This window comes from Pelecanus crispus, chromosome 4 (genome assembly GCF_030463565.1).
Source record: "Pelecanus crispus isolate bPelCri1 chromosome 4, bPelCri1.pri, whole genome shotgun sequence".
Lineage (NCBI taxonomy): Eukaryota > Metazoa > Chordata > Aves > Pelecaniformes > Pelecanidae > Pelecanus > Pelecanus crispus.
Genome location: NC_134646.1, coordinates 4234520 through 4378698, shown reverse-complemented (window position 1 = coordinate 4378698; position 144179 = coordinate 4234520). Strand labels below are relative to the sequence as shown.

At 40.5% G+C, this 144179-nt stretch overlaps 1 protein-coding gene across 1 annotated transcript; it reads left to right on the top strand.

Moving 5' to 3' along the window:
• The first annotated feature begins 78208 nt into the window (after positions 1 to 78208).
• Positions 78209 to 123263, top strand: ARSJ (arylsulfatase family member J). Its single transcript, XM_009483490.2, has 2 exons — positions 78209 to 78585; positions 121862 to 123263. Exons 1-2 carry the CDS (start codon positions 78209 to 78211, stop codon positions 123261 to 123263), a joined length of 1779 nt encoding a protein of 592 aa, XP_009481765.2.
• Positions 123264 to 144179: the final 20916 nt, after the last annotated feature.

Here is a 144179-nt window from a genome sequence, read left to right as displayed (position 1 = left end):
CTGGACGGAGAATGAAGCAGTATGGAAGAAGAAAATATGTTTGTCACAGTATGGTTTGCTGATCCGTGTTTTGATCTGTTTCTTTTGACATTCAGCTTGATCTTTGCTGTCACAAATGTCAGTTCCGTTAATCTCTCCTTAACAAGTGAACTAAGAGAAGGCTTTTTCATCCATGGCCCACCTAGTTAAAACAACATGATTAGGTCAGTAGGAACTCATCTACAGTTTACACTAGGTAACTGGCTATACCGAGAGCTGAAAGTACTGTTTGGTGAGAAATACACTCAAAAGTATATAAAAGGATGTAGTTTTCAGTGGTGTAGATCTCGCCTTATTGTCAAGTATCGCAGAAAACACTTGACACATTCACCCGTCAGCTTTAACAAGCCATCAAAATCAGTCTGGAGTAAGCGCTGTGTTCCTACTGTAATTTGTGACTAACTATATACCATAATTCATTCCAAGTTACCAAGATTTGAAAGGTCAGTCTGGTTCAGTATTTGTTGCAGAGACATAATGCTACTCAGAAAATATGCAAGAGCTATGCTAGCAAATACCGTGCCCAGAGCTAGGATATCATCGGTGGCAGCGGTGGATAAATAAGGCTTGCTTACCCCTCCTTGAAAATATTGTCAAGAGACACCTGTTTGGAATAGGTCAAGATACTTTTCCATTTCTTTGTGGCCTTTTGCACATTCAGATGGATTTATGGTTATTTTAAAATGCATGTATTATGTTTCAAATGAGATCAAATTTGTAGGATCATTTTGTTGTATGTGTAGGGTTGCTTTTTTTTTAAAAAAAAAAAAAAAAGACGACAAGACCTGCAGTCCTCACGCACCTGAGCATTTACTTGCATTGTTGCTTATATGTAGACATAGAAGCCTCACAGGTTTGGAAGCAAAAAGGAGTTACCTCTATAAAATCAAGGTTCAAAATTTTGCTGCCTAGTCTGTTACACGTGAAAGCAGAAACTTGCCTGAAAATGGTTTAATCAAGGTGGGTAAAATCTGCCTTTGAAAGTGTCACCCTAGATAATTTTCCATCTTAGCTTGTATATATATAAAGTAGTTGCTGTCTAAGAAAAAAAAAATTATTTATCAACTGTAGTGTACAGCAGTATTTGGGAGAAGAACAATTTTCTGGCACGTTCTTTGGAAAGAGAAGCATACATCTCTGAAGCACTCGCTTTATTTGACCTTGTTAGTTTTAACATGCTCTTCTATTTTTTTTTCATTTGCCTCAAATCCATATCTCTAGCTCTTGTGCTCTTCTGAACATCCTTTTCCCCTTCATCTGTATTTAAGTCCAGCTGCACTATTTGACGCATCTCTAGATAAAATAATCACATTGGTGGTATCTTTCAATAGTATCTTTCTGGGGGGAAAAAAAAAAAAAAATTGCATGTGAGTGAACTTGCCCTGGGTGAGGCTGCATTGCTGATGTAATCCCACCACCATCGCCTGGTAATTTGTGGGTGAAAATACCAGCAAGCTGTAGCTTTAGCAAAAAAACATGACATCATCATACGTGCAGTACCCCTTTTCTTTTTAACTGAAGCTGAATCATACATAATTGACTGTCTGTACTGTACAGAAAATGTTTTCATGTCCATATAACATTTTTTATACTGATTTGCATGCGCATTGTAATCTGATTGAATATATTCTGAATAAGTTTTAAAAACAGAAGACATTCGAAAACTTCACAAGTAATCAGAACGGTAAAAGAAAAGCAGAACTGAAAAGAACAAGAAGTCCCTGAGACATTTTAACTGTTTTTCTAGAAAGTTAATATCTGTAAAATGCTGTCAGTCTAAATGCAGAAGTTTTTTATTCCAGTCTGTAAGAAAGGGTAAGTGTAATGCTGCTGGAATTAATCCTTTGATACTATTACAGACATGATCACTAATTCTGTTCATTTTGGTGTGCTAAAGTTAGGGCTTTGAGAAATACTCCTTTTCAGCTGTAATGCAAGATTTTACAGCTGGGATGTGTATTTTTCAGTAAAGTCTTTAGCCTAGCCTTCTGTCTGAAAGAAATGCTGCCATATGCGGTTGCTGCTTGCATGGTTTTGTATCCAAGAGACCAAGACACATTGCAAGGTTCCAAAACGATACGATGACTGAAGCGAATATTGCAACACTTACTTTTAAATATGAGCAATTTTGAAACCTATGAGGGCTTAATGCCAATGCTATAAATCATTTGTTGACATAAATTGATAAAGCTCCATTCAAACTGAATGATTCATGATCACTCACAGCAAAATAATTTGATCCAATGTAAATTCTACTTGGGCTAAAAATCTAAATTTTAACTTCCAAATTATAATGACCTTTGAGAGAATTACATCCTTCTTATTCCCAGCTGGCGTTTATTGTATGTCTGATAAATTACTTTTCTCAAACATATATGAGTGGTGATGTGTTTTACTTAGGCTAATATTTCATAAACCGTCAAAGTGACCACAGACCCTGTAGGAGGTTATAAGAATAAGTAAACCAAGCTGTTACTTCTAATATTGTCCCAAACTTTATCACACTTTATTATGCTTTATGGGGCTTAGCTCCTGAACGCTTGCCATTGGTTTTCAGATTCAGACTAAGTTTTCAGACTTAGTCATTAATCTAGTGTTTGCATGTGGCAGTTGTTATTATGTGCACAAGACACTGAAATAAAGTGAAGGATCTGTTAAATTGGCAGAGCGAGGAAATCTACAGGAGAGACTTCATGCCCATGCGTCAAAAATCAATTGTGAGTTGAGAACCAGTGTTACTGAATCTCTATGAAGTGGCATAGGGGCACAACTGTCTGATTTGGGGATGGCGTTGCAACCGTTCTCTCGCGTGTATGTGCTTAATTTAATTAGAACTGCAACATCATTCGCCTTTCAATATGCACTTTGAGCAAAATGGGTGCGGCATTGGGTTCTTCCCAACACCTTTTAACTACTGAACTGGGTTGGCTAACAGAACACTCCAAGTAACGTAATAATGTATTTAATTAATTTGGTTGCTGTTGACAGAGGTAGAATTTTGCCATTATTGCTCCATCTTGCTTAAGGTTGTGGAATTTTTTTTTTTTTTTTTTTTTTTTTTTCATTTCAAGGCTTCATCAAAAAATTTTTGGGTGTGTTACCACTGGCTCAATGTTAATTAGTAAACATTATTACCACTTTTGTTTGCTGGTTCTATTGGAAGAGTGGCTTGTATCCTTTGCACTCGTAAGAAAACATTTGAAGACTCTTTAAAATAGAATACATGGTCTTGTCTAAGAATACGTGTTGCGTGTAAGACCTGTTACTCAAAAGTAAACAGAAGTCACTACTATATGTAGGACTAAGCCTGCCTTTATGTTAAAAAATACACAGAAGCTGAACAATGCAAAGGGTGTACCTCTGACCAGTCAATGTTCACAAAGGGTTCTGAACTAGCAAATATTAATCTGTTTAGGTGTGGTCTTTCAATCTGGCTAAATGCCTGCCTCCAGATCTTCACCTTTGCTGTACCGAGAACCTCACGTAGGCAGTAACGTGTGTGGAAATAGCACCGCCATCTCCGGTGGTGCCACAGGGCCTGCTTGCCTCTGGCACTCAGAGCCTTAGTTTAGAACTGGCCAAGAATTTTCTAGCTATCTTTTGACCAAATGTAAATTTGTTGGAACTAAAACTAAGGGAAAGGCAGTGGAAGCAAAAGGGAAAAAAAGGTTTTGTAATCAGAAGATTTTGACTTTGTCAGAACAAAGTGTTTGTAATCTCCAGTATGAAAGACAATGTGGGGTGGGTTTTTTTTTTTCATTTGACGAAGTTCTTGGTTTGAAATTTTAGGTGATTTTAACAAAAACAGTGGTATGTTTACAATGGTTGAGTTCAAACTGAAAATGTTCAAATTACTCAAAGTGTATGAGAGTTTAGCTTGCAACACTTTTTGATATTTTTCGACTTTCTGTACACACTAGAAGTGGAAAAAAACAGTATATCTCCAAAATGTTCAGAGACAATAAAATTATTTATTTTTCTTCCTACTCTAATGCAGTATCTAAATGCCAGGCATCATCTGCGTGGGGTCTGATCTCTCCATCAGATCTCTCTTATTACAATAAGATAAGCAATGGAGTTGAGCGCTCTAACCTTTCCAAAAAGGCAGTAACATATTTTTTTAAAATCAGTTGGCTGCCTGTGTAGGTACCCATGACTACTAGATAGCGCACAAATGAGTGCACATTGGAAATGAAAGAAGGCAAACAGAAGCGTAAGACATGAAAGCATTTGATATTCTGTCCACAAAAAGTGTAACACATAAGTAGTAACTGAAAACTTGCTATACAAACAAATAATAAGTGAGAAATAGCATTATGTTGATTTAGAATATAGGAAAATTAGGCTGGAGGCTTGAGTTTTATTTGTGGATGAACTGTTGAATTATATGGAGTTGGATGATTTATCTGGATTTCAATTTTGGTTTCTGTTTCTTCTCTCACCATTAGCTATGTATACCTAGATTGTCGCTGAGGAAGAATTATTTCTTAATACGTCTTTCCCTGCAGTGACTAGTATGAGTCTTGAGCTCAGCGTAGGATATCTAGGGACCCTGTCACACAACAGTAAGTAATCCCCTGATTTTATGTATCAGCTGCTGTACGTTGGCACATGCGAGTGTGACCCAGTAGCCGTTCTCAACTGCACGGCGATCTGCTCCCAAAGGCAGACAAAATAACAGTTCTAGTTCCATCCATTACCTGGGGTTGTCACTGGCAAATGATTATTAGCGCATGCTTTCAAGAGTATTCATTCATTTTCAGTTGATCAAATGGCTGGTTTGACCCTAGCATGCAAAGACGTATTACTCTCAGTATACTTACATGGATTACTGCTTATTAAGAATTGGGGGACTATCAGGGTCAAATTGTGACACATTGGATGGCCATTTATTAACATGCTCAGTCTAGTAATTTTTGTAATTCTGACCTCAATGTGACCGTTCTTTTTTGCTGTCAGGAAGTGAAATGGAAGTGCTATTTAATCCCTAGAGAAGACTGAGGTGAAATTAATATCTGTGGGGTTGTCTCGGCAAGATGCTGTTGTAGCAAGCAGATGGCAAAGCCCCATATTTGCCAAGAAAAAAACGTGGGCTGCAAACAACTGTATAGCTAGAATTTTATGGATTTGCTGTTACCGCTTTTGGGGTATGGAGCAGGCCAGAGATTCAGTTGTGTGAGGATCTCGGGAGCAGAAAGGCTTCATTCTTCACTTCGTTCCTAGCCCTATCCTCTGTGCATCAAAATGTCTCTCTAAATCCAAAGGGGAAGATGGGGTGGGAAGTAACAGGTTTTGTTACAGACCTGCATATCTGTATTGCACGACCCCACTGCAGTTCTATCAATTCCTCCTTGCTTTCTGCCAATTTGCAGGGAGAGGTATGTGTAATAATACTGCCCTGGGCCTCTTTAAGTGCCGAGTGGTTTGGGAAGTGTAGTTAATAAGCTGTTCAGTGGTGAGCATCATAGATTACAAACCTCACAGATGCGCTCAACTTGCAAAAATGAAGTAAAAAAAGAGGTCCTAACAAGGAGCGTTTATACCTGCGAAAGGCAGCGGCTCTGCATGGACCGTATTTGTTCCTACTTTCCAGTCAAAGGAGATTTACCTCTTGAAGCCTTCCTGAGATTTTGCAAGTCTTTTGACACTTGTCATCTTTTTTTTTAATCATTCGTCTTTCCCTCTTACTCTTGTACCTCTGATCATTGTATTCTTTCCATTATCCTTTTTCCTAGGTTTAAGTTGTTCTTCATCTGCTCAAGTTTCTTCACTTCTATTCTGTGGTTCCTTGGGCACCGCTGTTACCTCAGTTCGTACATAAACTTGCTAGGCGAGTTTGGACAAAAATCTAGATAGAAGTAGCCCAGCTTACAGCACATTTCAGGTGCCATTGTAAATCAGCCATCTGAATATTTCATGACTAGGTTGAGTTTCAGCCCAAGTACTTGATTTGCAGTCATGGTTGCCTTTCTCAAATAACTGGAAGATCTGTTCGTGTACCAAGTCAAAGGTCTAGCTGCTTTTTAAAGATGCTGTAAAATAATATGGAAGCGTGGATCTTTTTATATATATTGCACATATTCAAATAAGTGTACAAACTATTCTGCTGAGGCAATCTTTTTGAGTACTTAGCAGAAAATATTTATTTTCTGCTTCCTGTTTTAAGTGTGCTCTATACGTACGAAATTACATTAGGAAAAAAAGCTGTTGTTTCATCGTTCTTCCTTGAATAAAAGGAAGATCACAGGATACAAAACTGAAACAAAAGAGAGTTTCATTTGACTGCACAGAGCAAAACCATCTATTTTCAATGTGGATTATATACGCCATATTGTATACTAGAGACTAGATGTAGATTACAGATTAGCTAATATGCACACTGTAGGCTGCACATACATGTAGCATAATCTAAATATAATATTTATCAGATATTTCTGCAAGAGTATTTTTGGCCTATATGAATTTGGATAAACTTCTAAACATGGACATCTTTAGCATCTGACCAAAAGTTTTGGAAGGGGAGAGCTTTCTGTTATGCCACAGAAAAAGCAGGACAAAAACATATAACTAAGATTTCAGTTTCTGTCTCTCGGGTTTAATTGCTTTCTGAAGTTTCACCTTAAATTGTCAAATATTCCACCTTGTCTCTTCCTGAAACTGATTGTACTTTTATTTTGCCCGGAAAGTCTTGAGTGAAGGCAATTCAGCTGTTCCTGAATCTGATAAAACTGAGGCGTAAAAAAAAAACCCTCTATACCAAGGTAAAATATATATGTATATAATTTATATGCATTTATATTTATAGAGCGACTTGTTTTTAAACACTTTTACAGCCAAAACCACTGGCACTTGAAACTTGAAATATGGCTTGGAAATTGCTCTCACCAAGAAGAAAGGCTTTTGAGTTCTCTAGAGAAAATTGGTTTTCATTGGACCGAGTTATGAGTGTTTCAAATTGAATATTGAAAATGCACTGGGTTTTGCAGGAGCTTTTCAAGTGGCCACATAAATTGAGCAGATAAGGATGGCTTGTGCTAACAGTTGGTGCAAACAGCTTCTTAAAGGAACCCTCTACTCTGTAAAAGTTTCTTTGCTCCAACAAGCTCTGGCGCTAAGGTACACGCAGATGAATGGAGAGCATTTAATCTAGTTGTGGTCAAGCTTTAAGTTGACAGCAACCGGCTAACTCATTCTTAAACAGGAATTTTCCCCTCCATTATAGTTATTTAGAGTATATTTAGTAGAAAATGTTATCTAACAGGTTTTACAGCTCAATTTACTACAGTAATCCAGCTAAATCCTTAAAACAACCACGAGATGTTGTAGGTACATGGGCAATGACCTTGATCTCTCTGTTTTTCCATCTCTATAGGAACATTTTAGGTTTTTATGGCCTCTGGTCTTTTTTTCCTGAAGGTCAGAAGTCTGTTATAGGAGCTAAAAGAGACGTTTTTGCCTGTTCTGCAGGGATGGTTGCCTCTGACTGCAGGAAGCTGGCTTATGACTACGCAACCATCCCTAGAGAACAGGCAAAAACCTCTTCTCCGAGTCAGGTTACAGACTTGAGGGCTCCTTTCTAGTGCTCTGTCCCTAAAAGCTTCCCTTCACAAATATAGGTGTTGTCTTTCAAAGAGAAAAACATCTAACTCTTCAGAATTTGAATGAGGAGAGAAAGGAGAGATTTGAAGGCAAGTACACACACAAGGACAGAACAGGAACTGCTACTCCTGAGGGCGTAGGGGGAAAAAAAGGAACCTTCTCTGCTTCCACTCCCCAGATAAACATGAATCAGAGCTTTTTCTAGACCGAAACCTTTTTTTGCTTCCCACCGCAGAAACCAATCTTTAATTATTTTATAAATGACAAGAAAAATTCATACTGTCAGCTGTCAGTTCTCTCCTGAACTACAGGCATCACAAATTTCTTTTTTCTCCTCTACGACGACATAGCTATTTTCATACTATTTTGTCAATGCTTCAGCTTTAAATCCAGTATTGTACAGGTAAAATTCCCTAATGACTTCCAAAGAATTAGTTATAGCTACCATATTAACATTTTAAGACAAGATTATTCATGAGCGAGTAATGAAACAAGATAAACTAAACTTTCTCCTTAAATTATAGTAATAGGTTACTATCTGGTATAAATAATTGAGAAGTGTTGATTATTACCCACTATGGTTTCTTGGCTCAAAGAGGAAAAACAATGATGTGTTAGAAGTATGAAAGGGAAAAATTCTGCCCATAAGACTGATAAATGTTTTGATTATTTTTTTCCCTGAATTCAAAGGACCCGGGTAGATGGAAAGAAATGATGTGTGTTTTTTTGACAACTAGGTATTCTGTTATTCTAGAAGGTTCACAGGAACAACAAACTTTAACAAGTACCACCTTGAATTTAACAAATCTTTCATGAAGGTCATTATTATCTGCACATTTCTATAGTAGTCAAATACACCCACCTTCAAGCACCTTCTGTTCTACATAAACTTATTCTGTCTGATGAAGGCAGAATACTTTCAAAGTGGATCTTCAGATATTTTTCAAAAGCAGAATGCAACTCAAAGAAAATAAAAACCTAATATATTCTGATTTTTAACTCCTAAAGAGTTTTCTGCTTTAATTAATAGACAGAGAAGTTAGGATAAACAATATAAAGCATCCATTTATGCTGTGCTGAGAATAGCATTCAGAGAACAAAGGAGCCAGTGAAGTGTCTGCTAGAGCATATAGAGGATGTTTGCTAACTAAAAGTAACTAGAGTGCTTTGAATTATAAAAAACATGACGAAATAGCAAAATTCATTACATCTGTCAACGAAGTTCAATTCCTCTGAAGCAATAAAACTCCATCTGAAAAAAGGAGGACATTATTTAAGTAGGCGGCCTCAGCTCTGTCATCGAGTCGTAATGCTACTCCAGTTAAGTAAAATGGTCTCCTCCACGTTAACTATATTTGTGGGATCTTTTTATGTGTTTAAAACTTAGGTATCTGTATGGTATGTCTAAACTGGTTGGTCTAAAGCTGGTATATCTACACCGTTGGGCAGGAGTACTCTGGTATTTCTGCCCAAGGTTGTGCTTGCTTTATTCCTCGCACTGAGGATGTAGCTAGAGCATACCATGGCTGTCTTCAGCCCTGGAGGCTCAGGTTTCCTTCCCCTGGAAACTAAATTGTGCGTAGACTGGCAAGAGAAGAAAACTGCATGCTGAGCCTTGCTTCAGCGTGGCACTGGGATGCGGGCCAGGTGTGCATCTGGACCGAGGGGCTGGAGAATACACCTAACTCCCGTTTCTAAACGAAGATGCTTCATTTTCATGTTTCATTAAACAGTCTTGTTCAGCTGTTTGTTTTAAAATGGCCTTCAATTTAAATACCTGGAAGCAGAATGTTTTGGGTGACTCTGGTTAATAAAAAATTAACTTTTCATTTTTTTGCTGAACTGAAGAGTGAAGCCCTGTATTCACTTTTATCTTTCTTTCTGCAGCCAGATCCTGACCCTTACCGGTCTCATGGGATTTTAGTCCAGCAGTACAATGTCTTCAAATCCCAAAGTTCAAACACAGAAGCCAGGTCCTTAAAATACAAAGTTTATTCGCATTCTAGTGGAGACTAGAATTGTGAAGCTTGGCTACTGTTCCGTGCATTTCTTTGCATTCCTATTTTGTTTATTTAGTGTGATTTGGTCATTTGGTAGTAACTTGTGTAAATACAGCTCCTGGTGTAGCTCCCTTCAACAGCAGCAAGGAATGGTGTGACAATTAATGCCAAGCTTAGTCAGATTTGCTTTTGAAATTTTAATGTCAACTGTATTACTCTCATGTTGTTTCAAATGCTGCAGAAATAGATTTTAAAGACCGCTGAAACACGCAGATGCTTTTTAGCAAGCAGAACAGTTTGACAGATTTTGCAAATTTTACTAAGCTCAAGCACTTTATTTCAGTTCTAATTCTAACCTGAACTCCTTTCTGTGTTTCTCAACAGAAATGAAGCATACTGAGTTGCGCGGGATGTCTGTGCATTGAAAGACCATTCTTGAAGATACAGTGCCTCTAGTCAGTCCTAAATTCATTTCTCCAACCCCAGACTCTAAAATTCTCTGTGAATTTTGGTCAGAAGTGCTTTCCTTTTGTCCTTCTCACCAGTCTCTGTAGTATAGCGTAGTCATATAAATCAGAGGTGAAATCATTCTAGCTGCATTAAATACAGACCAAACATTTAGATGTTGGCCTGAAACAGACATAAAAAAAGCAGCACTCCATCCATTTTCAGGGTAAATCTATCACGATGATCAAAATAGATAATCGCAGCAGAACTGAGCAGGCTTTGTGAAGGAACACCAGTTGGTAGTATGCCAAGAAATTACTTTGCAATAGCAGCAGGAGTTGGCACACTGATAGCATTGTGTTTCTGCCGTTCTCCAGAGTTCGTAAAATGTGGAATTTGAGGTCCTATCAGATAAACAGCTTCAGAGAGGTCCTAGGGAATTCTGTACCAGATAAATCATTCCGTGCTAACATCTGTATGGTGGTTTGTGACTTCTACAGAAAAAGAGCGTGCTCTGATATATGCTACAGGATTATGGAATCTTTCTAATTTCTCTATAATTTTATTGATTTCATTCCTGCTGCCATTCAAAAAGAATAGCTCTGCATATGTTGCTGTTAGGAGAACTAGAAATTAGGGAATACTCTCCAGGCACCATATTTCTCTTGAATCACATCCAAGCAGCTTCCCTGACTTGCGCCTTGCACTTATTTCCTCATGAATAGTTCAGTATTGGTCTCTTTGGTTTATTGGGTGGTTCTTTTTTTTTTTCGCACTTCTCCAACCTCACAGATATTCTTGGTTTTTAGCACGTGTTTAGCAAAAATATGAAGCTGCTGCCTTGATACCAGAAACATTTGGTGAATAAACTGCAAACAGAAAAAAAATTGTAATATTAAAAAATACTTGCTGCCTGATTTGTGTCTGCAAACTACCAGGAAAGTGTCATGTTTTGACTGCTGAGTTTTAGTTGGAGTGAAATAGCAATAAAACCACAGGCCAAAAATCAGGATTGCATTTTCCACAGGTGTCAGCTGAACAAAAAGATGATGCTGATGCTATAAGCGACCCAGAGTGCAGAGGGGAAATTGTGGAGGAATTGCAATGTCCCCTTTTCAATAACTGTGAGTTCCTGGCCAGTCATGGTCCCTGACAAAGCAAACAGTTCCATGGTTGTTACTGACACAAAAGTTGGAGAACTGTAAGACTCGGTCTACGTTGTTATCCTGTAGCTATGTTTTTCTCTTGGTTTTCAGCAAATTGCTACAGTTCCTTGTGAGACTGATTCATTTTCCCTCACCAGTTCATAACTATATGTGCCAAAGGATTTGCAGGTGAACAAATGAGCTCTCTGAATAAGGCTGCCTTACAAGTAGTTTTCTGGTTTCCCACTTGATTAACTGAAAAGTGTCTGTCATTACAGTATTTCACTTCTTTAGGAACCATTTATCAGCAAAGAGCTCATAATAATGATGTTCTTTGTGCTTTCTTTTGCACCAGTATAGCAAAAAACACCCTCTTAAAGAAAGATGAATTATGTGTTAAAAAAAAACGGGAGAGAGGGGCAATTTTGATGGTGCATCAAAACCTACACCCATGGCTTTTGGGCCAGGCGGCTGTTGTGCTCCTTCAGAACTCTGCTCTGTAGAGATATGAGCAGAGGACGGGTTGTGACTTGTGAAATTTGGTTCCTCTTGCCTGTTCCTCTATGTTAGGAGAACAAAGGTACTGAAACAGAAACTGGCATGCTGAGACTAGAAAAACTAGAGTGGAAAATTGTTCAGAACAGACCTGTGTTGCTGGAACACCAGGTGTGTTTGTGCGCTCTGCAGATGCTTTTCAGCATGACAGCTTCTGCCAAAGGCCTAAATCAAAAGAAAGGAGAAGTCTAGACCTCTGTTGCGTAATGTTTCAGGTGCACTGTATTCAGCCACCCAACTTCTACGAATGAGCAGACACTTGCAAATTTGTTTTACAGAGCAAACAAATTAGGTTTCTCCTTCCTCTTCTTTCTAGAATCGAAACCAAATCTGTGGGTAGTTTTTTTTGCTTTTCTTCACTAAAAGAAAGGTTTTTATTCTATTTGCTTTCTTATTTTGTTACTGCTGTGTCATCTTCTAACATTGTCGGGTTTTTCTGCTGGAGTTATCAAAGAGATAAAATGACACAGTCAACCTCATCTTTTTATACTGCCCTGGTTGTTTATTTGGCCTCCCGTAAATCCAGATTTTATGTGTACTCTGTGCTGCTTATGCCTAAGTCCTGTAGGACGCTCACTGTAAAATCTACGATGGCTCTTGTATATGATCTCAGTAACGATCCTGTTTCAGCTACCGTCTTGCTGCTTATGTTCGTTGATACAATCTAGATAGCCTTCCCCAGGTTTCTGTCGTCGTGGTAAAACATAGCTTGTATTAGAAGGTCAGTTTGTCTCTGCATGTTTTATAACTGTGTCTACTGCTTCCAACTAAAACGACTCACTCTCTTGCCCCCCTTTTTAAAGCCTGAAAAGCATTCTCGATACAAATGGCTCTGTGCACAGAACCACATTTTTGGTCTGTAGCACAGCGTGTTCTGGGTGGCAAAAAGAGAAAGGTTGACTGGTAGAATTCTTTCCATCTAAATCTTTCTTTTATTCATGGTTTGCCCTTCTCATTGTTCTGCAGTCATTATTTTTGTTACTGTCTAGACTAGCTGTAATGTACCGCAGTGGAAGTCATCCTTTTTGAAGTCCAGTGACAAACTTCACAAATTAGCTTTGAGAGTACTCCTCTATGCATTTCTGAGATCTGCAAATGCTCTCTTACAAATAACATAAAAGAACTTTCCTGCTGCATTTTCTCTGCTTTTTATGTCCTCTGGGTATCTGCCCAGCTCTTCAGTGCATACCTTAAAATAAAAATACCAAAACCCACAAGGCACTACACTGCAACATCTTTGGCTCTCTGCACCAACCATTATAGGCATAAAGAACTGTGAAAAATGAATGATGCTTCTAGACATATCTTTCTGTCAAAAAGAGAGTTTCTCATGTTTCAAGATACACTTGAAGTTTCATGGAAGGCCTGCTGATAGTCTGCCAATATTGTATTGCCTTGGTTATACCACCAGTTTGGCTACACTTTGGACACATTGGCCCTTTGTAAGTTCTGCAGAATATAGACAGTTCTGACTAAATTTGGCTTCTAAAAGGCCTCTGACAAACAGGCAAAAGGTTTGTTTGCTATAAGGTAAAAACTAGGATTTGAAACCAGCTGCTTGGTTATTTTCAGTAATTCTCTATTTATGCTATCTAAATTTAAGGTACCAATAAGCCTGAGTTTCTGTCATTGTGTTAAAAACATTTACCTTGGAGGCCCTTAGTAAACTGCAGATTTTCTTTCTGGTCCTTTGCCTCAATTTGTTGGTTTACAACACTAAAAGCTAATCTGTGCTTATCTGTGCCTCTGAACTGTTGTGTGAGAATAATTTTAACAATGTTGGAAGTTTTCTTTTTACAGTATGAATTTCTCTGAATCTACTTTGTCTTGATATATTCTCCAGTGTAATAAAGACATGTACACTTCAAATCTTCTATTCTTTCTAAGGTTTTTTCAGTATGTCTGGTTCAAATCTTCCTCCCTTCCAAGCTGCCGTACTATTCTCTCATGCAGTCTTTGTTTTACATAATTGCACAGAAATTCTTTTAGAACATCTTTTAGAACTAGATGTTCTGTTTCTGCTTCTGGTGTTAAGACATGAATATATGAATGGGTTACAAGGTTTTGGGGATCCTTTTGTGACCCATGATGTTAAACTGTTTGTGGAGTAGGTGTTCACCAAGACCTTCTGGATTAACCATCTAATCATCTCATGATGATGGATAAATCTTCCTCTCCTACGTAGGGTATTCTAATTTCATTGAATGACCATAGAAGTTAGCTCACGTGGTATCTATCATTCTTACTAACTTCAGAAATTATTCTTTCTTCATCAGCTGGGTTGGTTTAATTCACACTTCTATCTTGCCACTTATTTATTAAGTCCTCCGTCATCTGAACACCACACACTGCTCCCCAGCAAACGTCACAGCCATCATACAAGCAGTCCAGGCCCACCAGTGGTCTTCTCTCAAATGGCATCATGAATGCTTCTCCATTGTATATACACTACTCAAAAAGATGCCACCTTAACCCACAGGAAAACACAAAACGAGCTTCATCTCATAAAAATGCTCTGGAAGCTAGTTGCTAGGCAGGCCTGTACTGTTTTGGGTTTTTTTTTTTTTTCCTGTATGCTATGACACTTCAAAACTACCACAGTTATAGTCATCTTCCTTTTAACCATTGGGTCTCACATGACATGCTACCTCAGCCAGCATTATTAAAAGTGTGGAGTGTGAGCAGAAAATGGAGGGTTTAGATAGTTACAGATTTTAAGGGCGGAAGAGACCGCTTTGATATTTTAAACTGATATCTTGCTTAGCTCAGCATAGAATTTTTTTTGCCCAGTGATTCCTGCCATAAGTAATGCTTTCTGGTGTATGAGGAAGCTAGCCGTTGTCAACAGTTTGATTTCAAATCCTTATGGTATCATTTTATATCTAGCACCTAACTTCCATTTTCTTTCTTTTGTGTATGTAAGAGAAAGAAGTGTATTTCTTCAGGTGCAGATAAACGTAGGAAGTACATGTTCTAAAAGTAGAAGAGCATTAAATATGGCTTCACGTGTTTAACACTAATTGCATAGCAGCAGGGAATTACGCTGCAGGGTGAGAGAGATCTGTGCAAACCAAGGATACTCACAGAGCCTAATTCACAGAAAAACTATGAGAATAATTTTTCTTCATGAAGGAAATGAAATCAAGTTTTAGTTTCTTTATCTTGCAAGGTGGTATTTCACTGATTTTTCTTGTTGTTTCTTGCTAACAGGGTAAAATGAATTACGATAAAGTATAGGTACTATCCATGGCCTTGTATATTGATAGAATGAACTAAATTCAGGAGTAACTTCTGAAGTTGTAGTAAATCATCCTGTGCCTATATCTAAATGACTGGACTGACGGCTAGATAAGGCTGCATGTTTTGGCTGCATCCCAGCTTGGAGTATTTGTTAGTGTTTTTCCTGAAAAATATGACATATATTGTAAAAATCAGGCGTGTATTAATATCCTCAGATCAATGTGCCATCCCTGCGGGTGCATTGTGCTTTCAGTTCTGTTAAGTTTTTTTGGCACTAAAACTAATCTACGCTCCCTTGAAGCAAATATGCAAAAAAAGGACTTTGAAATGTAGATACTTTAAAAACAGTTTAGTTAGGTAAAAACTGCTTGTGGGAGCAATCGAGTAGGTTGTAAAATTCTTCCATTAATGGTAAAAAAATTTTGAAGGAACAAAAAATTAGAAAAAGAACCATGACTTTTTTCTAAACTGTGGTGTATCTAATAATTGCTCCTGCAAAACGTTAGTTAGAATTTGCCTATAAATGAACAGAAATAATTCTGTATGAAATGTTAAGCTGGAAATGTCGGCACACAGTTATGGTAAGTACGCATTGCATAGCATGAATTCACCTGGACCAATTCCTGGGGTGACTATTTCTGAGAAGTGCCAGTTCATGCAGTACATTAAGTGACTCATACCCAGATATGTGGCTTCTGAAGCAAAATATTCAAAAGGCCTGATCTAACACACATTCAAATCAATGAGGAGCTTTCCATATGACGCATATAAAATCACACCTGATTTATATTGCATGCTTATTTGACATGTTTTCTCATTTTACCGGAAACCCTTTCTAGGCGATGACAAGACAGGAAAGCAGGTTCTGTAGAACATTCATTAAAGATGAAGGCATCATGCAGAGACTCAACATCAGGCAAATGCATTCAGACAGAATACTGAATAAATCAGTATGGTGAGCAAAGGGGAAAGAAAAGTTTAATGTACAGAGCTCCTGTACCGAGATACCAGCTGCTAGACATCCTTAATCTCTACACAAACCCTTATTCACGGTTAGGACAAAATAATTTTGAGGCTTAATATACCATTTCTGTTAACACATGTCATTAAAACATATGCATAGCCTAGTTGAGTCAAATAAAGGTTTTGCCCAGTGCTGCTTCTGTTCGTTGCCTCTGTGCATCCTCAATATTGCAAGGATTATGTATAAAAGAAGCTGAGGGATTGAACTGATATTGAATTCTGTCACATGGTAGCACTATTATTAGAAATGAAAGCCAGCATATGCTGCAAGACTGGGCCAAGAAATAAGGCATGAGGCATTCTTACGGTCTATCTTGTTTCTCCTCCATTATAGTTGCAGGGCATAGACCGTAAAACGCTTAAGTAACTGGCAACATAAATTTTGGAACCATGCAAAGACAGAGTTTCTTTTAGTGGAAGATTTAGAAATGTTGAAGTCTGGCTATGTTAGAGTGTGGAACAAAATGCTAGCATTTCAGAATTCTTCATGAAGAAAAAATGTTTACCATTTTAAACATAAAAATGTGTTGTTCTTACAGTGATATTTCAACTTTTTTTTCTGCTTTTTCTTGAAACAAAAAGAAGATGAAGTCCACGTGTTTTCACAAAGTTTTGACTTCAGTAGATCTGCATATTCAGATAAAACATGCTTCCAATGCCGTTTTTCCAACAAGCTGTATGAATTGAACTTTCCTTTTCAGATGGTTGTACCCAGCCCTATGATGTTATGTGTTTTTCCTTTATGTATATCTAAATATGAATGAAGTTTTATATATCACAACATTTTCCTATTATAGACTCAGGGTCTGGGTTTCCTATGAGGAGGTCAAAGTCAGTTTTCACTTGTGGAGGCCTGGCAAGCATGCATAGCTGAGTTTTCCACATGGATGTCAAAATCCCTCTCATGAAGGGCTTCATCCCCAGAGGGAGGTTGGCCATCCATCAGTGCGTAAGACCCAAGAGCCATGAAGAAATTGCAGTGGTCTTAGACCACATGCATAGAAGTATGACATCTGCGTCTCTGTAGAATTCCAGGCTAGTTCTGGTCAGTCTTTGTGCGAATTCCACCCCAAGGCACCTAGAAGCAGAGGGGATGATTTGGCTCTCAGCCTTTCCTTTTTCTGATTCTTGCACAGAGCAATGTGTATCTTTGGCTCTTGTCTCCATTCCCCTTAGACCAGATATCAGCCAGCTGGAAGAACACGTAGAAACTATAATATAACTCAACTAGCAGGATTTTTATGTCGTTATTAAACAGCTGTCAAAATACCATGTAAGCGTTATTTAGAAGAATTCTTTCTCTTAGGTTGTAATGCAGATTTTCAAGCAGGTTCATAATCTCACATATTTATTTAAAGGCAGATTTATTTTGAAATTATATTTAATTCTCTATACTTGAGAAGGATTTGGGTTGATTGTTGCAGGGCTGTAAATGGGAAGTGAATTTGGGTCATTATGTGGCATGTGATGCTTTATTTGGTAGATATTGGCACAAAAGTTCCAAGTCCTGTAAAAAGAATACTTCATACCACTGCAAAATGTTAATTGTTCTTTACAATGATATACCATTTTTTTTTTTCTCTATAAGAAAAGGTACTTACCCAAGGAATATTCATTCAGGGAAACAGTGGAATACTTTCTGATAATTATGTATGTTTTCCCTGTTATGTAGTGCTATGGCTTTAATCTTCAGGATTTCTTCCTGTTATTGTTAGCTAAGATGTCAGGTGGCACACTAAACAAGTAATGGAAGGAGGGAAGGAGAACGTTTAAAAAACAAACAAACAAACAGAAAAACCACAACAGTGAGACCAAATCAACCAACCAAAAAATTTCTCCAAGTCAGCTACAGGAAGAATAGGAAATACCTTACTGTGCAATTAATGGGTTTTGGGTTATCGCTCTGCTGTTGCTCCTCTTTCTTTCTGACCGTCATTTCATTTCTCATGGTTCAAGGCTAGAATAGCAGCTCAAATGTGTGCAAAAGTGTACTTTGCAAGTTAAATACTTAAAACTGAAAACCATACCACCTGTATAGAGTTGCCTATTTTAGAATTTAGAAAACGAAGGCATTTAGAAATCTTGGATGTGGAGAAGCTGGAGATCAAAGGAATATGAGGAAAACGATGTGACATGGAAGTGGTTTAATTTTAGAATGATAGGCTCACGAGATGACTCAGATTGGAAGAGCCCTCTAGAGGTCATGTAGTCCAGTCTTCTCCTCGAAGCAGGGTCACCTGTGTGGTCAGACTAGGCTGCTCAGGACTTCATCCAGTCAGGTCTTGAAAACCTCTAAGGAGAGAGACTGCACAGCCTGTCTGGGCAACCTGTTCCAGTGCTTGACTGTCCTCAGGATGGAAAAGTTTTTCCCTATATGCAGTCTGAACTCCCTCTGATTTCAATTTATGTCCATTGTCCCTCACCCTTCCACAATGCATTCTGTGAAGAGTCTGGCCCTGTCTTCTTAATGACCACTTCATACGTAGTAGCAGGCTGCTATTAGGTCTCTATAAAGACATCTCTTCTCCAGGCTGAACAAGTCCTGGGAGGAAAGGTTGAGGGAAAGGGACAAGTGCTTTAGCCCCCAACCATTTTGACGGCCCTTTGCTGAATTCTCTGCAGCTATCAGGGTTCTTCTCTGATCTTTGTGACATTCTAAGGATAACAGAGAACAGCCTTGAAAGCACATTGGCCAGCTCTTTGAGCGCCCCTGGAGACAGCTCATCTGATCCTATGGACTTGTACGGGTGAAGGCTGTTGGCCTTATTGGTGAAGACTGAGGCAGAGGCAGCACTGAGTACTTCAGCCTTATCTGTGTCCGCAGTCACTAAATCACCTCCCCTCTTCGGCACAGGTAACGTAGCAGCAGAATCTCTCTTTTCTGCCCTTGATGTCCCTTGCCAGTCTAAAATGCAGATGAGCTTTGGCTTTCCTAACAACAATCCTATATGCACCAGGCAACGTTTCTAGCTTTCCAGTTTGTCCTTGATAGGGAAGAGCACATCCACCTGTGTGTCACCCCTTGGTGGCCCATGCGGTGCCTGTAACAAGAAGTTATTCCTGACGCCTTCCGGAAGCCTTGACTGCTTGTGTTCTGCCATTCTGCCCTTCCAGGAGATCTCAGGAAAGTTACAGTCCCCCCCTAAGAACTATGGCCTGCAATACAGAGACTTCCACAGGTACACTTCCTCACCCATTCCGCAGAAAAGCTCCATACGTTCAAGCTGCTCCTCCACATAGGGGGCCTGTCCATCCCAAAGAGACGGTACACCTCCATCACAGCGCTCCAGTCATGCGAGTTGCTCCACCCCATCTCCGTTACCTCAACAAAGTCGGTTTTGGGCCACGTGCAGGGCTCTGCTTCCTGCTGCTTGTTTCCCAGGCTGTGTGTATTTGTGTATGTAACAGTCTTCAGTCCTTTCGCTGCCTTGTGGTTCCTGAGGTCCCTCTTGTACCTGTCTGATATCTTCCTTTTTTATACCTCTTATGTATAATTCATTTCTGTTCTGAAAGTTACTGCTACTTGACATCAAAATCAGTGGCTTCAGACCTCTTTAGAGTGAGGTGTGAAATATCACAGACTAGTCTGGGGAATGAATGTGTGATTCTGGTTTTGTATTTGTGTGTTAAAAAAAACAAGTAGTTTGTGGTTTTGCATTTGATCAAATTATTGATTAAAAATTCCCTAGCTACTATCCCTATCGGAAGGCACAAAAAAAGGACAAGAGGTCAGACTCTAGTCACAGCTCGTGTGTATGAAGCATCACATGTCTACCTTCTAAGAAATACTGAGGAAAATTATGGAGTTATGCCAAAAATAGACGAGAAGAAAATTCATACTGGAACAGATTGGTTAATTGTATTTAAAGCAAACTGTTAGTTGGGGTTGTTGCTAAATAAGTCAGAGAAAGTCCTAACCAAATGAATTGTATTTAGAGTTCCATTAATCCAATAAATTGTATTTAGAGTTTAAAGTTATCTTTAAACAGGAAAGTTAAAAGTAGGAATGTGAATTTCTAAAAGGCTAAGAATATGGCAAAACATTACCCACCAGTTATGCCTCTTGGTGTTCTTTTTCCCAGAAGAAGAAAAAGAAGTGGTTGCTGGAAAACATTCAAAGTTGAATCCTTTTACTTAACAAAATATGACGCTGCCTCTTAATTCTAATTGAAGTTGTCTGGTACGCGTGCCACATACTGAGCCCGCAGCAGATCACAGAATTATTAGCAGAAGAGAGCGCGACGAGGTTTCTGAATGGCAAAGCCGGGGCTGGGTCCATGGTGCACACCTTAGCAGTATCATAGTGGTATGAGCTGTCGCAGCAGTTGTTGCCTCGGATATTTTGGGCTTTTTCTCGGGAACACCATGTCCTGTGATGCAAAGGAAATTGCTACCCTTTCTCCTGTGTACCAAAATATTAGCTTCCTTTGCTTTGTCCTCTTTTCAGTTGCTAAGAAAGTCATCTGTTCTAAGCTAAAGTTAAGGCATCTGGCTTGTAAAATGTCTAGAAACTTCTTGGCATGCCAAAGCATTTTAAGAGAACATCTTACCCCTTCTACAGGGCCACAGCACAGCTCTGCATTAGTGATGGCTTGTCAGTTTGAACTTCAGCCCTTCCTCTGAATTATTTGACATGGCCACCGTTAGAGAAAATGAAAGAGATAATTGCTATCTGTGTTTTTCTTACTATTTTAATTCTTTGCATTTAGTGCACCAGGACATAGGTCTTTTTTCTCAGTATGATAATTTATAACAGCGCATTTCAAGAAGGGGGAGGTCACAAAAGAAAGGAAAGGCCAAAACCACCACAAAAGGACGTATGACCAGCCAATATGGGACAGACAAGCATGGCTGGAGTTACCGTGAGGGTGTCTTTGCTTTGCAGGGGAAAATACCCATTAAGAACTCACAGAGATGTTCCTAATAGGAGCTGGCTAAGTTGGTTGCTCTCCAAAAGTTGAACCCAGTATATGTACGAGTATCAGAGCTGGTTTTCTTTTCTCAATGCTGCTGAATATTGCCGGATAGGTTTCACCTTGGTGACTGCTTTGAAAACAAACAAAAAACTACCCCCTGTTAAGAATGGGCACACTGGCACAAACGTTTAGTGTTGTGACACGTGGGAGCCACTAAAATTAGCTGCGCAGCTTGGGGAAAGTAGACCTCTAGAGCAAAATCTATTTAAACTAAAAAGAAAACATAGTCTCTATTTTCAGCAGTAGCACTTTTTGCCAGGTCTGCTCTTCCCCACTTTGCTGCTCTATGTGTGTGTTTTTGTGAAGTTTTTATACTTTGGCATTTGCCAGGAGTAGAAACATTAGCTAGATTCTCTGCTAGTATAAATAATTTAGTTCTATGAACTGCTGTCTTTTACACCCACTAAGAATCTGGTCCATTGTTTGAAGATGTATATGGGCATATTAAAGTGACTAATCTTTAAAAAATGTTCTGTTCAACCACTGCCCACCCTTCCGCTTCTCAGCTGCAGATTTGCACTGCTGAGCCTTGTTTTCAGTTAATTTTGGAGTAATAAACAAACTGATTGTGCAAATCCATTCTATCTTCCTGACCTATTCCAGCTGCAAAGATTTCCCTTATTGCTTGCCCCCTCCCCTTTTTAAGCTTTGATTTAATTGTTGGGTTTTTTTTAAATCATATCCCTTTTGCTATCCGGTTCCCAGCTGCAAATTCCCAATGTTATATTCAGCGTTTTCACCATATGTTTAAAATAAAGAGTCGTCCTTTCCCACCCCTTTGGAGAACAGATCGCTCCAACTCAACCAATAAGAATGTGGGGAAGGACTGGCAAAATATCGAAAGGCACAGAGGGGGAAAAGGCAGCGTTCACAAAGATTCTCCTGTTTCTTCTCTCAAGCAGTGCTTCCTCATTGCAGCTGGGCATGGTAGGAAGTTATTCCCATAGGGCTGTGCTTTCAACAGAGTCAAAATTTACATTATGCTAGCCCTCTTCCTTCCCACATGTGCACACATAAAGGAGATTATTTTATCTCTTGAATCTTGCAATATAGACGTTGGCAACTTGTCTGAACAAATACAAAGAGGGACGTTTCTTGGCATGCAATGCTCTTCCATATTAAAAAAAAAAGTGAAAAATCACTGCATTTACTTACATCTTCCCTCTCCCTCTCAGCATATGGACGCTACTCAAAGAACTGGAACCAAAAATCACGTTTTCGGAGGTATTGAGAAGCCTCAGGGGTGGCTGATGTCATTGGGAGATGTGGCTAATGGCTGCCTTTTAAATGAAGACTCCCATATCTAGGGATGGCTAAACTACTGGCCCTGCCAACACCTTCATATATCAGAGCTCTATCAGCTATATGTTTTGTACCACTGGGAGCCATCAGATGGAAGGAATCCAGGAGGCGTGGATGACAGCAGCCCCTGGAAGCCAAACCCTTCTCTTGCCAAATGGTACAGGCTTGTCCAGGATGGTCAGCCGGATCGTAAGCTATCCATGGGCCGTGTCCCTTTGGTTTACTTACTGGTATTGCTAGGAATTTAGATTATCCGGTCAGCTCAAGGCCTTGCATGGGAACTGCATTTTAGACTGCTCCCTTAGTAAAAAAGCCCCACGCTGGCTACTGGCATATGCAGCGAACCTATGGTGTGCGCCATAGTGCTAGTTTTCCAAGCCAAAATCACAAGATCTTTTCAGCCCACAAGCATCGCAACAGGCACTTCAGGCTTTTAGGCGCTGTGTGGTAGAGCTAGTTCTAAGAGAACTGAGAGCAAGAGAAGATCAGCCTCTTTATCTTCAAGCGTGTGCTTTGCCACTGTCAAACTGCTGATCTGTTGCTTTTGCTGCCATCCTTACATTCACATCTCTATTTCTGTATGAGTTCCAGTTAAAGTTATTCTGAAGGACACAGATCATATCTCAGAAATTATTCTGCGGCAGCTATGGTTGCAGAGTGATTTTTACCATGTATGGAAAATCTCAGTGTCAGCAGGTAGCAGCCCTCCTTCAGTATTCTACATGGCCTTTTCAGTGCATGAGTTCAGAGTTCATAACATAGAATACACAGTTAATGAACTTAAGTTTGATATTTAAGGCCCAGAGACAGCTGTCCTGGAAGAGTGGACACCCCCTACATCAGCAGTGGTAGAAACAATAAGCTTAATGCTTTTGCAGGCCTTGATTAAATGAAATAAAATTATTTCTTGTTGCACCTTTAAAAAGACATATCCTGCTTTTCTTTCAGAATATATCTGTTGTCTGCTGACAAATTCCAGATGTAGCAGATCTGGTCCTGTATCAGAGAGAGATGCCCCTGATGAATTGCTGTCAAGAGCCACCTGCGGTACTTGCTGTTTTGACGTATTTCTTGGACTCTTGGCAAACTTTGTCTGTCCTTTTCCCAATTGCACCTGGGGTGGTGGAAGAGAATTCCTCAGGCCTGTGCCAGAGTCCATAACTCTGGAGAAGAACCAACCATTACCCAGGGTTACGGGCTAGTGATACGTAGCACGGACTGCTGTCAAGAGTTGTGATCCACAGAGATGTTTCATTTAAAATTTGGTTGTTGGGAAAGGTGCTCTCGGAAAGGGCCACACACCTTTGAAACTCACTTCCTGTTGTTGGGCGACAGCTGGCCGGGTTTGTTAACCCTCCGTCAAATTTTTATTCCTAGTCTACAGGCTGTGAAGAGCAGAAATTATCTGAGGTTCTGGGAATACTTTTAAAAGTACCGACATTTCAAATATAGTTAGGGCAATACTGTAAGTAACTTGCTGGCGGTGTCTGTGTGAAGCATGTTTTCAAGAGCTTGTCAAAGGTACCTGGAGGGGGGAACAGGCTTTATTTGCACTTATAAAGAAATAATGGACTTATCAGCAGGGCACCAGTATATTTACTTCGTAGCAAGTAATCTCTGGAAAAAGCTAATCTTTGCACGCTATAAAGTAGGAAAGAGCTATAGCTTTTTTTATAGCAGTCGTATTCTTCTGCAGAGCTAAAAGATATATTATTGAAATAGAAATAATATTTCCTTAGTTTTGTGAAATGAGGACTTAAAAAAATATTTCAAATATTAAAAATATTTAAGCCGGTCCTTTTATAGCCGGGACAATTCTTCCAAGTCTTTGTAGTTATATCAATGGGTAATTTGGACCAAGAATAACACATTAGTATCTCATAAAATACTAAGAAACAAGAAAAAGAGGGTGGACTGTTGTGAGCAAAAATACCTCTTACATCTCTCTAGCCTTCCTCTGCAGTCTCAAATTATGAAAGAGCAAATTCAGCCTTAGTGTAAAATGAGTGATTTTCATGAGGCTGAATTAGGATTTGAAGTGAGGAGAATGGAAGTGGTCTGTTAGTCTTTCTCAGCTAAAAGAAACTGATAAATGATGTTTGTGTAGAAAGTATGGAAATAGTTTTCTGAGGTTTAAATGTTTATACTATGCATTTACTTAGCAACTGTAATTACTAAAACTCTTCTTCCAAACGGCTGACATTAACTCCTTTGGGTGATTGTATGTAGGTGAAAGACAGTCTATCATTTGAGTCGTTTACCTCGGTCCTCTCAGACAATTACTGGCCCAGTTGGGTGACAGAAAACAGGCTGTCAAGTAAGACTCACGCAAATGGTACAGATTGTAAGTTCAAAGCCTCTGTTGAATTGCTGGGGTAACTTTTAGCTGCGGGTGGAATTTGACACGAAGCGTACATGGTGAAACGCCATAGACCCCATCTGAGCTTGGCGGAGTCAGAGTAGCATAACCAGGAATAGAATTGGATCCAGTCTGATGTTTGTCTAGGGAGCAGTATGTTACTCTTCATCTCCTGTTAAACAGGAGACATCAATTTTGGTCTACAGCTTAGTAAAGCAGTGAAAAATCAGTATCAGCTGAGGCTCTGGCCCAAAGCCTGCTGAAGAGATTTAAGGGTATCACAGACAGCTATGATACTGCAGTTGTAATGCGTAGTTAGGTGGAAAGGTATAATTGCATCTTTACAGTCACATGTAAGGTTGTTTAAGCCAGTCTATTCCTCTGGAAGAGTTAACCGCACAGATACGGTTCTGGTAAGAATACAGATATTCCTATCTATATAATCCATAATCTGTTTGTGGGGTGGGTTTTTTTTTTAAGTAATACAGCAGCAAAATGTGGTAAAAATAACATTACCTTCTGCTTTTCTGTAAGTCCTACAAAAAAAAATATGTAAGTAAATCATTACCAGTTGAAGGTTGTCTGAAATATGACACCTTGCCTTTGATTTTCATGTCTTTGTAAAAGAAATGCAGGAACTTTAGCGTTTGGTCGCTGTCATACCAAAACCCTGGGCAGCAGTTGTGTCCCTCATTATTAGGCATGCAATTGCCAAAAATAATGTTAAGTAAAGAGCTGGTTGGCAGGAATGAGATTTGCTTTCGTAGTACAGCGTTATTTTCTTCCTTGAAGCTCTAGAAAGGGGAACCAATTTCACTTTTATTGAAATAAGTGACAGTTCCCCATTCATTTCACCATGCCTAAGATTATATTGTGTCTTGATAAGATCTGATGAAGCCTGATTCTTTTCATCTCCATGCTGTGGGTGTGTTCTCTCAGCGAGTACAGTCTTGCAAAGGGTAGGGCCTTGCTTCAGAAGTAACCTGGTGAAATAACCGAGGTATCGCAGAGGAAAGCACAATTCAACGTGCAAAAGTGTGTCAAGAGACCATTAATCCTCCTCAAGGTAATGGTTATGTGTTATTAAAGGTCAGTGGGATGATGACCCCTGAGTGCCACAGGGGTCTTTTTGTACGCTGTGAAGTGTTCGCTCTTCTTTATAGACCTGTCCCCTTAACCTATGGAATAAAAGTATTCTTCGCATTTCAGTGGAAGCAGAATTGAATTTATATCGTGAAAAAAAAAAAAAAAAGAGTACACAGTAAATTCTGAGTCACCAGAGAGTAGTTTGGTGAGCGTGAGGGTACATGTTAACCTCATGCAATACTTAGTTTGCAAACTTAAAATTCTACTAAACGTACTCAAGCTTTCTGCCAGTGTCATTTACTTATTTTTTTACTGAAGTAATCAGAAAATAATTCACTTTTCTCATTTGCCAAGAACACAGCTAAAGTAATGTATTCTAGCATACACAGTTAGTAAAAAGATTTGGGTTATTTGAAAGCAGGACAAGAGAGTTTCAAAGCCAAGGAGAATTCCCAAGAAAATAGCAGCCTTTTGACTCCTGCCAGGGACTCCATCCATCAACAGTGTCAAAACGGGTAAAAATAGCGCATCTTTCCATTAAAGTTCTGTACGGGGGAGATGAACCAAGGGAACCGTAACTGTGTCACGGTTTAAAGGAGTTCTGGCCACTGGAGGGCTCCTGTATTTTTCTGGCTGGTTGGAGGCTGGACTGTGCTTTTTTCCCTGTGATACTGGTTGAGAGGATAGCTCTCAAATAGAGCCGTTGGTAATAGTGAAGCTATCTCTGTTGTGTAGAACAAGCAGCAAAGAAAATAGAGTACTTCTCTTCAGCTCGATCACTTCCTCTATCTGCAATCAAAAATTAGCTTTTAAAGACATGAAGATGCTCATTCTTCTCCTTGTTTCTTCAACTCTAATGCCACCGTGCTGAACCTCTGCAGCCCGCAGTGGGAAGATGTTTAAGACGTGGAAATACCTGGCTACCCTGGGGAAGTGGATCAAAGATAACGCCAGCGACCCATTCTAGCTCCAGTCTTTCTCTTTACTGAGAACTTCAGCATCACCAGCGCCTCTGCTCCCACGTTGCTCTGAGGATTGCTCAGCCTGCCATGCAGCCAGCGTGTGGAAAGGCATCTGGTTTATGCAACCTTTGTCGTCTTACAAACAGAGTCAGCCCTGAATGCGTTTTTCCCTTCGTTACCAACAAAGATTAGAAGTGATTCCTTGGCTCTGTAATGACTAGCTATGTATGAAGGTATTAGCCCAGTGACATATAAATTAAATTCAACATTTTGGAAATGTGATATGAAGTAAAATGCTTGGAGCAGAGGATTTTCAAGAACTTTTGGCTGCGTTCCCCTTTCCAACTTAGGGCACTTAACATAATGAGTCCTTGTATGTGATACTGGCAGGAGCAGATCTGGGCAGACACAGCGAAAGAACAGAGCTGTATGGCAGGAATTCTTGGGCTGCTTCTCCAGTGCCTTGCACAATGCCTGGGAAACTGTAGGGGTACTAATATTTCTTTAAAAGTCCTTTCATGCCACATCTTTTAAGGAAAAGAGTTGAGAACTGAACTGCAGTCTGTGAGCAAAGATGTGGCAGGTATGTGGCTAATGAGTTACTAGTTAGGCGACTGGATACAATTAAAAAGAAAAGCACCTGCAGGATTATTATGAGAGTCTCAGAACAGCTTTAGTGGTGGAAACTGTTGACTATTGAAATAATATGCATTTCCTAAATCTGATTGAGACAGTCTTCTATTACTACAACTTTGCATTACTTGCCCCTAGGAGCTCTAGCTAGAGATCAGCATCAGTTATGTTACACAGCGTAGAGGCTTCAAGAAGAAAGATATTTACAAAGAATTTTGCTGTCCGCTTAGGAGATAATTAAATATGAAGTTGAGTATGACGAACTGGTAAAACAATACTGACTGCTCTGAGAAACATTAGACACAGATACATTAGAAACTCCGTTACCACAGGCTATCTAAATAAACCTGCCCAGGTTTTCCACTTACTGCTGTTCACTTGCTTTTTCTTAGTCCTTAGTGAATCTGATCATTCTGAGATCTCAGCATTGACGAGATGTTTGTGCATAATTGGGATTTTCATTTGAACTCTTATTGTGGATTCTTTTGCTAACATTTTACTAAGGGCTTGTCATGTGAAATTTATCAGCAGTTTCCCAAAAGGCCAAGTGAAGTATGTGATGCGTTCTGCAATTTATGTCCTTTCTTGAATGTAATCAGGAAGATTATTTTAACAGCATCTTCCTCTGCTGCAGCTGTGCTGGTTAGAGTATGACTGTACATGCTCTCTATATTCTCTCATCCCTCAGGATGTTATTATTTTTAATGTTATAAATATCAGGATAATGACTCAATGGTCTGTTAGGTTTTCTTAAATGTTCTAAAGCACAGCGTGGTCGGAAGCTTCTTTGAACTTACCACTTCACTGATTTTTTTAAAAATATACCAAAGCTGACATTCGCTCTTAAATGCATCACAGAAGCACCACAGATTTAGTTGATGAAAATCACAAGATCTAAGCTTACACAGAAATCTCAATCTTTCTCCCTGTGGATGGCAACATGACGGGCTCGCAGAACCTCTCCTGATAGAGGAAACAGACAAACATCTTCATTGCTTCTCTGAGTTCATTTTCCAGAATAAGCACTGATTTCTCACTCCTCATATGTTTATTTCATCTGGTTTTGAGATTACCTGATTTCTGAATTGAGAGGATCTCTGTGTAGAAACACAAAAGGACTTGTTCCTGCAAGGAGACGATTTTAGGGCAGATGTATAGAAGGACCTGTGCACCTGAGATCTGTCCAGTTCCCACTTAGGGCATCAAGTCCTAAAATATACTACAATACTTCTGCTTTTCTGCTACAGTGCTCTAAAAGCACACGAATCTCTAACTGATGTTTTGTACATTAACATTGCATTTCAAAACAGGTCTTTAAATGACAGGCAACGGTCAACAGGTCTTGACAGCAAACCGTCTGAGCTTCTATGTGATCCGCATGTCTTGTCCGAATGGTTCAATCCAGTAGATGCAGGCTGTGTAAGACTGCCACCGTATTTTATATGAGGTTGCCTATTTAACATTAGGTATGCATTGGAAGAACTGACATCCCAGTCTCTCCCCTACCAAGTGAAATCCTGAACTGTTATTCTATAGTCTCAAAATGGAACTTCAACAGGAACCTGCTGATGAGTTCTTAGCCTAGTTGAGATAAGTGATAAAGGGTTTATTATAAAACTCGAGTGATCTTTCCAGCATCTGAGTAAAAGCTCTGACAACTGTGTTAAAAGCTAAAACCAGTCACTTCTCCTCCTACCTTTACAAGAAAGGGCCAGATCCTTTACCATTTTTGAGAGAAAAAGCCAAAACTTGCCTCAGTAAGTGCTTTCAAGGCTGTGAAACTCAAATGGAAGGAGAAGGCAGCCTACCATGACACCGACATTTTTTACAAGGTAAAAGCCCTTTAGTTACTACTTTCGGTGTCTTGTTAGCTGATATGGTGGCAGCCTTTGGCAGCCCTTACCTCTGCGCACTGAATGGAAGGAAATACGAGTACTCGGTTAAGGACTCTGAACTCTGTTCTGAGCTTGCCTAAAATTCAGGTGTTGCAGCAATGGGACTTGAATTACCTAAACCCCGAACTTCCCGTATTTTATTTTGAAACACTATCAAAACAGACCAAAAATTAGGTGATTACAGGTGGATCTCCTATCTGAGACTATGCTTTTAATTTTCTGAAATGCCTGGGGGGAAAAAAAAAAATCTTTCTTCCTTCTAAGCTCTCTTAGGACAGGAAAAAAAAAAAAAATATAGGTTTCTTTTGCAAATGTTGGCATCATTGTAATGAAAGTGGTATTTTATCTGTGTGGTTTTTAAAGAAGCGAGAAACCAAATTGAATTTGGAAGGAAAAAGCTTGTTCAGAAAGGCAATGAAAACCCAGTACTTCTAGCTCCTTATGAAGAGATACTCTGCATCGGGGACTGTTAAAGGTTTCTCCTTGAAAACTTACTCCAGGAAAGAAGGAACAGACTGAGATAAAGTGACCCAGATAAATGAGCGTATGTGGTATTTCAGTGAAAGGGAATGACCCCTGCATAAAAAGCGGTACATGTAAAAGGATTTACATGCTAAAGATATTTTGAGAATCCCAGGGATATGTTTAATGAGGGCTGCAGCAGCAATAGCGGAGTCTGGGTGAAGAGCGGTTAAAACTAAGTGTTCCCATAAGTTCATTCTGTAACTCTGAAAAATCACTTACCTCTTCTTGTTTTTTTTTTCTCTTGTGAGACGTGTATGGGGAAAATGCAAAAGCATTAAGAGTCTTCATTCATGAATATTAGTAAAGCACTTTCCATTCCTTGAACTGGAGAGGTTATGACTGTAAAAGATCAAGATGGGAGGACTTTCTCTTTTTCAGTGTGCAGTGTTCCACTGTTAAAAGAATAAAGATTCAATGTATTTAAGATGCGGCGAAAATTACACTGTGTACAAATGTTTGAAAATTCGGTCCTTATGTGATCTAAGTTTTGGGAGAGAGTGCTAACCAACGGTTTTCAGTTTGGGCCTGAGACTTGCATGGTGAAAGGAGGGAACAGGAAGCACCTCAGAACCGAGGTGCAGAGCTAAATGCCAAGAACATTTGGAAGAGCTGAATGTTGTGTTATTAATCAGATACAGGCTAGAGAGAAATGGTAATAGCTATGGGTGAATCAGCAGCGGGTGGTGCCTTGGATTTAGAAAAGTGTTGTCACCTGTTAGGCTTGCAGCCACTATGTTTCAGGAAGACTTTTTTTTTTGGTTTCCATAAACACCTCGTGATGTTGAAACTCCACTTTTTTTTTGCTGATGGATATAGTGAAATTTAATCTGAACTCTGTAACTTTACCCATTTGGCAGGGGAACCACTTTAACTATAGAGGAAGTGTCAGTAGGAAATTGTGAAGTATTTATTTGAGTCTGTACTGTAAGAGTGTTTCCTGAACCACAGCTGTAGGGACAGGCCCAGGGTTTGCACTGGTGAGAGGGAAATGGAGTTCTCCCGTTGGAAATAAAATAATTGAATGTCTATGAAACAGGAGAATTTCTCCTGTTATATGATTCCCATTCCAGTTCTCTTCTCGCTGCGGGTCATTTATTATTGCTGCCATGCTTTATTGAAAAGGGTATTTTGCACAGGGAAAAGTTTAAATAAAGCAAAAAACTCCAGTAGGAGAGTGCAATATTACAATATTTATACCAAATATGAAGTGAATGGACTATTATAAGAGTAAATAATAAAAGAAAATTATGTAATTCCTGAGAGAACTGCTCTAAACAGTAAGAAGTTAAACACGTAGCTCTATGGTATAAAGGAATGTACCATGAAATTAGCGAATCACAAAGTTGGAAGCAGCTTCAAGAGATCACTTAGTCCATTCCCTTTCCCCCCCCAAGGATGTACCAAATGTACTTGTCATTCCTGACACAGTCGTCTCGCTCTTTCTGAGTTTCCCAGTGGAGGTATTCCAAAACCTCCTGAACCAATCTTGCCGTTGCAGGGCTTTTTATAACATGAAGATTTTCATAAATCTTCCTTGATCCAATTCCATCCTTTTTTTCCTTGTCTTACCTAACATATATGTGAAGGAAAAAAATCACTCTTGTCCATTTTACAGCACTCTCATTTATTCTTTCCTTGTGGGCCATATCTTCCAGACCTGTTACAATTTCTGCTGGTTTCCTCTGAACTTTTTCCAATTTTTCCAAGTTTTTACTGAAATGCAGAATCCAAGCTGATCGCAGTCCTCTAGTGGAGGGCTAATCAGTGTTAAGTTCAAAGATTTATTTTTTAATATATCTCATGAATTCTGTGATACTGTTTTTAAATTCAAGCATAACTTGTGTTCTCCTCATGATCCCAGATCTTTTGGGATCCCATTTGTCCATCCTATATCTTCAGGCTAAAAAATTCTAAATAAATCAAGTGTCTTGCACTGGTCCTTACTGAATCACAGAGAAGAGGAGGGTAGGCCCTTTCACTTGTGCTCTAATTCTGTCCTCTGAACACACTTCAGTCACCCCAGTTTGATGTCATCTTCATAAATGTATGCTCTGGCCCATCATACAAGTCATCACTGGAAGTACTGAACAGCACCAGAGCCAGTGTTGGTTCCTTTGGAGCTTACCTGACGCAAACCACTCTTCTGATAATGAACCATTGATAACAATTCTGTGGAAAATTTTCTAACAGCCTCTCCATCTATGCTGTATTAGCTCTCTAGTTCAGGCTCTTTTTATTTGTTCATAAGAGTACCAGTTCAAAAAATGTTGAAAGCTTTTGCAAATTTTTCTCTTTCTACAGGACTTATTACTTTGCTCTACAAGTAAATTGAATTGACTTGGCATGATTTCTCCCTAACAAATTCATGCTGGCTTTTATTCATCTCTTTCTTTTGGCCACAGTCTCTGGTTATCCATTCTGAGATTTGGGGTTCTTTTTCCTCATAAAGCATGCTATTCATTTTTATTTGAAAGTTCTGTTTGTTTCTCCTCTTATTTATGCCTGTCTTAAATAGCACTGCTTTTTATTTGCATCAGTGTAGAGGAAAAAGAAAATGTAGACCTCTGTATATACTCTGACAAAAGCATTGGTTGGCCTTCCCAAAGCTTTTAAATGTAAAAGAAAGAGTAGTAGAATTAAGAATAGAGTCTGATATGGTGTAGATGTTAAGGCTTTTTAAAGGAGAAAATACATCTTCTGTCTGGTGGGACACTGCAGAATTAAAAATAAGAGAAGACTGGAATCTTATGTACAAGTTAGGGCTGTGTGGTCCACGTAACTGGCATATCAATCCTGAATAGTGGTTTCCTTCACCTTGCCAATCTCTGAAGGGCCACCACCACATCCACGTACAAATCGGAGATGGTACAGTTGAGATCTAACAACCCTTTTTAATAGAGTGTTCTTATTCGCTAGCAGAACCGGCTAAATACTCTCTTTTTCTCCTTACTCTACATTGGCTTAACTTATTTTTATTGCTTTTTGTTCTGCGGTCCTTGTGTTTTGTTTCCTTGTGCCTGGCAGAACTGTTATGGCATGATGATTCCCTTGAGCATGACTTTGTTGTTGCAGACATGCTACTGTTGTCTGATCCGACTTTAGGCTCTAGAACAAGGTACTTTTTTTCTTCATGGAAATGATACCATGAAGTGTGTGTCATCAAATGTCTAAGACCTATGCGGTTTGATGTGTTATGCTCATAAAAAGAAGATTTGAAGAAGATATTCTTCAAATATACCAGTTGGTTTATAAGGGTAACAGGCATATTATACGTGCATGGCTCCCCAAACTAGAAAGGAGAAACAAAAAATCAGATGGCTTTTCAGTGAGATGTTGTGTTGTGCCTGCGACGTGAGCTTAGTTTTGGAAGTACGAAGATTCAGAGTTTGCTTATTTGATGGCCTCTGTAATCACGTAGGAAACCGCTGCTTGTTTATGTGCTGATTCCTATTGCCAGGTAGGCAGTTTCTTCTCAATTCTAAACGAAAGAACATCTTGTTCTTTCTGTTCTGGTGGCACGGTACCCACATGCTCATTTGCATTCCTAGATTTTCATTATAATTTACAAAACAAAAAAGATTTCTGTTTTGCATAGCTAGTTTTCATAAATATAAATAAAAAGAGCCAAAGTTGTCAAAATTTGTCCTTTTGGCAACCTCCCACAGTTGTGCCAAAGGAAAAAGTAAGGATTGAAAACCCATCAAGGAGATGATAATAATGAGAAATCAGAACTTTTTAAAATCTTTAGCATTCTGATGAGGAACAAGATATATAAGTTTATATATTCTGAATAATTTCTCAGTGACTTCAATCAAAATAGAGAATGCAAAGAGTTGTAGCGTAAATGTAATGATGATACGGACAACGACTCTGTATTAGGAGCAATTTGAGAAAATTTGGGGTACTGTTTCTACACATGCACAGTCTTCAGAAATCATTATCTACTTTGCCTTGCCCCCTGCTGCCTTTGGCCAATTATTCGAACTCTCCATATCTAGATGGCTAGCTTAGCTAAGGACTGTAGCGCAGGAGGGAAATGTTAGCTATTTTGTGGCCGACTCAACCTGACCACAGATAAAGTCACCCTAAGGAAGCCATATTCTGTTCATGATGGAAATTACAGCCACTACCTTGGCTAAGTTTGTTTCTACTCTCACCTGTTTGCAATGGCCCAAAATTTTACAGCCAGAGACTTTCCTTCTAGGGTTTGTTTATCCAAGAAAGCACATACACTGTAACCAAGGGTGTGGATTTACTGCACGTAATTACCACGTATTAAAATCTTAGGTGCATATTTTTGCCGTACTGTGACGTGAAGTGAACAGTGCTCCACAGAATCGTTCTTAGTGCATGTTAACGCCGTATGCACGCAGCGCCGGCGTTGCGAATGCGTGCCACAGCTTGCTCCCTGCTGCACTAATTTCCTGTGGAGATTAGAAGTTAGTCTTCCCAAGGAGCGACACTTAGTTGACAGGTTTTGCTCACAAAAGCTGATCAGCAATTTTCAGGGCGCGAGAACAAAGGTCACTACGGAATTTCCAGTGTTTTACCGAGTAAGCCTGGAGGTCAGTTTTGAACAGGTAGGCAGTTCAAACGAACAAAGGCAAAAGGTAAACATTTGGTTATAGAAATAGTTTTATTCACCAAAAAGTGGTCTTTCCAAAACAGGTTTTTGACTTACAAGCCTTTTCCTTTCCTCTTAATGTTTCTAATTAACTGTCCTGCTCAGTTAATGGAATTTGAGCCTAAGGAATTTGCACTGTACCTGGTAACCCAGACTTAAAAGCAAACAAACAAACTATCTCCGCTAAGGTGCCTATTTTCAAAACTCACTTCATACGGACCTCCCAGGAGCCAGCGGTGAGAGACGTCCGTGCCAGTCACTCGGCACAGTTGCTTCTCTGTAGGCTGCTTGACGACTTCTTCATTTTGGGGGTTACAGGAAATAACCTTCTCCTTTCCCCATCTTTATCTTACTGCATGCCAGGATTTACCACGCATGTGTAGAGGCCCAGCGTTCCCGGGAAGCGCTGGATGCACCGCCTGTGCGCGGACTGCTCGCGCTTCGGCCGTCTCCCTGCCGTGCGAGGAGTCCTGAGGGACCCTGCCAAAGGGAGTGGGAGGGAGGGGTCCGCTGACAGCTCGGGAGTCATCTGGCCGGCATCCCACTCTGTGGGTACTCATAAATGATCCCCTGGTACTGAACGTCACCGGGCACAGTTACGAGCCAAACTGCTTGCCCTGGGAGGCTGTCAGACTGAGCGCTCCTTCCGTAACGCTCAGAGGCTGCCCTGGAGTTCAGGGCACTGCTTCTGTCTCTTCTGTCTTGATTCTGTCTCTCTGTTTTGGCTGACTTGGTTCAGGTCGGTTCCTATGCTTTTTCCTCCGTAAGCATGCGCAAACGGGCTCTAAAACTCAGGCCGTGCTGTAGCCCGGCTGGCTGTGAACAAATGTACGGCTACGTTTGGGCGATGCGATGCTCCAGCTCGTGTTCTCTGCCTATCACGCACGCAGGTCTGTTTGCATAGATGCGGCCTCGGTTCTCCCTCCAAAAAGTGGAGACAGCAGTATGAACCATTTTTTGTTAGGGTTAACGAATATACTAATGAGCAGCAAGATGTATTATCTAGACACTACAATTATCATCATTACATGTTGGCCTTTTAAGAACGGTAGAGCATACCAGACAGTGACCACTAACTCTCACCTGACAGTGAGAGGGAATTAGGGAGAGGGAGATCCAATACTAAACGAAAAGCCTTATCTGGCCAATGCCTGCTTTCAGTAGTTCAGGATTTCTGCCGGCTCAAGTGTCAAAATGTATGCACTCAGCACGAGCCTAATACAGTTTTCCACATGGATAAGTGAGATCTTTATATGTACTTTCCTGATCTCTTAGTACTTACCCAAGCAGTGACAACATTTCCTTACCTGTCGAGAGGAGAGGAAGATATGTGCCTCTTCATTCTCTAGCTGCTTTCCATCTCGGATCTCTTGCTAAGCCTGTAATTTTGTAAACGTAACCTAGGCACCGACGCTGGGCAGCCCAGGTAAAATGTGTACGTTGAACTGATTCAGTTATAATATGCATATTTATCTGGAGTCTACTTCCTCTGTGATCTGCCGAGGTATACTGAAATAATCCAGAGCCTAAAATAAATCTTGTACAGAAAAGCAGAGTAGCTAACCAGTGATTTCTGCCCCTAAGTGAATCTTTCTTTCCTTCCTAAGTAACTGCATCATATGAAGGGCTGCCTCGATTCAGTCCAGAGACTGCTGCATTTCAAGGATGAGTGAGGTAATCTCTTTATATAATCGGTAAATTATTCGGTCATGTTCTGCCAAACCTGATCTGGCAGAAGGTCGGTCTTTTCTATCTTCATGTTTGATGAACTTCTGCCTAAGCTGCTGAGGACGCGTTGGTGTGACGTAAATACTTACAATACTACCAAGAATATTCCCTTTCTTTTCCCCTCGGTTTGTCTCAGCCCTGCAAACACGCTGTATTGCACCGAGTGGCTGGCAACAGTCATGCATACGGTTTACTCAATTCACTCAAGCTTTGCTTTCAGTGCTGGCTTTTTCTCCTAGGAGCTATCTGGTCTGTTAATAACTACTAAACACAAACACTGGATAAAAACCCGAAGCTTGAAAGATAACTTTTAAAAATTATTCATTTAGCCTGTTGTTCTTCCCAGCACGCATGCTAATATTTGTCACAGTTGGATAACGTAAGAAGTGGAAGCAATTTGACCTGACAGTTCCCAGTGAAACGCTCTTCTAACATAGCCAGTGGCCCCAAGCTCTCCCTCTCCTTGTAAAACAGTCCAGTTATCTCCCAGATAACGAGGTCTCATCCAGTGGCGCCAGGATTACACTGTAAGTAGCTTTCTAGAGCAGAATTCTATAAAAGAAATCCAACTGGGTAGCAGAACTTGGTACCTTTATAGGCACTGCATCATTTTATCCCTTAGGGGTTATTTTCTTCATTGGATTTTATGGTTCTGGCAGCCTTTAAATCTGTTGATGCAGTCTTCTGTCTGACAGAGATGCTAATGAAACCTGGTTCCAATAAACAAATACGACAAGAAAGAGCTTCCAACTTAACTACTCTTAGCGATGTAATTGTTTCAGTGCAAGATGCAAAGTGTGTGTTACGGAGAAGAGACAGTCACCAGGCAAAGTGACGTTCTCAGCAATGATTTGGAAGCAAACATTGAGTCGTTGCTGACAAAATAGGCCAATGAAATAAAGACTCGTGGGATGGAAAATAATGATAGGGACAGGACAGTCATACGGTGCAATCTGGAACTTTGGGAAGCTGGATCGACATATGTAAAATATAAATAAACGCAGCCAGATGCAAAGCTGCTCATCTAGCAACAAAGAACATCAGTCATTTTAATTTCTACAGAATGAGGGATTATCCTAATTTTTTTTTTTTAAAGGAAGTAGGTGAAGTTTGGAAGTCATTTTACCTTATAGCTACGACCACATTTTTAATTTACATTTTATTTCAATTTGGTTGTAAATACACTCTGTGAGGAGGTACGTGTGTCCTGCTCTGTGTTTGTGAGTTGCTAATACACCTCAGACACAATATACTTAAAATGGCGATGTCCAAATTTTTTTGCTGGAAGAGCTGAGTCTATAAGCTTGGGTCCTTACAGCAGACTGGCGTTTAAACAACGTGTTTTTAAATAGTAGATAGGAACACAATATGCAAATTGTTTATGCATATTGTTTATGGAGAGACACAGGGAACACAATAAATAAATTGCAAGTGGTTTAAGATCTGTTGTTGAATCATTTATAGGACTTCCGTTAAAAATTTTTAATGACTTCTTGTTGTATGTCAGGCAGCAATCCATGGGTGATATAGGACCTGGTCCTAATGAATTGGCAGATAACGATAAGCCATGAATATATGCTTAGAGTTAACTCAGTAAAAAAGAAACGTTCTTTGTCTGGTATTCGGTGGTTTAGAGTTTAGTAATGAGATTGTAAATTTGAAATCAATTTTCTGTATGTTATCTTAATCAGGTGACGTCACTAAAGAACAAAAATGTTTCTGGTAGTTTTCAGAAATGAGCTAAATTGCCCATAATATAAAATGTCTGATTCGATTCGGCATTTCTCTTATCAAAAAGGCCAAATACAACAGCTTCATATAGCAGGTAGCATATTTTAATGGTACTGTCATTAAAAAAAAAAAGGGGGGGGGGCATAAGGATTGGGCTTCTCTGAGAGTTTGCTGTGTCACCTGGACCTAACCTGTGCTTTAGGTTCTCCATCTCTAAAAATGGAACAACACTGTCTAGATTTTTAAGATTCCCCATAAAAGATAAGAAGTTTAGAAAATAAATACATACAATCTGAATGATATCCAGATTTATATTTCTTCTTCCTCAATGTCAGGTAATCTTTCTGTCCTAATGATATGGTGTGGTATGGTGATGCTTGATGTGCGATATGATCCTGACAGCTTACATTGCCAAGCCTTGTCTTCTCTGTGTAGAGGATTTGAAGGTAGAGAGTTGAGAGTGCTAGTCGGTACTCCGTGAATTCACCTTATGCTGACTTTCTTCCTGAGTTTCTTTGTACTAGGATTATTGTATTAGGAGTACAGGAGTGCACTAACTCTCCTCAATGGTCATAGACCTGGCACAGTTCAGCAAGGACACAAAAAGGCTAGGGAAGTGAACCCAAAAGCTCCACGGCATTTCAGCCAAATGTGGGCAGCCATGACGATTAACTTCCTGCCCGTGGTTTGCCAATTTCCTTAATTCTGATGTGGGGAGACCAACTTCCCCAGCAGTCTCAACCAAGGTCTCTCCTTCTGCTTGCCGGTCCAGTGTGTACGTAGTCCAGCATCATGATCGGGACCATTTCATCTAGCTGAAAATTATACACATAAGTCTTCCAGTTCAGGAGATGAGGTGAAACAAATATGTCTCTGCTAAACTCTGTAAATTGATTCTGAGAGGAACTATTGAGTATTGCTGGTTGGAGCTGAAGCTTGAGTTTATAATTCCTTTTCCCTGTACAATTTTGTTATAGAATATTTCCAGTGACTTACTGTCTCCCACTGTTTGGGGTTTTTTCCACAGTAAACACATATTTGAATCTGTGAGAAGCTAGCTCTGCTCTCCACAGGTCCATTCCATCCTTAACTACTCTAATTCTGATTCAGCTTCCACAAGCTGCATATTTTCCTTTTTTTTAAAAAAAGCAAATATTCAGCTGGTTCTAGCAGACATGTAGGCATGTTAGATTTCTTCGTAGTGTTCTTACCTGCATTTCTGATGTAGAAATTCCCAGAACTGGCTCATTCCCAGGGTGTCTTTCTCTGTACCATTTACCCTGCAGGACCACCTATTTGAGGCTATATTGGACTCAGATGGAAGAGTATTTGAGACCATTTTCCAATGCTGAAAATGTCTCCTGATATCACATATTCTGTCATCTAAAGTGAAGGAAGGATTATAATCTAAGGCCATTCTCTTTTAAAGTCACTGGCTGTACAAGGTCTCACAAAACTTTTTAATTTCCCTTATGATTTTTTTTTTTCCCTGCACTGTGTTTTCCCCATACTTCTTCATTTTCTTTCCCTGCCACCATTCAACTCACGAATAGTAGTTTTTCTTCTGCTTCCTCACAGTGCGTTCTGATGTATATAAGATGCTGCTTCTTCTTGCCACTGGTAATAAAGAAAAGGCTGGTTATCAGCGCTATAGCGCTGTTTTTAACTGAATGCTGTCTCAGAAAGGAAAGTAAAAAATTTTCTAGTGAAATGTCCCTTCTACAGAAATACCCAAGCTGGATTATATCTCAAATGCCTGCCTTTTAAAAACAATTCAGCTGCTTGACTCACGAGCTGGAAAATAGCTAGAGTTGTAAGAAACACGATTTCATCAAAGTTCCATGATACGAACAACAAAAACTTCTCAGCAAACCCCATCATATTTAAAAATATAAGTAAGGATATACTGTAAAGAACAGGGCAAATCCTTTGAAAAAGATTTCGTAAATATTCATTACAGTAAAAACAGGAATTTATCTTGCATTGTTCATTGCTTCTAATAATGCCTTTCTCAAAATTCTTAACTTCAGTTAAAATAAATGTCTGACTGTCAGACATTCGTGGGCAACAGGTAGGCATAAACAGTTTATTGACAAACAGTTTCATGAAAAATTTGTTTAAGAATGAGTACATAACAGGGATCATTTGAAAGAAAAAATTATACTTGTTTTGAAAAACATATTTTTAATCTATGAATATGTTTCACTTTCAAAATGTTGCAAAAAGTTGCAGATGAGTCCCTCAGTCTGAGTAAGAACCAGAAATAATATTATTTGGCATGGATGATTCAAGCAAATGCCATCTTTTGCTATTCTTCTGACATATTTCTACCTAGGACTATACTGTGCTCATGAACACATAGTTGGTAAAACAAATCTGGGTATACGCATTTGACATTTTTGTGCTTGAACTTACTTGCTTGTCAGAGCAGGAGAAATGTGAAGCTTGTCATATTTTTTAATGCAAACAATGCCATTATGAGATTGTAGCAAAATGCTTCTACCTCATGAATTCAGTATTTGAGCCAAAATCACTTTCCTATGCTCCTGCTACTGATTTTGAATCAAACATATTATTTACTCTTCTTAAAATCTCCCAGTGGTTAGGCCCAATTGCTCCAAACCCCAGCAAATCTAATTTGCTATGACAAAGCAACAAACTTAACTTGTGAAAAGTGTGGGGTTTTTTTTTCTTGACTGTCTTGCCACTGTGAACATTCCAAAAATATTCCTGCCATTAAGTTCTGGCTCTCTCTTTCCCTGTTTCTAAAACCATTACTCAAAGCACATCCCATTCTTGCCACTGCAGGAATCGAAATGCCTGTGGATTTACTGTGTGGTGAAAATGCACTGTGTTAGTTAAATGTTAAGTGTTGCCTTTCAAATAGAAAAATAATTAAGCTTTTTGCATTCGACATAGCAGCAAGCCATTCTGTTAAAAGAGCAGTTAGACACCAGCTTCAATGTTACGCTTGACAGTCTTGCCACATATTTTGCCCTACAGACCTGACAAACGTCTTGTGCTCAAATTACTCAATAACAACCTGGGACAATTTCTTTTCCAGTGTACCAGAACCAGAACACGATTACAAAGTGAACAAATTGCTCTAAAAATCTGTCTGCAAAAGCAGGATGCCTTGTGGTTTATTATTAAATATTTCAAAATCTAGCTTCTTCCAAACGTGCCACATCAAGGCTTTACTCGCAAGGCATCTAGGTCTTCATTTTGGCTCAGGCCACTGTATGCTGGGTAACAGCCCTCGGGCCCCTAGGATATGAGAGTAGCTTAGATTCTTGAGGGAAGGAGAATTTCAAAACAATTGTTCGAATATGAGCTAATCCAACATGTGATGTCTCCACTGAAGAAACAGTCTTTGCTTTTTGCTACTGGTGTGGCAATATATTTACTGAAGTCAATAGTTATTTTGACTAGCGAAGTATCTGGTCTGTTACTGGTCTACTAGACTTTCCAAAAATTTCAGAGAAATCTAATTACCATTGGAAGTATTAATGAATGTGCACTTGGCAAAAACATAACACCAACCATAGCACACCATTTTGTGTAACTGAGGCAAAAGGCAAAAATGAAAACTGTAAATAAGAGAATGTAGAAAGAAGTAGATTAAATATCATTGCTTATTCTTACCCCGAGTTCCTCCCACTGAGTTGATGTTTTCTGGCCAAGCGTGAATATCTACCATTCATTTGCTATCCAGAATAACTGCATTGTCCTGCTACTGAAATAAAACAAAATTCCCGTGAATAGGTACAGATGTTCTGAACCTCCTACAGTAGAGAAGGATACCGGCAAAGAGGCGTAGGACTAGGTGGTTATCTCTCGCAAAACAGGCGGCTGTTATGAATGAGTTGGACACTGGAGCCAGAGGTGTTTTATTAAACTGGTATGCGAGTCAATTCACTTTTTATGGGTGGTTTCCATGGCTGCACGTGGATGAGAGTCTTCTGTGTTTCTGAGGCAGATTTTCTTCTGATTTCAGCTGTGCTTAACACTTTCTCAAAATGGCTCTTCAGGAAATAGGAAAGGTCCTCAGGCTCTTGGTCTGGATTCTCAGAGGCATGCAGGCATTTCTCCGAATGATTCCAACGAAGGCAGAAATTCTGTAGGTGGATGGCGAGCTCACCTCACCGCTCATTGCGGCCGAAAGGGAAATTTCCCTCAGGCCCTCTCCTCGCCGCTGTACGTCCTTGCTCTTTACCTTGCGCTGTCGCGTTCGTCCCAGCTGACGGGCAGAGAACTAGCCCAGGACAAGGTGGGACCACGCAGCAGTTGTCAGACTGCCTCAGCCATTTCAGGGACCTTCCCTAAATCGCTTGCAGTAGAAAACCTAAACACTTCAAGCAATTTGGCTTCATATCAGTCGTACAAACCTATCTCTCTTCTTTCTTCTTTTCTTCTCTTTTAAACGGAGGAACAGCTTGGCTGAGCTTTCTGTTCGCTTCACAACTCTCCAAGCTTTGCCCTCAGCTTTTTACCGCTCAGACAAACGGCAAATCCCAGAGAAGGTAACGCCCATTTTGTTTTCTTCCTCTCTTTCTCTCCTTTAACAAAAACTCTGCTGGATGCACAGCAGCAGAGCTCAGGTCTGAATAGAAAAGCCTCCACCCGGTCGATGCCACGAGGGAAGGGTGTTTTTTAGATTTGCTTGTAGGTTCACTGTAATTTTCAAAAGATTACACGGGGCTGACAATCTTCTCCAACTCAATAAATACTGGCAGTATTTTATATATTTCAGTTGGATTTTGGTACCCAGGGGGTTTTTTTAGGAACTTGCATCTCAGAATGAGAGGCTCTTTTACTGAGCAATTTGTTGTTGCCTTTCATAAGGATCACATTGCCAACATTGGTCCCTGTTATTATTAGTTCATTAACCCAGTCATTTAATTACCAGGGTACTTCTGGAATCTTTTGGAACAATTAAAAGCTTCCCTAATAATCTGCAAAACATCGCTTTTTCCTTTTGTTTGAAGGGATGTGCTTCTGCCACTGAGGGAGCACGTATCGCTGATGACTTGATGGAAGTGGGTGACCTGCACAGAGTGTGCAGAAATGGACTGGAGGCCTGAGAGGAGAAGGCAGGGCCGGGAAAAGGCAGGCACAGAACAGAGCACGAGGAGGCTGGAATACAGAGAAAATGCCGTTTGATGAGAAGTATCTTGGTGGACCTAGAAAAAAAGCAGCAAAAGTTTAGGCTAGCTGTGGAAGTACTGCATGTGTGAATAAATGTAAATAGAGAACGCACCCCAAATGGGCTCGAGGAGATGGATGTGGCTTGTGGCGCTTGCAGATAAGCAAGCCGTAGTTCACAAGTGCAAGTGTAGTTCTTACCTTCTTGCTAGAGGTTTCCCATTAAGGTAAGCATTTTTTTCAGTTGTGATGAGCGTGCAAAGAACCGTGAGGCTCTTGAACTCAGGTTGCATTCTCGGTCAGATTTGGTGACTGGAAGATTGAGCACAGAGGAGTCAAAAACGTCGAGCTCTAGAACCCCGGGAGATTTTTGACACTTGCAAAGTCTGGGCCACTTTCAGGACTGCTTTGAAAGGTTCGCTCAGCTCTGTCTCTTAACTTTCCATTGCTTTTTACACACTTATGGTGCGTACGAGCTATTTCTCGCTCTAACCGCTGTTGTGAAATGATTCCGTTTGCCCTGCGGTATAACTCCACGTAAGTTATCCCAAGCAATCTGTACTTTTTAGACACTTTAGTAGCTGCCATCCCTGGAGACAAAGAAACTATCTTTATTCATAGAACAAAATCAGTATAATAACCAGCATGGTCCTTCATATTTACTTGCTTTATTGTAGTCCTGAATCACGGGGAGTGCCTGATATTACTCCCTATTTCATTCCTTACGTAGCCTCTGTGCTTAGAATGACAAGTGTAACGCTCCTACTTTGTGGTGCACGCTCCAGGAATTACATTTACATCCATCAAATGATTTTTACATATACTGGAAGTAGCACTTGAAATAGAGTTACATTATAGTCAACAGCCATAACTGGGCGCCACCCAAAAAGGCCAATAAAAACACTTCCGATTCATTTAAATGCATTTTATTATAAGACTGGCTTTAAGAAGTGAAAAAAAAAAAATCTATTGCGCACAGAAATTATGCTTCACGATAAAAGTCACATTTAGTATATACATTTATCTAGGACAGGCTGTGAATTAAAAACGGCTACTATTAGGAAGTGAAGTAAAAACAGAAATACTGAGTTACATTTTTTTATCAACATGCATTTTAAAAGATATGTCATTTTTGTATCTTAGTGGTACAAGTGGAACAGCGTTTTCTGCTACTGTAAACATGAACATACTTATTGCTTATGAAGCCTCAAACATACTAATCTGCTCCCCATAATGTTTTGTATGCACATCTTATATGTATGGATGAACTTTATGTAATACAGATACCTATAGTTCTAATAATAAACAGATTGTGATATTCCTGGGGGTAAGTGAGGCCCTATTTAATAACAAAGGAGACCATACATAATCCTCTTGCACTTCACTTCTGCCCTTAATAATATATTTAAGAACTTTCTTTTGAGTTAAGCAGTCAGGGAAGCATTAAACCTAAACCCAGACATTATATCTAAAATCCAGCTTCTTAGCAACTGAAAACAAGGACAACAACATTGAGTCACTTGTTTTTCAGTATAAGATCATCTCAGCAAATTGATTACTTCTGTGAGTATTTTATAAGGTTGCTAAAGCACACTTTGAAGTAGGAGAGAGGTACTGAAACTTGAAAAAACATGTATCGTATACTATTTTTTTTTAGGAAGGCAACGACCTGCTATAACTTTATAGGACGTTTCTGAAGGATTTCTGTGCCACTGGAAATAAAATTTAAAAAAAAAAAAAACCCAAACCACAGAAAAAATAATGGTCTGGAGAATGCCCTTTAAAAGGATGTTTTCCAAATTATTTAAAGTGAAGTGAGATCTGTAGGCTTGGTGGTTTTCCCAGAAAACTATGTATTTTGTACTCTGCTTTTATTTTTTTTTCCACTCAGCTTGGCATTTTTTCAAGAGTATTTCTGTATGCAGGTGCTCATCCAGCCTATAGCAGTAACACAGAACAGAAAACCGAGTGTATTATGCTGTTCTTAAAAACTAAGGAGATTGTACATATATTAGAAAGCAGTATGAGATGTTTAGTCTTTAGAAAAATAAGGATTACTATGGTTAATGAATGTCAGTTCTTGGAGAGGATATATAAGACTGATTTTCTCAGAAACCACAAATAAAAAGCAAGACCAGATCATTTTGATTATTAGCATTAGTAACATAGGTTCCTGTATTTGACTGCATCCTCATGCTGTGGTAACCTACAGCTATTTTTGTGATTGTTAAATCACAGAAAGGGAACTAAGGAAATAGAAATTGCAAGAAATAAACCTATGCTGAAAATCCTTCTGGATTCTGCTTAACTTGAAGGTGACCCTGACTCTTCCATAAAAGGAAGGAAATTGCTTTAGGCTCATATTCTAACTTGCACTGAAGGAATCTCTAAAGGCTTAGAGTTTTCACTTTAACTGGATAAACAGACAGATACTCACATGCAGTGAACTATCTTTTGCACCTGCCAAAATGTACTGGAAATCCTGTGACAACAGGTTTTTTGGCAAAAGTCAGTATTTTGCTTCCAGACATGACCAGACCTAAAAAGTGCAGAGGTGCAGAAAAATTTAAAAAAAAAAAAAGGGGGGGGGGGAGGAAAAAGGCAATACAGGTTTTGAATCTGAGAAAAATTTGCTTCCTGCTTTTTGTGATTGTTTAGATTGGTTTATATTTCACCTTGTACCGGCTTGAGTGTTTTTTTTTATTTGTAATAAAGTATGGCAGTCTCCCACAACTTGTATGTTTGCTCATACTGCCATTCCCAAGAGGCCTACTCCTCCACGCTTAGCTCCAAACAAGCAGAGAAGCTGTAATATGAAATGGACCTCTAGCCTGAGATCTAAAAAGAAAAGAGAGGCTTTCAGCAACGATCGTTTAAATCTAGTTCCTCGGAAAAGTTCAGGAGTACCAATGCGCAGACTGTCAAGCGGTTGCTGTACGTTGAGGGTTTGGGGAGAAATGGGGGAGGTTTCCTCACCAGGAGGTTTCTAAGGGTGCCGATGGCATGATGGCAAAACCAACTGCACCTCCGTTGACTTCAGTGAAGTTAAATGGACTTACAGCAGCATGATTGACCCGAGCTTTGATTTTCAAGCTTCTCCAACCTGTTTTATTTCATTTCAGAATATTTCACCTCTTGCCCTGACCCTTTGCCTCAGTGACCTGTTCACTTCTGGGCAGCTATGCACAGAAGCCTTCTTTAAAGTGCAGTATCTGCAAAATAAAAATATTAGACTACTTTTATAACATCTGTCCCATTTAATCTTAAAAACGCATGTTTTAAACCATTTGGGTTTGTCCTTAAATTATTTTGTAGAGATTAGGGAATGGAAGGAGGAGTTCTGGTCTTTGAAGCAAAGGTGTGCCTACGTAGCTTTTTTAGAAATTTTCAGTTTAGCTGTGTGACTGATACGCTTACAGAATGTGCTGTGCTTGCAGTGAATGTGTCATATAATTTCATCAACATAACACAGCCGTGGTTTATACTGTTACTACTTTAGAGAATTAACTATGAGGTAAGTCATACAGTACTTGTGGTAACTTTCTGTTGTTGTTGTTATTGTTTTAAGAGTAAAAGCATTTGTGAACACTCTTGTATATACAATTCCAGAGCCTGAATTACTGCAGCATTTGTCTGGGTTTATTTTGGCACCAGTTTAAATGTTCTGGTCTACAGCATTTGTTTATTTGCTTAAGTCTTGTACTTAAATTTCCAGAAGAAACCCACAATTTCCATTCAGTCATTCAGTTGCTTTTCCGAAAATCAACACCATTGTGGATTTGGGGAATATGGTAACAATGAAAATCTCTGCGTTTGCATGGATTTCTTTTTATTCTTATTGTCACCCTCAGTCACTGCCACAAGTAAATCTCACAGACTGAGACTCTGAGTATCCAAAGTCAGCCAGAATTTTGCAGTGGAACATCCTAGACTCTTCTGCTCTACTGAATTCCCTAAAAGGAGACAAAGATGATTTTACAGTCCAAAACCAAAACGATTTATTGAAAATAAAAATAGAAGTGATTTTAAATAGATCTTGAATATAAACTCAACAGAAGCAAGAATAGATTATACACAAGTCTCTCCCTGCCTACCATGCCTTACTAGGCAGGTCCTAGCTTGTAGACTTTATTTCAGTGGACTTGGAAACTTTCTGACTGACAACACTATATCGAGTCCCTCAGGAGCTTTTCTGTCATGTCTTTGCTTCCAGTTGTCTCATTTACCTTGTGGCTTCTTGAACGTTTTCCTCCCAAGCATGCTCAGGTAGCCCACCTGAATAAGGAGCAGTTTCTCACTCACAGAAGAAACCACCTGATGCAGTCACTTCCTCAAGGAACATAAGAAAATTGTGAACATAAAGGAACAGTTTAAAAAAAAAAAAACAAACAGTTGTGGGTTGTTTGTTTTTTTTTTTTTTAAAGAACCACTCCAAAATGTTTGTCACACTGTGTTTCATAAGAAAATTAAGGTTTTGTAAGCACAGACTAAAAAATGAAAGCTCAGAAGTAATATCCAATTTTCTGACAATATTGCAGAAATACAGCTGCTGAAGTGTTGCAGTGTTCCTATTTTTGCAAGCAATTGCAGGGAAGCCTAGAGATGTTTGCTGAAATCCTGAGAGTAATGATCATGTTACAGACTTTCCAGGGAATTGATTGCTGGTTGATATCATACAGCATCTTGCTCAAAAGATGATTGAAAGAGGACGTTTCCTCTTTCTCTGGCATGGCCATCACCTATTACGACTTTTCTTCAGGGTAGCTTGGCTGTTCTTGAGTTAAATTTCCTTCACAGTGCATGTCCGAAGAAGCTCTGCCTCAGGGACAAACAAAATCCTTTCCTGATATGTTCCATGATGCTGGCAAGCATCTATTTGATGTGCTATTCTGTATTCTGTTTTATAATCTGATCTTATTTGCCTCTCAAAAGTTTTTTCTTCAAGATGCATCTAAAGAGCTGCTGATCATTTTTCTCTTTTCTTTACCACAATTTTACTTGAAACTATTTCTAATTTCTCCAGCAAGAGAGGAAAATGTGATGGTATGGTCCTCATCACTGAAGTCAGGGTTGTGTCAGCCTTTCCGTTATATAAACCCTTATTTTGAAGAGTTTCAAATTCAGCTATAAAAAATCAGTCTAAGCTGGAAACTGTCAAATTAAGTCTTTGCATGGGATGTGTTTCTTTGAATAAAAACATTTAAAAAACTGCATTTGATTGCCTTTGAGTTTCTTAAGTCCTTGAAAGACCTGTCAAGCTATACTTAGAATGCTCTTTATATGCTTGCAAGACCAATTTTCAGAGATGCTGAGGGTTTTCAGCTCTCAGTGTGCTGCAACTGCTCAAATTTAAATTTCCGATGTTTTTCTAAAATATTTTGTTCCTCTGTTTTTTATTTTTACTGTGCTGATCTTCCTACGGCAATTTAAAAAATGCTTTCTTTCCTTTTGGTAGCATATTTACATTAAGAATGTACCTTAATTTCTTATTCACTTCTATGCTGTTTTTAAATAACATTCAAGACTCTCTGTGTTGGATCTTAAGTATTGCAGTTCTAGCTTTGACAGTTAATTGCTACAGAGAAGCGGGACAGGAATAATTTAACTGACTGCTTTGTTTTTACGGTCAAGAGGTCTTATTGCAAGCTAGTCTACTGCCAACTTTTACCAGGTAATTCCTTCACCAGAATCAGTACGATGTGAAGGGCAGGAGGGATGTGCCTCAAAGTGCTGAGCAGCGGTTCTGGGAGATCAAAAATCAGTTTAGGTCAGATGTTGAGGGAGGTCGTCTCCGTTCTCAGAAAAATAACATTGGTGATTAATGTGGAAGGAAATAGAATATAAAGGGGAAGGTGTACTTCCCGGCAAAATGTGATCATTGATAATCCTTGTTTACAGAGTTACAGGGGAAAAAAATAAAAATATATGTTCTTCTGTACTGGACTTCTGCCTTGGTTAGGTGATGTCAAGTTTGAAAAAGTTCTTAAAGCATGACCTTTATTATTTTACTCTTTCTTTTATACCTGATGTTGGTATATCCGTGTTAATTGGAGAGGTGTTTTACCACAGATAAACACTGAATCACTGGTAGGTGAAGGAACCAAACCGTGAAATTAACCTGCAGAACCGGCAAAATGCCAAAGGGAGCGGAGGCTGCAGTTCAGTAAGCATTTAAGCGTGTGCTTAAGCGTATCCCTTTGCACCAAAGGACTTACGTGGGCTTAACTTTAAGTATGTGCTTACATCCCATTGAAATCGCATGATTAAGTGCTTTGGTGAATGTAAATGACTCAAAACTATAGTGGGACAGCTCATGGAGACAGTATTTTTGCAAGACTGGCAAATGTGTATTAATGGTAGATTACAGGTATATACTCACTGTCCCCACAGAATTCCTCTTTTGTGTATATACCTTTATACTGTAACTGGTTTTTAATGACAAAATCTTAGATTCTTCATGTACCCGTCGATTTCGGGTCTTTCCTCATCTGCTTTGCTGTTTCAAAGCTGGATGTTTTGTTTGTCTGGTTTTTAAAGAAAACTTTTCCTGAAATCACGGAATCACTGGGTCATTTCAGGAATGCACCCCTTTTTATTTGGGAACTCAGTTGTGGACTTTGGCGCTGAACTTTGGATACTGAATTCCAGAACTTTCGACCTGACAAAATAGCCAAAATAATTGCGCTTGGATTCTTCACAGGGAACAACTAACATTAACCTCTCTCTGTGTCAGTATAGCCATAGAGCTTTCTGGTGTTGTACGTATCAGCTGTTCAGTGATAAAGCCTCACTTCTTAATTGAAAACTGTTCTTTCCAGTACAATGCTTCTGCTATTTTTAGTCTTGAAGTTTTATACTTCTTTCTTTTGCTAATCCACGTTTTCTCCCTGGCAATCTCTCTGTGTTCTACTGAACTTGAAATCATTTGGCAACTAAATGGGTGTTTGAAGCTGATTTAATTACATTAGCATGAGATGCCAATTAGATATTTGTAGAAAGATTTTGCTGAATGTTATTTCTTGAGTAGCTGAACAAGGCACACTGTCCCACAGTTACTCAATTCCAGCCAGACTAACACTAATGTAAACTGAATCTCTTTCTGCATGTAGTCTCTCCGCACAAAGAATAAACAGTGGATGCACTTCAATTCAAATGGTCTCTTGTTTAGTCATTAAAAAAGATAAACTCCCAAGAAACGTCCTCATTTAGTTGTATTTTGACTTTGTTTTTACAGGAAGCCTTGGCAGATTGACCAATTTTAGAGATGAAAATTGGGAAACTTAGTGCAAAGGACTGGAAGCCAGCTTCCTTCAGTTCTCTTCCAGCTAGGCTATTCACTCAGAAACAATGTGTCAAAACTTATGTTTATTCAAGTTAGCGATAATGTGCAAGCACAGTGCTCATGAAGGCCAAGATGATAGATTTCCTAGTTTATTTCTAGTTTTTATGCAAAGAGTTTCAAGAATAGGATTGAAAGTTAGGTCTAACATCCATTCAGGCTGTCGAATGATAATGCTCTGATTCCAATAATGGCTGTTCTAGTAATTCCCTCTAAATCCCACTCTACAACCCTAAGGGCTACAGAGTGTTCAGCAGTTCCAAAATATTTAGGAGGCTGGCTATGAATTTCGAAGCCTATGTGTGGGCGCATATTTATGAAATCTTTTACCCCAAGCAATCGTAATGATACTGTTATTGAACTAAGGTAGAGCAGCCTCTCTGTAGTTTCGATATATTGACATAGTTCAAGTTTAAACATTGATATGGCTCTAAAGGTGCTTGGAGTCCTATTAAAAGTAATGAATTAGAAAGCATTTTGGGTAACTAGTATGAGACCTGTGGAAGTAGAAGACTTTTATGTCCTGTCTTAGGTACTGTTGCTACTGTTATTCTTTGGTCATGGAAAGTTTGTCTTTGGTCATGGAAAGTTTATCTTTGTTCTTACAGTGCAAAATTCCAAAGAGATTTGCAGAAAGGTACAAAACGGAGCAAGACGTGGTTATATAAATAGCAGTGGCTTTTGTGGGTCCTTTGCTTTATTGCAGCTATAGCAGCTGAAGTAAGAGTTTCTCATCTGTGATCTTTTGGCAATATCCTGTAAAGAGCCGTACTATTGTATTGCACAGTCTGTTACTATGGAAACAAAAAATATTTTTAGTGCTGCCTTTCCGCTGAAAATCTCGGTATTTCTAACGAACACTGACTGAGCCTCACAGCACCTGTGGGGCAGGTCAGTGCTCCACAAGTGGGAGTGATAAGATAGCGAGGGCTAAATGACTGCTCTAAATTCACGGGTAGCGCTCCCCTTGGAGTGGAGTCCCTATCTCTCGGCTTCATCCCGTGCTGTAACTGCCCTCGTGTGAGCCGATGTCCAATTCAGTAGGAGATTTCATGAGCTAAAGAGAGAAGCTGGGTTTAAGAAATAATGCCTTTTATTGCTTATCGCTTGGGGCTTTTTTTATTAAGAGTAATAATAACTAAGTTAAACGTTTGGGGTTTTTTGTCTGCATCGACTATTCATTTCTGTTTACAGAAATGTGAAAACAGTGGATGTCTTCTAATGAGAGAAAAGAAATCATTTAAGGTATGTTATCAGTGGATTGGTCGACTATCCTTTTACCCTTTTCTTAATCAGAATAACTTCATCTTTCTCAATAGTCTCTTTTTGCTTGCCAGCTCTAGTTCTAATCCAATCTCTGTAATCAGTGCTTGCACAAAAACCTGTTCCCTATGGCTCTTTGTTCCCTGTACGCAATGCACGGCATTTTTGGTACAGCTAGGTTGCATCACAAAACACATGCCAGTACAATCATTGGGAACATGCAATTTCGTCACCAGTTGCTGTAGATCATACAGACCAACCTATCTTCTTACCAGCGAACAGCCTATCCAAAGCAAGGCTTACACGATATATGGCTGAGAAACCTGTGTTGATGCTATCTTTTTTTATTGTTGGGGAGTACACTTAATTTTTAAACCAAAATCCTGCAATACTCACCTTAATTCTTCTTTCCAAAAAAAAAAAAGCTGCCTGAATTTTCTCAAAGCTAGGAATAACTGTACTATAGAAGTCATTTTATACTCTTACAAAGATGACTTCTGAAAAGACCCCCAAAACTCCAACTACGTTGGCAGCTCAAGGGGTGAAATTAATCCAAAATACAGCAAAAAAGCACTCACAAAACAGCTTTTTGGCTAGAATCCAAGAAATCTGTTAGCTATTCTGCAGTGATATGGCTATCCTCCCAGCACTGACTTAAAAAAAAGAAAATTGAGAAGATACTAAGGACTAGGAAAGTGATAATTTTATCTGGAATGTCATGGCCAAATTCTGAGGACAGCATGTAAATGTCTGTAGAGGGCAAAAAAAGACCTCACTTCAAAATGACCTCATCCAGAAGAAATCCGACTGCCATATGTTCGTTTGGCCTGCATCTGATACCATAAAGATTCTAAGATATATGCAAGGAGGAGAGGGGGGTGTTTTTTCTTTTTTCAAGGAAGAAACATGTAATGAAGCAGTTGTAAATCTGTGTCTTGATTTGTTCACGCTAATTTTTAATCTGCTCCAGAGGCTTGCTGAGATGTAAAATGCAACAATTTTAACCGGAAAAATGGATGTATCCTATAGCAACAGTTTACTGTTCTCCCTCTGCCAACCAGAGACCATCTAATATGTAGCAAGCAAAGACCAAGGCACGTTTGCCCTTCTATAAACCTGGAAAGCAGAGGCAAAACAAATTAATGATCCCACAATATTGGGAGATTTGGTAATAGTTTTTCCACTGATTTTGTGGTCATCCTTAATGACTTTATAGGAATATAATTTGTGATGTGTTTTTTTTTTTTCTTTGAATTTAAATCCAGCTACTATGAAAACAATGATAAATGGAATGCAAATTCAGTTCCAAAATATTTCTCTAATATGGGAGAGGCCTCTGTTCCCATACCCTTTTTAAAATGAAATGGCTTGTTCAGAAGCAGTGCTGAGGGGCTTCCACCCAAAACACATCAACACTCAATTAAATTACGGTGCTATCTGAGAAAAGAGGTGCAGCGAGTTCAGTGGCTGACAGCTGAATTTACACACCCTGATCTCTACTAGCTGAGGCCCTGGTTTCACGATGCCCGGAGTTTGGCGGCAACTGGACTTCATGGCACCGTGCCCCCAGCACTATAGCTCACTACCCCTAACTTGTGCCAACACAGCCTGACTTGTCTGCAAGCTCTTTTTGTGATATAGACGGGGCTGATGTGACTTAAAATCTGTATTTTCTTTCCTCAAAAACTTCTCCAAGATAATTCACAGCGCAACCTTTTGAACTGTCACAGGAAAGGTGCCCTGGAACCTGAAGTCTAAAACAAGTGCCAGGAGGAAAGCTGGGAATTCTTGCCAAGCCCTTTGTAACATGAAAATGCAGCCTGGGGCTGCAGATGCTGGGTTGCTCTGTAAATGGGATTGTGCTGGAAGCTGCCTGCCAGTTTGTCAGGAGAGTTTTTATACCGCATTCTGTCATTGAACTTAGCTGTCACTGTTCCTTTACCAAAAAAAAAAAAAAAAAAAAAGCAACCCACAATAAAAACACCATTCTCTACTTTATCTTAGGATGTGCCAAGGCTTGTCTTGGTGTAGTAACTGAATATTTTCTTTGAATTTACGGCTTCATTTCTACTGCTCCTTGTTGGTAGATACTGAATGATGATAAAACGTTGCTTTTTCCCCAAAGGTTTTAAGTTGAGGCGGAGGGCTTGTAAGTGGAGATGAAATAATTCAAGATTTTCAACTTCATGTGTTCAAAGGTAACTCATAAACGAAATCCCCAAATGTGTCTGGTTCAGACCTCTGGGCAGGTGACGTTAGACAATATCATCTAGTACCATAACTCCAGCTCTGAAGCTAGTTTGGGCCCCAGCAAAATTTAGAGCAGCATGAGATCCCAGCAGAATTCCTCTTGACTGAAACAGCCTTTGCAGGATGCTCCGATAGCCAGGGGTTGCAGGCTTATAAAACTGCAATGAGCTGCCGTCCTACGATATGAAAGGCAATAAGGAGAGACGGCAGTTCTGTTGTACCAGGCTTATGCCATCCTAGTTTGGGGGGAGCGTCAGAGTCTGTTAATAAATTGTATTTTCATGTTTTACTTTTTTGAAGCAGGACAGGGCAGTAAGAGGACAAATTCTCTCTTCATGTCCACAATTACCATTTTAAAAAGGGATTACGCAAGTGTTTAGGAAGTTACTAAAAGGTTCTCCTATAAAGTGAAAGAAATGTCGGTATATTCGCTACGTAGACTGCAAAGGACCGGTGGAAAAAAGGACGTATGCACCTCTGTTGTGGGAGTCTTGGAATAGGTTCTCACGATAATGTTGTAAAGTAAATCCAGTAGGTTAGGCCTAACGGCCTTTCTTATAGGATGGCAGCTGAAATGCTTTCTTTTCAAATGCACCTGGAAGAAGAGATGTATTTATTCTAACATGAGCCAGGAGCTATGGGGCTGGAACAAGACATGGGCTACCTGGACCGCATTCCCTCCTCTGCAGGAGTAGTCAAGCCGCTGTGTAATTTAAAGGCAAGTGACAAAAGGAAAGCGAGCACAGGAGGAAGGACGGGACTCTTGCACTCACCGCAAAGCCAATAATTTTCTCCAGATCCTTTCTGCCAGCCTGAGTGTCTGCTTTGCAAAGGAATCATCGGCATCTCAGTGACCTGAACTTAAACAAGGTCCGGGAGCTGCGAAGCTAGGTTAACACTACTTGAGCTTAAAGCTTCTTCATCTTTCTCTTTTTTTTTTTCCTTATCCCTCCCCCCTCCATGTTAATGTCTATGTATTCTCATTTGGGGAAGTTGTTGATCTTCATTTTTTAACAGTTGTGGTATTTCCTTGAAAAAATGAAATCCTAATATATGGAGTCTTCTCTATCTTGTTTTGAAAATTGTTTTGGAATAGGAAAGATGCAATGAAAGCCCAATTCATTAATTTTAAAAATAATAGCATCTTTGATTTTTTTTTTTAATAGGATTTCTCCATCCATTCTTTGTCTCCTCAGAGAGTAAAAAAATATTCTAAACTCTTGTCATTTGTTGTATTTGTTGCATAAAAGATTCCTCTACAACACTGTATCAGTTTGGATAAGCAACCAGATCTGCCCTTTGGGTTCTCTTCTTGCTGTCAATTCTCTTCTTGGTCCTAGCAAAAAATACCACCGTGTTTCCTTAGCAATTGCAAATCACAATAATTACATGTTAAAGCGGTGTAGTAATACAGTAACTGCATACGTGTTCTCACTCCTGCGCTGTCTCACCGACATTTACCTGACGGTCTGGAATGCAAGAAATCCGGGGAGGAACTCCTCAAATGCTGCTTTGCAAAGTGAGTAAGAGCCTTCACATACTCAGTTTAATGAGGTTTTGCGTAACAGAGCACATGTGGCATTCATCTCGGTGAGTGTCATACGTTTAATAGTTTCTCTTCCTCCCAAATTTTCATCTGTTCATGTACGCACTTTCTTTTTAAATTAAGAGAACAGGTAGAGGCCCAAGCTTCCTCATTGTTCATGGGGAAATTAAATGTGCTGATATTAAGTGACTGCTTTAAAGCGGAAAATGATCAAAGACTCAGTTCTTGTGCTTTTCTGCTCACGAGGTGAATTGCCAGAAAAACAGAAGACCCTTTTTTACTCAGCCTTACTTTCAGGGAGAGATGAAACTGAGAATAGGTACCCCAGTAAGCAAGGAGCTCTTGGGAGCAAGGGGAGATTTGTGATTTATCTCCTACAGAGAAATACGGGTTGCTGATGGTACATAGAAGCAGAGAGGTTTTTGACAGCTTGGTGATGGAGTTGTTACGTATGAGGGCCTGTGCACAGTGAAGTAAGAAAGAAGGAAATTTGAAATCTATGGGAAGAAATTATGTCAGGAGGGCTAACCCCACAAACTACATGGGAGTTACTGCAGTTGAAAGGAGAATTTGCTGTTTCTGGATGATGCCCAATGAACCTTCCAGCTCCCCTCTCTGCTTGTTTCTGGAGATCTCATCGTTCCTGTTCTGAGACTCCCTTTCTAGCAGTTACCTCGGTCTCCTTCCTTACGCGTGCTTTGAAACTTTAATTTGAGCCCAGTTGTAGTTTGAAACGTACAGAATGCAACTGGCAGAACCACCTGGTCTTTTTTTCTTTTCTTTTCTTTTTTTTTTTACACCCCCCCCCCCCCCCCCCCCAAAAAAAAAAAAAAAGATGTGATCACTAGTAAGTTTGTTAAAAGGAAAGGGCGATTGGGTGCTGAGTGCCTCAAACCCCTTTTCCCAAATGGAAGAGAGGGTTCAGAAAGCACTGCTGGGGAAGTACCTTGCAGATCCAGAATGATGCCGTGCCTCTATGGTTCTTCCAGAGTACTAGAGCAATTCTAATAAAAAAGGAAACAATCCTGCTTCAAAAAATCTCCTCTAGGTCAGTGATCCCCATGCAGTCCCACCCATGACAAATTGCAAGTTTGTAAGGCTCATTGTAGCCCGCTGGGTCTCACACAGCGTATTAAATATACATTAAAAGTGTGACACAGCGGAGGTAATGCTTGACGTCTCTGAATTCAGTCTATTCCACTTTCTTTTGCTTGCCCTTGAAAATGGAAAGCAATTACTTGTGTTTCTAGCAGAATCCCCAAACAGTTCTTTAACAAATGGCAGTACCAGCCAGTACCACTAATTTTTCTCTAGAGGCCTGGAAAACTCTGCAATTCTATATTAATTTACTAATTCATTGGCAAACTAAAAAGCTCTCATTGTTTCCAGAAATTGAACTGTATCAACCCAAAACTTCCTTTCCTTTATAATTGATCTGCTTTTTCTTCTTATGTAGTCATTAAGCCTGCTTTTTTTTTTTTAATCTTTGCCATAATACTTTCTTAGCATCTGAACATTCTCATGGCTCTTTTCTCTCATTAGGCACATATTTTCCATAAATTTTGTCTGGTTCCCAAGTTATTCTTTCAGGCCATGAATGTAACTTCTTACTAGAGAAACTCTGCCTTTTTTTTTTTTTTTCTTTGCACACCTGTTTGCCTTGTATTACATTTGAGCATCAGAATGTGTGCCAAATTTGCTCTTTCTTCTTACATGATGCTACTTATTACTTCCAACCATTATTTCATTCTTAAAATATTTTACAACTAGGAAATACCTAAGATTTCTTCCACGTGTTTGGGGTTTTTTTAACAATATCTGTGTGAACAGAATGATTCACATGGTGACACTTACTAGCTTGTACTGTTGTAGTATCTAATGGCTCACCACCATACAACAAATCTGTACCAGAGCTCCGAAGCGAACCCCTAAACCCCAGCCCAGTTTTTCAGCCACATCCTTTCTTTCGGTAGCATGGGCTGGCGAAATTGTTAAAGGAGAAAAGAAAGGGGGAGAAACATGACTGCTTTCTAAAGTAAACCGCTCCCTTTGCACTTTTTTCGCATTCCTTTCTTTCTCACCTTTGCCACATACGGTCTCCAAGCCCATGATTGTGTTTGGAAAAGCAGAAAGAGATCATGCTGAAATGATTTGGGTCTGCCAGAAGAAAGAATTAAGAACAAGGCCCATGATTATTCAGTATTTACTTTTGCCTGTGTTATACAACTTGCATCCATGAAGCAGCAGAGGAAAGTGTGACCTGATCTGTTTTAGTTAGGCAGTACTGGTTGGATCTTTTCTCCTATTACTTGCTTTCCTTCTTATTAAACCTTTTTCTGAGAGATCTTTGTTGCTTAGTGAGGGCATTGTGGCTGGTATTAATTTTCGTGATGCAAATATAGATTCTGCAATTTGTTTTTACCTCATATTCTTCTGTATTGTAAAATGTCAAAGGACCCGACCCGTTTCTAACCCATCGGCAATTAGGTGGTAACCCTAAAGAGGCACGATTTCCACTTCTGCCAAAAACTGTGTGCGTGTTTTATTTGCCTCACGCGAGGAGTGGGACTGTTTATGATAGAAATTTTGAGCACGCATGTAAGGATTTGCAGGATCAGGGTCACAGTCAGTGTATGGTAAAGGAGATCGCGCAGAACGCAGATTCCATTTTGTTGCGCTCCCAGGTACTGTTAGGAGCCAGCAGGGAGAAGGTGTTTCCAAATGCCTTCAGGCAGCGCTCATACATTGTGAAAAAAATCTTATTACGCTGACAGACTTACCCTAGTGTTACATATGTACTGAATTACACAAACTTGGTCCGTTTCTGCAAATCATCAGAAACGTGTTTTCTGATTGCGTCAGTGTTTCTGCGTTTCTGCTTCGCTCTTTGTAGATGGTACGCCGCAGAGGTTGCCTTTGCATATTATACTCCATATAAGCTGTAACGGGTTTCTGCTATGCCTGTAAGAATTTCGACAGAATTGCACGTATAGCATTTACAGCCCATGTTAATGATGACTATAAAGTTGTTTGTCTTCACAGAATTAGATATAATCATGATACATTTGCCGGCTCAAATATGCTGAGGCAATAAAGCGAAGCTGCTCGCATTACTCACCGCACTAATTCTCCAATAATTAGTTTGTCATACGAGGAAATAGATCTGTGATGTGTCTCAATCATAAAACACGTAATGCATGGTATGTACGTAAAACACTGCTGTTGCTTGAGAAATGCAAACCCAGAAATCAAATTGCTTAAGTTCAATGAGGAGCCACCTTCAAACTTTCCTGTTTTGATAGCCTGTTGTAGAGCTTTTCTTCCACTTCTAGTGTAAGGAAAATCTAGGTCTTTTCTTAAAACTTCCACTGAGTACACTACAAGAACCCTCTCTGGTGTATCCCCACCATTTAACATTGCACAGTTCAGTCAAAAAATGTATTGGCAAAATCACGCCTCTTTTGTATAGAATTGTACTTATCACACAGTTTTTATTACTCTAGAGAGAGCATCAGAAACTACATGACCATTGTTCTGCGAGCAGATTTCTCTTAGACCTTGCTTAAGTGGGTTTCCTAGTTTTTCACTTCAAATTACTTATTTGTTACTAACAAGCAGTGATTTATATGCACGCTTGTTTTATTTTCCCCTCTCTACAAAGAGGACTATCAGTGCTTAAAAGCAGGAATGCGGATGGCGTTTTTTCCCCCAGTTTTACCTTTTGGCTGACTTTCTTCTGTCCTGGCATAAAAAACTTCCCAGGGTGTAGTTCAGCCTCTGAAGTGTTGTAGATAGTGCTCACAGTGTTTAGTGAATGTTACATGCATAGGAAATTTACTGTTGGAAAATAAATCATCCTGAATTGATTCCAAAAGCATTCAGCAAGTGTGCGTGTATGTGTTTGTAGTTGGTTTTTGCCTATGTGAATTTAGTTTTTGTAGCCAGAAACTGGTGCGCGATTACCATAGAAACAGCAATATTCATACATGTAGTAAAATCAGTTCAGTACATGATATTACAGCAGTTTGCATCGGTGTTCAGTTACATTTTCCTCCTGAAGAAATTCTAAAACAAATAAATATGTCCTTAAGCGCATCTCTACCACTGGTGCAATAACAAAAAAGCAGACAGATTGCTTGAAGCACAATGTGTCATGCAGTAATTTCCAAAGGGCTGATCATATTAACAGAGAAAATACTAGTGCTGGTTTTACTTTAACTAGGAAAATTTTATTGAGTGCTACTGTCCCTAGCTGCTGCCCTTAACTTTGTACGATCACAAAACCATCTTCTGTTTGAAACTGGTTTTATAGTTTACCCTTCTTATAGGTAAACAGCTGGAAAAAAAAAATCATTAAATAACAACACCTAAAATGCAAAATGTGGAAAAAAAGATCATAAATGTGAAACATATTTGGTTTTCTTAAATCTGTGGTAATGACCTCACTGGGTTCTCCAAAATGCGGAATAATCTGGATCTGTGAGACTACCCTGAGTGTTATGAAAGTCAGTGGAATAACCTCTGTCTTGATGACATCCCACTGGGAAAGTCATCTTTCTAGCTGATACTGTTCTAGAGCCAATGATAAATTGGGTTGGGAGGCTGTCCCCAAAAATAGGCATTCTCCCTGCTTCTCCTGTGCCCTGGGACAGAACTATTCATCAGGCGTAATTGGCTGTGACCCAGATGAACGACGTGTGAGAAAACATTCTGGAGTCTCAGTTTTATGCTATTGTCAGGAAAAACCTTTAAAGGTCCCTTCCAACCCAAAACCTTTATCAAAGCGAGCACTCCATGTCCCTCACACACAGCTTTCTGTATCGTAGCGTTTTTGGATTTGCATTTCTTAATTGTGTTAGGCAAATTACAGGGTTCCAGGAGTCTAATTGTGGTGACTAACGGGTCTTTACAAGGTATAGAAATGACTCAACGAGAATTTGTGGCAGAAAATGTTTGGGGTCCCATCACTTCTAATTAAAAAAACTACCTATAATTGTTTTCTTGCTAAACTAGTCCAACTCGCCAAGTCAGCATAATCTGTTTGAATGATCATAGAATCATAGAATCGTTTAGGTTGGAAAAGACCTTTAAGATCATCCAGTCCAACCATTAACCTACACGTCCACACTAAACCAATCAAGGGTAGACTAGACTAAACCATGTCCCAAAGTGCCACCTCTGCCCGTTTTTTGAACGCTTCCAGGGATGGGGACTCCCCCACCTCTCTGGGCAGCCTGTTCCAATGCTTGACTGCTCTTTCCATGAAGAAATTTTTCCTAATATCCAATCTAAACCTCCCCTGGCGCAGCTTGAGCCTGTTTCCTCTCATCCTGTTGCTAACTACTTGGGAGAAGAGCCCAACACCCACCTCACTACCCCCTCCTTTCAGGGAGTTGTAGAGAGCGATGAGGTCTCCCCTCAGCCTCCTCTTCTCTAGGCTAAACACCCCCAGCTCCTCATAAGGCCTGTGCTCCAGACCTTCACCAGCTTTGTTGCCCTTCTCTGAAGACGCTGATGTTAACTGACTACAGAGGAGAAAAAGCAGAGACGGGCCCTCTAGTGCAAACAGTTACGAGCGAGTTACACTGGGGTATCTTGGCAGTTTTCAGACATCTGTATACCTCTAAACAGTCTTGGAGCAATCTGAATCAAATTAAGGTCATATTAACTTTGACTACAAGTGACCTCATGGGGAGTTTAATCCATTTTAACGTTCCCAGCTGCAGCTAACCCAAACTGAATTTTCTTGTGTATCCCTAAGCAGACAGCTCTCTGTGTGTGATATATTGGAATTCTGTGGTCCAACAGTCTCTGGCAACCAACAGGTGAAGAGAAAGTTCTGTAGTTGGGAAATCATAGGACTTACACATGCAAACCTTCGCAACTGTATGTTAAAAGATGTAAGTCTCCACTGACAGTATATTACTTGTTACTATGAGTTAGATCCAACCTTGCATACTTAAATCTTTTTACCCCCAAAATTTTACCCAAGGGATTCTTTTTCTGAGTATTATGCTGTACATTGGAAACAGTAGACGTGGATCAAGGCTCCAGATCAAAGTCTGATCAGCACAATGCCTTCCACCTGAGAGTTAATACGCCCACAGTATTAGTCATAAAATATGGAAAGTAACCAAGTTTCCCGTTTCATGCCACCAAACATACCCAAGTTACTGTATCCGTGGAATTAGGGCCTGCAACCATGGGATGTTTGTTTGGTGATTTGAAAGGAGCCATCTAAGAATAGAACTGAAGATTTGATATTTATTGTTAATAACTGTGAGAGGTCTGCTCTAACCAAGAGATCAGTGGTGTTTACTGCAAACCAAGAAACTGAGATGAATGTCTTCATCAGTACGGTTAAAACTAGACAAGAGAGAAACAGGAGCTGGTTGCAAGCAAGGCCGTTCTGGAAGAGACCTCCTAGGTTTTTGGCTCCAGGTTTCTGACATAACAGGCAATTGCGTTTCCAAGTCACATTTATACGGTTGCCAAGTCAATCTTTAATCAGCGGCAGTCTGTATATTAAGCAAACACAGGCGCCTCTGCTTTTCAGTAGGCAACTTGTGTGGTTTGCCTGTATACAGACCATGATTTTTACAGATGAGTTTGAGCATCCAAATAATAATTTTGAGAACTAATTTTAATCTATGCATTCCGCTAGTAAAATCAAAATATATTCTGGGGCAAGTATGCCTTCAGTTAATCAGTGTTTATGGTTTACCTTGTTTAGCTCAGGTCACAGGTCACCTAGCGAACTACACAGCATTTCTTCTGCTTCTTCCCTGAGTGTTCTAAACCTAATATTTTGCTTCTATGTAAAATAGGTGTCTGTTTTTATCATTAATGCTGGCTATCATATTTGGATTTTGCCTCTGATAAGTACTTCTATTAGCAAAACTCCCCAGAGAGAGGAATGCAAACAGAAGGTGAAATACAGCAAAATGCTGGGCTGCTGGCTTTTACAATTTTATCACCATCTGAAAATTTACTTACAGACTCAAACCTGAGTGTGTGAGAAGAAAGAAACATGACTTGAGATTATTAGTGGTAAAAAGGGAGGGTTGGGAGGGGGTGGGGTGTTCTTGCTTTTTTTTTTTTAAATAAAAAGTTGAAAATATAATGCATTGAAAAGTCAAAATTCAGAAGATATATAGGATCCAAAATGTATTAAAAATATTTTTTTAAATCCCTTGAAAATTAGATGCCTGACCCATGATCTGAAGGCATGGAGCTTTGGCAATATTATAAATGTCCCTGAATACACTTATAATCGTCTGCCTTAGAGACAATATTGGAAGGAATTTTCCGTAGTGGTAGAAAGAGAGCTTGTATCTTAATATCTCTTTTCCCCAAACCAAAAGAGGGATACAGCTTTAATGGACTTAGAAGTATACATTTCTACATGTCAGAAAAAAAGACTCAGACGTTCCTTCTTGATTCTTGTATTTCACACAGTTCTATTGCACAAAATATGATTTATGTTTTGAATTTATGACAATTGCAGTAGTGGAAGTTTAGACCATACATGCTGTTACTGTGTCCAAAATTCTGAGGTTTTATGGTAGCAGGAGTTGTTGGTCATACAGCATGGATGAAAGAACCTGTGGAATAAAGACCATCAAAAATCAACAGAAACAACTATTTTTTTATCCGTATGTTATATATATGGATAAAAAAGTATATATATGCACATACATATGTATGTACACACAAACATTGACCTACCAGCAGCTGCAAATTATTTAAGATTTAAGAACAGATTTTGCCAAATACATACAGTTAAAAGTCCATTCCCAGGGAAGAAGCGTAACTTGTAGATCAAATAACTCAAGACTTTTGTAGGCTGATACCGAAACTGCTGACACTCAGTTGAGGAAATGACAGTTTCTCAGGGCTTCTTCCTCTTCTTTTTCCTCTGTTGCATGCGGTGAGTTTCTATTTCACAGCATTTATAAGGCCTGTCACTGGGGAACGGAGAAAACAAAAGCAGTAAAATTCCCTCTAAGCCGTGGCAATTGCTTTAACAAGTGAGGAATGGTGACGCTATGGTGGCTTGCGTCGTTCCAAGGGCTTCATCCACAGCTCACCAGTGAGAGGACCATTTCCACAGACTTCAATGGATTTCACGTCAGGCTTTTTCTGGACTAGACGAATCAACCATTCCTTAGTCAAAATACGTTCCTCGTATCTGTAGGCACTGTGCAATAGAGTGTCTTTAGTTGCACGCCGCAAAGTAAATTCTTTTTTCCAAGGCTGCATTTGGGAAGCTAACTGAAGTTGTCAGTATGCCTACATCTGCTCGCACAAGGGTGTTTGCACAAAATTTCAACTCATCTGCAGCCTGTGGCACAAACTCCGATATTTATTGTGAACTCGAAGGAAACTGCAAAGAAATAGGATCTTGTGAGCACTTCTAAAAGAAAAGGAAATGGTTGCTCCGTAGAAACACATCCAGACTTTTAACAATGTACGCTTTGAACGCTCTGCCCATTACTTTTTCTGCACAGGGATAGGTATTTGCTTCCTTACGTAACATGCAACACCGCAAAACTCATTAGGTAGCATAAAAGTATTACTGTTCAGTGTATAAAAAGATTTGTCCCTGGTGGAGCTAAGCTTAATGATACTGTCAGTAGTACAGAGCTGGCAATGAAGTATCTGCATGGGTAATTCATCCCAAATGGGAAAGCAAGGAGACATGAGGTTTTCCTTTCAATTACTCCCTATCTGTGGTGGAGGAAATGCTAACCCACCTGGGAGAGCAACTTGATTTTATTGCAGGACTGTGTCTGTCTAAAGTCCTCTCGCAGGAGCTGGCCGGTGCATAAATGAGTCTTGTACAACGCTGCTTGCTTGGAAAGAGGATGAAGGAATGAGCAATTAATGAGAATAGATAAGGACTGATCTGTGCTGAGGTTAGAGGGCAAGATAACAGACTGCGTTGATGAATCTCAAGTTTGTTTTTAGAGTAAAGGAAAGCTTTCTTTCAGTTGATCTTCCTGAAATAGGATTTAAATTTCCTCTTTCCCCACAGTGTTTGGTTACTTGTGGAGATTGTTTCAAAAGGCTTGTGTGTAATTGAAAAGACAGCCTGATGCGAGTCATTAAACATGCTTGACGGGAATTTGGAGAGGGGGGCGGCGGCACTGTTTGGAAGAGAGAATCAGTGGGGCTTCATCCGTGAGCATGGGACGATGCTGGGGTTGCAGCTAATTAATCCAAGCAGAGGTATGTATGATATTGCCAAAGCGGAACACTATAAAGGGTTCTCACAAAATTCTTAATTTATTACGTCTTCAGTTTGGGAAAGTAGGGGATGGTACGTTTTCATAAATTCTGGCAATCACCCGGGCCCAGCTGAAAGTCTCTTTAACGCATGGAGCTATCGCTCACTTTCAGAATGCTCATGAATTCCCAGAGGAAGTGACAGAAGCTCCCTGCCTGCAAAATTTAAGCTCATTGTTGTGATAGAAACTCCCTACCTGCAAAATTTAAGCTCATTGTTACTACTCACACTGTAATAGTGCCTTGAGGCTCTAATTTGCATGACACGCTCTTATGCAGCATTTCGGCTGGAACTTACTGTCCTCTGTAGAATCCAAGAGGTCACATTTTATGCTTTTTAATTACTAATTGAACTTGATCAGCAATTTTTGATTGTCCTGGTGTTCAGAATACACTGCTGCCTACATATTTTACATTTCTGCATGATACAGTGTTACACTGAATTTCATTCCGGCCAACTTTTGTAGTATAATTTGATGAATGTGTTCTTTTTCTTCGTTACCTTTTGGTTCCTAGGCAACACTTATTTTCTGCCAAATTAGTTATCCCTTCACCTGATGCTCTATGACACAAAATATATAGTACTTCTGCTGAATACCGTAAGTGATTTTAGTGTTGCAAGGGGTTTTTTTAAGAAGGTTTCCAGACTTGGATCTGAATCAATGTAAAAATGGTTAATGTCACTTATATGTGTAGCTGCTGTATTAATTTTGGAGAATTGGCGATTTCAGCCTAGATCTTAGGAAAAAAGTGCCTGCATCAACAAAAGTACGTGCAACCATTATTCATACCAAGCAATAGACTTAGCAACACAAAGCAAGAGCTTAACAAAACAGTAACTCATGCCCACCAAGGAGTCCTTTTCCAGTGGGCTGTAAACTGGGGGCTTACAAGGCTACATGCGCACAGCAACTTCAAGGAAGTTTATATGTAGCATATGTATCTCCAGTTATATCGTGTGTCTGTGCCCTACGTGGTCAGTGTATAGTTATAAGAAAGATAGGTAGCAGTGTTCCAGCCTCATGAAAGAATTGCCCAAAAAAGCCAAACAAACACTCCATGTACACCAGTTCAAATGCTGCAAGCGGTAACCAGGGCAGGCAAGCGTGCAAGGAAGAAGTTCCAAAGAGACAGTTGTAGGTTTGGTGCAGACTGGATCTCGAAGGCCTTCCCTCCGGTTCAGGTGTGAAACATGTTGCTTCAACAGTTTTACACAAAAGGCTTCCGGTGGCCTTGCCGCTATCCCAGCTACGGCATTTCTGTGGATAGAGGAAGAGGTCATTTGTACTAAAGAGCTTTCGAAGGAGCCATAGAGCCTAATTCATAAAAGTGGGAATAACAAATGTGGAAATTCACACCACAAAACAACGTACATTTTCATATTCATAATAAATAACATTCCTTTTGAAATATACTGTGTTCACACGTGCTTAGATAATTTACCAAAGTCGTGTGAAGTGCTCTTTTATTTAAATATCAAAAAGAGATTTATAGCACACTTCTCCTTAAAAGCCTGGTGGTGGGGTTTTTTTCTCTCTTCTATTGTGTTCTGTCTTTGCGTCTTAATGCGTGCTTTGGTTATGTGTGTAAGCAGAGAATGTATGAATGGGTGAGGAACAGAAGTAGTTGCCTCATGGACTGGACAGTATCAAATTCCAACTGGAAATAAAATACAGAAGTTTATGAGTGATACTGATTAATAACTGGAATAGTGCATCAAGCCTATGATGGATACGCTATAATTATAACTTTTAAATTAAGTCTGGGTTCACTTCTACAACATTTGCTCAGATGTTCATAAGAGCATCAATTCAGGGAAGTTCTGTAGTCTCTATTACATGACATGCTACATAGGTGATCATGGTAGGCTCTTCCAGCTTCAAAATCTATAAATAAATCTAATTCCTACTGTCTTCACTAAGTGCAGCTGTGACTGCTTCGAAGACCACACTATTAAACTCACAGTAAAGAAAGCAAATGAAAGTTCTTATAGTATGTACTTGTACAAAGCAAAATAGTATCGCTAGAATGTGCTAATTCTCTCATGCTATCAAATAAATAGTAATTAATAATATATGTACATATTATCAATATAGCAAGGAAATATGTGTCCTGAAAAGAATGTTTGCAATTTTTTTACTGCTACACTTTTTAACAACTTAATTAGAATATGGAACTATTTCTGGATGAGGAGAGACTAAATAGACTTGAACTTTTCAGTAGTCTTCTCTTAAAGACTGGAAGAGTCTCATGGTTATTCATAAAGTCCTGAATCTTGTGGGGAAGATGAATACTGAATTCTCATTCATTCTGTCATGCAATACAAGGAAAAAGGATGCAGAGCAATCCAGCAGGTAGTGGTTTTAAAAGAAATAAAAGGCAGTATTTCTCACAGTGCATTAGCCAAATTGTGACGCTCACACCAAAGGTGGCTGTAAGATCAAAAATATGAACGGGTTTCATATAAAACTATATAATTTCCATTTCAGTTATTGATTGCGACACAACTTCTAACTCGGGAAATCCCCAAACTGCTGGTTGCTGGAAGGAACCCATTTCTTAGACAAGAGGCATTTGTTACCGCCTCTAGGTAGATAAGGAATACACCAGATGAAGCTTTATTGCTTTTTCCAGTGCATACAGAAGGAACGCAGTTAGCGTTTTGATTTCACTAGTTGGTTCTGCTTTTGAGTTTAGTCCTGTCGTTTGGTCTGTGAATAGCTCCAATTACCGAAATACATAGATGACGTTTATGATAGATTACCTAACGCTTTTCTACAGTAATGACATTCTAGCAGTTAATAATTCTGAACTAGAAACCAGCAGAACTAAGTGGCCTGGTCGAAGTTAGAGTGAGGTTTTGGGGTTTTTTTGGGGGGGAAGACTGGGTGTTTGGGGTTTTTGTTGTTGTTTTTTTCTTTTTTTTCTAAACTGAAAAAGGGGGGAAAAAAGTAAGAAAGGATATTAGCAACCAAAGAGCATTTCCCTGTAAAACCTATGATCTCTTTGTGTCTTCTTTATTGACTTTCCTCCCTAAATTTATAGTTAGTGATGTCAACAGTTTGATGTTGAGATAAGCAAACAAAATCTCAGAAAAACAGCAGCAACTTTCCTGTTCAATACATCTATCTTAATTTCATTCAGCAGCTTAACGTAGCCCCCCCACCCCTCAAGTCCCACTGAGAGATACCTCTCTGGCAGGAATGTGGTGAGGTGATTGTTCCACCTACCCTTGAAGAAAAGGGATGAGATAAGAAATGGCAAGAAATGTAAGCATTTTGTGTAACTCCATTGCAGCATTCGCTCTCAGCTTAGAGAAAAATCAGAAAAATCTCAGTGAGAAATTTCCTATTTTTTTTAACTTTCTACCTTTGTACGCTTAGCTGATGGTCAAAATGCAGAATAGATGGGTTTGTTAGGCAAATCATTGTGGCCCATGATCAATCTCGTGTATTCAAAAGATAATATTCTGAAGGACTGCAAGATTTTAACGAGTTGGAATAATACTGTCCTGCTAATCCATGTGAATCCTAACCTGAGACACTGCTGCCAAGAGTTTAAAGGTGGGGTTTTTTCCTCCACTTGCACCAACTCTATTAAAAGAATTGAGAAGTGGATGAAAGGAAGCATTTGGTCAAGTACTGTTCATGGGAGTGATACATCCTGGGAGCAACAGCCCAGTAACTGTTCTGTCATGCTTTTTTAGCATACTGTCTGAGAATTTTTTGCTTAATCTTCCATGTAGAGAAAATAAAAATTCATCTATACCATTGTTCAGAAGACACTTGCCCATATATGCTCACTCTATTATCAGTACAGAAGCAGGTGTGCTAATTTAAAAAAATAAATTATTTCTTATATCAAATTGACTCGGAACTTTTTAGAGATTTGCATAGGGAGCAAAGAACCAGTCTGATGTTCTGCAGAGTGACTTGCCAGACCAAAAAAAAAAAAAAAACCAACCCATAAGCAAAAGAAACTGTATGATCAGTATTATGAAACAGGAAGGCAGGTGATTTTAGACTGGTGTGAAGAATGATGGTTGTGAGAGTACAGGTCTACAGAAAAGAAGAGTTATTATTGCTTTAAGCTTCTGAAAATGGCATACTTTAAATTCCATGCAGGTATTACTGGTTGGTGGTATGGTCTCTTAGCACCAAGTGAATGTAAACATAGGCAACTGCTTATGCTTTGGTCTGCTATTTAGTATTTTTCATCAATGTGTTTTCTAGTATTAGCCTAGAATCAAGGAACTCAATGCAAATCAACCTGACTCGTGTGTTTTAAACAGTCTATATAGTACAAAATGAGGCCCAACACAACTCTGATAGTTCCAACTGGATCTTTAAAATGTCATTTTCCACACTGCTTTTTCACAGCCAGAGAAACCAATAGAAAAAAAAAATCAAACTGACAAAATACAGAATTTCAAGTAGACCTGTATTTAATAACAATCTTTTGAGTTCCTTGTGCTTAGCAGATCCTGAAGCATTCCTTCAGGATCTCCTAAGACATCCGCATACCTGTTGTCAGACCTTGTCAGGCCACTAGATATGGCTTCGCCATATACCAGAGCTCAGCCATCTCTGTTAATGACTACTGTCTTTTTACATATCCGTGACCGCTTAGTGCATGTTACCTTTTTTATGGCATTTTTCTTGGTGTAAAACTGCATTCTGCAACCACTGTCAAGTAAGCAGTGAATATTTCATTAAATATTTATTTGCAAATTTTGAATCTCCCCAATCATACATAGCTTTTTTGTTTAACTGTACCATTAGCGTTTAAGCATCCATGCTTCCTCAATGACACGGAAATAATTTTCGAACAGCGTATGTTTCAGTTCAGGCACAATTTTTTAAATTTTTTACCAAATAAAATGTCAACATGGGACAACTTGTCCTTCACGGGGGATTTTGGGTGATACAGCACTATTCTATTTAATCAAATCTTTATTAGAAATGCGCTTTGGGGGGGCAGTAGGGCATGAGAAGGATAATGATGTAGGGATAGTGGGAGTGGTAAAGGCAGTAAGAGAAATAAAACTTAAACATGTTCACCTTTAGCTCTAAGTCTACTTGTCCAATAGGCAATCTGTAACAGGTGTCCAAAAGTTTTCTATTTATAAATTGGTTCATAAGCTTTACTTGATTATTAGAATTCAGCTGAGCAATCCTGTCATACCGCATCATTTACGAAACTTTAAAAGCTACATCTGTGAAATACTGTTTCCGCTGCTGTTATAGAATCATAGAATCTTTTGGGTTGGAAAAGACCTTTAAGGTCATCCAGTCCAACCATTAACCTAACACTGCCAAGTCCATCACTAAACCAATTAAGGGTTGCCCTTAATTAAGGATTGCCCTGCTCTAGTTGCACTAAAACATTGCAGCCACTGATTTGTCACATTCTGGCCGTCATTCGCCTTCTCAGGCTGCAGCAACACAAACCAAATTGCGTTCCTTCTCTTTAGCAAACATACTAAGAACTGTTCTCATTCCATTTGTGCATGGCCCTCCTGGAATCTTTTTGACTGGTCGGTCATTTTGAATTAAATGTGAAAGAGGGAAAGGATGTCGTCAGTTCTGTCGATTAATATCATGGGCAGTCAGGTAGAGGAAGGAAGGAGAGTGGGTAGAGCAGTCCCCGTAGCGGCAGCGGGTGGGATAAGCAATACTCGCATGCTGGGGTGTCAGCATGCACGTAATTCCAGGCTCAGCACTGTAAATGCTATCTCCTGCTCAGCGGGTATATCAAAGACTGTAGAGATGAAGCTGGAGAAGGAAAGAAGAGCGCTCCAAGAAACACATGACGTAAGGTTATATTAGCGCTGCGCAGCTAAAATGATTCGGTTAGTTCAACATGCGGCGGTCTGCCTAGTGTAAGACAGCAACATAAGAAAACACGTTGCACTAGTGTGTACTTAGAGCATCGGAAATTGCAGCGAATATAGGCTCATCGCAATTCCTGGCCATTCGTCATGGAAAAGGGAAATTTCCAGAGGCTCTGAAGCCAATATCTTCTTTAACAGGAGTTCCAACTGTTGCATAGCCTGAAAATGTTGTAGATTCCTAAGAGGCCAGCAAGCCCTAAAACATTTTGGGGCAGGACAAAACTATGAATATCGAAGTAGATGTGGGTTGTGCCAGAGTATTTGTCACCATTTTTAAACACATCTGAAAGGATGGAACCATTATTGGTTATATTTTTAAGAGAACTAAGGAGGACAACCGACGGAAGCATAACAGTAGACTATGGAAATGAAGAATGAAGACTGTGATCGATATATCTGTGAAAAATCTTTCCCATTGCCCTCCAAGTGAGCACAGGACATTAACTGTAGGAAACGCTTATAAGTATATGCAAACATATTTGTATGTGCTTGTTACAGTTATGTTGTAACCTCCCTTTTGGTCAGGCACAGCTGGTTGAACTATGGGACCTTCTGAAAATGTATTCAGATTTGTTTTAATTGCCAATCATTATAAGGTATAATTACCAAAGTAATCTCTGACATTACAATGTGTAAAGTTCTAGATGCATGACCTGAAGCTTGTATTTGGTATAGCAGTGAGTCATCCAAATGCTATTTCTAGTATTTAACAACTATTTAAATCATCCTGAGCCTTACAAGCACTTCATTAGCATTCTTTCTTCTGAAGACCACGCACCCATTCCAAGTTAAAAGCATGCCTCCCCCTTAATGCTTGCATTAGAAAGGGACAGCTTTGCTGCAGCTGTGCACCCGTAACCTTGAAATCAAATACTTCACGAGGCCAAAAGCAATACGTAGAATTATATTTTGGTACAGTTGTACCCTTTTAACCAATCTGTATTTTCAGCTTTACTGTTGTCTGGGAAAAAAAAAAACATACTGTTTTGTGAATGACAGGCAGTTGGTAAAACACTTGCAGCAGGCCGTGGTGTTATCCCTCATAAACTAGAAAGGTTATTTTTTTTTCTTTACAAAGGGAAAGATTTCTCTTCCACTGTAAAACTTTAGTTATCCTGAAAAGATCCATCCTGTTTAAATTTTCCAGATTTATGTTGCATTATAAGGTCATGCCTTGCCCCAGTTCTCTTGCTCTGGCCTTTTTAACTGCACTAATATTAAGACAAGTTTTAGACAAGACAGGTGACCTTGTGTGTAAAACCCCATGATCTAGGAACAAATGAGACTGTTCCTTCGGTAGTATTTATTGCAAGGAAACCATGTTGGAGATTATAGCTGTTCTCTGAGAAAGAGATTTTTAACAATAGCATGCCGAAGCTTCAAAGCAGTAACATGTGGATGGCTACGGCCACCTCTAAATGTGCACTGTAACCTAGTCAGATTATTTGGCTCTCCAGAGACTCAGTAAAGCCAGAAAGATGTCCGTGCCCCTTACTCACTAAAAGTCAAAGGAGATTTTGTGTCCACATTTGTATCTGAGGTTAAGGGCGGCCTTTTACTGAGAACTAGTGTCGTTGCAGCAGAAACCCACCAACAGTGCCTGTAGTAGTGGTGAACCAAAGAGTCTTGCTGTCCAAGGACGCTTGCCGTGGACTTACATGTGTTGATGACAGTATCGGAGGTGTGGGTCCATGTCCAAGCACAGGCGTGGCTGTGCCGGACCACCAAACGGGGTCTAGAAAGCTTGCCTTGCTTTTCAGTCCTGAGAGGCGCCTGGGATGGCGTTCAGAAACGCGTGTAAGGGAGCTGCTCCATTGCCCGTGCAAAAGAAATTCTTTTGTCCTCATCCTTGGGGCAGTAAAATTCTATTTTGCCACTACAGTTGAGAAGCCCTAGCTGTGACTAGGTGGTGTAAATGCATAAATGCAGCAAATGCAGCTCCTTTGCTTCGTAGTTGGTAAGTAAATCTACTTACCGTGTAGTGGTATAGCCACTCCGTGTTGAGAGGGGTTCTGTAATCTCCAACGTCGTTGAGAACTGTGCGACCCTTTGATCAGTAAGGGCTTTCCCTGGCGCTTGCTACTAAAATGTCCCTTTATCCCTCAGGAAGCACACTAGGCAGCATATCACCCAGTTGCTGTTTCCAGAAGCAGTTATTTCAGTAGGACTCTACAAACTTAAAGACTTGGTTCTGTTTCATTTGGGATTGGGAACCTTATGTAGCTGGGAAACAGGAGGGTCCTTTGGGAAGGCAGCCACCAGCTCTGAAGTTGTGTTGTTTCAGTCATTACTGGGGCTGACATGAGAGGTGTATCTAAGGTCAAGTCCCAAACTTCCAGAGCGACTTTATCGGCATCAGTTGAGTGACTGCGCATCTACATCACTGCAGGCAGCTGAGATCAGAATCTGGACCTTTGCCTATGAAATACGGCAGGGAATTGAGGAAAATCTGGGTTAAATATAGAGTAAGTGAAAGGCAAAGCTCTGGTTATGTCATCATAAACCAGGGAGCGAGCCACGGGTGGAATCTGATAATTCACAAGTAGCACATCTGTAAATTAATTACCGGGGTCCACCAATGAAGGCAAAGGGAATGATGTAAGTCCCATGACTCACCAGCTTTTTATTCATGTTTCTAATGCGCTGTTTCCAGTGATGAGAGCCTGGCAAAAGCACAGCATCCAACTGGGAAGCAGAATGCAGTGAAGTCCCGCTTTTTCCCTTCCCCACCAGGAAGGTACGCTGAGGACAGGGGCGGGCAAAAATTAACAGGGGTGAAAGGAAATGCCTAGTTACATTTCCCGCTCTTGGAATTATGAAGAATATTGACTCTGTGTGTAGGCCAAAGCCTGCTTTGCTCTTACTATAGTTGTAGCTATTAAGTTAAAAATAACAGTTCAAAAAGCTGTTCTTGAAGCGGACGAAGTTTTCTGGCCTCGGGCAGAACCAGGAAGAGCACTGGAATGCACATCCTGAATTGCAACCTTTCTTCTTACTGACAGCTTTGCCTGGTAGCTAAGAAGAAACATGTAGTCTCCAACGAGTAAGAATTACCTTTCTAAGACTGAACTAAGCGTTAGAAGAATATTTATAATGTTATCCTAGGAGTGCTAGCACTTGAATCTATTTTTTCCCTACAAACTGTCTTCCCAAGACCTCGTTTACCATTATTATTCCTGCTTCTCTTGAACTCCGAGCGCGATTCCCTCTCGGGATGTGTACTGGCACCACGGAACGAGAGATTGCATCTTCCAGCCTTGACGGGTTGCTCACACGGAGCTGTGTGCCAGTCTCCTCCGGCACCGCAGGAGCGTCTCATTCCCGCAGCAGCTAGTAGACAGGGCTAGGTAGGGCAGAGAAAGAAAATACAACATGCGTTATCTTGCTTTTTGGAAAACATTTTTATCTGCGTCCTCCAAGGTGTGTGTCATTTTAAAACATGTTTGGTTTGTTTTTTTTTTTTTCCCCAAAAGAAAAAAACCTTTTAGATTCCCCGTTCCCTGAACCTGACCCAGTCCAGAAGGAATAGGAGGAGGGAATAGGAGCGGAGCTGTGGCTCGGAGACATGCCTCTGAGTTCCACCTCCCGGGCTGTTCCTCACAACCCAGGCTTCCGACAGAAGCTCCTTCAACCGGACTAATTCTTCGCTGTCCGGGCTAGCGCTGACTCTTTGCTCTCTGTCGTGATCGGCTTTGAAGGCACAGTCTCCTTTAATTTTTCAGCCGCACTTAACTTTAGAAAGCTGCTATCTTCTTGGGCTTGTATTTGTGTGTCAGATACGCATTTCTCAGAAACAGAAAGGTTAGATGTCTGCCTGATCCGAAACGACTAGAAAAGGGCGCGTTTAACAGCCCCTGCCTTGACGGAAGAGAGCTGCCCATCAGCCCTCAACTAAAGTCGTCCCCTCCGCACATGTTTAATTGAGTTAATTTTATGGTCTCAATACGGGCAGAGACTGCATAACAAGTACTAAAAATATATCATTTCCTAATGGCATAATAAATTCAATTTTAACTACTGTATATTTGAATTAACGTATTCACTGCACTCAAGTTTAAATACCTACGAAGGTTCTGTATTTCTTTTCCCTGCGGGAAAAACACTTCCTCCAGCTTTCACAACTCTTCTGTTCCTTTCACTGGGCATCCTGAATGGGCTGCATAAACCACGCTTGCAACTCCTGAACGTCTACCAATATTTTCTTAAGTGGGATATTAATAACATGTTATCTTCCAAGGCTTCTTTACTCGAAGGTCAGCAGAGTGTTTTGCTGACATAAGGCTACTTTTGTTTTTACGAAACTGGGGCAGGGGGGGTGGAAAGGGAAGTTTTGTCAGGCCCATAAAGAAAGAAGGCCAAGTTTATAGATGTCTGACGGAGATTGCCCTCGAATGTTCTCATTTGCAGTTGGGTGGTGACTAAGAGGGTTTGGTATGGCGAACGGGGCGCTGCCGTGAGGCAGCGCTGGAAAATTGAACGCTCTGTTCTCCCGCTGTCCGCTAATAGCTGTGCTCTTTCATAGAATCACAGAATCACAGAATCGTTTAGGTTGGAAAAGACCTTTAAGATCATCCAGTCGAGGTTAAACTCTGCTGCATCTGCGTAAGGAATTTTTTTTTTTTTTTTTCCTCCCTCCTGCTATTCAAACAACCGGCATTCCAAACTCTTTTAGATGATTCTGTAGTTCTGCTCACTGGCGTTGGTCACCTACTCGGGAATGATCCCCTTTAGCTAGCCTCCTGCCAGTCTGAGTATTTTGGATGTGTTGGAAATACTTTGATTATCTAAGCAAAATCGTACATGGCTAGTTACAGATAACTATATGTGGCTATCGTACCGCATGGATTAGGTAAGTGTGCTGTGATAGCTGGTGTTTGATATTTTTAAAACAGACAAGTAATGAAAAATATATTTGACTACTAGAAAATATGTATACAATTGAGCAGACGTTTAGTATGATGCTCCAATGTTTGTCTGGGTCCACGGCGCTGTACAGTTTATATTAAAAGGCCATCGCGTGTTGTGTGCCATTTTGCAGCAGCTGGGTTCAAGGCAAACTACCGTTACTAATCCAATTTGCGTTTTACCATTTATAATTTTAGGTTTTTATGTACATTCTTTTGGTCTTGTAAATGTGGGGGGAAAAAGCAGGAGTAAAAAATGTTGAATAGAGAATTCTTTTGAAGGGAACACCATTTCAGTATATCAAAATGTAAGGGTTTCTTCGGTTTAAGGGTTTCAGAGGGGTTTTGGGTTTGGTTTTTTTTTTTTTTTTTTTGAAAAGAGCTTGACTTAACGTGCTGTAAAGTTCCTCTGATTTCAGAAGAAGATGTTCTACCTCAGGAGTTAAACTTTGTAGGTCTTACAGTGCAGATGTACTTTTATCAGTATCACTTTCCAGTGTGGGCAAGCCCTTAGGTAGCACATTAAAATCACTAAATGCACTTTTACTTCCATGTTCTCCCTGCTGCAGCATTGTAAACTGCAGCACAACGCTTAGTTATTTCTGACTAGCTCTTTTTCAGTGGAAATTTGAGAGCGGGGACGTTTCTGTTCACATTAGGTTGCACAAAATCAGTTAGATGCGACTGAAAGTTCCCTCAAGACAGCATTACTTTATTTTTTTTTTCTCTCCAGAACAAGGACACCAAGCGCCGTTACGCACTGAATTGCATTTGTGCAGACGTCCCGGCAGGCAAAATCCAGACACTTGCATTGGACAATGTTACCGGAGGTAATTAGAGCGCGTGAGTGAACACGCGACATCAAATACGCGCGCTACGGCTATCAGTTAAGAAGCCGCTTCTCGTGTCTGCTCTGTCCATTTAATGCACGGAAACGCACTGGAAGGTGCACCCGGGAGAGGGATATCAACTCTGGGAAGCATTAAATTGCCTGTCATGCGGCCCCTTCTGTTCCGATACGATAATGCTGATGTCAGGAACTTTTCATTAGGGAAGCTGCTCCAGCTGATTTGATTTTTCATGCGGTGCACAAGCCAATACCACGCCGTGCGGGAGGCAAGTCGCGTTCCACGAGAAAAGCAGCCCACCCCTCTCCCTTCCCATCCAAAAATATTCTTGGGCTCTACAGCAGGCTGCTTGGGGCGGTATTTAATGGTGACTGGGTGATCTTAAAGGTCTTTTCCAACCGAAACGATTCTATGATTCTGTGATTCCTCGGAGCCGCGAGGAGCAGAGCCAACTTTTACGAGTATACGGAACTTTTCAGTACCAGAATCCGTCAGCTTTTCAGCAACGAGGGAGAGAAGCGTTCCTGCGGGAGGGATGCCAGCCAGCATCCGTGCCCGTTAGCAGGGATCAGCCGGAGCTTCCGAGGGCTGCCGGTGCAGAGGTGCAGTAACTCCAGGGTTTTGTCCAGGTGGCTGGTTAAGAGTTAATGCTTTATAAAATCTAGTTCGAGTAAAAGTTGTTCCTGTCACGATGACTCATGTTAGACAGGTCAAACCTGCACATTTACTTCACTTCAGCCTAATCACGCGTGAATATAAGTTTCTGCTTGCTTCAGTGTCTTTCAGGACCGGGGTGAAGTTGGATTTTGCAACTGCAGCACATTCATACTTCAACCCAAATTTTAAAAAATGATAGTACTTTGAAAAGGCGCATTCCTCGCGTTTGCCACAGCCTTACCAGAATTGGAGGCTCTGGGCTTTGGGACTGGTTTGCGGCTGAAAACAAATCCGGTACATTCATACCTTCCAGATGTTTGTGGCGATTTCAGAAACACTGGAAAACAATCGATGGGGGGGGGGGGGGGGGGGCAAAAACCGGCCACCGAGCTTTGGGAAGGGGGCGTAGGGGCTCGCCGGCGGCACGGGCTGCCCGGGGGGGGGGGGGGGGGGGTGTTCGTCTCCAAAATGCGGGGGGCTGCGGGGGCGGCCGGGGAAGGGGAGGAGGTGCGGGGGGAGAGGAGGGGAGGGCAGAAAGCGAGCAAGAAGTTGCCGAGGGGGCTGGCCGGGGGGAAGGCGCGGGCGGGGCGCAGGCAGGAGATGGCTTTGCAGAAGGGGGGCGGCCCGGGGGGAGCAGGGCTCCGGCCGCCTCCCGGGGCCCCCCCTGCCCCGCGGCCGGGCCGCCCGCCCCCGGGCCGGGAAGCGGCGGGGCGGGGCGGGGAGAGCGGCCCGGCAGCGCCGGGGGGGCGGGCGGAGGAGGCGGCCCGGCCCGGCCCGGCCGGTCCCGCGGGCCGCGGCGGCGCTGGGCCGGGGCGCCCTGAGCGGCCCCGCCATGGGCACCGGCGCCGGGCCGGGCAAGGCAGCGGGGCCGTGGGCGGGCCGAGGGCGCCGTGACCCCCGGCGGGGCCCTGCCCACCCGGCCGGCACCGGCACCGGCCCCGGCCCCAGCGGCAGCCCCGGGCGGGCCGGCCGGCCTCCGCCGCCTCCTCCCCCGCGGCCCCAGCGCGGCTGAAGCGGGCGGCGATGAGCGGGGCCGGGCTGCGCTCCCCCGCCCGGCGGGACCCCTGACGGCCCCCGCCGCCGCCTCAGCGGCCGCTTGGCTTCGTGGAGCGGGCTTGGGTTCGTGGTTGGCTGGTTGTTTATTTCCTTTTTATTGCTCTCTTTTTTTTTTTTCTTTTCTCTCGTGTCTCGCTGCAGCCAAGGTGAATGGCCCGCGGTGGGGGCGGCTGGCCTCACCGGCTCTGCAAGGGGAAGATGCTGGCCCTGGGGGTGCTGGCCGGCCTCTCGGTGCTCAGCCTCCTCACCTACGGCTACCTGTCCTGGGACAGCCTGGGGCTGCGGCCCGCAGAGACCGAGGCGACGAGGACCGGCTTGGGAGAGCAGCCGGGGGCCGCGACCCCCAGCTCGCAGCCTCACATCGTCTTCATCCTGGCTGACGATCAGGGATTCCGAGACGTGGGCTACCACGGATCGGAGATCAGGACGCCCACCCTGGACAAGCTAGCTGCCGAGGGGGTTAAACTGGAGAACTACTACGTTCAGCCTATGTGCACGCCGTCCAGAAGCCAGTTTATCACTGGGAAGTAAGTTTGCTGCTTCATCCTTCGCCTCGCCGGCTTGAACGCTCTCCTTGTTGGAAAGGGCACGGGTCGCGCCCGGCTAGGTACACCTCCGCCAAATCCTCTGGGCAGAGGGACACCTTTCCGAGTCGCTTAAAAACCTTGAACAAAACGGGCTTTCCAACGCGTTTGAAATAGCGAAATAGAAAAAAACTCGCGCTCCGTGAGCCAGTAAGGTTCAGCACTGTGAGCTACCCCTGCGGAGCGCTGCAGCACGTTTGCATTTACTGCACGGCAAACATACGTGCCAGTGGTCAAGTAACGTTGCTATTGCCGGGAAGCGATCGGCTTAGATTTTTGGGGGCGATTTCAGAGGGGCTCATAACAGGAGGAGTCCGCCTTAGGGAGCCGAAAGCCTTACGTTTTCTCCAGCGCGTTCGTTGTAGCCAGCACGTTGGATCGCGGGTCTCGCTGAACCTTGACTTAATGCGAGTTCTCTCTGAGGGTTATATTGAATTTATGAGACGGTTCCCCAGCGTGTCACGTGTGGGCGAGCACGGGGAATCCAGACTCTCTTTCAGGATCCTCTGAGCTGCACTCTCGCTCCTGTCGTGATGCGATTGCCACTTTGCAAACCATTAGAAACTTTTTCTCTTAAGCCGCTCGAATAGGTGCCTCACCAAAATGGTGAAAGCAGTGGGTTGGTGTTGTGTGCTTTGCTGTCTCTGGTAAATTGTGTTTTATTGTGGTCTGTTAAGTAAATAACCAGTTACCCAACGTGCGGGCCTTCTTACATGTGAAGGTTAATAACGATTAAGGGGGGGAGGGGGCTTGGTGCGTTTGAACCGTAGGAACGGGTCCCAAATAATTCCAAGTGTGGACGCATTTACTCTGGCACAAAAATGCCTTGTTTCTGTTTAGCTTAACTCACTTCGACAGGAACAGGGACCTCTTAAAAGAGCAAAACAAAATGAGAGGAAAAAAGTTACATAGTTTATGTTCTCCTTTCCTTAAGTATAAACAGGAACATGGCAACGTTAATATTGCTGGTAAAAGAAACACATGTTTAAATAAAACAAGCAACTGGCCTGGTGTCTTGCATCTCCATATGGTAGAGCTGGAGATAATTCCTAGTCTCAGTCTAGCTCCCAGACTTGCTGGACCAGGCAGATTTGCGGGGAAAGCTGACGCGTTACCTAGACCACACTTTTTTTGGTTCGTTTGGGTTTTTTTCCCTTTTTCTTTACGTGAACTGCGTCTTAGAAGTTATTTTGAGACACCTACTCGCTCATTCACAAGAACATAGTTGCCCTGCGGCAGCTGAAGTAACAGCTTACAAGGGAAATGTGTGTCAGGATAGTGTTTAATGCGTCTTGGTTGTCTTTAAAGCCGCGCAGCAGTTGGAAGCAAGGACCTGCGCCAGCAGCGTGTAGCCAGCCAGCTTTCTGAGGACGGTGGTTTGGGAACCAGTGCTTTACAAAGGGAACGTCCCGCTGCACAGCAGTGACTCACGCCAGCGGCTGGAGGAACGGGACGACGGGGTTCCAGGGGAACCAGGGTGCTCTGTTGGCTCTTGGAGACTGTAGAGGTGGTCTAAACGCAAAAAAGAATAAAAGTAAGGAGTAACAGTAGCTCAGTTTAACTATTTTAATCCTGCATTAAATACGGAGCAGTTTGTGTGTAAATATATACTAATAGTAAAAGGTAGGTGTGTTTTGAGGAAGCCTGCTCTTTTTGTCAGCTCGTCAGGCGGAAGTGGTTCTGCAATTCTGCCTACTTTGGTTTTGGAACCTTTTATAGGAAAATAGAAATTTGCTTATACTTCGTTTTTATTTTCTTAGTCTGCTGGTCTAAAATCCTTAGAACGTTTTTTTCGTGTTGTTCTACTTTGGGAAAAAGGAGCAGCAGAGAAAAAGAACTGCCTCGCATGACTGAGAAATAAGGGACGGAATGGTGAGGGGTTAATCGGTATGGGTAGAATATTAACAAGGCAAATTTAGAGGATCCTATTATCCCTTCTGGCTGAAGATCAGTGCTAGCACCAACTACTTTTAATGCTTTCTTAGTAGATGTACCTTAATTAAAATGCTAGGACTCAGAAGCCTCTCATCCAGGAGAAGGGCTCTTATTTCTTGAATTCCAAAATGTGTTAGTTCAAGGCTAAAAGCCTGCTTGTCCAGTGAAGGATCACCTGGATGCTCCATGCCTCCCAAAACATATACTATGCTTAACACGTTCCAAACGTTACCCAATTCATCTATGAAAAATAGAGGGACTTGTGTAAACCAGACTCATTAGGGAGCACTGACTCAGGCTGCCAAGTGGAAGTTAGACTTTAGGCAAAGAGGCTTCCAACGCTCCAAGTTCTTCACAGGTCTCCAGGCAGTCCCTCTAAGGCTTGTGTTAGCAAAGAGACCCTTCTTTTGGTAGCTGCCCTGCGCTAGTGAACGAGCACAGGGAAGGAGGTTGGAGGTGACACCTTGGAAGGAGGTTGGAGGTGACCTCTTGGAAGGAGGTTGTTGGTGACCTCTTGGAAGGAAGAGGTAGAATCAGCTCTTTTTTCCCTTTCGGGCCGTACCCCAGCAGTGTTTTGTGGTGAGCCTGTCTTTCTGACTACTTCTACTTCCCTCTGTTTGCTTTCTCACATCCTGTGCTTCAGGCTTTGGCCTGCTTTCATTGCTTGCTTCCCGCCAGCGTTACCTCCTTCCCCATTCACTCCATCTAAAGCTATTGCTTTTAGGCTAATAGTAAGGCTGGCTTCCACAGCTTTTTTTTATTTTGGGCTTTATTTATGGGTGTGGGGAGGGGGTTGCAGCTGAGCTGAATCTTGGGAACAGAGAAGAAAAGTGTGAGCCAGTGGGCTGAGTGCCACGTGTGATGTGCTCTCCTGGCCGAGGCGGGGAGGTAAAGGAGTTGGCTCTCGGGAAGCAGCTCAGCCCGTGCTCTGCAGCTGCGCAACCGCGATCGCAGAAGTGACCTGGGCGAGAGAGTTTGCTCTGGCTTGCGCCGCTCCTGGGACCGCTGCGGTTCCTGCCTGAGCTCCTGCAGCTGGGTTGAAAGTTTGGTCATCGGTGGGTTTTGGAGACTCATCCCTGTGGTTGCTTTGTGCTGGTTTGAGCAGGGCAGTGGCCTGCCTATACTCCAGAGGTTATTGACCTGCTGATAAATTGTAGAAAGACTGTAGGCATGGTTGGTTTTTTTTTTTTTCTTCCTTCCAGAGGATGTGAGTGAACACAAGTTGTCCTCCAGACCAATTGTATTGCGTGATACAGTATTACTTTGTTGTTTTCTCCTTGAAAGTAATAGGCATGCCTCAACAAACTAAATATTTAAGCAGAACAGTTCAGGACACCTAGCTTTAAACTACTGCTGATGTGAAAACTTACACAGGCACTGAGTTACGTGAGAAAAAATTTGCACGTGCGCATACATCAGCCATGCTGGAGTATCCTTCAGGTACAGAGAGACACGAATGTGGTACAGAGCCTGGATAAACTAAAAGACTACTTTTTTAAACTCATCTGTGAACGAAATGAAAAATAAATGCATTTCTGTTGTTTATGCTATTGTAATTTACATGGAAGAACGTAAAAAATAGTGGCTCAGGCTTGAAGTCTTCAAGTTCTCCTCCCCAGGAAAAGGGTTTAAGAACGCACAAGGATACTGAGCCTGCGCCCAGCAGCCAGGCACTTACTGAGGTAGCTGTTGTATCTGTGTGCTTAATAGCCTCTGTGATCTTTCGTTGCATCAGTAATCTTGTAGACCAGTTTGGTTGTAGGGTTTAAGATGATCTCGATTTATGGAACAATATGGGTCGTGTAACGTACTACGAAAAACTAAGGTTATTTGTGTGTGAAGTTTTCTGCATGTGCGTGAGTGAGAGTGGATTGAGATGAGGTAGAGCATGTAAGATTGTTTTGTTAATGGTCATATGTGCTATGGCTTATTTAGATAATTAGTTAAGTTACATTATAGCGAAGAGCCATCTCCTTTTTAAAATGAAAGATTATCGAAGCGTAGTCACTGTGTGGACAGTTTCCCAGAGGTTTTCTTAAGAAATTTTGAATTATGACCAAAAGGAGGAGTATTCCTTAGAGCTGGTGAGGCAAAAAGACTTATAAGCTTAGATGAACATGTCGGGGTAGCTGACCCAGTTCTATAGAAGGTATTGTGCAGCATAGTTGTATTTGCTGGAGCGATACTTAATTTGGCAAAGGAATTTGAGAAATAAGACTGACTGATAAGAAAAGAAGGACTCTAGACGCAATATGCCGTAAAGGTTTTTGGCATTACATAGGCAGCAGACAATTAATTCCTCTTCTAGGCTCCTGGTTTTCTGCTGACCATCAGACTTGTAAGCTTAGGACCATTATGTGCACTGGAATCCCTTTGGGCCACAGGAAGGTTCCTGACCTACGTGAGAGTAGGGATCTCTGTTTGTAGAAACGGATGCAGAGCTAGGGTTACAGATCACTAAGGAATCTGAACTCCCTTTTACGGTTACCACGTATGAATCATGGAAGCCCTACGCTAATCTCAGGAATGAGCTTTGCACGATGGATGGAATGTGGAGATGGAAGATGTTGAGAAATGTTGAAGGTCTGGGGAAATAAATCCCTTTTTTTTTTTTTTTTTTTTTTTTTCTTTTCCCTGGGATAGAATGAAATATTGAGAATTTGCTCATCCAGAGCAGACAGAAATAGATTGTACAATCAGTAGGCATAGTCAAAGTGTTATTTTAATATAAATAATTATCTCTGTTACCTGATTATAGAAATATTACACATTTATAAATATATATAGCTAGTTAGTGTGTATTCTCTCGTAGGCATCCCTGTGTAGCAATACGTAGTGCACCATTAAAAATGACAGTGCCTCAGCAAGCAACGAGTTATTTTGACAAAGAGAAATAGACTGGAGGAAAGTTAAAATCCTTTGAATTGAAAGCAGTGCAGCTGACTTGCAAGCAAACAGAAATCTTGTATTGTGGGGGTTCAGACTTCTTGGTAAGCTTTCTCTTTCCCCGCCTCCTGGGTGCGTAATGGTCCAAACTGCAGTTTCAGCAGTTTGTTGCCCTGAGAAGGATCCAGTACAAGGGTGTGTAGACTGGGAAGTTATCTTCTGTGCTCTGAGTTGAAATGAAGGGTCTCAAAGACTCAGTGGGAATACTGGGGAATATATGTAACACTCCATTATGTATATTCCCTGTTTTGTAGTTAAGAAAGTATGAAGGACTGCAGAATATGAGCCCTAAGTAACAAGAGATGGTCTGATACTTTATCTGCTCTGAAGTAAAAAGACTTGGCAGTCATCGGTCCTGAGTTCTGATCAGCGTTTCCGTTTACAACCTGGATGATGAAATAAAATGTTCTGATAAATAGGCCACTAAGATAGGAGGGACTGCCAGCATTAAGGGACTGTGGTGATTATTGAAAATCATATTAACAAATTAGAGAAATAATCTGAAAAAAAGCAGAATGAAAGTCAGCAGCGATAAATAGAAGATACTATACTGGAGCAAGAATAACTTTACAAGTGGAGGATGGCGAACAACACCTAGACAGCATTTCTTTAGAAAAGTAGCTGGAATTATAGCGAATCATGCACTGACTATAAAGTCAGCAATGTCATGCTGTTACAAAAAAAGGCAAACATCGTACCAGTTTGTATAAACAAGGGAGCCTAGTAGATACGTGAAGCAGCCCTTCTGCTCTGCAACTGGAGCACTCGTGCCCAAACTTGGGCATCGCTCTCCAAGAGCAACGTGCATAATTGGACAGTGTCCAGAGAAGGATGATCAGATATCTCGGAAAGATAACTGTGGAGGAAAGATCAGCAGAAACGGAGTTGTTTAGTCTAAAGAAAAGAAAAATGAGAAGGGACATGGTAAGTCTTCAGTATTTTAAGAGCTATGCAAAGAGAAAGGGCATAATGTGTTTTCAGCGTCATGATGGATGGTACAAGAAATCACAGAATCATCGAATCGTTTAGGTTGGAAAAGACCTTTAAGATCATCCAGTCCAACCATTAACCTACACTACCAAATCCACACTAAACCAATCAAGGGTAGACTAGACTAAACCATGTCCCCAAGTGCCAGGGCTTTCTTGAGTAGGGAAAAAACTTCAGGTTAGATAATGGGGAAAGCTTTCAAATACTAAAGATTGTGAAACACTGGAACGGCTGGCTTTGGGAAATTGCTGAGTTTCTTCGTTGGCAGTCATTAAGAACAGACAAGACAAATATGTCAGGAATGACATAATGCAGTTGAATCTGTCTTGGGGAAAAGGGTTGAACTGGATGGCTTCTCTTCCAACTTGTATTCATCTGTGGCTCATTTGAAGTACATATTAACTACAGCAGGCGTTCTGAAGGAGAGTGTTCATAAAGTATTTTTAAACGCTAGAAATGATTTCAGCGTTCATTATGAGACAAAGTAGTCTGTGTGAAAGTTTCATTTCAGTTTTCTCCTAGAAATTCCTGGTTTCCATATCCTCATTTTCTCTGAAAATTTTCAAGATTTTTTTCCCCCCCTAGGCCTTCATAACTCTTGTGGTATGTCATTATTTATTTCTGCCGAGTTCTTTCAGGGCAATTTGTGGGACTGCTGCCAAAGATGTTGAGGTATCTTTTTCCATGTTCTTGTTACGTCTTTCACTTAGGATGACATTGTCCATATATATATATATATATATATATATATGCAGCGTACACAGAGAACGAATAAATAATTAAATGCAAGGACTTCCTTTTCTTGTTTTCTTCTGTCTCTGTGCTCTCCTCTGTTCATTCTGCAGAAAATTAGATCCAGGTACTGGACTGCTCTGTGGTCTTAAGCTATAAGAGGTCTGTTCGTATCACCGTAATTACTAATGCACTGTACAAAGGAGCATTTGGAGGAAAGAGTTGGAAAGGAAACTACATGCAAAAAATAGACTAAAAAAAAAAAACAAACATGGAGGAAGTAGCAAAGCGTAGTACAGGTTGTGATAACTTTTTCTTGCGTCACTTTCTGGTAACATTTAAGAATATTTCTTGATAGTTTAGGTCTGCTGTTTATAAGACAAAGCGTTATCTGACATATAGAACTAGATCGTTACAGGTTCCACTAGATAGTGGAAGTGGATTAACTTTTTCTTTTTCATTGTCCAGTTTATACAAAGTGCAGTAAATTAAAGAAACACAGTTGGAAATAAATTTACAAAATGTGTGACTGTAAATTATCAGTACTCTGAGGAGTTTAAGTTACAGACTTTTAGCCTGTAGTTTGGGGTTTGGGTTTTTGGGTTTGGTTTTGGTTTTTTTTTTTTTTAACTGGAAAAGAGAAATTATATTCCATGGAAAAGTTAGGCTTAAAATAATTAAGGAATTTTGCTCATTCAGCATTGTTCCTGATATGTTTGCTTTGTAATTGATGATGCATATTGCTGCCTATAACAATAACTTGAATGAGTGGTAGTGGTGGAACCCTGTTATAACAACTTTCGCTTTTCAATGTTGCTCGTCCTTTGTGAGACCCTTTAAGCGAATCAAGATGGGAAACTGAGATGGGTGTCTGGAAATAAAATTGCATAGTAAAAAGATGGGGTTTACTTTCATGTCAAACGATTTAGACCAAGGCGATCAAGTTAGATGGGACTTAAAATTTGGACAAATTCATGTTTTCATTAAAATACCTTTCATAGAAGGATTTGCCAGATTCATGAGCTAAAGGTCAGAAGAAGGGAAAGATCTGTCTGCTTTCTTTTTGTCTTTGTGATGCTTACGTTGGTGATAATATCGGACCCAGGGCTTTGTTTTCATAATTGTGTGTATCTTGGTTCTGGTTTTGAGTTTTTCTGCACTTTTGGTTTTAAATCAATTTTGTATTTGTTTTGTTGAATTGGGGCCTCTGCACACACTAATACAGTATTGTTTTAAAGTAATGGAGATCTTTAAATTTATAAAATGTTTGATCATTCTTGAATCCATTTAAAACATGCCTCTTTTTTTTTTTTTTTCCCTGTTCCCATGATGTCTGCCTAGCAAAGCAGTCCTCATAGAATTGAGGACATTCTTATTGTAATATTTCATATCCTTAGAGTCCTATTTCATTAATATGTGGACAGGCAAATAAAAATCATAATAAAATATGATAAATGAAAAGTATAGGCATTTATTTTGTATTACCACATGTCAGGAAAGATGAGTGGATGAAAACTAAGCCATTAGATTTATGGAACTTGTGGTTATCTTTTGGCACCCCCCCCCCCCCCCCCCCCCTTTTTTGACAAACTAATACAATAATCTATTTCAAATTCTGGGGAGTTAGATTAATTTTTTTTTTCCTTGTGTTGTAGTAATTGGCATAAATTGATTTTTATATGAAAAGTTTATAATTTGTTGTGGAATGTAGTAATTTCCATTAAAAATCTAAAATGTTAATGTTAAGTAAGAGATGCCATTTGACACATGTGAGCAATTGCGTCTTCAGGTCGTGACACTTCATGCTGCTTTTTTTGTACCCCACTCCAGACTAGTACAGTTTCTTGCAGTGTGAGGAGCTAGCACTTTCTCATTAATTCCTAGCTGTAAATCTTTGCGATTTCCTATTTCCCCTGTATTTTTTGCCTTGTTTTGTACTGATTCATAGTCAGATTTTCTATCCTGAGGTGAGTTTGTTTAGTTTTAGAATGTATGCTTCAGAATGAATGAGGTAATTTCATCAACCTGAATTCATTAGATTAATAGAAGTAGTACAAGGTAAATGCAGATTGCGCCTGTGTGAGTGATCCCGCATAGGAAGTGTTTGCTTTCTCTGTATCGGTTATCGGTAGACTTTTTATAATAGCTGCCCAATTTTTGAGTTTTCCCACTTAAAAGCCAGTAGATCTGGCTGGTGACCTCAGCTTATCTCTGTAAATGTAAATTGGTAGGCTGAAATGCAATATGAAGAGTGCAGAAGGAAATCAAGATAACACTAATGGGTAAGAAATTTAACATATTCATATAAAAGATGTTTTAACCATTGAGGTTTGACTAAAATAGCTTTTGACTTTCTGTGGTCTGTGACGAAATTGAAAAATTCTAAATCGGGAACTTTATTGTACCTGCTGGCTCACAATAAGAAATAAGTTAAATGTGTTTCATGACTCTAGTTCAGCTGTAATTGTAATATGTTAATTAACTGCGTCAGCTATCACCTGCTTATTAATTCAGGCTGTTGTCACCTTATGATCAAGCTCTAGCTTGAGAGGGGGGTAGGGAAACGTTGCTAGAGTTAGAAAACAAATCTGGGGTAATGAAATACTTGTTACTATGCTTCAAATAGGAAATTATCTTCCCAAATGCATATACGAAGAGACTGTATTAGATAATAAGCGTTAAGGTAGACGTCATTAATATCTGAAGTATGCTGTGGCCCCACAGCCTTTCTTTTCAACCTGGGGCAGAAAATCAATGTGTAGGAACCAACCCCATACCTTATTTTGCTTACACGTAAACACCCGATTAATGAAGACGTTTGTGCCACGACAGCTTTCTCGCTCCCATGGCACGTCGTATTTGTGGGCGTGTTTTTGTGATCCACAGATGAGCTGCATCTTGCACACGGGCAGGGGTGTGAAAGGAAGGGGAAGGCTGCGGATCGAGCGGCACCGGCAAGCGTGACCTGCGCGCAGGGCAGGGAGGGAGGCGCGAAAGAGCGCGGAGCTGACCGTGGTTGACATCCGAGGCACCCAATGCGCGTTCCCATCCCGCGTGTTGGAGGAAAAAGCACTCCAGTGCCTCCTTTGAAAGCCATATAGGAAGTCGTAGAAAGGTATTTGGCTATTAAGATTTGTAAGGATGAGTTTGGAAGTGTTTATTCCAACGTTTGGAAGCTTTAAACGATATTAAAAACAGTGCAAAAGGAGGTGCTGCAAATCTTAACCTTGCTTAAATCCCCAGCGGAGATGTAGAATCAGGCCTGAACTCCCTCCTCCGGTCTCCCTTCGCTTATGACACCAAGTGAGGGACAGACGTTGCAATGCGTCGTGCTAGGTTATCGCTTCCCAGCTTCTGCTGTACACGTTGCGTGGTCTGGTCATCGTTTTGTGCGTAGAGGTCCACATGGTAAAGATTTTTCAAGATAACGATTTATTAACGCCAGCAAGTTCTCTTCCCCTTAAGTGTTTGTTGTATTCTGGCACAGAGTGATGGCATACAGGCAGTTTCCGCGAGGGACAGTGGAAAACCACAATTTCCCATTGTTGGACATTAAAATATTCAAAAGAATCAAATATATTTCTTCTAATAATTAAAAAATAGCTGATATTTACTACTAAAAGCAAAACAGTATCCTTATTTCTGATGATATTTTAATCTGAGTATAGAGAAATGCAGGATTCTAACTAAGTTGCTCTGGCTTTTATTTTTACTTTTTGTAAAAAATAATTTGGAAATATTAATTGAGTTTTTTGGACTACATTTTAATTCCAATACATCCATTTATCAGAATATTAGCTGTTTTCTAGATAAATCTCTTAGTGCCCATTTTCAGATTCAGTCCATCTTTCTCTTCATTTATACATTTTAAAGAGTTTCTTCCCTGATAAAGAATATCGTACCATTATGAGGTAACATTATGTAATTTTTCTTAACATTTATAGAACATAAGTGGGTATCAAGGTACTACTGTAGAGGCAATCTGTGTAATAACAAGCTCTCATAAGAAATGAGTTCCCTTCTGTTTTGAAGAAGGAGAAAATTACAAATTTAAGAAACATTACAATCTGAAGAAAATGTGAAGTGGAGAAAATTAGTCTCGGGGTAGGGGGAAGCAATGTAGCATCTTTAGACTAAATATACTCTAATAGATATATTGTTACCTCACAAATTGTGCCTCTCTGAATTTAATAAACTTTCTTAAGACAATACTTACCATCACATTTTATATACTTAGTTTTACTTGTCATGTGTTATAGTTCATAGAATCATAGAAAACGGGGTTTGAGGGGACCTCTGGAGGTTGTCTAATTAGGCCTCCTGCCAACTTATATTACATAGCAGGGACACACTGACTTTATAAATTCTCTTTTATTGTTTATTTCCTCCTGGAAATAAGAAAATAGTGCAAAGTATTCAAGAAATTGGAACCTAGACTGTTGTTAGGAAATTCCCTAGCTTTACCAAGTTATCCATTTTAGTGAACTTAAGAAAGCTGTTTCGTGTACTTTTTCACGTTTCCATTCATCTCTTAAAAATAGATTATTTCTTTTTCAAGGGCCAACCGATGAAATTAGTTTGGTGAATTTGTTAGTGACCACAGCATAATGGCAGCTCCTTCCTTAACTGTTCCGTGGTCCTGTTTTCAAGAGACTTCAGGGAAAGCTATTCTACTACGTTTGATGATCTCTCTTAAAGCGGAATTTTTTGACTTTTGTACTTCCCTTACTACCATCATTTCGGATTCATTCTGATTTGCAGCCTGCTTTTAGACTTCGCTCTCCCGTGGGATGCTTTTCTTCAGTTTTCTCCCTGCCAGTTACACAGGGTGAGGCTTTGAGGGTTGGGTTTGTTACTGTGCAAAAGGCAAAGCTGAGGGGAATCTCATCCCTGTCTTCAGCTGCCTCCTGGGAGGAACAGAGAAGGCAGAAGCAGGTTCTTTCGGAGGCACCCAGGATGCACTGGTCGCATCAAGGCTAGATCACGCTGCTCAGAGAGGTTGTGCCATTTCTATTCTTGGAGAAATTTAAAGTCAACTGGAGAGTGCCCTGAGCTCGGAATTAGCCCTGCTTTTGTAGGGGGTCGGACCAAACGACCTCCGCAAGTCGCTTCCAACTTAACTTACTTTGTGGTTCTAATTTGTCGCAATAAAATTCCTGGCGGAGAGGAGGAAGGAGCAACTTCTGTGTTGTTTCTCCCCCTGTAGAAGTACTGTAGGCAAAAAATAAAGTATTTGGAGTGTTTGCCTGCTTGGTTTACGGCCCTCGTAACCAGTCTGAACGCTCACTCTCCTGAGTCGTCATTATTACAGCCCTGTTAAAGTCTTGTTTCTTTAAGAACACAGCATCCTGGTAAGAATATAACACCACTAAATTTAGCATTGTATCTCAAATTCTGAACAGTCGCTGGTACTTCTACCAGATCTATGCAGAAAGTGTATACATTACTAAAGATAAAGAGACTTACGTGTGTCAGGTATGTACTTCGCTGAAGCGGTTGTACAATTGGTGAGATTTATTTCTGTCTTTTTTTTCTTCTTAACTTCGTTGTTGCTGCTGTTACAATACAGAATTCATTTTAATAGGAAGATGAGAATTCGGTCCTGTATACGGTGCAGGAGGAGGATAACACTTCCTTGGTTCTTAATTTTGTAACTGTACAATTTTGGCCCTTTTACGTTGCAGAACCTTTAAGGCTTCATTTAAAATTAGAAAGATAAACTGAGGAATATGTGGCCATCTTGGTAATACTAGGTGTATATGCTGTAAGTGATGCAGTCTTGTGTAATGATTAAGAGCTTAGGTAACACTCTTTGGCACTGTTATAGCCCTGTTGAGTCTTTACGCTGTCACAGATTTCATTTTATAACCTTTGGCAGTAATGTGCTTCCCACGGTGAAACTGCATCTCTCAGAGTTTTGAGGTTCTCTGTTGATTTCAATGTTTTGTATGTTTTTGCCACCCGAGACAATTACATGGTTTATGCATGGGGTTTCTGTTGTAACCAGCTTCTGTTTTCATGTTCCTTGTATCGGTTTGCAATTTTGGGACTGCTTTATCTGGTTGTGATGAGGCTTTTGCAGAATGAATCTTGCCAGGGTTGAGCTGATTGCAGAGCGGAGCCCGGCCAGCAGCAGGCTTTTTAGCCTCCATTTGGAGGAGTCAAATATTTTCATAGACGTTTTCAGTAGAAATGCTTCTGCTTGCGTTGAGCTCGGAGCTTTCTGTATAGTACATTATATTTCTGCCATGCAAAACATTGGCTATTTTCCACTGGGGAAATGTAGCTCAAGTTGCGTGTTAATGTCTTCTATGCTAACCTCAAGGCTCTTATCTGTGTTGTTACTAGAAGCCAAGTGGCTTTCTTCAGCATCCTTTTGATACTCTGCCTGCTGCTGCTAAATGTGACCTTGACGTGCACTGGGGTTTAATAGTCTAAATTCTAGCTGTTATCTCCTACGCTGCGTTTGTTAACTACGCGTGGTCTTTACCAGTAAGCTGATTTAATGCTTTTGTTTGTATAGATGTAGCTTTTCTGTGCAAGTCCTTATAGTGCTTTTGAATCTGGAAAACTGTCGTGTCAAGACGATGCTTTATTATTCAACATGGGTCCTCTATGTAACTGAGTCATACCTGCTCATTTCAGTAACAAAACCATGTATTTTGCTACCATTAACCATAGTGAGTCAGCTTAGGTAAGGCAAAATTAAGTTTGTGGGCTGTTTTGCGTTGTTTTTCTTAATAAACAAGTCAGAGTCTGAGACATCTTAAAAGAAAAACATCAGAGTAACGCATTTCTGTGTGAAACTATTTCATGTCGTAGTTGGGGGTTTTTTTTGGGGGGTGTTGGGGGGTATTTCTGCTCCTTGGAAAATTATTGATCTTCATGATAAATGTATTTAGGGTCAGAAGCAGATACAGGAGAAAAAAATGTAAGCAGTCGGTCAGATGACAGAGATTTTACTTTCTGACCTTGGGATCATTTGCCCAGGTTCATGTGTTTGGAAGCCCTCCCTGGAGGGTGAAGGCACCTGTCGCATAAGAGGAAATATGGTGAACAATCCTACTTTGTAGAATCACAGAATGAATGAAGAAAGAACCTCCTTCCCTGTTGACTAGGAGAAAGCTGTTCCCTGGTTTGTGTTTCTCTTGTATGTGTGTTCTAGAAAACAAGGTGCGAGTAGCATGGGCATGATGGTAGGGACGCTTGTGCGAGAAGAGGTGTTTTTTCTAATTAACGCTGAATGCAGTTAGGTTGATGGTAGTTGTACATTAAGAATAAGTTCCTGTGTTAGGATCACTGATTTAAATTACTATATGGAACATACGAATGGAAAACACAAAACCCAAACACTTTGAATCTTTTCAAATTCAGGTATTCATGCCAAACATTACTTTTGGTATCCATAATGCAAAGTTTTGTGTAAGAAAAACAGTGGTAGTTGAAAATAATACAGCTGGCACCATGAAAAGCAGCTTTTTTGTGCAAGTTCACCCCTCAGGGAGTAATCAAGCCATGGCGCACACCCTACTCCTGGCATCTAACTTACATGCAAATGAAAGCACCAAAGCTGGGACCCTGTGTAGCTGTATGTATATATATGTATATGTAGTCAGTGGAGGTAAATGGACACCTCTGAGGAGGTGACTCAAAACACCTTAGTTACATATTTAAAGTATATGACTGCTTGCCCTGTGTGTAAAATGTGCTGAATAAAATTCTTTGAGCCTTACCATGCACGCTTTCTGACAGCTAGAGAAATAAATAACAAATGAAGAGCCGTATCCAGCAGAGATCTGCTGGATAAAGTTCTTTCAAAAAGGACAATGGCAGCTTTATTTGCTGGGGCTGGGGAGAAGTGGGATAGTAGCTAGACCATACTACAAGGATTACCACATCTGTCCTGGTCTAAATCTTCTCTTGGATCGCCTTTATGGCCGGAGGCAGGCAGCAGAACTTGTCCAAGCTTCAGTTTGCACATCTGCATCAGTGAACCTTCTTATGACGTTGCTGTTACAGGTTTGGAGCAGGGGAGGTTTCTGAAATTTAATCAACATGTATTAACTTGACCCAGTTGCCAGTTCCTTCTGCAATCTCCCATCCTTCTAGGGGAAAAAGCACAGGAGATGTTTGCGTCCATAGGAATAGTGGCTCTCTCTGCAACACTTCCGTCCTTGGATGCCTCTTTGACCTTTTCCACACTATCCCCAAAAAACATTTGAGCCTTTCAGGTTGTTCCAGAATCGGTTTTAAACCTTTGCAGCCTCCCAGACATCTTCCAGGCTTTCCTGGATACCAGCCCACCAGGTTGTCCTTTCTGGAGTCTTCTGTCTGCTTCCAGGGCCAATCAATTTGGCTGTCCAGACTTCAATCCATTTTCTTCATTTCCCTCCTTATCCTGTCTCCGGCACCAAGCGAAGGGGGAGCCAAACCAAGTCTTCTCCACAAGAAAGAATCGTATCACCCTGTCCTTTAGTTCTCTAATTCTTCAGATATTTTTTGGCTGAAATAGCAAGCTTGATGTATCTTTCAGACACAATCAGAATTTATGTTCACGTTAATCACTTACCGGCATGCATGTATGCATGCAGCTTTTGTATCTGTAAGGTACGAACATTTATACTTGCCTTATCAGAGTATTTGAAGGCTGGATTATAGTTGATCACAGCAGTAAATACCCTTTAAGGAATATCATGGATAATACTCCTTGCATTGTTCTGGAAATATTTTAAAACAGTTTAAAAGTCAAAGGAGATTTGCTAATTAATATTTGATTTTTACCCCGTAGCTTGCTATCAGTGTGGTATTTTAAAACTGGAAGAGAAAAGGGGATGCTTGCAGGAACTTTACAAAGGTTGTGCTAATCCTAAGAATGTTTGAAAAGAAAACAAACCTAAGGCACTTGGAAACAGTTCAGGGGTTTCTAATTAGATATGACATGATATGATATGTGATCTGATATGATATATAGGCAAGATTACTCACCTTTTTAAGTTCACCCTTCTTTATTCAAACCAAACCATGCTTCGCTGATTTACTACAAGTCCTGGAATTTAGTTCTCTGCTACTGCCAGCTTGTCTTAGCAGCGTAGGGAAAGTCGTTACACTTTGGGTTGCAATCTGATCTGAGAACAAGGTGTTTTCAGAAAAGCAGATGTTCTTTTTACAGCTGCAGCGTCCTGGGTTCAGCCCCTCTTCGCGATGGCCGGCTTTGCTGGACCCAGCTCCTGCAGGCGCTGCCAGCATTCCGGTAGCGGGGAGGAACTTGCCGTCTTTGTGCTAAAGGAACAAATTAAACACTGTGCTGCTCACACTGGTTTTTCTCAGCTGTTCTCTGTGGATCTGGTGGCTTTTGCTGCACAGCAAAGTGGGCTACGTTTAACAAAATCTCGGCTGGACTGGCTTAGGCACAGCCAGCGAGTGCTCTCTGGATGGCTTTCTTCACGGCTCCTGAACTGAAGCTGGCTTGCTTCTGGCCAGTTAGGAATGGAGGGAACAAACTGGCATTTGCTGCTTTGTATCTGTACGGATACCTCTAGAAAACAGGGATTTAAGAAATCTTAATAAATTACCTAGTCCATCCCACTTGAGGAAATTGTAACAAAAATATTATTAAAATATGTGGCAATCACTTGTTCCCAAAAACCTTCAGCAAAGATTTCCACGCTTTCCCCAGGCAGTCTTAGCTATAATTTCAGTTATATAGCTTTTAAATTGTCTAATGTCTATCTTTCTTGCTGCAATTTAAGCCTATGATCTCTTGACAATTCCCAAGTGAAGAACTTACTTTGCTGCAAAAATGTGATAAATCTCCTTATACGTCTGAAGTCCATTATCATGTCTCTGCTCTTCCCTTCTCCAGCCTGAGTAAAATCAGTTCTTTCCATCTTTCCACATAGATCTTGGTTTATATACATACCTCTGATGGCTCTTAATGTTCTCCTCTGGACTTTTTATTTTTGGGCCTATTTTTCATGCAGAGTGACGCCCAGAACAGGATGCAGCGTTCCAGTTGAAGTTTGACCAGTACTGCCTCGATATTTTGTTCTAAATCCCAAAGTTTCTTAAAATATTTTCACTGTTGAGTAATTGGAAGGCAGTACATCGACTCCCTTACTGGCATGAATTTACCTCAGCAGAAAATCTGGCCAAAGCATCTGTGTATCAAAGAGCGTTTGACTCTTTTTTTCCACTGCTGATGGATAGGAAATGTCACAAGAACAACAAATCTTGTACTATTTTTACCAGTGAAGCTGTGATCTGCAAATTAAACCAAGATGATTATGCTTCTGGGTTTGTTCCTGTTGGAACACCCATGTTCTGGTGCAGTGCAGGTCAAAGTGCTCTCAAGCCACCCCAAACCATAAGAGCCAAGTTTGAGGCATGTCCCCTCGCTGGTCTGAATGTTTGGATGTGAAGCAAATGCATTTCCTTTTCCTCTAGCAGACCTGAAAACCCTTTGTCAGCTGTTTTATTGCCTTACTTTAAACGGCACAACATCTGTTTTACTTAACCAATCACTTTTACACATCCCAATAAGATGATGCTTTTTTCCACAACGTCAAGTCATTGCTGACTCATCGTCACATTGGGTTATCAGTAAGCCCCAGCTCTTTTTTCCGGCGAGAAAATAAGTTTTTGCAGTTGATTATTCCTACTTAAAGGCACTACTTTGCAGTTGTTGTAAGTGAATTGCCTTCTGTTTAGTTCAGGCTATTCCTCTAATTCAAGTTCATTTTGAATTTCAACTCTCCTCTCCAAAAGGCAATGCAGCAGTTCTACTAGCGCAAATTCACAGTCTGCACAGGTAATGGAATTCACTATGTATAAATTTCACCTTAAAAATGTATTCATAACCCATATGAAAGTAATCACTATAAATGTGATTAACCCGATTGCTTTTACTTATTCCTCACAGATGTTTTTTAAGAATGAAAAAGCCTGTAGCTTAATTAGATTTATTCCAAATTCTTCATCTTAGAACCTGAAACTGAATTTGCCGAATAAATTTCCAGGATTAGTTAAGGAAATCGTATGGGCATTTCATGATGTCTTTTTCAGCCTGGGGCTTTTGGAGTCTTGGGTGTTTGTTTTGGTTTGGTTTTGAGGTGTTTCTGCTCTCCCTTCTCTGTGTTTCTGGTTCATGAGACAAAATAATTATCTCGGGTGTTGGCATTGCAGTGTCAAATGAACCATGCCGTTGGCGATGCATCCTTCTATGCTGGAGTATTACTGGATGTCATCTGCAGGCATTAAATGAAGATAGGAACAGGTTGATTGTCCAATCTTCATTTCTTTCTATATTTCTCTGAAGAAATGAGGCGAACAGTTACCGAAATGAGTGGACAGAACCTTCTCTGTAGCCGTGGTGGTGTGCTGAAGCTGGCAGAACAAGGCTGGTGCAAACCGGGAGACCAGGCTGTCCCGGTTTGAATCTCAGTTGTGTACTTCGACAGCGAGCAAGGAAGGATTTGTCTTGTACAAGCTGTAGTTTCTCCATAGGTGGGGCTGAGCCTTGCGGCTCATAGAGCTTCAAGATAAAGTTGCTTGAGCGTATTTCTTCACAAAAAATTGTCGGCATTGCAGATCAAGGTGATCATAAATCTTATGCAGGGCCAGAAAGCTAATATGCAGGTACAGCTGCTGTATTCGACCATACAAGTACGCTTGTACTCTTTAATAGTCTCATTACTTCGTTTCTCTGCTGAGGAAAGACCGATTTCATGAATTAATCGACATTGACATATGAAGGCATTTTCTTAAAAGTCTGAAGCTTTCAGGTCTTTTGAAGTAGACATATGGCGTTTAACAGCAAGGACGTTTTCTACAAAATTACTGTTGGGGCCTCATTAGGTTTTAAAGATTAGAGATGACCAATCAGGCATGCTCCAGGTGTTTCCTCTGCTGTAGCTAATACCTGTTTTTATTAGAAATATGACCTTTATTTTCTTTTGAATTGTGTCCAGCAAAATGGAATTGTCACTTAATATCAGTGAATTGGATTTTGGTTTCAGGAATAAACCATGCGTGTTCTTAATTGTGCATAAAGTTTCTTCTCTTCCTCCCCACAGAACATGGATTATGATGAAGGTAGGAAAAATAATCCCTTACTAGATGGAAACCATCAAGATCATATCATAAAAAAAATTAAATTTTCTGTTTCTTCATTTAAACTAGCATTACTGGAGAGGGCAAGATCTGTTGCTCAGCCAGGGATTCCTGTGTTTTGTATATCAGCAGGTTTTGCTGTCTTTTTTCTTTAACGTTAATAAAACATCCTTGTGAATTGACCAGATTCTGTGCACAGTACCCTAATTTAGTAAGATTTGGTGTTACAATTTTCAGAAGCGAGTGCTGAAGATTTTAAACGTTCACTATTCAAAATAATAAGTGCTAAAGAAGTACCCAGCCTTTTAAAAAGGCTTCCTAGAAGAAAAACTTCCATGCTCAAAAAGTACATTACTCCTAAAAAGAAATACTGTGATTTCCCTGCAGTGATGATAGAACAGTCTGTAGACTAGATAGATGTCTGTTGGCCTTCTTAATGTATTGCCTGACCCAATTTTTGTGAAGTGCAACTACTGTATTAGGAATCATCATCCAAATGAAAATTATGGCAGAAGAGTTCGAGTTTTAAAATGATTTATACCAAATGATCGTGTACATAATTGGAAGTAGTTTTTAAAAGAACTGTCTCGTGTCCAATTTAAAAGGGAAAATAATGGAATACTGAATGCCAAGTAAAGTTTTGGTATCTAGAAAAAGAATAGCAGGGGAGACATAAAAGTTTTCATTTTCTCTACCGCCATTCTTCCACAGAAAATAAATTTGCTGTCTCACTTGAACTTTCAGTCTTCTGGCAACAAATGTACATGGCGATAGTAGTTGGCTTTTTTAAAAAAAAAAAAACAAAAAAAAAAAAAACAAAAAGAAAGAAAAAGTGTACAAAACCCCCACCCTTGTCTAGCCTAATTCCCTTGGCTTGCATGTGGGAAATTTTGAATTTAGCGAATGGAACAAGTGTGGTCTGAATCTGCTCTGTTTGGTAGCAGTTGATAAGTTGTGTCAAAACAGCTCTGCGTACTTGGAATTAAATTCTGCACATTTTTGAAGGGAACACTTGCAAATATTACCACGCTGCAGAAGTGTCTGAAACAGTTGGTGCTGGTACAACACTGGCCAGGCAGGAACGGAATTAAAATATTTCCCCTCCGCCGTCTGCTCTAGGCTTATCAGCTGCTAATGCCATACAGAAACTGTGTCTGTCTAGAGTACGCTGTTCCAAACTAAAAATATTTTCTTGCATAAACAGTTTTCTTTTCAAAGAAATCTTTCAGCAGTCCGGGCTTTAACAACCATGCTTTAATTGCAGTCAATTTGTCTCGCCCCAAAACCTCCAATGCATCAAAATCTGCTGCCCTTCACAATTAATAACTTAACATCAACTGCATTGACATGAATGGAAATACTCCAGGTTTACAGTGGTCCGGTGCAGACTAGTTAGTGACTTCATATTGGAAAGTATTCAAATTCAGAGTCTAAATGAACTAGGCACACAGCATAAATTTAACTTCACATCCTTTAAAATGTTTTATGCAAATGGCCCAAACACCGCAGACTTCATATAATAAATTTCAATCATTTCTTTTAGGAAACCTTAGCAAAGGAAAGAAATTGCTTGGAAATGAAGTCTAGAAAGGTTTACTGTAAATATAAATCAGTATAAACAAAGACTTATTTTAATGGTTCTTGCAGTTCAGAAACATAATTTTTAAAATTTATTTTATGTTCTTTATTTTATTCTTTTTGCCAAAGTCAACCAGTGACTGTACTTCATCTCCCGCCCCTGTGCTGGGTGTATGGGTCACGCTGAGTCAACGTAAGTAACTCCCGTGGGAAAGCGTGCTTCGTGTTTTCCTCTGCCTTCCCCTTCTGTCGAGCAAGCGATGCTCGCTCAGCGTCAGGGACTAGGAACACAACATGCTCAGCCCATGCCACCTCCTGTCGTGGCAATGTCCTCGCCGTGCCTGCAGAAAGAAGGGGGAAAAACGTGATATTCAATGGTACAGGAGACGTTATATTTTCTACACTCGTCGTGACTCTTCAGATGCTCAGGACGGCCTTAGAAAGCTGGTAAAGAGCCAGAGGTACAGTGCAGTGTGCTGGTCATGTCAAGGGCGTGGGTCCATCTCTTGCGCGGTACGCGCAGGAAACGAAGCAAGCAAATGGCCTCAGCCGGAGAGAAAACTTCATCCATCTCCAGAGATGAAGTCCCGATTAGATGATTTACTAATTTTCTTAATTGTTAATGACTTCCTAGTACTTGGTGTGCATTTCAGAAACATCATTTTTCCATTAGTGTTTTTTTACATTAATATATCTTTGTTTTGTTAGCTAGATGAACCTAAATTTAAGAGCCAGTGAAGCCATCATTTACGAGATTTAAACACACAGTTTTGCCATGGTTAACGAAAAAGATATGACTTATTAAAATAGAAATAGTTTGTTAAGCCTAAAATGTCATTCCCTTAAAGCTGTGTTTTGATATACCGCTTAGAAATAACAATGCAGATTTTCTTAAATTAGTTGTTTAGTTAAATAAACCTAAATAAACCAAGACAGTCTATTTAGGTAAGTGGTAGGCGCTTGAAGACAGGTAATACACGAAACCCAGAGAAACGCACGCACGCAAACACGCAAAAACCTGAATGCAGCTTAACTGTCCCCTGTTGGGACTGAGGATCCTGGCGAAAAAACTGAGTGTTCTGAGTTCACGTGGTACAACTGGAGATTGGCGTGCCAGAAAACATGACAAGGAGGGAACAGATTGCTTCCCCTCACTGAAATAGATGATTTAACCTATTTACTATGTATGGCGCGCAGTCGTTAGTCTTCAAGGAAAAAAACGTTCACGGGCTGTGTGTGTGTTTGCTGATACCGCTTGCTTCTAAATTTGCTCCTCATCAATTCATTATTTAAGGAAGTGAGGGAGGAAAGAAACCATGTCTTAATTTGTGTAGATAACGATGATAACGCAAGAGCCAGCGAAGCAAGAGGACAACCTGCGGTTGAGCCAAGAGCAAAAACCTTTCCTAGGAGGGAGAAGGTGCTGGCGTCCTCGTGCTGCCCGTGCTTGTGCAGGGCAAAAGAGCCCCTGGAGCACCAAAACGCTGGTTGGTGATGTGGGTAAATGGCAAAACGGAAGAAATAGGAAAGACGGGCCTGACTCCCCCCTCTTTCTGTCCTCCTCCTTTGTAACCTACCCTCCCACGCTAGACTCGCTCTAGGGATTTCCGAAAGCCATTTCCAGAGGGATAAAGGATGAGAAATCCAGTGTCTGTAATTGTCATCACAGACGTCTGAAAAAGTCACCGAGCCATGGAAACTGCAGCTGCTTCAGTCTTAAAGCTTTGGCCCTCCATAGCTGCTTCTGTCCAAGGATTTCACACAGCTTTAGAGGCGTTAATAAGGTTGGCTTCACAGTGCTCTGCGAGAGGAGGATAACTGAATTATTATTCTGGTTTGCTAAAATGGAAGAGTTGTGATGGGCAAATTCATTTTGGCTTCGCTATGTGGCTTAAGATCCTTTTGCCTTGCTCAAATCTGTCAGCTCTCTGAAGTCAGAGGTTACCACCCAGGTGCCGGAGGGAGCAAAAGAGAACGAATTTTGTGTTTGCCAACTGGGACCACAGTCTGGGGTATTAGCTTAACTGTCATTGAAGCTAGGTTTCTTCTAGGACCAAGGCAAATCTTCTCTGGGGTGGACAACCTCTCAGAGATCTCAAGAGGATACCGCTATTTATTAGACTGTCGGAGTCCTATGTATTTCGTCCTATGTCGCAAGGGAAGTTTGAGACAAATCAATAGAGATTCCACCTTTCCTGAATCCTTATTTTGCTTCTTGAGCTGCCAGTTTACTTTAGGATGGAGAAGTGCAATGTGCAGGCATAGTGTTTCATTTTGGCGGTTTCTTTTCTAGAAAATAAACCATTTGCAGGTAGTAAAAGGCTGTCAAACTCTTTTTAAACAAGCAGCTGAAAACGTGGCCATAACTGGGAAGAATTTTGAGGTAGGAGTTATTGAGTCAGGAGAAGTGGAATTTTGTAAGCACATTCCTGAGGGAGTGAGTGGGAGCAATCATTCTTTCTGGTGAAAGCGTGAAATACTGTATATGCATTTTGGGGTTTTATTAAAAAGTATAGTATGCTTTGCATGATTCCACTTGTTCAGCAAGGTAATTTAGATCTATCTTTTCCATCTATAGGCTAATCAAGAGCTCCATAATAATTACGCACTTGAAATTTTTAACACTGTGAGATTGTTGTTTCGTTTCATTTTTCCTGTCGCAGTAACACACCTTGGAAATTGCAGATTCAAGGAGATAATGAGAATGATGTTCTTTTTTTTTTTTTTTTTCCATCCCAAGAGAAGATAGCACAAAAGAAAAATATTTTTTCAGCTAGAAAAGCAAAAGAAAAACAGGTGGATGAGCAAAATACAGTGCTTTTTATTTTGTTGGCTCCAGGATTCTGTTTCTTACCACCAGAATATCTGCACCTACATTAGAGGTTGTGTAAACATCTGAACTGTGCCTTCCTCTATTGAACTCCTGTTTTGCCATTTCTGTTTATGTCCTTCTGTCGTAGTAGAGCTAGAAGTATTTTTCTCATTTTTCTTCTTCTGGGATTTGAAAAGTGTCCCACCTCGTACTACTGATGCATGAGACCAAGAGAAGAACAGGAGTTTCAGGTGGTGGTAGGCTTGCTTTTTTTGTTGTTGTTGTTGGTTTTTTGGCAGAAGACTTAACAAACTCTCAACTTCTAATGTTAAAGAACCTGGTTTTGAGATTGTGATCAGAATCAGGAACCTGAATGCAGGAACTTGACCCTGTCTGTCCAATATCCCTTGTAAGTCCTGTAGCTGTAAGTAAAATGAGTCTCTCCATTTCACCATTGAAGCTGCTGCACTATTCTTTGACTTGGAGACTGAGTCTGCAGAGCAACAGTTAAGAGTTCTCATCTGCAGTGTAGCTCAAGACCCTGTTCCATGAACACGTTAAAAAGAGCAAGTGATAGAGATGTGGGCTTCTTCAGATTTCAGGCCACGGTGCTAATGATAAAGGTTGACGTGTCTGTCTCTTCTAAGACATTTTCCAGTTTAAACTTTTGGTAGTATTGTTTCCACTAAAAGGCTGGGTTTCACTGGATTGTCTAATGATTTTTTTTTTTTTTATTATTTCACGAGAAAGCTGACCAGATTTAATTACTCTGACTTTTCAAAAATGCTTTTAGTGTGCTGGAGAAGTTTAACATGCAGCGGAAAAAGATAGCAAAGCAAATATCCATCCTGACTGTCTACTGATAGGCTTTTTGAAATGTGGGAAAGCTGTAGAAGATGCACTGAATTCCTGAAGCCTTGCAGAGAGCTATATAGGTGAACTTGGGCAAAGCAGTGACATTCGTGCAGAAGAAAACCATTTAAACCAGAGCAGAAGGCAAAATCAGAACTTCTCGTAGGTGAATCTGTGAGGCTTATATTAGTTTGCGCAGTGACCCCAGTAAGGAACCCCAGTGACCCCGCGAGGCTTTTATTCCAGCACATAAAATCCTTAAATGTAGCTGATACAAAGGGTGTTTATATGCTCAGAAGGGATACTGATGAGAGATTCTTCTGGAGCAAATGAAATAAAAAGGAGGTTTGTTCATAAGCAAGTGCTCTAAATCATAGTGAAGCTCAAGTCTTAATTTTGAGTTCAACTGAGAAACAGTTGGAACAGCTATTTCAGATCTTGTACAGAGAATGCAGGTAATCTCAGAAGAATAGTAGATATTTCCTTGTCAAACCAATCATACTAGCTTAGGTTCTAGAATTGCAATTGACTGTAATTTCAAGCATGGGTTTTTTTCCTTCATCCCACAGGAGTGAGAATGAAGACAGATGGAAAAAAGTGGAGGGGGGGGGCGGGAAGACACTTTTTCTGAACTTGAAAAGTTTGGCGGATTCTAGAAAGCGTAGTTAATGCAAACCTATTTAGCCCTGTTGGACTGAGATACTTCGATAGGCTGTATAAAATGCGAATGAATTAAAAGCTGTTTGAGCTTTAGTGCTTCTAATATATCAGAATACAATTTTCTCCACGCAACCTTGATATTAACATTAAGTGGAAATTTATTGTTCTTCGAGTTGACCTGTAGCATTGGCTACAAACAGAATTACTGTTGTGTTTTTTTGTTGGTTTTTTTTTGACAGATAAGGATGATGAATTTCTCAGAGCATGCGAGATACAGTTTCAAAGAGACAGATGAGAATCAGTCAATGGGTCAGAGAAACACAGTTCAAAGACCTATAGTTCATAAAATATTTATGTGCTGTTACTAAAATTAAGGGGAAAGGGAGCTTATGTAACATACCAAAGAACTGAAGAGCCAGCATAAAACTTTCTTTCACATTGCACAACCGAACCCAACTTACTTATTTCAAGAGAAAGTGTGTCCAGCCATGGCTATTCTGCAGCCGTCCCAGGGTGTTTGCCATTTCCAAATATAATAATTCAGTTCTTTGCTATTCTATTGTTCCTAGGCTGATGCATCATTTCTAAGCTATGCTCATTGTGACCAAGTGCAGAAAACTTAGTTTGCCACAAGATTTGTTTTCTGCATCATAATGGAATCTGCAAATGAAAAAGGGGCAGGAGGGAAGCAACGTCAGAAAATTTACTGGACTGTTTAAACTTGAATGACGTTCAAAAAAAAAAAAAAAAAAAACCAAACCAAAACCAACCCCCAAACCCCACCGCTACCACCCCCCCAAAGCAGAAAAAAAATCTTAACTTCCAGGCAATAAAAGCCTGAGAAGTAATTCTGTTGTCTGTTAGCTAGCTCATGGTGTCCTTTATACTGTTATTACATGTCGTCATGTCTAGATTAGATGCTTTTCAAATTTCTTTTGATTTTAGATACATAGCTGTTTGTTTTTTAAAATACTGTACTTATATAACAATACCTACTGCTGGCTTTATGTCTAAAATATTATTTAGTGAAAGTTGTAAAGAAAAGTGTACAAAAAGTAACGAAAGACTTAAAGTTTTGGGTAATGTTAATAACTGGATCAAGCCCTAATGAAATCGCTAAGTTCCACGCTGATTCCAGTGTGGTTTCCGTGGATGTTTCACGTTTCCCTTCTTTCTTCCATCTCCTTTCTTCCTAATACGGTGCAGCGGTCGCCATTCTTACCAGGAGAGATTGATGCAGTTTCCCCAGATGACCGTCAGTACTGCTTCCCTCTTGGTCAAATAGATTATGTCAGAAAGATAAAAGAAACTTCATTGTCCCAAGTCAGAGCCAAAATGCATGTTTAGCCCAGACTCTTAACTCGCCAAGGAATGTGAGCTAAGGCTTTACAGATCTTTTGCTGCTACCCCCGTTTTGTTGCTGCTGACTCTTTAGCCACCTCTCTTGCGTTTTGAACACGCATACGTGAGCCTGGTTTTGAAAAGCAGACGTTTGATTTTAACCCAAATAAAAGCTAAGAAGTTGGTCCTGCAATTTGTAGAGCACTGCTCACGAAAAGCTGGGAGTCAAATGAACTGTCGAGGAATTTCACAGTCATGCAGGTTACCGGAATTTGAAGTGTATTATGTGCTGAACATTGAACAAGTCAACTGGGAGAGTTAGTGAAGAACTGGGGCATTTAGGCAGCATGGTTAAGTTGCAGGGGCACATTTGCAGAGTAAGTCAAAAATGTGTTTTATAGTATCCACCCACTCTTGTGAGAAACCTGGTTAATTGATCCTTGGATAAGCCCATTGCTCTCAGACAGTATTTGCAAAGTTGGCAATGAGTTGTTAAGCTCAAGTTGTACGTAGTGAGGAAATGCAGTACAGGGAGCTTCAGGTTTGGTTAATGTAGATGGATAAAAATCTGTAGAGAAAATGGTCAAGACACAACCTCGATCTAGTTTGTAACTGAAAATCAGTTAGCACCATGCATCCGACTATGTTCTTGTTTTTCTAACCTTTCCTTGTGTGAGGCTGCCTTTTAAGAGCTCTCGTTTTCCATCTCTGGGGCACTGAACCCAATGGTAGACTTTTCTTATGCCATTGTGGAGCCCCAGGCTGAGACTGGGAAGACCAGGGCTCTTTCTACAGTTACGCCTTTGGTGCTCGGTTGCTTCTGTGAGATGCTTCGTTTCTCCCTATCTCGGAGTGCCTGTATTGAAAGTAGGGATGTTGATTTATCTGCTTTGTGGGACGCTTGGAAGCTGAAAAGGAGAAGCTGTGTAAATGAGTTATATATTGTTATGACTAATAGGAAAATATAGATAAGAATTTTGGTACTGAGTTAGCTGACAGGCTCCCTGAAGGGTTTACAGCTTCATCCAGGCTGCTTCCCTCCTATGCGACCCATTAGAGCTACGCTGAGAAGAGAGATTTGTTTAGTGAATGGCGAAGTCTCATACAAACGAAACTGAACAGATGTGATCTGATATTCGACGGTTTTGTTACCATCTTCACATTCTTTCAGACGAAGATAGCTCTGTGGTATTGTCACAACTCATCAGCTCTGTGTGGTATTGTACAGTCGTAACGCAGACAATGCTATACCGTGTCAGCAAATTACCCTGCGTGCGTTCAGTTGTGCTGATTTTCTCCTCCTTTAACTCTCTTGGCTCCTGAAGACGAAAGAAATATTTCGTCTTCTCATTTGTGACAGATACGAAGCACGCCTGATTCTTCTTTCTTCTCCTTCCCTCTTTTCCCTTTACAACCCCCACAATTCCCATATTGCTGACCCCACAGAGATGAAAGTTGGAAGTAACAAGAACAGACTAAATGGTGGTGCTTCATTTGTTTGGCATTACAGCGTTTTGTTAATTTTGACATTATTGCCATGATTATTAACCACTGAAGTTCATAATTTCACAACCTTGAAAGGACATAAGTGTTTTGGGAGCCACAAGTTAGTTGCCACTGGTTGAGTAAAGTTCCACGTAGTTAATTGCGCTTGAAAAGGAGTGATGGGTTATGGTCTTACTGTCGTCTTTTTCAGCAAATGCTTGGCTCCCACAAGAAACCATAAGGGTGAAGATCAAATGTGTAGGAGTTGCTTTTCTGTGATGATGATAATTTTGGTGTGGAACCTCTGAGAAAACTGAGTATGTCCTTTTAATTTCCCTTTTACCAAAGAGAAGAGAAAAAGGGGGGGGAGGACTACATCATTCATGTATTTACTTATACAGTTCTACTGGGGCAAGAAGTTTACGAGTCAAAATAGAGAACAATTTACTGATCTCCTTCATCAAAATAAGCATTTTGGACAGTGTACATATTTTCTCTTAATACAAAAGCTGCCATGCTACTCTAAGGACCTACATGTCGTATTAGACCTCCCCATGCATACACAAGAATACATACGTTTGTAGCCACCTTAACAAATTCAGTTGCCCTGGCTGGAGTGCAAGGGTTACAGCAAAATCTTGAAGGACCAGATTTTTTTTTTAAAGGAAGCTTGTCCTGGTTTTGGCTGGGATAGAGTTAATTTTCTTCCTAGTAGCTGGCATAGTGCTGTGTTTTGGATTTAGTATGAGAATAACGTTGATAACACACTGATGGTTTAGTTGTTGCTCAGTACTGCTTACACTAAGGCAAGGACTTTTCAGCTTCTCATGCTCTACCGACTGAGAAGGCTGGAGATGCACAAGAAGCTGGGAGGGGGCACAGCCAGGCCAGCTGACCCAAACTGGCCAAAGGGCTATTCCATACCGTACGGCGTCATGGGCAGTATAGAAACTGGGGAAAGCTGGCTGGGGGGCCACTGCTTGGGAATTGGCCGGGCGCTGGTTGGTGTGTGGTGAGCAATTGCATTGTGCGTCGCTTATTTGGTGCATTTTTTTTATCGTTATTATTTTCCCTTCATCTTCTGTCCTATTGAACTGTCTTTATCTCAACCCATGAATCTTACTCCTTTTTTTGCCTGGTTTTCTCCCCCATCCCACTGGGCGGGGAGGGAGCGAACGGCTGTGTGTTGTTTAGCTGCCTGCCGGGTTAAACCGCGACAAAGCTTAATAACGCAGATTGGGAATTGGTGGTCTTTTTTTAGTTGCTGTAACTTGTATGGATTTCATAGAGATTTTGGGCCATGTTTTTGAGAATCACATTAGGCATCTATTTGTGCCTTAGCTGTAAAAACATTTATAGACTTGTTTCTAAAATTCTTGTCGTGGTGCAAAGACTGGAAGTGCACTTAAGCATCAGTTCAAGAACAGGCAGTTGTTTAAATCCATCCTGTACGAGAAATCTCTTCTGTCTCCAAGGGATTTAAGTAGGTGTGGAAGGTCTGTCCATACAAAAGGATTGTCCCGAGTCAGAGCTCTATAACTATTTAATAAAACGAACACTTTGATAAATGCTGAATGTGTTTCCCTTTCTTCCTTAACAAATAATGTTTCTCAAAGAGTCACTGCTTCTACCTTTTATTTTTAATTTTTAAAAGGGTTTTATTTCTCACAGCTCCAAAAGAAATCTTTGAAAAAATAAATGCCTCACATTCTAAAAGATCACAACTTAAATTACTTCAGTTTTTCTTAATTGTTTTTAATTTACAATATTATGTTCATTTTGTCTTCCAGCTGTTGAAGTTAGTGGTGGAAATTCATGAGCTATGACAATATATGCAATCAATTAGTAATGCAACACCATCATTATTGCTCATCCTTTCTGCATAATATACATGGGTGGGATGTAGCGAACTCAAGAATAAGAACAGCATAGAGCTGAACGAGAGAAGTATGAATGTATGAGCATCTTTTGGTTTGACTCTAGGACCAAATGGGTTACGATCCAGTGTCCACCTGGTAGTGACCCATTTGAGTGCCTTAAGAGCGTGGAAAGCTAGGTCCAAAGTACCGAAATAAGAGATCTGAACAAGGGTCCTGTGAAGTCAGTGAGAACTTCATCCTTAGTTTTGATGTCTGAATCAGGCTGATAATCCCATCCCCCTCTGCCAAGTTACCTCTTTGCCTTGAAGTTCTTTTATAGTATTATATTATATAGACTGTCATACATACAGAACAGTATACCTCCTACCTCAGTGTGTGTGATGTACGTTTTCAAGAGGGTATCTGTCCTTAAATCACTTATCACAGGGTATGTGATGCTAATATCACTCTACTAAACAAATGTTTTCGGGTAGGGGGGGAAAAAGCCCCGCAGCAGACAGGCGTACAACGTTGATGGCATCGATACCTAGGTTTCACGAATGTACTAGGATTTAATTGTTTAATATATTGAATGCAAACTGCCAAAACTCTCTGTGTGTCTGATTTACACCTCACTTACGCTTATCCAACTCACTCCATTACATGAGTCATTCTTGTGGTATTTTGTCTGGGATCAAAATCACCTACTAACAGCTTAAATAAGGCACGGTTTCATTAATATATTAACATTTTATAGCAAATATTTTCTGTAAGCTTTGTCTGGTTTTAGACATAATTGCTATACACGTAAGAGACGTGGTTTCTCGATTTTTGTTGGACTAACAATGATTAGGCACCTGTTCCCAGTCACCCCCTATTTTTACATTCCATTTTCTTTCCAGGCCTGTTGCACTGCGGCCTCAGTCTCCGTTAGGCTTTTGGACACTCCTGCAATGCAAACAGTAAAGCAAGATGTGACCGAGGAGCAGCATAAATGAGAAATTACCGATCGTTAGAAAGGATTAGAAAGTGCAGCAGTGACATCCAAGATAGCGCTACTTGTTTTGCTAAGCCGGATTTAGGAGGGAACTAAAGAAGCATTTATCTAAATCACTTGGTTATTAAGTCGCATGGAGGCCTAGAAACAGACGTGCTGTTAACCTCCGTCCCTTATTAACTCCAGTTTGTTCTCTTCCGTGGTGTAGGAGGCTGAAGGGAAGGGAAAAGCGTAGCAGGATGGTGGGAGCGGGCTTCGTAGTGCCCCGTGCCCTGGCATCTTGCAACCATCGAATGCGTGGGCTGCCGTTAATCACCGAAACAGAGAGCTTTCTGATTTCACTGCACTCCTGCTCTGCATAGCAGCCTTACGTTTTTCCTAGCCTTTGCCTAATTTGGACAGAGCACAGAGATAGCAGCTCGAATCTATTTAGTACAGCAGCAGCAAACAGCCCTATGAAGTACCAAGCTCCTGGCGTCGCGCTGCCTCGTCTCACGATCGGAGGCAGCTGCAGGAGCTGAATCTCGGGGGCATTTTAGTATTTGCTCCTGTTACAAGGGATGGGTTGCAGTGAGCTGGACGTGGTACCTGCTGAAGTTGGTTTGTTCCTTTTCAGTTCCAACATACGGAGCTTTTAAGAGAGAAAAAAACTGATGACCACAATGTTTAAGAATACATGGGAGAAGAGTTCAATTTGTCTTCAGGCTTTTATTGCTTTCCAGAAATTTGAAAATCCCTAAAGTAAGAAAGACATCGTGCTTTGAATACAGCCGTTTTACTTTCCTTTTTATGCCATGCTATACAGTAGGTAATATCTCTGACGCGTTAGTTAAGAACTGTCACATAAACGACTGACAGCTCTGAAACACTGCTCCCCACTCCTTCCTTCCTTCGCTTCAAAAGCGCACCTACATCTACATCCACTCAGATAATGGCAGCGAAAGCATTTCATTTCCATGTTGAATCTCCCCTGTGAATAAACAAAGATGTTTCATTTCCCCATGTTGTCAATCAGGAACCTTTCATCTTGGACCCAAGTTAATAAAATGCTTCATCATCGTAATACATTATTTCTTTGGGAACTGCACGCAGTGCCTTCAACACCAGCCACTGTCTTAACCAAAAACGGACTTGCATGTTGTGGTCAGTTCTGAAAAATGGAGATTAATGCAATATTTCGCAAGAGAATCGGGAAGTAGAAAAGAAAATCTAGTAGCGCTAACAACAGTCTGAATTTAATGAGGAAGTAGGATCTAGTTCAGTAGCCAGCAATACGTGACAGAACTCGTACATAACTACCACTACTCATTGTAAATAAGCAGGTGCTTGTAAGTGCTGTGTCTTAACAAACCCAGTTACAACCTGGTTTCAGCGTCAGGGTGACGTTCCTTTGCAGCCCGCCGATGTCTTTCATCAGAAGACTAAAAAGTCCATTTTGAGCTTTAGCAGTGTTGTGCAAGGGACATCGTGCCATCCCTGCTTAAAGGGATGAGAAACACAAAAGACTAAGAAACTAATATGGAAGTGTCAGAAGGACAAAAGAATCAGAGGTCAATTGCAATGCTCAGGCTAAAAACTATGCAGAACCCGGAAGAAAGCATGTCTCTTGGCTCCCAGCCCTCTCTTTCAAGTCAAGGTTATTCCTTTTGCTAATGATTCAGCGCCACTGCTGTTTCCAGTAAATGTCAGCCCAGAAAACTATCTATGTTGTTGAAAAGTCAAATTGCGTCTTATTCTTCACTCCAGATAAAGCTGTTCTTCATATTATCAGGGCTGTAGCTTTTCTTGGAAAAATTACTTCAGTTCTAGCAGAAGTTCTGGAGTGGCATGGAACGATTTCTGGCACGTGTCTGACCCAAGATACCTGTAGGGACAACAGCGAAGGGCGTCGTTATCTTGCTGACAAGGGTGCTGGTGGTAAAGAGCTTAAACAGGAGGTGTCTGGGTGGGCATTGCAGTCTGCGTAAAACTTCAAATTATGTTGCTTAAGTGGATTAAGTGGATTGTGTACTCACTTTTTCAGTTTTTAATAACAGTTTATCACTGAATATGTAACTGATGTGTCAGCAGTATCAATTACAAGTGTCTAGGATTGTGTAATTAAGCTTTAAACATAAATGCTCGGCTATATCACGTTGCTCTGGGTGGGTATCCTGCTACGTTGAATTGCTGTCTGATATATGGGAGATGAAGGAAGCGATAATAATTTCCTTTTGATGCAAATGTACATGTTTTACAATAATGTTATATGATAGATCGTGTTAAGCAGAACAAATAGAATAGAAAGTTGAGATGAAACAAATAATAATCCAAGAATATTTCTTAATTAATCAGCAGTCACAATGAATCTCTACAGTAGAAAAGGGGTTTCATGCATTAATTCAGGGACTCATTTCAGCATTTTGATGACACCAAGCAAAAATTTCTCTAAAAGAGTATTCAATTGAAATTGATGGAACTGATCCTTCTGTTTAAGTAACTACATATTGATTAAGGGGTCTAGAATCTGTTCCCTCTTTCCTGTAATAGGTGCTTTGAGCCAGTTGAGCTTCAGACACCATAGAGGAGGAGAATAGGAATATTGTAAATACTAAAGAGAGATTGTGGCCATTACCACTTGATTAGCATACTCTCAATAATAATTTATCTCTAATTTTAAATTAGAGTCTTAAAGACTAATCAAAGGTTTCAAACGAAACTTAATGGCCTATGATATACTGAAGCTCAATAAAGCGATGAAACTATGACATTCTCCAATGTCACGCTCAGAAATGGTATGTTCATGTAGTTGTCCAATGGTTGATAGAAAATTATAGCTTTCACAAAGTTTGGATGTTGTGTGATGGTATCTAAAACACTTGAGATGTCTCTGAAGCTCCGCGTATTCAGAATTTTTTCAATGTCATAATGTTCTTTAATTATAAAGTAATTACCTCTCTCAAATGATATCATATAAAGCCATGATACGGTGGTTGTTAACCTATATTTTACATCTTGTCATTTTGTCCCCAGTCATCCTTGCTGTCAATTCAAGGTCATTTTACAGCATTTAGATTGATACAGACTTGCTAAGCACTGGACATATGAATAATACATAAGGACAATATTAATTCAGAAATAGTAATAAATGGTCAAAATGGGTACTTTAATTAAAGTGTAAGGGAAGAAAATAACTGTTTGGCTGCTACCTTAAGGACGGCTATCAACTATGTCATTTTTATGAAAGATGTCTTCTTATGAAAGGCAACCATATAATGAATATCTGTCACGTCCCCTAGGTGCATTCACTGAATAAATTCTTCTTATATAAAGATGAACTAATTTTCCTAAAGTGTCACAGAATTATGAGTCTCAACCTTGAGATTTTTAGCTGAAAAATATTTCACGTGTACATGGCAATTCTTTTTTTCCGTTGTCATGTAAAAATGCTTATGTTTTTACCGATTAATGTACTCTCTTAGGCAAAATGCTTCAGTGAGACTCGGTGCAATTTACCCCATCTGTAAAAACCACTGGTCCAGGATATGAATAGTATCTGCGATGGTTTTCTCTCCAGCACAGCAGTGAACGCACAGGTTAAAACGAAGGCCGCTTTTCCACACTTTCAATGCTCAGGAGTTACGTGCTGTAGCACAGAGAGCAGCCTTTACACACTGGTACGTGCCGTGGCCCTGTTCTGACACGCTGGTCTTGCTCCAGCCTCGTGCAGTGCTTGCAACGGGGTCTGCAGACCAGTTTTTGAAGTACCCGAGGGCGGAATTCTTCTGCGGGCCAATTTATGGCTTTTAGACTCTATTTGTCTCATTTTCTTCTGTTTTTCCTCCTGTAAAAATGACTGAAGCAGGACTGAAAAATTAATCTCTTCCTAATGAATTGGTTTTCCTTTGCCATTTGCTTGCCTTAACTACAGGAAAATATGCAGGGATGGTCTGTTTAGGTGAGCTTCTCTTCTTGCCCATGTAGCTCCAGTATACTCCTGACGCACAGCGGTGCGTTTCTTTTCCTTGTAACCCGTTGATTAGGTGTAATATCCGATGGGATCTATTTTTGCCGAGAGGCCAGAATTTGGTGGCAATGCCTGGATTTGTGGTTGGCACGTGAAGTATCGAGTCAAATTGTGTTCTTTTCATGTCACTTCCATGTAGACATGAAACCGAGAGCGCCGATTATGCAATTGCACATTTTTTCCCCCTTTTTTCTAAATGAATAACATTCAGTGATAAAGTTGGAAACGTTGCGCTCTGTTGCCACAGCTGCAGCGAACTGGGAGCAAAAACAATAGCTGCATATACACATATGCATTCCAGCTGCTGCCGACTCCCACGTTCTTCTTTATCCTTTTTGTCCTCCCATTTGAGCAGTTAAATTGTCTCAATGACAGGAAAGGTTAGGAGCGGATGTGCTGCCAGTTTAATAATGTTTTGTGGAAAAATCGGAATTCGTGTATGAAAATACTAATTACAGCGTAATTTGCGGGGTGATTTCAAGTGGAGGCTTCTGCTTGAGTTTCACGGTGTGATTTTTCTTTTTCCCTGCACGAACCGCCCCTTGCAACCAGGGAGACTAACCCCGAGGAAACGCAGATAAAGATTTCTGTTTCTGTTTCCTCCCAGCTTGGTTCCACAGCCAGCTATTTTTCCTTTAAAGCTAGCAACTCTCGAGACAACAGTTTCTTTCCCGCTGTTCCCCGAGCTCTGCCTCGCTCCTGGGGTGCCAGTTGCATCAGCGGGAGCTGGGAAGATAAAAGCGAGGAGAGCTGGTGTGTATCCTTGAGATGCAAAATTGGTCAGGATGTAGAACCACAAAGAACAACTTTTTCTGGCTTGGTTCTCCAGCTTTCGAGTAGCAGGGTCCGTCGCTGCGCTGGGGCTTCTGAACCACCGCAAGTTCACTGGAAGTCCCTCTGGTTCTTGCTGTTGATAAATGTTTATTTCTGCTAATGTAGCTCTGGGTGGCATTTCTAGGTGCCGGAGGATAAAAATACCTTCGCAGTATAAGCGATAGAGCGGTGTAAGGACATTATTCAAATGACCAAATGTCAGGGCTTGCATGAGATCAGAATTTCCAAATGATTTTGAGGTTGAGTTAATGCATCAAAATCCAAATGGCATTTGGTTAAACAAGGATACCTGAACTCCTGTAGGTCCTTGGAAAAAGGTAATTGGACCAAAAATGGTAACGTTATTAGTCCATAAATAAATCGCTGCTTTTTTTTTTTTCCCTTTTCCTGTATTTGATGGAAGAGCCTTAGCTGATTTAAAAGCACAAAAAAAAAACCCAAAAAACTTGAAAGTAGGGTAAGATTCAGAATCTTTCAAGTGAAATGTTTGCAGTAGCACTGCCAGAGTGATAAAACAGTAAATAATTTGAATTAGACTTTTTTTATATAAACACTTGGTTTAGAAGTGGGTATTTTCTTGCTCTGCTTTATAAGCACATAAAAATTCAAGGAATACAGCTGAAGACGAAATGAATGCGTGTATGCCTGCGTGTGAAAAGTTCAGCTTTGTTTTACGTGGGCCGACGGTGAAAGTCTGCAAAGGTTTAGAGTTCACATTTCGTCTTTAATGTTGCGTTTGCTTCTCTGACCCATCTACGTTCATAACCCACCTCCTCCCCCAAAATCTGAAAGTTTCAAGCTAGAAGGTAAAAATGGTTAAATGTCCTAGAGTTCTTTCTGGCATACGTTTAACACTGACAGAAGACTTGATCACTCGGGCTTCCCTGCCCGTACGCCTCTGTTTCTGTCCCAAGGACAGCAGGAAAGCTGAGGCAATGACGTGCACCCTGGTCTCCTCCCAGCGTGCGTTCAGCATGCCGTCACTTGAATAGCTGGGAACCAGCACGATGGGGACCAGGGGGATCATGCCTTCTTCAGAAAACAGACGGTCTTTGCCTCGCTCAAATTCCTGTAAAAAATCAAGCCGTGTTGGTCGGGCTGTGGCACGGTATTCTGCATGTCATTTGCTGCAGCAGAGCTCATTTGAACCCTCCAGCCATAATTCATATCCCAGTGAAGAACTGCCTCCATGCTCTGGTAATAAATCTTGGCTCCTCTTTTTTCTACAAGGAGATTTTCTTCTGCAAGTTGTGCACCCGCCGTCTCGGAGAAGTAACTCCCTAGCTATAGTACCGTTTGCACGTATCAATAAAAGTATTTCATATCTAATTCAAACCACTGGGACAGTATTGTAGATATTCAGAATGTCTTGCCCACAGTCTTACGCAGGTAGAAAAATAGGCAGCACAAGCCAATACATCCTTTCTACCCTTAACTTACACTGGTCAGCAAAAGGGTACATTTTGTCGCAGATCACGTTCTAATGTAGAAGGCGTTTCCTTCGCTCGTTAGTGGTGTTCAGAATTTTAACCAGGACAAAATTCTGCACAGCTGACTTGAGAGTTATTTCCATACCTATAGCATCACTCATGTTCATGGCACAACCTTCGATTGCTTACTTTGGTTCTGTTTCAGCCAACTACCTGGCTGAAATCACATTCTTCTTTAAACTATATGTTGAACTGAAGCCTTAGCTGTAACTTTACTTTGGAACCAAGTATCTGGAACTTGGGGCAGAAAAAAACACTTTCTGCCACGCTGCTGCATAGCTGCTATTTTTGAAAGACAAATTGTGACGTATATAGCATAGGCTCAAGGCTCCTTAAGATTGTTTCTGAGAAGCCTCTAGTGCATGAAAACCCAAACTTTTATGCTAGCCTTTAGAAAACGTATCACGTGGACTAATACACAGATCCATAGACCATCAGTACTGGAGAAACGTGATTGATGGAGTTTAGCTAACCTGGTCTGGTCTAGAACAGATATTCACATGTGCTACCGTAACAAATGCCGAGATGCCTGCTGCCTGCTTTTGCTCTCATGTAAGCAGGATAAGCGAAAATTAGCAAAGGCAAGACTTGTCCATCTCTACGTTAGGAAACAACTGGAAATACAGAAGACATGAAAATTTAGAAAGCATTTTGCTTAGCAGTAAATTTACGTAATATAAAATGAGAAAGAAGCAGGGTGGCTACAGGCTATGGCTTTCGTCATCATCTGTCTGAAGGGACTATGGATTGATGCTCGCTGACTGCTTTGCAGCAATTCATGTCAGGCTGCGATAGGTTTATTTGCATCTCATTTAAATCAGCTTAGCTCTATCTCTCTGCCCCAGTGCCTCCTGTATCAACCTGCCCCTTTTCCAGCTTTACTCTCTGATTTTAGTTTTAAAAACCTTAGCAGATTCAGCATAAAACATTTGGGTTTTCTGGCAAATATTTCTGATGCAAAATCATTTTTGTGTGATTCTTTCGTGTTGGTCCATGTCTGATCAGGAACTTTGCATCTCTCTGCCACGCTCTTCACCAGCCTGTTTGGAGGGCTGAAAGCAGAAGAGCTTCTGGACAGCTTCTGCTTCCCTTGCAAGCATCTCACAGAGCTCAAAACAGCTTCGAGGTAAATAAGAGTAAACGTATCTGCCCCAAAGTGACAGCTTTTTCAAACGATTAGGGTTTGTGGGCTCCATGCTAAGGCCTCAGTCCACTCTAAAGAAGTCTTTATTATATCTGTTTTCTCTTACTGGTCATTGAGTCGTGCTTCTAATGGTTTGCTGGCAGCAAGTGGGATGTTGGGGGTTTTTTCTCCCCACTGACTTGGACCTCTGAGGACTGGGAGCCTCCAAGCAAAAAATGTCACAGATTTCTATATTCTTTACTCATCTGGAAGAGCTATATTTCTAGATGTTGTGTTTTACAAGCAGTTTCAGGTAAGATGTCAAAGACTGTTCTTTAGTCATCCCTAAGCCTACTTTGTAGACTGGTATCTACTTGCTGTATTTTATGATTTTTAACAAGGAAATGCATAATCGTCAATAACGATCCCTTTAATTAACGCAGCATGCGTACCTCAGTGCTATCGCTCCGGTTGCAACTCCTTCTGGCAAATGACTTTTTGTATTTAAAGTATTGTGTTCTAAATCCTAGGCTAGAGTTTATTATTTTTGAAGTTGAGAATTTTTTTTTGACATATCCTGAGCTATGCAGGCATAATAGAAATACATTTGCCACATGTACTAACTAGAACTGTGCTAGCAAAAGTTCCTGAAATTAGAAGCTTCAAACTGTGCTGCTTTGTTAATCTTCAGTGAGCCTTAAAAGAAGCTCAGTTTGAAGACAATTAATGCAGTATTTTAAAATTATGAAAGCTTAAAATCAATAGTTTTGTACACGCACATTACAAAATTAGAAACATCCCAGCTTCTTTCTCAGTGCAGAACCCACCCTGAAGTTAAGGGGGAAAATACTCAATAGAAAACTCCTTAGGGAAACTTTTTGTGAGGAAAACTGGCTTGGCCTACATATGTTTAAGACTGCATAAGCACCACGGGGACGTGAGGCATGCCAGGAGAATCTCTTCTGCTCTACAGACCTTAACTCTTGCTCTCTGCTTCAGGGGAGTGGTAGTGAAATTGTGCAAAGATTACGATCATTGATCCACTTCTCGACTTTGGTTTCCTCTCCAGATGAGAACTGGGAAACTAATTTAGCTTTACTAAGGACATCAGAAGGGGGAAGTTAAGCCTCCAAATGTTAATGCATTCCTCAAGCTCAGGTCAAATTGACTTTAGTGTCCCCGTGGTGATTTATGTCCACAAAGACTCTGGCACTTGAATGTACAGTTGACCTTTAACAACTTAATGGTCTCTGCACCTTGAGACTGAAGGTAGGAGTAATGTAAAAGCCACTGGCTTAGCTTTGCGTCTTTCTAGAGTAGAACAGGAAGGGGAATCACGTCGGGAAGCAGTGTCATGAGCTCAAACACGGGATGGAGGATTTATTTGTTTGTTTCTTTTAAGAAACCTCTGCAATACTTCTCTCAGCAAAGGGCCCATGAAGTCATCAAGATACTCCCACTGGGAGTCCGTTGCTTTAAAGTTTCCACTACAAACAAGTAAACAAAGGGCGAAACAGTCAGCCAGCATTAAACAGCTGCATTAGCTGGAACAGTTATCACAGTGTTTTTACTATAAACATCTGAACAACTACCACACTAGTAAAACAGAGATGAGAGGAGAAAATGCGCAAAGAAGAGCCATCCCCATGTAGCGAGGATAAATTAATTTTCAGTATGCGCATTGAACATAAATGAACATTTCACGTACATTTTACTTGGTTCCTTGTTCTGCAGATTTCACATTTCGGGTATCTAATAGAGACAGCCATCTAGATCTAGAAATTCGGAAGGGTAGGGAAAAGAGAGCATGGTACATGCATATAAAGTATTCACAAGTCTCGAACCCCTATACTTTATACAGATTATTATCAGACTATAACCTTTATGTAAATACTGTCCATAAAGGTCAAAGTCCAAAAAACTATGAAATTAGATTCTGCGGCCTGTCAGCATTTGTTTATATTTAACGGGTTACTAGTGTTGCAATTAGCATAATGAATTCCAGACTCTTCATGATCATAACTTGCTTTCTGCATTTGGGATTGAATTCAACCAATTAATTCGAAAGAATTAGCCAATCTTGTGGTGGAAAGCGATGAAATCTATAGACTGTATTTCACAGACATTTCATGGCAGTTAGTGAGCTCGTGAGTTTATCTTGTAGAGTACTCCCCCGAACCAGCATCTGCCTCTTATTTCCTTTATGTTTTCCCTTGTTCAGTTTTTTCTTCTCTTGCACCGTCTAAATACAGTTTCAAAACAGTAACGTTGAGACACTTTTCCTATTGCTATTAATGCCATTCGCTTCCATATAATCCCTGTCTTTTGCTCAGATTACTTTGTTTTCCCATGAATGGTCTGCAAGTCCTTTGAAAACAAAATACTTTCACTGAAAAAGTAGTATCGGCACATAATGGATCAATTAGGAAGGCATGTGGCACAGAAAAGCGAACAAATCTTGACCATTTTTGTAATAGTGAAGAATATTCTGATAATTAGAGGTTGATGTTTCTCTGAAACATTTCCTCCGGTGAATTATTTTTACTTAAAATTTATTATGTTGCAGATCCCTTTGTACATCTATGAATATAAAAATGCATATCTGTCTGTATGTGTGCATATATGTATATTCAGAAGCGTAGCTATGCCATAAAGAGCGTACACGCACACGTACGGGAAATGCAGCAAAGTCTCATGAAAAAAAGACAGCGGCAGGGAATTGAAGCCGGACCGCTGGATGTGCCTTGTAGCCAGCACATTGAACAACTTCCTCAGGGGACTGCTGAAATAAGATGCGTTGCTGTATGCCAGGTATTTTCCGAAGAAGAATATGTACAACTGAGGCTGATTCTTGATATTTTTGGGTTCAGTATTTGTCAGATTAACAGCGTAGGAATTTCATGCTTGGATATATAATTGAAAAGCCCTAGCTGGGGAATCTGCATGTTGGTTATGAATTCTTTATGAGAATTAACTTTGTATGAGTATCATCCTTTCTGTATAGGCTTTGTCAAGAGGCGAATTGGTTTGCAGTGTGTCGCAAATTCTGTTGCCTGTTCCCCGCAGGCTCAGCTTCCCTGTCGAGGAGAAGGGTGGAAGGATCTCTATTACAACAACATCGCTCTAGGGAAAATTCTGACTTCCAGCAAAATTAACTTATCAGGGGAGAAACTGGCTGGCTGGGATTGGGGGTTGATCTCAAGGTAGAGGACGCTGTCAAGGTTTAAGAAAGCGGCAGCTATCCACTCAAATAGCAGGGTGAGGGCATATTTTTTTCAGTCGGATCAGATAAGGGGAAATTGCTGAAAGAGTTTAACAAGGCGGAGGAAAGAGAAGGGGAAGGAGATTGAACGTTTCGTGAACATAGTTCCCCGAGGACTCTCAAAGATGGAGTGAACTCAAATACGGGGCGCTGCCATTAGTCAGCGTGGTTTCCTTCTTGTAGCTTACCTGCTTTAAAAGGAGAAGAATATTGTACTTCAATCATGGGACGGATGTGGGTATTTGCATGTACGTGACATTTCTTTTAGAAAAGCAACGTGTAGATCCCAGAAACCCATCATTTTGAGAGCATGCTTTAACTACTGCAGTATCTCCTGTGTCAGCACCAGCTTGTGAGTTCGGGGACAATTGGATGGCCGGGCTCCAGATCCACAAACTGGTTACAGAAACAATACTCTGAGAAAGTGCCAGAGAGACAAAGAAAAGCAGCAGCGCTGCAGCCTACTGAGTACAGGCTTGCTTAAAGCGGAGGAGTGCAACACCCAAAACTTCTGCAATAAATTAGTTAGACTAGAGCTTCTGGTTGTGTGGAAATAAGTTCAAGAATAAAATGGGAGTTACACAATCATTACAGATTGGCAGGCATTAAAGACGTCTGTGGTGCCTTCTAAGATCTTGGCCAGGAAGACATCATATAAAAGCAGACTTTAAGTTATTTATGGACAGGCAGAGCCTAATGTTTTTAATTTTCTAGATAGCTCAGGAGGCCAATCAGATTGGCAATACTAGCAGAATGTGTCAGGAAGTCCCAACTCCTACTACCACAAATTAATAAAAAAAGTGGGTTTGGGGAAGATTCGCAGTGTTGGTGGACCTAGCTGTCCTATTCTTGACTGAGAATTTAATCTATTCTCACACTCGGGGAGAAGTCGTCTTTGTGTGCTGTTACATTTTATTTTTTAGTGTCAAACTGATATAAATGGATTTGTCCTTGATTTTTGATACTTAACTACTGCCCATGCTGAATTCATTTTCTAATCATATGGAGGCCATATGTATTCTTTACACATAGACTGTACTGCATTGCAGAATTTATTACCCTATCCTGTAAATATACTGCTATTACATGCTCGAAGTCCAGCATATTTATATGCTGTAGATATGTTTACCACTAGCAAATTACGAGGCATTGTAAAAATTGTATTTATCCACGTAATTTTCTATAATCATTGTTAAATGGGGACACATGAAAGCTTTCTGTGGAGGAAAAGAAAAAGTACCTCAAAATAGCTGTGCTCGTGTATATATAGGTATTTTGACTAGCTCCGTTCATGGAGGGAAACATTTCATCGAACAGTTAGGCAAGGACAGAAAATGACTGCTGAACAAGAGATCCAGCGATGAAATTATCACTTCCTTTTGAGTGATCGGCCGTAAACCTCTTTCACTCTAACTGCATACGCATCCTTGAGTTTTGGCCAGGGTATTTCCATTCCACGCATACTTACGCCTCTTACTCAGGAGGTAAATACCAGAGCGTGGGACTGTAGGTGTTCCAGGAGAGAGCAGAGCCAGGCCCCATCATGTGCTTGCTGACAACTGACTCAGTTGTTATAATATTAGCAATATCTCTGCTAAGTCATAGCCCATATGCATATCGCATGATGGATGACCAGAAATCAGACCTGTCACGCATGCCGTGAGAGCTGGTCCCGTGTCAGTGCTGTAGTACTTGTTCATGCTCAGAAAAAACAATGCCATCGTTCTGCTTTTTAGGGTTTGTGTTATACATGAGGGATACCGTAAAGGTCTGTGAGCTTGACTGCTAGCTTTAAAATAGTAGTGCCCAAGTAACGGTTCACAGGCAGCTCATTGCCTCTGAGATCCTTTGACGTTGCTCACAGCGACAAGGAAATTAAAACATTAAAAATGAGGCCAGCAGGGAGAGAAGCGTGTGATGCTGCTGTGTCATGTTTCTTGTTCGGTGCTGTTGCCCACTGGCCAGAGGAGGTGGGGGAACGGCTCTTAAACGCTTGTGAAGCAGAACAGATGCCGTTCTCCTGTTTCAGCAGATTTAATAGCATGACCTCGTTAGTTTTTGACATACGCGCTTCAAAACATTTCCAGAGAAAATTGCTGCATGCAGAGGAATATTTTCTGTTACAGTTATGCGCGTGGGTCTCCGTGCGTAAGGGCCTGAGCATTTCTTTTCCCTCCCCGCCTGACGCCTGTCTCCTCCCTGCCTCCAGGTACCAGATACACACCGGCCTTCAGCACTCCATTATACGGCCAACCCAGCCCAACTGCTTACCTCTGGATAACGTCACGCTACCTCAGAAGCTGAAGGAGGTTGGTTATTCAACGCACATGGTCGGCAAATGGCACTTGGGGTTTTATCGCAGAGAATGCATGCCCACGCAGAGAGGATTTGACACTTTCTTCGGCTCGCTCTTAGGCAGCGGCGACTATTACACCCACTTCAAATGCGACAGCCCTGGGATATGTGGCTATGACCTGTACGAGAACGACAACGCAGCTTGGGATCACGACACCGGCATCTACTCGACGCAGATGTACACACAAAAAGTACAACAAATCTTAGCTTCTCATAACCCCAGGAAACCTATATTCTTATATATTGCTTACCAAGCCGTTCATTCGCCTCTTCAGGCACCAGGCAAGTATTTTGAACATTATCGATCGATAAATAACATCAACAGGCGAAGATACGCTGCGATGCTAGCTTGTTTGGATGAAGCCATAAACAACGTAACCCTTGCTTTAAAGAAGTACGGTTACTATGAGAATAGCATTATCATATATTCTTCAGATAATGGTGGGCAGCCAATGGCTGGAGGAAGTAACTGGCCTCTCCGAGGAAGCAAAGGGACTTATTGGGAAGGAGGTATCCGTGCCGTTGGGTTTGTCCATAGCCCCCTTCTGAAAAACAAAGGCTCTGTGTGTAAGGAGCTTGTGCACATCACAGACTGGTTCCCCACTTTGATCACGCTGGCAGAAGGGCAGATTGATGAAGACATCCAGCTGGATGGCTACGATATATGGGAAACCATTAGCGAAGGCAGACGTTCTCCACGGGTAGACATCTTGCACAACATTGACCCGATTTACACCAAAGCCAAAAATGGGTCCTGGGCAGCTGGCTACGGCATCTGGAACACTGCAATTCAATCTGCCATCAGAGTGAATCATTGGAAACTACTGACGGGAAATCCAGGATATAGCGACTGGGTACCTCCACAGGCCTTCAGTAACGCGGGCCCCAACCGCTGGCACAATGAACGCGTTTCTTGGTCAGCTGGCAAAACAGTGTGGCTTTTCAACATAACGGCTGATCCGTACGAACGAGTGGACCTCTCTGCCAGGTACCCCGATGTAGTGAAGCAGTTGTTGCGGAGGCTTTCACAGTTCAATAAGACTGCGGTTCCTGTTCGATACCCACCTAAGGACCCTCGGAGTAACCCGAAGCTGAATGGAGGAGTCTGGGGTCCGTGGTTTAAGGAGGACGAAAAGAAAAAGAAATCAGATAAAAGTAAAGGTGCAAATAAGCAAAAGAAGACCAAGAACAAGAAAAAAGCAAATCGGAAAAAAGGGCAATCATTACATTGCCGTTCACGTCTTGCTGGTGGATAGACTCTAAGCACGCTCTTTTGCCAAACCTAAGTCAGCTTGGCCCAACTTTCTTGAACTTCTGACAGAATATACTAGAAATGCTGGCTCTGCACTATGGATGAAAGTTGTCACCTTTTAATTTTTCCTCTGATTTCACCAGCGCAGGATATCTCAACGCTCTGCATTGAGTGCACGTAAATGTCCACATGACAAACTTTCTCCTCTACAGGATGAATGGTGCTCACCCATCACAGCTACATTCCGGATAACAACGGCAATAACACCTAGTTTCAGTAAACTCATTTTTGCTGGACAAGTGGTGGTTCCTTGCCTAAATTAGTTGGAGTATTTGGAGAGTATGGAGCTGTTAATGGCAGATGTTTGCAAACTGACGGATGATTCATAGAGAGAAAGGAAAAAGAAAACCTGAGCACCTCTGTGGGTCAGAAAGTGTTAGTCACCAACCTATGGCATTTTTTGATACAACACAGCAAAACCATGAAGCCATCAGAGTAACTTTTTAGAGGTGCTGGGGAGAGGGGCCTGATAGGAGGAAAGCTGCTTTGAATTAGACTTTGTCTGTCTTACATAAATCAGAAATATTTTTAAAATTTCCTAGATGTGCTAAGCTCCCCCCATTTGCAGTAAAACCAGAAGGTTGTTATTCAACACACGTGAACAGCTAGCACACGCCAAGTATAATTTATTATAGACGTAGACAAAAACACATCACCAAAGTGAATGTAATATTTAAACACTTTAAGATAACTATACAACAATATGTAAAAGACATAATTTATTTTACAGCACAATACTTATTTCTCTTCCATTAAAACATTAATTACTGGATGATGCAAGGTACCCCTTTGGGTGCTAGGGTTGTTTGGGTTTTCCTTTGATCTTTAATTTTATTTTCAATCCATCATTCAGAGTTTTATTTAAACAGATCCATATCCTCAGAGTACTGTAAACCAAGAAAATACTGTATAGACTGCTAGGATGAGAAAGGAGAATGATTCAGGTGCATCATTTCATTATGTATTTGCCTCCAATTATTTTGAATGTAACAAAGTGATTATTTAATTTAGTAGTCACATGAATATTGTTCAGTTTCTGTACAGAAGCTAGGCCATCTTTATGTTTGGGGGGAAAATTCTACTTTAAACCTTTTATTTATGTATCTATTAAAATAGTTTATTTTTATGGCATTCATAAAAGTAGTCTGCCTCTTTTTTGCACCAAAGATAGCAATTCTGCCCTTGTTTATTTTAAACTAACTCAGTACGCTTTTTTATTGCTATTATTTCTGGGCAGGGATGATTTTATGACATTTCACTTCTGAAGCAGAATTTCTTCTTCCAATATGCGTATAATTTGAGACATGATTCAAACTTTGCCTTTTTCCAAGGTGTCTGCATGGGTGATTAATGGATGTACTGACTGCATATTCTCGGTGATTTGTGATAATTGATACAATACATACGCACATATAAGTTTCAAGATGAATTATGTTAAGTAAAATTGATGATTCATTTGTTAAAGAGCTATAACATATTTTGGTAAAATTGAAAATAAGCATGCTTTTCAGCTACACCTCACTTGACTCAGAAATCACAATTATATAAATGGATCACAGTTGAAAAATTAAACATTCGTAAAATCAGTGCACACTAAAATCTGAATCATGTCCAACGCTCCAACACCCCCTGACCTTTTTTGAAAAGAAACTAACTGCACGCATATGCTGCCAAAACCTAGTAAAATGCAAATTTTCAGCTATAAAGCAGGATAAAGCTGTCATTAACGAAAACTTAGAAATAAGTTAGTCATATTTTAGAGTTACTTTTGTAAGGAATATACTGGGGAGAAGATAGAAATGGGCTTCTTGAATAGTTACCTATAAATAATAATTATAAAAGGATGATGCGTATCTGCATAAGTGCTTAATATTGTCACTGTTATTTTTCATATTGTGTGGTCCTTAAGGGGACTAATTAATTTTCTTAGAAATCTGTCTAGCTTTACTTAAGATCCAGACTATTCAATGAGTAATCAGGAACTCAAATGTTCTCTAATTTCTCACTTTTTTTTTTAAATGTACCATTGATGTCCTTACAAGAAATTATAATAACGTCTTGAGATATTATACTCCAAAATGTGGTATATAAAATTCATGTCCTTGAGGAAATAGATGTCTTTTTTGTCTTTGAGAAAAAGTGACACTTTTTAAGTTAGTCTGGATCAGCTATCAATACACAGGAATATGGACAAATTGGACAAATGTAGAAATGATGACTTTTTATGAGGTACCTTTTCTAGTTTGGGAAAGAATCTACATTGCAGTAATAAACATTAGGAGAGAAGTGAAGGAAGCAGGAACGGATTTTGAGACATTATACTGTCTAGTTTGCAACCTAACACATAAATCATGATGTTTATGTTTGAAATACCCCTGTGTTGCACACTGAGTTCAGCGTTGGAAATAAACAGTAACGTTTCAGACTTTCCAAGGGCATTTAAAAAAGGCCAAAGGTAGATGTGTAAGCTAAACTATACATACAGAAGGACTAAGATATTTTGATTTATTTTGGCATAGTGGACACAAGGCACTGTAATAAAGTGTTATCGTCATAGAATTGGTGATCGCCCCTTTCCATGCAAGCTTTATGGTTGCTTTGGCTTTTATGGGGCCGAAGCAGCGACAGAGCATTATTCTCTGACAACATTTTATTCTATAATTATTTGTATCTGTTCTCTCTCAGGCAGAATGGGAGTCCTTGAAAGTAATCGGTGCAAAGCAGAACCGCAGATCAGTTCTTGCATGCCTGTATATTAAATAAATGTGCCGCAAGAGTAAGTGTTTGTAGAGTACACAGTGGGAGTACGCTTTCTAAGGCTGCGCTGGCTCTTAGGCAGATTCCCTTGAAATTGATACTCTGATCTGGTATAGGGCAAAAATTGAATTTGGAGTGGGTTAGAAAATACCCACAATTTGGAAGCCTTCCTGAATTTTTGCTGAAAAGATCTTGATGTGAAAATACCGTGTTGCAATTTTCCTGTCTACTCTTACGCAACGCTTCTCTTTTCACTCCAGCAATACAATGGTCTCTAGTTTTTGGTGCTACCGTATAGTCTCGAAGCTGACTTTCTGTTTACAGAGTCGTAAGTAGTTCCTACGCTCTCACAGCAGGATTTCACAGGTTATTTATGTCTCAGAATGCATTACGTGCCCAATCTCAGGGAAGGTATGATAGGTAAACACTGCAAGCAGTTCAAAAAAGGCTACTAGACTTACTGAACCCACAGTCCTACACTCTGAAGGAAAACGAACAATCCTCCTAATTGCTGGGCAGGCATAGCAAGGGAGTTACCACTTTACTCAGGTTGATATATTTGTGCAAAGGCACTCTTGAAAACCAGTTGATATTTGGTGTAAGTCAGTAACTGGTCTCTTTACCCACATTTTTAAGAGACCTAGAAAAAGACTGGGTGCGGGGAGGAAAGGCAGGGAGGATTTACTTATTGTTTTTCAGTTCTCTCAAGCCTTCTTTTCTCCACATATGGGTACAAGAAAAAGGCAGGTCTGGTAGTAACCTTCTGATCTGGTCTTAGTGACATCCATGCCTTTGGGAGGACCAGCCTGAGCAGGGAGACAACATTTCTTCCTTTTCCATGTATTTTTGATAGCTGTGTTCCTGGATCATCATTTCTACACCAAGGCAACCTGAAGAGTGAGAAGGATAACTGCAGGGAAGAGAGAAGAAAGAAAAACTTGAGAAAGAAAAAAAAAAACCAAACCAGAAGCAAGGAAGCATTGTCTTGTGATCTGTGCTCCCTGAACATAGTATATCATGCTGAATTGCTTTTTAAAATCTTGTAAGTGTGAAAAATATTTGTGTTGTCCTTTTCAGGTTTTCTCAATTTTATTCTAAAGCTCTTTGAATTACTTTTCTAATGGTTAGATAATTTTATCATGTTAACTTCTTATTATTATCATTGTGGTGGTGGTGCTGTTATTTAATTTGACATAAAGTTGGAGACAAAACACTATCCTGGCTACAGATAAAGACCAGTGGAAGGAAGTGCCAAGAATGGTAAGTAAATCTAAAATGGCAGGCTTTACGTATGGGTCGTGCTGTAAGATAGGAGGGAAAGTCCCTGCGGTTGTGAAGCTCAGTCATGGAATATGAGTTATCATAACTAATGGAGTCATTAGTGTCTGAAGACATCCAAAAGGTTCCTCTATCTGCTGGGACATGAGGCTTTTTGGAAAGTGAATTAGGCCATTAAACCCGGCATCTTTCTCTTTCTGCCTGGAAGTAATGGGTGCTGATTGGATTTCAAGCTGATGCAAGAGCACTCATGTTTCCATCTGTGCAGGATTGTACGTAATGGGTTACCTGAGGTATAGTCTAGACAACATTGAAACTTAGGGGGTTGTGGTCACACTGCACAGAATAAGCTGCTTTTTCTTTCTCTGTGTTTCATGCACTGCACGTTCAGCAGCCAACACTCACGCTTTTACAGAGTCATCCACATTTTGAAAGTTCCCTTTTATAAAGCACTGTCCTGGTCTCAGCTGGGATAGAGTTAATTTTCTTCCTGGTAGCAGGCATAGTGCTGTGGTTTGGATTTAGGGTGAGAATAACGCTGATAACACGCCGATGTTGTAGTTGTTGCTAAGCAGCGCTTACACTACTCAAGGGCTTTTCAGCTTCCCATGCTCTGCCAGGGGCACAAGAAGCTGGGAGGGGGCACAGCCAGGCCAGCTGACCCAACCTGCCCAAAGGGACATTCCATGCCATACGGCGTCATGGGCAGTATAGAAACTGCAGGGAGTTGGCCGGGGGACAGCGATCGCTGCTCGGGGACTGGCTGGGCATCGGTCAGTGGGTGGTGAGCAATTGCATTGGGCATCTCTCGTTTTTTATATTCTTTTATTATTATCATTATTTTCTCTTCCTCTCCTGTCCTATTAAACTGCCTTTATCTCAACCCACAGGTTTTACTTTTTTTTCCCCCCCCCCCGATTCTCTCCCCCATCCCACCAGGGAGTGGGGGAATGAGCGAGCGGCTGTGTGGTGCTTAGCTGCCGACCAGGGTTAAACCACGACAAGAGCATTAGCTTTCCGCAACAGAAAGTGAGAGAGCAGCAAAAGTTAGAATATATGAAGTCAGATACTGGGCTGCAGCGTTTAGGGAATAAACTAGGAATGGGCTTGCTGTTAAAATTTCTTTCAGTTGAAGGAGCTTCAGATTTGGTTGATGTCAAAGAATAAGAGTAGTTTCCACAATGCAATTAGACAAAAGAATATGTCTGAATTCTCCTTAAACTACAAGGAGATACTGAATTCCTCCCAGGGGCATTCTTCAGTGCAAATTGGGGTGCTGGATCAACCAGCTGCTACTCCAAAGGTGCTTCAGAAAATCTGTGAAGAAAGAAAGAAAAAGAAAGGAAGAAAATAACATATGGTATGTTTTATAGGATTTTTTTTTTTTCCAGAGATGGAGATCTATGAACAAAGGATTGTGCCTTTGCTGACTATTGTTGTGCATTGTATGCAAGTCCTGGAAAAAATACTTGGTAATTTTCAATATGTAACATTCGCAGACTAACTACAGGTTCCTTTTGTCATCTTGCTTTAAACCCAGGGAATATTCATCAGCGATGTTCAAGCAAAGCAAGTAAAATCTACTTCTTACTACTTATGCTATAAATTATACTATCAAAGTTAAGTCCGCTTTTCCAAAAGATAATGTTAGCTGAGAAGGAGACGCTGGAATATACGATATACTTGTTGACTACTGACTTAATGAACCGTACTCTCGGGACAGCAGTAACTTTTCTCTTGCTGCTCTCAATATTTTATTTTCTTGTTTCGAAGAACAGGCAGAGAATGCATATTCCCACAGAAAACAAAGAGCATAAGATTTAATTTAGCACTTAGATAACACAAGCTTCACTTCAGCATTCCATTCCTGTTTGGCAGACTACTCCACAACGTTCTTCATTTCATTTCTGGGGAACGTGTGTCAAGGTCTTGATGAAGTGGAGGGGTTGTGTAAAAGGCAGGTCAGTGTGAAAATATGAAAATGTTCTCTTTCCCTGAATTATGCTTGTTTTCACCTCTGCCAAGCAAGTTAATAATAATAATAATAGATATAAATACAGTTAACAGCATGGAAGAAGATCCAATTCAGTGCCTGGATTTGAATTAATGTTGCAATAGAGGTATATTCCATGATACGGTTAAAAGTTACTTCATAAATTCCGCTCGTTTCAATTATAATCAGGGCAACGTTGCTAAAGTTTAGCTTGCAACTGAAGTAACAGAACTGATTAATGACTGTTACTGTGAATTTCCATAACGAGTGGAGAACAGGGTCCTGAAATGTCATACCAACATAGCCTGAAAAATGTATTTTTAAAATTCCTTATAAACATCAGAGTCTCAGTAAAAGTCAAGTATTTAATCAACTAAAATTAGTGCACGCCGTGATGTTTGGTGTCATTCCCTAGACTTGCTCAAAAAGATCACTTTTGAGAATTACTTGGCAAGGCCACGTTTATTTCTCCCTTAAATGCAGCTTTGCTTCCGCTAGTTAAGATTAGCCAGCGCAGAACTGCGTGCAGGAGCAAGTCAAAGGGGCTCTAAAAGTAAGAACAGTCCTTCATTATTAGTATGTAGAGCGCAGTTTGGAAAAGGACATCACTGGTATCAGAATCCAGCACATTTGGAGAGATTTGCCAAAATCTAATGCGATAGACTGATTCATTCCTTTTAGATAACCAAGATATATTTTAATGTTTTAAGATGGCTAGAGAAGGAGGGGAAATGCGGCCCTGTGAGAAGATGAAGAGTACCAAGCCATGACTGGTGTCATACATGGAATGAAGAAACTGCGCGTTGCTTAAAAGGAACATTTTTGGGAGGGTGAACTGAATGTCATTAAAGAAACACTTCATCTATCATCATGTGGTTTACTTCTAAAAAAACCCCAACCTTCAAAGCTCTGAATATTGGCACAACTTTAAAGCCAAGGGTGTAACTAGTAATGTCTTACCTTTGGGCAACCCTCTGAAGCATTTCTCTGACAGCGTACCTTTTTTATAGTGATTGGTTCCGGTTTTATTTGGGTTTTCAGCAGCAGATTTCATTACATTTTATCACCCTGAATGGAGCGAATATAGTTAGTATTGATAAAGAGCATATTGGAGCTTTTTGGTCGGCGGTGTTCCTCTTTACCAAATGGCAATGTCAGCAAGACCTATTTCTAATGTACTTAAATAATTGATCTCTTATTACTATGTGTGTAGCTGCTGAGGATTTGAAAATTACATTTACATCGTCTCCATTCCATTTGGACAGGAGAGGAAAGTATCTGCAGTTAATAAACGTTAACCTCCACAAAGAAGGGTTTGCAGGGATACGGAGGGGAGCACGCAGCCCTGGCCTTCCGCCCAGATGATTTCAGCAACTCACAACCTTTTGTCTTTAAACATGATTTCTTCGAGATCTTTACTGCCACTAGATTTTTTTTTTTCCCCTTCTCTTTGAAAGGAAAAAGGCTAAATGATTAATTTTGCTTTCGACATCGGATGTGAAAGTCTGCTTGGACACCCCCCCCACCACGTAGAATGGCAGCATGAGAAGAACAAGAAGTGCCTGGTTTGCGTCAGGAGGAACACGCCGTGCTGCTTCCACTCCTACCGCTCTCCTCAGCCTCCCACAGCCCCAGCTACCGAGTCATTAACAGGAAAGTCATTAAACTTCTTAGCATGTGAGTATGCCAAGATCCGATAGTTAGCCCCAGATAACGAGGAAGTGTAGATGAAACGGTACCCTTTCTGGTTCCTGTCCTTTCTTTCCAACCACTTTCTCACTTCCACGCACTGACTGAACTTGTGGGATGGTTATATTAAAATCAGTGGAACATTTTCTCTATTACAGATTCAGCAGGCTGAGATCTCGCTGACATCTGTTTCCTTCTCGCCCATGCCAGCAAAGACCAGCATGAGGACTTGTGCTAGAAGACAAGTCCTTGAGGTCCAGCTAAAACCGTGTGTTTCTCCTATTAGTGATGGTTGTTCCTCAGAGGTACACAGGAAAGCATTTCATATAACGTAATCCTAAATTCAGCTAAATTCATAAACAAGTAGTAACTGTTCTCATTGTCCTGTCTGCTTATATAGTAGACTTGTTAAATACCACGTCTTGCTAAAGACGCAAGCTTGCCGGGTTGCCATTTCCTATACTCTTCTTTAATTCCCATTTCATTACTCAAACCTAGTAAATTCAGTTTAACTAGAAGATAACTGTTACTTGAATAAACATGAAGAAAAGCATCCAGTTCTGATTTAAAGCAGAAAAATACAAAGAATCTATTACTTCCCATTGTAAATCTCTTGCAATAGCTAATATCTGAGTTAAAAGGATATATGCCTTCTTTCTAATTTTTTGTCTGGCTACAGATTCCGGCCTTATGTTATCCTTATCCCCAAGACTAAGAGTCCTTTGGCACCTGGTGTTTCCCTCTTATGATGGTACATCTGTATTCCAATCTTTAATTTTTTTAGAGGCTGGACAGATCGGGTCCTTAGAGTCTAATCAATTGCACGGCACTTTCTCCAGTTCCTGAATAGGAGCTGAGGCTTTTTTGCACACCTTCTCCAGCTTTTCAGTAGAGTATGAAGAATGTGGACATCAAAAGTAAATACAATATTCCAGCATGAGTTTCACTCAAGCTATATAAATGAAGGAATATCACCTCCTGAGAAGAAAGGAGTGCTCCTCTGCCTCTAATGAATTGCATGTCCTTTGTGATTCCCAAATGGATTTAAGGTTTCTCACCACTCCAGCCGTTCTACTGGTACGCCTTCGTTCCGTGTTACACATAGTCTGCGCATCAGTCCGTAGCTGGTTTCAGTAAAACATCTTTTGTTGAAGAGGCTGAATTTCTATGATTCTGTGAATTTTTCAGGTAATCTGCATGGCTTTGCGGTTGCCCTGTGCTCCCTGTTGTGTACCACTTCAGCTGCCTTTGTGGCACCTGCAAATCTTGCCTGCAGTCATTTTGCATGGGCTGGACCCCGTACTGCTTCCCGTGAAAGCACCTCCTTGCCGTGATGACTTCTCACTGGAGGCCCATCAGGTAACCATTGCTAATGTAATCTGGTGTACGCTCTGCTTGTACCGTCAGTTATTTTGACCTGTTGATTGCTTGGTTCAAGTAGCAAAACAGTTTGTCATCCAGGAGCGTTGAAAGCCTAAATTTCATGGGATAGAAGGGAGCTGTAATGTTCAAACTCTGCCCTACGGGCTGCACTGAGCCTAGAGCATCCCCTGCTGCTTCAGTCTTGGGATGGCACTCCCAGTCAAGGAGCCCAGGCAGGGAACTGGCTCCGTAGTTTGTGTTTATTTTTGTTGTTTCGTGTAAGGCGATCTTTTACTCCTTAGGTGTTGTTTATTCTTATACAGAAAAAAAAAAAAAAAAAATCAAGTTTGAAACTGTCGGATTTGATGTTTTCGCATAGCAATTCCATTCTTTGCCTCAACTTCTACAGGCCATTTTCTAAAAGCCACCTGTGCAAAACAGAAGATGAAAATGTATAAAATAAAGATGATACAGAATAAACTCTCTAACTGTATTTTATATCCCAAAATATACTAACAGCAGCCGTGCCTATAATGTCTAATTCAGGAAAAATATGGATGTCCTCCACTAAGGAGTAAATTTTCAAAAGTCACTTTTTCACATTTAATGGTTTCAGAGCGTAGGCACTGTTTAACTCATAACTTATTTAAATCAGATCTATTATTATTTATTCAGATCTAGCCTTCAGGGCAGCAGGCGTAACTGAAGTGCTTTAGCGGTCGCGTTTTCCCAATAGAACATGTTGAAGATCACGTAGGTGAGTAATCAATGCCATCAGATAGCTACTCCATTTCCATTGCTATGGACAAATCCTCATGCTGATTTTCCTGGTTCTGAGTGCGCCATGCTGGTTATCGCTGCTGAATGGTGAACTTCCCTCTGTCGCACTGAAACGCTACTGCGATGCGCATACCTCGTTATTTCTTGCCCTGTTTTCCTTCACTGCGTACACTCTTGGTTTTGGGTAGTTTCTGTACGTTAGCAAAGTCTACCCGGATGTCCTGAATTGGAGTCTAATGTTTAAACCATCAGGCCATCATTCCTCAAACACTTCATCAGGTGTGCTCTACTGGTGTTTCGTAGCAGCAGCGTTTAAATCAGCGTGCGGTAGTAGCCTGGTAGCCTCTCTGGTTTAGCTGCTGTGTACCGAGTTTGGAGATGAAGAGCACATTTGGACGTTCCCACCATCATCCCAATGGGCTGGGGAGGCAAAGGTCGCATTCTAAAATCAGCTACTACCTGTCCCCACGGTTCAGCTGGGAGGAGCAGGGGGTAGAGGAACACTCAGGCTGACTTAATAATTTGCATCCTAAAATCTTTTGCTGCATCTGACAAGATAAGTAATACTTCCCCTACGACAATATCAAATATATTTGTAAAAATGTCTTCTAATTCCGGAATTTATTCAGTCTGTAATCGCCTAGTGATGTTATTTCCCCAAAGATCATTAGGTTTGGGGTTTTTTTTTTTCCCCCAAGAACTTTCTGAAAATATAAACAAAAGTAGAGTTGCACTGCAAGGACATCAGTACTGCTGGAAAACATTAACAACTTTAATAATGAAAATAGGGCAGGTCTGAGAGTTTGTAGTTAGTTTTGTTTACAGGTCCAGGCGAGATACTTAACTGGGCATTTTGTGAGCTACTAAGGGAGATGTGACAGCAGTAAAGCAAAATTGCAATTTTTTTATTACCAGGAGGGTAGATGGGGAAAAAAACCCACTGTAGTTGTAATGTTATCAACACTCTCTTTTATTCCCAGAGGAAAAGACATGTCAATGACTCTCTTCTGCATTGTCTCCTGAGACAGAAGACTTCCCAAGGTATGAAAGCATTTTTCTAGTGCTGTCGTTGAGATCTACCCAGCCAATAGTGTAACTGTGTCATACTATGGTTCCTTAGCTTACCTTAAAGAAACAAAGAAGAACTTGCTTTTTATTGTCTATCAAATGTACTGCATTTACCCAATGCTACTTCCACCGCAACATCTCAGTGATATTTTAGGTATCTACCATTCACTATAATTATGTTAGGTTTCTCCTGAGCCGCTCAGGCCTCAATCTCTCATTCTTTTCTTGAATTCTATAAGTCTTGTTTGTCTTTCTCTTCACTTGCAACTTTAATTTATTTTCATTAAAAGCAGTAATGCTGTTCATAATTCCGGATCTGCACTGGTCCTGTAAGCATGTTAGTTTTTAAGCAATGCAGATATTTCCTGATCCATAATACGAAATAAACAGGTTACCCTGTGCAACTAGATGGAAGATTAAATCGAAGCTTTTGTTAGCTAGTTGAAGCACAGGCTTTTGCTAAATTATACAGAATGCCTTTGCCTGACCATCTGTTTCAAACGGAAATGAATCTTTGGCTTTAATTATAAATCTCTTATGAATATTATGTTTCTTTTCTAACCCAGTCTGCCCTTTTGGAGAGTGCTTGAAATCTCCCAGTATTGTATGAAAGGTGGGTGGGGTTACCAGAGCAGCTGATAGTGTGATTTCTTCTTTTTTTTTTTCTTTATTAGCCTTCTGTTAATGATTTTAATTCTATTTATGCACTTGCTGCAAGTTGAAGCAAAAATCTGTGTTACCAAACTGTGTTTACAAATTTGCTACAAGATACCACGTTATGAAGCAGTCTAAGTACAAACATGTCAAACCATATGGAAAATCCACCCTAATCTTGCTAAATTGTTCCAATGTTTAATTACCCAGATCATTAAAAGTGTGCACCCTCTTTCTAATCCGCTTTTCTAATTTCATGGTCTAGCCCTCGGATCGTATTATAATTCTTTATGTGTTCCCCACGAAGGTGTGCGTAGATTGAGACCAAACACAAAAACCTCCTACTTCAGGTGCTGTTCTCCAACAAAGAATTACTCATCCCAGTAAGGATTTGTCATTAAAGTGCTTTGTAGATTCTGCCCCCCCCCCCCCCCCCAAAGAAAGGATGAAGTCATCCTTTTTATTTTAAATTAAATGAGCTCTGGGCTGGGGTGTCAGGGGAGTCCTTGCTATTGGTGAGACGCTTACTGGAGCGCTTTCATCTTGTAAGGAGTGGGGAGGGGAGCTCCCCTTCCCTTCCTCTGGTAGAGTGGTTTCCTTTTCATTCCTGTTGTCAGCAAACCATTCTCCATTTGGTTTCTTCTAGCTGGGTTGGCCAACATGCCCTGCACATCCAGCGCATACTTTTCTCTTCCGCCTACCCAGTCTGAATCATAGTACTGTCCTAACTTGCATCTTCCATGGTGCAGGGCAGCAAGTCCTTTTTATGACCGAGAAAGAAAAGAAAAACAAACTGAGTTACGCTTCTTGGCACGTTTTCCAGCTCCACTAGAGAACTTGGCCCTTGCTAGTCAGTAAGAAGACCTTGAGCAAGCAGAGGAATCTTTTTCCTGCCAAGCTGTCTTCCTGAGCGGAGGCCAACTTGTAGCAACGCAGCGTGGAGATGAGTCAGTGAAAAATGGACTCAGGTAAACACTGTTAACTGATGTTACAGAAATTTCTGCCGTGTCTCCAGAGACAGCTGCATTTATTTCTTCATCCAAGAACCACTGAGATGGGGCGGTATTTGAGCACTCCTATTTGAAATCCTAGGGTATGTGCTGGTCTTCTCCTCATAACTTTTCCCCCTGCAAATTTCAGTTCCCGTCCCTCCTCATCATCAGCTTTTGGTGCATGTCATCACAATGCAGGCCTACACGTAGCACCGTTTATGAAAAAGAAAGAGTTTAACGCATTCTCTTCAAAGGATTTCCAATTTAGAAGGGTGCCAGGTTACCTTTTTATCTTCTTGAAGGTATTTTCTCTTCAGAAGGACCAGAGTAACTTTTATTAAAACATACCTTATTCAAATGGTTTCACAAAATTCTTAAATTAAAAGCAGTATTTTTTTAAAATAAGACATGAAAATGAGAGGTATTTCTTGTTTTGTATAGCTAGCTTTCACTCTACAGAAGTTGATCCAGACAGGGCATACATAGGGTCCTTGCATTAAATAAAGACCTTTAATTTTTAGGAGAGAAATTTCTCTGCTCTGCCCTCGTGGCCAGTTAGACTGTACTTGTTAGGCCCATTCTAAATATACATTTTGTACCAGTATAATTTGTTGATGTGATTTTGCACCAGGGTAATTAAACCAATACAACATCTCCACGGTCCCTTCAACAGTGATGTAAAGGTGTTTTATAGTAACATTGCAATAGGTTTTTTCCCCCTTCCAGAAAGAATATAGATAGATATACCTATATGGGCTTCTTTTGGGGGCACAGGTATTCTCTTTGCCTTCATAGGGCAAACTGCCTTACTCTAAATTACGCTGGTGGAAGGCGGAGAATCCTTCCTGCACCCTTTGAGAGTGTTTGACCATCACAACGCTTCTCTGTTACCTTTGAATTGTGTCGATCCGCCTGCCTTGTAATTTCACCCGGTGGTCTGTGCAGTGCTTCTCTCTATGCAGCCCACCCAGACCTGGGATGCCATGTCCCACATTCTGTCACCTTAGCACTCACTGCTACTGTTAAATCAGTCCGTGGGGTTTTTTTCTGTATGATTTTGCTCTACTAAATCCTTGTACAGAAAGCGTACCTACACTAAATGTTTCATACACCTTTTAAAGGAGTCGCCAGAAGGTTTAGCTGTTACGTTATAGAATGACAGAGGCAAATATCTTCACAGTCCTCCCTTCCCCCCCTTCCCCATTTCTGTGCTATATTCAGTGAGTGAAAATGATTCACTATGATTCATTCTCATACCCTCCCAAGCTGTGTTCTTCCCTGAAAAGTACAATACTTCTTTTCATATGCTCCATGAATACTGCGGCTGTGACTTCCTTCTCCCGTGTTTCTCACAGAGAAGTTTAGCAGCAGCTAAGTAAAGTAAAGAATAGGCATCTGAGGAGCATGAGAGAAAAGCTGGTATCATATCTGGAACCAACTCTCTGCACCTCTCGGAGAGTAATATATCAGCTCTTGGCAAAAGGAAACATGCTCTGAGAATTGTTCAGCTGGACCTTAAAGTTTCTGGGCTGTGAAATGCAGAACAATAGGATTAGAGAAGGAAGAGATGGAAGATATCTACAGAGTTCTCTTCATTTCCTTGCAAATGAAGGCTACGGCTTTACACACTCGGCCTCTGAAAATACATATTGGCAACTGCACAAGTACAATTGGCTTGTGTAAAGCAGGGAAGATGTTGATGCTTCATCCAGTTCTTCATCTGCGTTTGAATGAAGATCTCCAAACAACAAAAGCGTTCGTCCGGATTTTTAGACCAGTAGATGACTGTTTAAAACATGTATTCTCAATCATTGTCCATGTGTACATTTAGTACGGTAAAAGATACTTAGGCAATAAATGATAAGCCAAGAGACTTGCAAGCATTATCATATGATGTTAGCAAAGTTACTCTCACAGCAGGACAAACAGTTGTATTAAGGAACCTGAGCCTGGCACTTAGGCACCTTTACTTTTCCATTCATAAATTCTGCTACATCGATGGCTTCTGAGTGTTTATCGCTAGCATTAGGCCCTCTCTATACATATGATCCTTAGGAAATGAAGCTTTGAATATTTGTTTCAGCTTCCAGCTGCTCTGCTTTGGGATGTGAGAAGTGTGCTCAGACTCATTAAATCTGCAGGGCTTGGAAACTGTTCTCGTGGTTACGCCACAGACAATATTGCATGTGAGACCCAAGTGCTGTAACTCTTTGGCATGAAGCACAGCACACGCAAGAGTTCAGCAGCGGTTCCAGAGCCGACTCTAACACGTCTCCTTGTTTTTCAGCTGCTGACGAAAAGGTGCTTTTTAAAAAAAGAAGTTAAACAGATGTCCTCGGAGAAGCTGAAGATGGAAATATTTCTCACATGAGCAATTGCACACACGCAGAATGGAGGCTGCTTTGGTAGGTTTCTCAAGAGACCAGCAACCTTTCCTACAGGTCGTGGGGAACAGAGCTGCCTTGCTGTTCTCTGCCTTGAGTTTTGTGGGTAAAACACGATCCAGCGCTCCAGGCTAAGAGGGGACGGTACTTTTTAAAAACATGGAGAAGCCAGCTATGCTACCATGCCACTACAGTTGCTTCCAACTATAAGCAGAGATCCAGAGGCCATTTGAAATCCATGAACCGTATGCTTATGGCCTTCTCGTCTGAGAAGTCAAGTTGCGGTTGCCAGTAAATAGCAGATAAAGTAGAAGCAACTTCTGTGCCACTGTTAACAGATGGCAGGGAAATCAGAAGGAAATATTAGGTAGGAAATTATTAGTTGGTGAAGGGAAGGTAAAAAGAGGGAATCTTTTCCTTTAAGCTTGCTCATTTCTTGAATTTAACACAGCTAACCTGAAATACTCTATTTCTTTTTAACTCTGCTTCTCGTTTGCTTTTGCATTGCTTTCATCTAGAGTGTGAAATTCCAAGTCACTGTGAAAAAGCTGCCTTAGGAATATTCTTGGCAATACTGCAAGCAGAAAGTACAGGAAACCTCACAAGAGAGTTTGTTCCAGCAGCACTGCCATCCACGTTTCACAGCTGCAGGGACATTCAGAGCAAATCTAAACACCGTCTTTCCCCTTCTGCAGAACCTTGCAGAGGTAGAAGTACCTGGGACCAGAAAAGTTCAATTAAGTTATGCCACAATCACGACCCACTGAAAGAAAGGGGGGAAAAGAATTAATCCACGAGACAAGTTTCACAAGCCAAAAAGGGGGCAAGATATAACCCGGTTACTGCACGACAGGCTGGCCACCAGGCAGAGCAGGAAAGTGAAGGGGAAGGATTATTAAGGGCAAACAATTCTCTGCTGTTTATTGTAGCCACGTTTGGCAAACATTTGTAGGTGAAGGAGAGCTGGTGCAGGGATGACTGTGGCAAAGGGGAAGGTAGCGTTGTCTCTCCCGTTTGCCTCCAGGGCTGTTTTGTACCACCGCGTCTGTTCTAGCAGGCCAGGGAGGGTTTTTTTAGGACGTGCTTTTGGTAACTGATCAGAAGTTAACTTTCTGAAAGCATATTTAAGTAAGCAAAGAGAGTGTACACATTTATGGGGGAGGTAAGCTTTCCAGTACTCTTACAGGTAGCCTAATCTAGTGGCTAAGCTTTGCTGCATAGGTATATTGGCTTCATCAGGGAATGAAATGAAGTCTGTTACTGGTACAAGATCTTAAATACCATCTCAGGCTCTACGCTCCACCGAAAAAGTGTGTGAGATGGAAGGGGTCCTGACCAGGACAATATTCCTCCAGGGAAGGCGCAATGGAGGAGACGTAAGGCTGTATCGTGAAGACCCGACTGCCTCTTGAAGAGGCCAAGCCATGTTGACTTTGCCATTAAAATACAGGGGCCTTCAGTGCTGAAACTGCGTAAGAATTTAAAGGGAATAAATGCAATGAAGAACGTTATTAGCTGATTTCACCCTGTGTTTAAGTGCCGTCTTCCTTGAATGACATAGAAACTCAGCTGTGCCTTGTATATACTACAAGTTTTCAAAGCTCCTCAGGGTGCCCCTCAAGGAAAGGTAATATAGCCAAAGGTATACTGAGAAGTATACTGGCATAATTGCTCTTCGGTTTGGTTTTAATCTCAGTTTTGCTTCAAGTTTGCAATATAACTAACACTTTTTAAGTTCATTACTTTTAGAATTATTTTGCTTTCAGGCAGTAGATGTGTTATTTATTTATTGGTATTACTGAATTTTCTCCATTCTCTACTGGAATTGATGGTTCTCTTTTTCTAATCCTGGCAACAGTAATTACCACGTAACCCTGAACTTGCTATTTAGCCGACTTGTGTTCACTTAGGAAAAATCATCAGAGACGTCTCCTACAGTTTAAAAAAAAAATCTGTATAGCAGTGTGGTTGTGTATATGTGTAAACAGCGAGGCATATCAGGAAATAGTTTATCAGTAATTTTTATGCAGAAATCTGACTTCTTATTTTCTAATACATAATACTGGAATAATACAGATTTCACTAGGCAAATTAAGTGCTGAGTAAAACCTCTGTGAAAATGCAAAGATTTGGCTCAGTAAATTAGAGTGCTTTACTACTAGCCAGAAAAAATGCAGTTAATGGTCAAATGCTGGGCTGGTGAATTTATTGTAAGTAAAGTGTAATCTCTAAGTAAGAATGACTGTTGATGGGCTAAAGGCTGACTGGCACAGGGTTCAGGAATCAAAAGCTGGCCTCAGCATTAAGAATAAATCACATATAGAAATAGCATTTTGGTACAGTTGTGTTCCAACTTTTCAAGATACAGCACCGACTCCAAAACGGCGTCCTGGAGCCTGTCTTTATTTTGTGATGTCTCAGCTCCAGTTCAATTCAGAGAGAAGTTAACTAATAGCATTTAATTATAGCTACGTCAAAGCCTTGTGTCAAACAGTGGAGGTAAGTCAAAATGGAATAAAAGTCAACTAATACGCTTCTGAGACAACATTTCCAAATATATTAAAATAAATTAAAGAAAATATCTAAATGTATTCTTAAGGTATTACAGGAATAGGAGATACAATTTTCTTGCAACAAATGACTTTCAAACAGAAAATAATAATCAAGTAGAAGGGGAAAGCATTAACAAATTCTTGATTGCACTAAATAATCCTCTTTAAAAATTTTCCTGATTGTCATGACCTTTTCTTTTTCTCGCTTAGTGGTTCTGCATGTTATGAGTTACTAGTTGAATTGGGTGTAAAAACAAAAACAAAAAACCCCAAGTCTTTCAGAATGACTTAAGTAAAACCACATGACAGAAGATAGCTATGCTAGAACAACAGTATTCATTATTAAGGAAGTAATATATAGCAAGCTATATAGAGCACTGGGGAAAACATTGGGAAAAGGGAGTATACATTTTTTCCAGTTGCTATATCTTCCAAAAAACAGTCACATACACATACGACGTTTGCAGTAAAATTGACACATGGAAAAAAAAGGCCCTGTAAAAATTTCAGCATTTAAAGAAAATTATTTCTTGTATGCTGCGCGCGCACACACACACATCAGCAGCAGTCAACTTTTGTTGTTAATAGTAGCTTTCCTTACACTTTTTTAATAAATAAGTATGAAATCTTTGAATTATGCTATATTGGTCAAACTGTTACAAAAAGAAAGGAATATTCTATGTACTTACATTTTATATAACTGAACTGCTATGGCAAAGAATATAAGTAAGTCTGTGTGTTAGGGTAAAAAAAGTAAACATGCAATGTCTTTATGCCCTTCTCCTATTCCTTTAACTGCAAAACCAAATTCTGTTCTTTCTCCGGTAGTACCTGTGCCAGGTGCTTCAGGACAAGATGTGAGAACTTACCTACAGCTTTCCATGCTGGCTCTTGCTGTAGTTTGCAACGTATTGGCCTAAATCACACTGCACGTGGCATTTAATATGATAAAAACTCGATAATCTTGATGTCTTTATAAAGGTCTACTCCCTCCTTGTGAGTTTTGCTAAGCTGTTGGATTTGGTGACTTCTGGTAGCGCTGAGCTCCGCAGTTTGGTTACTATGGAGAGGTATTTTTGCGTCAGTCCTGGCTTTCACACCTTTAATTTAATTGAATATCATCTTGTTCCTGGGCGGTGAGGTGCAGAGACGGAAGCTTCTGAGTCACGTTCTTTATTTGATTTACTTTAATGTAGCCATCTTGTGGGTTTCTCTTCAGAAAGCAGAGCCTCCGTCTTTTCTGTCCTTGGTCATACCAGAGGTTTTGTAGCCCCTTAATCACTTTTGTTCTCTTAATCCTTCTGCTCCCGCAGCACACTTCACGATGCGAGGTAGCAAGTGCTGTACAGACTGGCTGCAGAGGGCTGTGTTGTTGCTTTATATAAAGGAATCACAACTTTTGTCCTATTTATTCGCTTATTTCTCATGCATCCTACCATTTTGCTAATGCTTTTTTCACAGCTGCACGTTTCTCAGAGACTTCAGTAAAGTTTGTTGTGAAGCATCAGTGAAGTATGAAAACCAGTTAACTGACTAGAAAGAGATACAATTTACTACATAGATTCAAGATAAAAGAGACTCAATAACCTTTTTTGCTCCCAGAGTGGTTATAACATCGCAAAGAGGAAACATGCACTTTCATCTTTTGCTAAAGTTTTACTTTTTTTTCTTTTTACTTTGTTTTCCTTGTTTGTAAAATAAATCACCCTTGCAGAAAACGAACAGTAATGGCGTAAGTACTGAAAACTCTTAATTGTACAATAGGCAGTGGAAGGAGCGAGCTATCTGGAGGTAGAGGGTACCCTCGGGACTTACTACATGTATCTAGATTATTTACTTTTGTTTTAAGAAACTGCTTGAGTGTCGTTTTAGGTCACTTTAGAATCACAGAATCGTTTAGGTTGGAAAAGACCTTTAAGATCATCCAGTCCAACCATTAACCCAACATTATCAAGTCCACACTAAACCAGTTCAGGGTAGACTAGACTAAACCATGTCCCAAAGTGCCACGTCTACCCGCACATTGCTGTCAGTGTCATGCTTGGTTTGTACACATATTCTCATGTTAGCGATTGGACAAAATTACAGAGCGGTGAAAAAGATGCCTGACAATTTCCTTACAACTACAGGAAAAGTTTGCTTTATACCATTTATATTGCCGTGACATTGAAACCAATAGGAAGATGCTGGTGCGACAAGTATCCGACCTGGGCGAGCTGTTATCTCCTGTTAGTAATGTTGGTTGCTGACTGTGACTGCCCACTTCGGGTCTAACCCAAAGGCTCGGCAAATGCGGGAGCAAAGAGAATCCAGGTACAAAGTGAAAGCAGCATCTTCATGCAGCAAAAGCTCCAGGCAGTGAGGCAGGATTTGGTATTATTAAGTGCTGCAATGGCCAAGGGAATGAGTTGTAATAGGCAAAAGTTACCAAGTATTCGTATCCACCTCATATGGTAAATGTATTCCAATATTGTTTTCATATGTTGCATTTAATCAAGTGTTTTTTCCTGGGAAGGTATGGGAGTTGTAAGTCGGGAGTGGCAATGGTTTTCAACAGGATCACTCGTTCTTAGTAGGAGAAGTGTTTGGAAAAAGTTGGCCTATCCAGTTGTAATGCTGAGAAATGTCTAGGCAGGTGAGATGTAGAGGCACTCCCGAGATTGTCAACTCTGATTCTGCGTTACTAAAATGTTATGAGACTTCTGTTTAATAGGTACACCGTGGTCAAAATGCAGTTTTACATCTTTGAAAGCTTACATCCTGCTTTCCTGCAGCAATATCTTAGCACTACGCAAGAGCCAGCTCTTCCTGCCGGCTTAGAAAGCCATTTTACCTACTGCAAACATGCAAACCCTTTGAAATAAACAGAGCTACAAATGACTTCTGCAGACGTTGGATTAGGTACAAAATGCTGCGCTTTGACATGCTTAGCTGTACGCTTGCAGAAAGACCGCACAGGCATCTCTTCAGCTTTGCTAAGAAACTCTTATCTACAAAAACATCCGAAATCTCCATTATTGCTCGGAAAGTATCAGTATGGGCTAGTAAAACTAGTGGTTTTTTCGTAACTTGGCTGGAAACACCATAATGACTCTCAGCATGCAATAATATTTTCCCCTTGGAGTTTGGAGAGTAAGAGTTAAGAGAGCTCAAATCCTTTATTATTCTGGGCAGCTGTAAAGGAAAGTATTTTGCATTTGGTCGAGAGAAATTACTTGACCATGTATTTTAAATTGAAAGTGTTCAGAAAATCAAAGTGATCTAAATTGAAACTATCATAGTTGTTCACAAGCTTTAATATTTCCTTTAATTTGATCAAGGAGGGGGAAATCTATTACTTTAAAAAAAAAA

What these genes read in the sequence shown, in the direction of transcription:
- ARSJ (XM_009483490.2), top strand. Translation starts at nt 78,209, where the DNA reads ATGGCCCGCGGTGGGGGCGGCTGGCCTCACCGGCTCTGCAAGGGGAAG. An exon ending in AGCCAGTTTATCACTGGGAA is followed by an intron (nt 78,586 to 121,861) that starts GTAAGTTTGCTG and finishes CCCTGCCTCCAG; the next exon opens with GTACCAGATACACACCGGCC.